The 144,179-nt window shown below is 36.1% G+C and overlaps 1 pseudogene; it reads right to left on the bottom strand.

The window, feature by feature from the left end:
- Positions 1–108,994: 108,994 nt before the first annotated feature.
- LOC124975579 (phosphoglucomutase-1-like) lies at positions 108,995–112,183 on the bottom strand (annotated as a pseudogene).
- Positions 112,184–144,179: the final 31,996 nt, after the last annotated feature.

Raw genomic sequence — 144,179 nt, 5'->3', positions numbered from 1 at the left:
TTACTTAATATAATGGAAATTCATTGCAGTAGCCAATATTAATACATAACTAAAGTTCATATACTCCTCAGACTTTCTCAATTTGTCTCTAATATTTTTTTTTCCATTCTGGGATACCATCCAGTATCCATCACATTTAGTCATAGTGTCTCCTTTGGCTCCTCTTAACTGTGATCATTTTTCAGACTTTCCTTGTTTTTGATGACTTTAATACTTATGAGGAAAACTGGTCAGAAATTTTCTAAAATGATATTCTGTTCAGATGTATTGGATTTTGATTCCTTGTGAAGTTTGGGTTTAGATTTGGGGGAAAGAGGCCACATAGATGAAGTTTCATTTTCATTATTGGAAGGTCACAAGTTTATCATCATGACACCTTGATTACTCAGCTAAGAGTCTGGTTGTCAGGTTTCTCCATTGTAAAATTTTAATTTTTGCTCAACTCATGAATTCTTATAACTTCGGTTATAATCCAATAATACTTCATTTATTTTGTTTCTTATATTTATCCAGCCCTGGACATTGGGAACATTTCATTGTGATTTTGTTGTTGATGATCTTTCTGAAACAACATGCTCAAGGCTAGTGGTGTATTTTTTTTGCTCTTCTATTTCTAGAATTCTTTATTTCTACCAGAAGTTCCATTTCCCTTGATTGAAATATGAGAAATCAAGATTTGGCATTGGATATATTTATTGCAATAAGGTGGTCATTAGTTTTAGACCCTCTCAGTTTATAGCTTATAGAGTAAAGAAACGATGTGCAACAGATAAACCATATATAAGCATATGCTTATAAATATTTCTAAGTTCAACCATTTGTATTTGTTGAGTTCACACTGATATCTCAAGTCTGATTCTGTTACTACTTGGATTAGTCTGGTTTGGTCCCTTGCTTACATGTAACATCCCACTCTATCAGTGGGAAACATGGCTCCTATCACTTGCCATCCATTAACTTAAAGGATCAGTTCTCTTTTATATTTATTATATATCAATATCACTGTAATCCCAGTCCCCTGTGGGAAACAACTTTATTACTTAGAATGCATAGTTGTTAGAAGATTGCTTTTGGTTTAATTCTTAATATCTTCACTCCCTTTCAAAGATATTTAGGCTATCATGCTCCTCTTCCTCTACACCTGCTTCAATAATTGCTGGGTTGCTCCATATATCTGTCATACAGTTATACAGATTATCCCTTTTGCTTTCTATCAGGGATCCCCAGTCCACCTGAATGCTTCTATTGGCATTTTAAATTTTTCATATATTAAGTTTTACTCCTTGTGTTTTAAAGTTCTATGGATTTTTAAATAAACATATTGTGACTTCAAATACAGTATGATATAAAATATTTTCAGTGAACAAAATAATGCCTTTGCTTTATCTATTCAACTTGCTTACTAAATCCCTTCACAAATTGTTTACTTTTGTAGTCAAATAGTATTATCTTAAGTGTATATAACACAGTTTTTTAATCCACTTTTCTGTGGTAGGACATCTTTACCCATCTTTACCCCAATTTGGGGCAATCCTGAGTAAAGCATCTGTACACATTCATATACAGGTTTCAGTGTGGACATTAGTCTTCAGATAAGGTAGATAAATATCTAAAAACACTATTGTTATATTATGTGTTAAGTCTCCAGTTTGTAAAAAACTGTCAATCTGTCTTCCAATCTGGTATCATTTTGCAGTTGATAACACAAAAATATATTTGAGGGATCCAAGGTGGGAGAATAGAGGGAGGCCGTGTTCCTTGTCACTTCATAATTTGGTTTCAAGCAAAGGAAAATCTGTTTCTCTGTGAGGCGGTCTTTGCTGTTCATCAGTCCCCTGCTCTTTACCCCATTTGTCTATCTCCATCACCCACAGTCTACCAGCATATCAACTACTTTTTGAGTACAGAATGCTCACTGACTGTCACCTACCATTCACCATTTGCCCATTTGCTTGCCTCTTGCCTGCCCATCACCTGCCTTTCACCTACCTATCACCACCAAGGTCCACATGCAATTGTCTACCTGTAGCCTGCAGACTGCAGACTACCAGTGGATCACTGGCTGCCTGCAATTGCCTGGAAGTCCACTGTCCTAGTACCTGCAGATTTGGTTACACATGGGAGCTGCCATTTTGGGACAATAGCTAGGACCTTCAGGACCCCTGACCTGAATGACCACAGCTTGCCTCCAGGACCCCCAGGCAAACTAACTGTGCCTTGCTTCCAAAACCTCTAAATCCAACCAGCTGCATCCTACCTCCAGGCACCCAACCTCCTGGATCCCCAACCCAAATGACCATGCCCTGCCTCTAGGCTGTCCCCACCCAAACAACTGCACCCTACTCAGACTCTGAGCTCAAGCCCTGAGATGCAGCTCCCCATTTGCCAACATGATTGGAAGCCAGTGCAGCCATCTTGAATTATCCTGGAAGTGGAAGCTCCCATCTTTAGGTGGGGTAAATCCCATTCTGAGATGCCTGCTGAAGACTGAAAGCTCATTGTGAGGTACCTCTCATGCATCGGGTTACTGAAGACTGGGAAGTTTGAATAGTATATGACTGTTACTTTGTAGATTTTTTTTTTGTTCTCTCCCTTTTTGAAAAATTTTAAGTTTTTATCTCTTTATTTTTCTTGTTCTATTTTCTGTTTGTTTACCTGTTTCTCAGTCTTATTCTCCCTTTTCTCATGCTAACAGCCAACTTCTTTTGATTACACTTTCACACTTTCTATGAACTAGAACTTCTATACACTCTCTTCATATCCCATTAACAGTTACATACTATACCCATTCCCATCTTTTTTGTCCTCCATTAGAAACTGAAGACCTCAATGCAAATCTATACGTTATACTGTAGATAATAATTGAACTCAACCTCTTTGTTTATTATAATAATATTGCTAACATCTTCATAGGAGCTATTTGGTTTAGGACTGAATATTGTCTGATTAAGTGCTGCTTATATTGACAACCCTTTAAATAAGAGGTTTTGGAAACCTGTAGGTTCACTATAAGCCTATAGAGGGGAAACTGCAATACCCCAGATCTGCACTGCAAGAGGGTAAGATATGTGAACAACATGAAAAAATAAGGGGTGAAAATATTCCAAACAAACCAAGATTCCATATTAATAGAATCCAATGACAGTATTATAAAAGAAATGTCAGAAAAGGAGTTCAGAATATGCATAATTAAAATGATTCATGAAGCAAAGGATGAGATAAGAGAGCTAATGCAGGCAATGAATGATCACTCCAATAAACAATTGAAAGAGCAAATGCAGGAAGCAAAAGATCATTTCAAAGAAGAGAAACAGATTCTCAAAAAAAAAAAAAAAAAAAACAACCAGAAATCCTTGAAATGAAGAAAGCAATAAGCCAAAGGGACAGCATCACCAACAGAATAGAATAGATCACTTGGAAGACAGAACCTCAGACAAAGAAGATCAAATATTTAATCTTGAAAGTAAAGTTGACCAAACAGAGAAGATGGTAAGAAATCATGAACAAAACCTCCAAGAATAATGGGACATCATGAAAAGAACAAATTTAAGAATTAAGGGATTGAGGAAGGCACAGAGATGTGAACAAAATAATAACAACCTATTCAATGAAATAATATCAAAAAATTTCTCAAACCTGAAGACTGAAATGGAAAATCAAAAGGGGCTTACAGAACATCAAGTGCACAAAATTACAACAGATCCACAACAAGATACATTACAATGAAAATGCCTACCATACAAAATAAAAAATTAAAGACTGTGACAGAAAAACATCAGATTACATTAGGAGGAAACCAATATAGATATCAGAAGATTTCAAAGCCCAGATCCTAAAAACTAGAAGGGCCTGGGAACAACATATTTCAAGCTCTGAAAGAACATGGTGGCCAACCAAGAATCTTATACCCAGCAAAACTAACCTTCAGATTTGAAGATGAAATAAAATCTTTACAGGATAAAAAAAAGTTAAAAGAATTTACAAATAAAAAACCTGAGTTACAAAACATTCTCAGCAAACTATCCCATAAGAATGAGGAAATGAAAAACAACTATGGAGGTCAGCAAAGGCAGGATATATCTTGAAGGAAAAACCAATCGAAGAAGAAACCAAGTCAAGTAAAAAACCAAAAATAAGCCCGAATGACTGGGAATACAAATCATACTTCAATAATAACCCTGAATGTTAATGACCTAAACTCATCAATCAAAAGACATAGACTGGGAGATTGGATTAAAAAGAAAGACCCAACAATATGCTGCATTCAAGAGACTCATCTCATAGAAAAAGATATACACAGACTAAAGGTGAAAGGATGGGAAAAAACCTACAATGCACATGGACTCAGTAAAAAAGCAGGGGTTTCCATCCTTATATCAGATAAAGTGAACTTCAAGTTAAAGTTAGCAGAAGGGATAAAGAAGGACATTTCATACTGCTTAAGGGAAACGTAAATCAGGAAGACATAATGATTATAAATATTTGCATCCCCAACAATGGTGTATCTGTGTACATCGAATAAATCTTTCTCAATTCCAGGAATCAAACTGACCACAACACAATAATTCTGGGTGACCTTCACACACCATGCCACCACTGGATAGATCTGGCAAATAAAAATTAACAATGAAACCATAGAACTCAATAACACAATCAATAACTTAGACTTAACAGACATATATAGAATATTCCATCCTTTGGTGAGTGAATACACTTTCTTCTTAGCAGCACATTGATCCTTCTGTAAAATAGACCATATGCCACAAAGCAACCCTTAGTAAATTCAAAAAGAAAAAAAATAGAGATACAACCTTGTATTCTATCAGATCACAATGGGATGAAGTTAGAAATCAATGACAAAATAAAAAACAAACTACTCCAACACCAGAAGACTAAATAATATGCTACTGAATGAAGCATGGACAATGGAAAACATCAGAGAGGGAATAAAATTCTTAGAGTTAAATGAGAAAAATGATACAACATAGCAAAATCTCTGGGACACAATGAAAGCAGTACTAAGAGGAAGATTCATTGCATTGAGTGTATTCAAGAAAAGAATATAAAGTCAACAACTAAATGACCTAACATTATATCTCAAAGCACTAGAAAAAATAACAGAACAACAACAAAAGTAACAGAAGACAGGACCAAAATTAAAATCATAGCTGAAATCAATGAAATTGAAACAAAAGAAATTTTTTGACAAAACAAAAGTGGTTCTTTGAAAAAGTAAACAAAATAGATAAACCCTTAGTCACAGTAACAAAGAAGAGAGAAAACTAAAATTACTAAAATTTATGATGAAAAAGGAAATATCATGACAGACATCACTGAAATATATAATATAATTAAAAGCTACTTTGAAAATCCATACATCAACAAAATAGAAAATCTTGAAGACATCGACAGGTTTCAAGAGACATATGATCCATCCAAACTGAATCAAGAGGACATACACAATTTAAACAGCTCAATTTCAAGCAATGAAATAGAAGAAGTCATTAAAAGCCTACCAACCAAGAAAAGTCTAGGACCAGACAAATTCTCAGATGAGTTCTACATGACCTTCAAAGAAGAAATTATACCAATACTCCTCAAAGTATTTCATGAAATAGAAATGGAAGGAACCATTCCAAACTCATTCTATGAAGCTAATGTCACTCTGATACCAAAACCAGACAGAGACACAACAAGGAAAGAAAACTTTAGACCAACATCTCTGGTGAACATGGATGCAATAATTCTTAACAAAATTCTGACAAATTGCATACAAAAACATGTTAAGAAGAGAGTGCACCATGATCAAGTGGGGTTCATCCCAGGGATGCAAGGTTGTTTCAATATCTGGAAATCAAAAAATGTAATTTATTAACCTTGAGTCAGTAGACTTAAGATTAAGAATCATATGATTATTTCAATAGACATAGAGAAAGTGTTTGACAAAATGAAACACCCCTTCATGCTCAAAACACTAGAAAAAATAGGGATAGTAGGAGCATACCTCAACATTGTAAAGTCTGTCTATGCTAAGCCCATGGCCAACATCATTCTTAATGGAGAAAAACTGAAAGCATTCCCTTTAAAAATTGGAACAAGACAGGAATGCCCTCTTTCACCACTTCTATTCAACATTGTGCTTGAAATACTAGCCAGAGTAATTAGAAAGGACAAAGAAATTAAAGGGATACAAATAGGAAAAGAAGAACTCAAGATGTCACTATTTGCTGATGAAATGATTCCATATTTAGAGGATCCAAAAGACTCCACCAGAAAACTTCTAGACCTAATAAATGAATTCAGCAAAATAGCTGGATATAAAATCAACACACATAAATCTAAAGCACTTTTATTCATAAGTGATAAATTATCTGAAAAGGAAATGAGGAAAATAACTCCATTCACAATAGTATCAAAAAAATAAAATAAAATCAATCTACTTGGGAATCAATCTAACCAAAAAGGTGAAATATCTCTACAATGAAAACTATAGAACATTAAAGAGAGAAATTGAAGAAGACCTTAGAAAATGGAAAGATCTCTCATGATTTTAGATAGGAAGAATTAATATTATAAAAATGAAAAAAATACTTCCAAAAGTACTATACAGATTTAATGCAATTCCAATTAAAATCGCAATGACATTTCTCATATAAATAGAGGAAGAAATCATGAAATTCTTCTGGAAGAACAAAAGACCCAGAATAGCCAAAGCAAACTCCAGACAGGAAGAATGATACAGGAATTATCACAATACCAGACTTTAAACTATACTACAGATCAGAGTAGTAACAAAGATGGCATGGTACTGGCACCAAAATAGACAGATAGACCAATGGTACAGGATAGAAGACACAGAGACAAACCCACATAAGTATAGTTATCGCATACTAGACAAAGGTGCCAAAAACATACAAAGGAGAAAAGATAACCTCTTCAACAAATGGTGCTGGCAAAACTGGACATCCATATTCAGTAAAACAAAATTAAGCCTCTATCTCTCACCATGCACAAAACTCAACTCAAAATGAATTGAGGACCTAGGAATTAGACCCGAGACCCATCACCAAATAGAAGAAAAAATAGGCCCAATTCTCCATCACTTTGGCTTAGGATCAGACTTCCTTAACAAGACCCCTAAAGTGCAAGAAATGAAAGCAAGGATTAATAAATGGGATGGATTCACATTAAAAGTTTTTTCTTAGCAAAAGAAACAATCAATAATGTGAAAAGAGAGCCTACAGAGTGGGAGAAAATCTTTTCCACACACACTTCAGACAGCACTAACCTCCAAAATTTTTAAAGAACTTAAAAAACACCAAAAACACAAAGAATCCAATCAATAAATGGACTAAGAAACTGGGCAGACACTCACAGAAGAAGATATACAGGAGATCAACAAATATATGAAAAAGTGCTAACCTTCTCTAGTAATTAGAGAAACACAAATTAAAACCACCCTAAGATTTAATCTCACTCCAATTAGAATGACTCCTATCAAGAAAACAAATAATAGTGAGTGTTGGTGTGGATGTGGTGAAAAAGGCAAACTCATACATTGCTGGTAAAGTTGCAAAGTGATGCAGCCACTCTGGAAAGCTGTATGGAGATTCCTCTGAAAACTTGGAATGGTCCCACAATTTGACCCAGCTATCCCACTCCTTGGTTTATACCCGAAGGGGTTAAAATCAGTATACTACAGTGATGCAGCCACATCAATGTTAATCGCTGCTCAATTCACAATAGCTAGATTGTGGAACCAACCGAGATGCCCTTCAACTGATGGGTGGATGAAGAAAGTGTGATATATATACACAATAGAATATAGAAGAATAAAATTATGGCATTTTCTGGTAAATGGATGAAGTTGGAGAATATCATGTTTTGGGAAATAGGCCAAGTCCAGTAAAACAAAGGCTGAATGTTTCCTCTGATAAGTGTATGATGATACATAATGGGGGGGGTGTTGGGTGGGGGGAAGAGAAGAATGGAGGAACTTTGGATGTTGTAGAGGAAAATGTGGCAGGAGGGTGTGGAGGAGGGAAAGATAGTAGACTAAGACAGTATTACCCATGTATATGTATGATTACACGAATGGTGTGAATCTACACTGTACACAATGTAAACCATAGAAATGAAAATTTACACCCCATTTGTGAATAATGAATCAAAATGCCATCTGTAAAAATAAAAATTAAAAAAGAAGCATTTGACTAATTCCTAATCCTAAATGGAAAAGTTCCAATTTTCATCATTAAGAATGATGTTAGTTTAGTGTTCTTACAGGTATTCTTTTTTTTTTTTCTATATTTTAATGTTTTTTTTATTTATTTATTTTATTTATTTATTTTTTATTATTGTAAACAAATGGGATACATGTTGTTTCTCTGTTTGTACTTGGCGTAAAGGCATACCATTTGTGTAATCATAAATTTACATAGGGTAATGTTGTTTGATTCATTCTGTTATTTTTTTCCCTTCCCCCCACCCCTCCCACCCCTCTTTTCCCTCTATACAGTCCTTCCTTCCTCCATTCTTGCCCCCCTCCCTAACCCTAACTCTAACCCTAACACTAACCCCTCCCACCCCCCATTATGTGTCATCATTCACTTATAAGCGAGATCATTGGTCCTTTGGTTTTTTGAGATTGGCTTATCTCACTTAGCATGATATTCTCCAATTTCATCCATTTGCCTGCAAATGCCATAATTTTATCATTCTTTATGGCTGAGTAACATTCCATTGTATATAGATACCACAGTTTCTTTATCCATTCATCAATTGAAGGATATCTAGGTTGGTTCCACAATCTGGCTATTGTGAACTGAGCAGCTATGAACATTGATGTGGCTGTATCTCTGTAATATGCTGATTTTAAGTCCTTTGGGTATAGGCCAAGGAGTGGGATAGCTGGGTCAAATGGTGGGTCCATTCCAAGTTTTCTAAGGAGTCTCCACACTGCTTTCCAGAGTGGCTGCACTAATTTGCAGCCCCACCAGCAATGTATGAGTGTACCTTTCTCCCCACATCCTCGCCAACACCTGTTGTTGCTTGTATTCTTGATAATCGCCATTCTACTTGGGGTGAGATGGAATCTTAGGGTGGTTTTGATTTGCATTTCTCTTATTACTAGATATGTTGAACATTTTTCCATATGTTTGTTGATTGCTTGTAGATCTTCTTCTGTGAAGTGTCTATTCATTTCCTTAGCCCATTTGTCGATTGGATTATTTGTATTCTTGGTGTAGAGTTTTTTGAGTTCTTTATAGATTCTGGAGATTAGTGCTCTATCTGAAGTATGATTCGCAAAGATTTTCTCCCACTCTGTAGGCTCTTTCTTCGCATTGCTGATAGTTTCCTTTGCTGAGAGAAAGCTTTTTAGTTTGAATCTATCCCAGTTATTAATTCTTGCTTTTATTTCTTGTGCTATGGGAGTCCTGTTGAGGAAGTCTGGTCCTAAGCCGACATGTTGAAGCTCTGGACCTAGTTTTTCTTCTATAAGATGCAAGTTCTCTGGTCTGATTCCGAGATCCTTAATCCATTTTGAGTTTAGTTTCGTGCATGGTGAGAGATATGGGTTTAGTTTCATTCTGTTGCATATGGATTTCCAATTCTCCCAGCACCATTTGTTGAACAGGCTATCTTTTCTCCATTGCATATTTTTGGCCCCTTTGTCTAGTATGAGAAAATTGTATTTATTTGGGTTTGTGTCCGTGTCCTCTATTCTGTACCATTGATCCACCTTTCTATTTTGGTACCAATACCATGCCGTTTTTGTTACTATTGCTTTGAAAAGAAGAACTCAAACTATCCCTATTTGGTGATGATATGATTGTATACTTAGAGGAACCAGGAAATTCCACCAGAAAACTTTTAGATCTCATAAGTGAATTCAGTAAAGTAGCGGGATATAAGATCAATGCACATAAATCTAAGGCATTTTTATACATAAGCGATGAATCTTCAGAAAGAGAAATTAGGAAAACTACCCCATTCACAATAGCTTCGAAAAAAATAAAATACTTGGGAATCAATCTCACAAAAGAGGTGAAAGACCTCTATAATGAGAACTACAGAACACTACTAAAGAAAGAAATTAAAGAAAACCTTAGAAGATGGAAAGATCTCCCATGTTCTTGGATAGGAAGAATTAATATTGTCAAAATGGCCATACTACCTAAAGTGCTATACAGATTCAATGCAATTCCAATTAAAATCCCAATGATGTACCTTACAGAAATAGAGCAAGAAATTATGAAATTCATCTGGAAGAATAAAAAACCCAGAATAGCTAAAGCAATCCTTGGCAGAAAGAATGAAGCAGGGGGTATCGCAATACCAGATCTTTAACTCTTACATGTATTCTTTATCAAGTTTAGAATATTCATTTTGTTCCTCCTTTGCTAACAGTTTCAAAATCTTTAATGGACAGTAGATTTTTCCAAAAGCCTTTACTCTTTTATTTGAAATCAGTAAGAGCACTTTATCGTTCTTTTTGTTTTATCTTTTATTATCTCTTTATTTTCACTTGCAAATATCTTTATACTTAACATGGCTTTCTTATGTACAGTATATAATGGAGTATGGTGTCTTTTTATATTGTGATAAACTCAGTACCTTTAGATCACATCCTTTTAATATGATTATTTGTATATTTGGTTTGATATACAAACCGAATCTGCCATGTTTGTATATTTTTAATTCATTGCAATTGTTCTTTGTTTTTAATCCCCTTTTCTTTCTGCCTCTTGTTAGGATTACAGAATTCATTTTTATCTTTGTTTATAGCATATTATATTACCTGATACATTTTTGAAAAATAAATTTGCGGTGGTTCCCTGGAATTGGTGATATACATTTTAGAGTTATCTAAGTGCCTTCAAATAAAACTACCTCTTGACCTGGAGTTTAGAAACCTTCTAACCAAATATAGTCACATGCCACATAAAGACATTCAGGTCAATGATAGACTGCATGTACAATAGTGATCCCACAAATTTAGAGTGGAGGTAAAAAACTCCTGCCACCTAGTTACATTGTAGCCATTTCAGTGTTGCAACACAAAACATTACTGATATGCTTGTGGTGATGATCCTGCAAGCAAAACCACGTTGCCACCAATCATCTGATAACATAATGGTACTGGTGCACTGTGGAGGGAAGGAGTGACACAGATAGCCAAAAAGACTGAATCTGTAAAGAAAATTTGACATGGGAAACCTGTGGAACAGGGGGAAGGTCTGAACTTGAGTGACTCAGGGGCAGATGGTGAGTTAGCATGTGAGGGCTGCTCATGCTTCTCAACTGAAGAGCAAAAAGCTGATGTGGGATGTCATCTTGGGACAGATGTGCAGCAGATTTTAGTTCTGGGAGTCCAGGAGTTCATAAAAGGCATTAACTGATTATCCCTGCATGCACCTTCCATGATCTCTAGAGTCCAACTCTTAGGAAGTGACTGAGGTAGGGACAGAGGGCATTGTGGCTTGGGTGAGTCAGGCTGGAGACACAGAGTAAGATGAGACTCAATTTTCTTTTGGGTTTGGTGGTTTGTGGGATCAGGAAAAGAATCCAGAAACTGGGCAGGTAGGCATATTAGTGTGGGAGATCTGATCTGGAAGACCACATTTGTGGGTAGTAAAGTGAGAATAGCAGAGAACTGATCACTTTACCCCAAGAGAGGAGTTCATGGGAGGAAGCTAAGATCCAGATGCTTGGCTGAGATAGACTTTCAGACTGGTAATAGAGTGGACACAACCATTTTCTCTAGAGCAGATATCTCACCAAGAATTTTGAAAGGTGGGGCAAAACTAAACCCCAGTACTCTGGAATTCAATTTAGAGCTCCTGCTATGGAAGTCATCTTCCTGGTTATCATGGACAAAATCCCAATTGTTGCTATTTCCCATTCAGTCCTAAGTTAAACTGGCAGGAAAGGGAACTGAGAGCTACTACAACCAGCTTCAGCTGGAAGCTTAGTGAGCAACTCAAGGAGTTTAACAAACCCCAGGCTTTGTTTCCCTAAGGTGTACAAAGCCTGAGAAGAAACAGAAACAAGGGAAGTATGGCACAGACAAGTGAACGTACATTCTCGTCATGGTTTTCCCCTCTTAGCACAGACAACCCCTTCATTTTTCATTGCTTTTTTCCCTCTTTTTCTTTCCCATAAAGCATGAGTGCAAATGTGTGTGTTTCTGTGTGCCCATGCATGCACGTGCTCTAACCGTGCTGTGTGACTCTTCCATTTGTTTTGGGTTGATTTGTTTGTTTTGCTTCTTGTTTTTCTTATTACTCCTTTTTTGCCTTTCTTTCCTCTTCAATAGCAAAATTTGTTTTATTTTCTCCTCTCACTAATTTGTTGCTTTTCGTAAATTTTTTTTACCCCTTCTCGATAGCCAACATTTTCTAGCTCTCTCCCACTTTCCCTCTGTTCACTTTTTGAATATTTAAATTTTTTGCCTGCCTACCCCTCTTTTGTTCTCTGTATGTACTATAATTTTACTATTTTTAGTATCAATTTATATAAATTACTACCCCCACCAATCATATTGCAGTTGGTAGTAATGAGGAGGGCATAGTTGACACTTGCTGTTTACTTTAATGCTAGATCTAGTTCACAGTCATTTATTGTTCCTGTTGATAAATGTTGACCCTATGATTCCTCTTTGTGCAGTAATTAATGGTGAACATGTCATAGTAGGCACTGGAAATTTATTCTAACATGGCATACAGATCACTACTATTGTTACTGTTGCTTTCTTCTGCTTTATCTCAGTGGGGGTGGGAAGTGACTGGGTACACCATGAGTTCATAGTTTAAAGAGTGCATGGCTGAACCACACACACAACTCAGCAAAATGACAATACACCTTCCTCCACACACATAGTAACCCGATGCAAACTTCAACAGTTCTTTTTATCTCATTCAATATGGGAGATAAAAACCCCAAGTAAGTAACTAAGTTCTGAGTAAAAACAACTAAAGGGAAACATCAGGTCCCATTCTTGGACCTCTACTTCTACAGTGAAATCAGAGAGAGATTCCAAACAATGACTCCAAAAACCCAGTGTTACAGCAGCTCTACAAAGGTGAACTAATTCAGCAGTTCAGGAGCAGCAAACTGAGAGGCATTGGTAGTTGAAATTTAACACTTGGATTACGCTGAGCCTTTGTGTTGAACCTAAGGGTCACCAATAACACAGGACCTACTACAAAAGAGAGAACTGCACACCAAAGGACATCTTCACAAAAGAGGAGCAGAAATGCATCTGAACACATGCACAAGTCCAAGACACCCGAAAAGACGAGAAAGCAGGAAAACAAATCGCCCTCAAGTAGTTACAGTCCTCCAATAAAGGAACACACAGACATGGAAGAGGATGAAATTCCAGAGAAAAACATAAAAATTATTATTAAAGTAATTAGTGAACTAAAAGAATATCTAAGAAGCAAATTAAAGAATGAATTAAGAGAGAAATTACAAGAGGTGAAAAATCATTCCAATAGATAGAAATTTTTAAAAGAAATAAAAACTCCTAGAAATAAAAGATACTATCCCAACAGCTCAGGAGGCTGAGAAAGGAGGATCACTAGTTCAAAGCCAGTCTCAGCAAAAGTGAGGCTTGCTAACTGTTGCCACCCATGGCAACAATTGTGCGGGTATTTATCAGAGGCGGACTGGGAATAAACTACTTTTCCTATATTCACTAATTTATAGAGGAAGAGAGACTTTGAGAGAAAGATAGGCTTTGCTTAGAGGAAGAGAAACTTTGCTTATCAGGAGGAGAGACTATGCTTAGAGGAAGAGAAACTTTGCTTAGAGGAAGTTTTAGAGAAAGACAGGCTTGCTATGCTTATCAGAGATCTGTTTCTTCTTAGAGGTGCGTCTTGCATCCTGTGAACTAAAGGGTGCAACCTAGAGGTGTGTTCTCAGTTCTCCACGCTATGATCTGCCTTCTGCTGCTGCCTACTGCTTCTTACTGCTAGCTGCTTCTCATCTCTGCTAGCTGCTGCCTTTCTCTGCTAGCTGCTGCTTTTCTCTGCTAGCTGCTGCTTCTCCTAGCTGCTTCTTCTTATTGCTGCTTCTGCTTACTGCTGCTGCTGCTTCTGCTTACTGCTGCTTCTTCTCTCTGCTAGCTGCTGCTCCTTGCCTTCTGCCTATTGCCTGCTTATATCCCTTCCAGGAGGTGGAGGGCAGAGCCACGCTAGTTGAGATCAGGCGAGGAGCCAGCTGCCTTATCACGGCAAAGGTTAAAACGAGCAGACCCAAGCAGGAGCACTTGGGAACACCTGTGCATGCGTTATGTGCATGGACTTAATTGAATAGGGCCAAAGATAAATCACCTGAGTGTGCTTATGTTAATTAACCTCCTCACTGCCGATGTGATCAAAACAACCTCCGGCTGGCCCACATGGCACAGCTCCCAACAGCTAACCAACTCAGTGAGACCCTGTTTCTTAATAAAATACAAAATAGGACTGGGGATGTGACTCAGTGGTTGAGTACACCTGAGTTAAATCCCCAATACCTCATCCCCCCACCAAAAATAAATAAATAAAAAATGCAATAAATAAAATAAAAGTTCACTTGAAAATACTACTAACAAACTGGATTATGTAGGAAACAGAACAGGAGGACTTGGAGACAAAATATTTAATTTGAAATACTCAATAAAGTAAAGGAGGAAAATTAAAAACCATGATCCATGATCAGAAAATACAAGAACTCTGGAATAACAATAAGACACCAAACTTAAGAGTCACTGGGATAAAAAATAGCATAGAAATAGAAGTGAATGGCATTAAGGAACTCTTCAGTGAAATAATAGCAGAAAATATTTGAAATGTTATAAATATATATATACTATATATATCATTTACATATATCTATATCTATATATGATATATATACTGTAGTACATATATAATATTTATATATACTCTTCACATGTACTATAGTACATATATATAATATTATATATATACTCTTCATATGTACTGTAGTACATATATAATATTTATATATATTCTTCATATATATATATATATATATACTATAGAACCCAAATAGACAAGATTTAAAAAGAACATTTCTATAATACATCATAATTAAAATGCCTAATATAGACAATAATTTAAATTCACGAAAGAAAACTGTCAGATCACATTTAGAGGTACAACATCAAGACTCACTTTAGACTTCTCAACTCAGATTCTGAAAGCCAGAAGGACTGAGAATAAGATCATCCAAGCCCTGAAAGAAAACTATTGCCAGCCATTATTGCTGTATTCATCAAAAGTATCATTAATTTATGAAGAAATAAAAATTTTCCACAATAAGGACAAACTAAAAAACTAATGACCACTAAACCCCCCCCACACACACACACTTAAAGAAATAATAAGCTAGGAAGAACTCAAAAACAAACCACAGAGCTCTCAAATGGATGATGCTTTCCACAAGAGCAAATGAAAATTAACAACAAATTAAATCTATGAAATAAAGCAAAATAAGTGTAAATAATAAACATCCCTCTGAGTAACTCTAAGTGTAGGTTGTCTTAATTCTTCAATTAAAAGACATAGACTCATGCAGTTTTTTGAATCCTCTAAATATTGAACCATGTCATTGGCAAATAGTGATAGCTTAAGTTGATCTTTTCCTATTCATATCCATTTAATTTCTTTCATCTGTCTAAATACTCTGGCTATAGTTTCATGGACTATGTTAAATAGAAGTGGTAAAATAGGTCATCCCTGTCTTGTTCCAGTTTTTAGAGGGAATGCTTTCAATTTTTCTCCATTTAGAATGATGTTGGCCTTGGGCTTAGCATAGATAGCTTTCAAAATGTCAAGGTATGTTAAAACTATCCCTAGTTTTCTAGTGTTTTGAACATGTATGTTGTCAAATGCTTTTACTGCATCTATTGATATGATCATATGATTCTTATCTTTATTCTTCATTTTTTATTGATGTGATGAATTACATTTATTGATTTCCATCTGTTGAAACTTGCATCCCTGGGATGAACACCACATGATCATGGTGCACTATCTTTTTAATGTTTTTGGAGGTGATTTTCCACAATTTTTTGCATCTATGTTCATCAGGGATATTAGTCTGAAGATTACTTTCCTTGATGAGTCTTTGTCTGGTTTTACTATCAGGGTGATACTAGTTTTATAGAATGAGATTGGGAGGGTTCCCTCCTTTTCTATTTCATGGAATACTTTGAAGAGTATTGATATTCATCCTCCTTGGAAGGTCTTATAACTGAGTTGAAAATCCATCTGGTCCTGGTCTTTTCTTGGTTGGTAGAATTTTGATGGCAATTTCTATTTTATTGCTTGAAATTGACTGTTTAAATTTTGTATGTCCTCCTGATTCAGTTTGGGTCTACAAAGCTATAGTAACAAAAATGACATGGTATTGGCACCAAAATAGACAGGCATATCAATGGTATAGAATAGAAACTACAGAGACAAACCCATATAAATACAATTATCTCAAAAGGTGCCAAAACATACATTGGAGAAAAGATAGCCTCTTCAACAAATGGTGCTGAAAAACTGGAAATCCATATGCAGCAAAATGTAATTAAACCCCTATCTCTCACCCTGCACAAAACACAAAGTAGATCTAAGACTTAGGCTGTACAACAGAGACCCTTTACCAAATAGAAGAAAAAGTAGGCCTTCAGAGACATGTTTGGGTAGCCCTAGGATGGTGGCTGGCGTTGAGCCAAGAGGTGGAGCATAATTAGTGTTAACACGGTGTGATCTACTTTTGCCTGATTAGTTAATATCTCTTCTGTGCAAGTGGTCAACAGATGTTCCTCATTCTTAATTGGTACCATGGTGCATGCTCCAACCGTGCTACTTAATCCTAAGCTGATTGGTTGCCTTAGGTATATAAGACACGCACCTATAGGAAGCACCTCTGATAAGCAGCACCTCTGATAGATCGTAGAACGCAGAGATTGCAGATGGCAGAACGCAGGTTGCAGATCACAGAATGAAGGTTGAGGTCACAGGACACACCACTAAGAAGTACTTCTGATAGAAAGCACCTCTGATAGCACGCACCTCTAGCACACACCTTTAGGACCCAGGATACAGGTTGCACCTATAAGAAGAAGCAGCAGACCTCTAAGAAGAAGCAGCAGAACTCTAAGAGGTAGCACCTCCAAAATTAAACAAACTCTCTCTTCCTCTAAGCAAAGTTTCTCTTCCTCTAAGCAGTCTTTCTTCCTCTCAAAGCCTCTCTTCCTCTAAAACTAAAAGTAAGCAAAGCCTCTCTTCCTCTATAAACTAGCAAACAAGCAAACAAGTAAGCAAGCAAGGAAGTAGTCCAGATAAAGTAATAGAAGTAGTTCAGTTCCGGTCCACCTCCGATAAATTACCACGAGATTGTTGCTGCGGGCAGCAACATAGGCCTAAATCTTCATCATGTTGGCTTAGGACCTGACTTCCTTAACAAGACTCTTAAAACTCAAGAAGTAAAATCAAGACTCAATAAATGCGATGGATTCAAACTAAAAGCTTCTTCTCAGCAAAAAAATCAATGATGTGAAGGTAGAGCCTACAGAATGGGAGAAAATCTTTACCACATGCACATCAAACACAGCACTAATCTCCAGGAACTTAACACCCCCCCCCCCAAAAAAAAACCCAATCAATAAATGAGCTAAGGAACTGAGCAGATACTTCACAGAAGATCACAAATATACTTCACATTCGATCAACGAATATATGAAAAAATGTTCAATGTTTCTAGCAATTAGAGAAATGCAAATCAAAACTAATATTTCATCTTACTCTAGTCAGAATGGCAATGATCAAGAATATAAGCAACAATAAATGTTGGCGAGGATGTGGGAGTAAAGGAACACTCATACATTGCTGGTGGGACTGAAAATTGGTGCAACAACTCTGAAATGCAGTATGGAAATTCCTCATAAAACTTGGAATAGAACTACCACTTGACCCAGCTATCCCAATCCTCAGTCTATACCCAAAGGACTTAAAATCAACATACTCAAGTGAAGCAGACACATCAATGTTTATAGCAGCTCAATTCACAATGGATAATCTGTGGAACCAACTAGATACCCTTCAATAGATGAATGGATAAAGAAACTCTGGTATATATGCACAATGGAATATTACTTCACATTAAAAGAGAATGAAATTATGGCATTTCAGGTAAATGCATGAAGTTGGAGAATATCATGCTAAGTGAAACAAGCCAATCTCCCAAAACCAAAGGTCAAATGTTTTCCCTGATATGTGGATGCCAATCCATAATGGGGGCAGGGAGCCAAGGTAAGAACAGAGGAACTTTGGGTTGGGCAGAGGGTGTGAGAAAATGGGAGGCAGTATGGGGGTGGGAAAGATGGTGTAATGAGATCGACAGCATTACCATCTCATATCTCTCTCTCTCTCTCTCTCTCTCTCTCTCTCTCTCTCTCTCTATATATATATATATATATATATATATATATATATGTACATGTATATCTCATATACATACATGTATGATTCCATGAATGTGTTACTCTACATCATGTACAACCAGAGAAATGAAAAGCTGTGCTCCATTTGTGTACAATGAATCAAAACACATTCTGATCTCATGTATAACTAATTAGAACAAATAAAAATTTTAAAAATTTAAAAATACATAGACTGACATAATGGATAAAAATCGAGGCCTGTGCTATTTGTAACATACTCATCTTATAAGCAAAGATATCCACATTTTGAAAATAAACAGGATTTAAAAAATTTCATGCAAATGGAATGTAAAAGTGCAAGAGTAGCTATTCTCATACTTGACAAAATGAATTTTATGCAAAAAAATCAAAAGAGACAATATTATATACTGTTAAAGGAAATAATTCAAAAAGAAAATATAATGATAGTAAATATCTATGCCCCAAATATTGATGCACTTAAGTACATAAACACTAACTTTAAGTCACAGATAGACCACAGGACAACAATACTTGCTTATTTCAACATATCCATCTCAATTAAAGACAGATCTTCCATACAGAAAATACACATCTGACTTAAATAATAAAATAAGTCAAATGAATGTAACAGAAATGTAAAGAATATTTTGCCCAACAACAATGGAATATGCTTTCTTAGCAACTCCTGAAACCTTTTCCAGAATGGATTATAATTTAAGACACAAAGTAAACCTTAGCAATTATGAAACTATGATATTATACTGTGTACCTTAACATAACATAAAGGATTGAAATTAGAGGTTAACAGGAAGAAAACTTATAGAAATCACATAAACACAAGGATTTTAAACAATAATCTTAAATGAGAAAAGGATCATAAAACATGAGAGGAGAAATTTAACAAATCCTAGATTCAGATGAGAATAGTGATAAAACAATCTAATTCTACATCCCAAGGTCTTAAAAAAGTAGAATCAAACTATTTTCCAAACCAGCAGAAGACAAGGAATAACTGAGATCAGAGCCAAAGTTAATGAAATTGATAATAAAAGAACAATACAAAGAATATGTTCTTGGAGAAGATAAACAAAAGGTTTATTAGAAACAATTTTGAAAACTTATATTCCAGTTGGAAAATCTACAAAATAGACAGATTTATAGATACATATGACCTAGTCAAATTCAGCCAAGAGGATATAGAAAACCTAAGCAGACCCAATATAAAGCAATGGGATTGAAGCAATAATAAAAAAGCCTTCCAACAAAGAAAAGCCTACGACCACATGGATTCTCAGTCAAGTTCCACTAGACCTTTAAAGAGTAACTAATGCCAATACTTCTCAAATTATTCCTTGAAATAGAAAGGGAGGGAATACGTCAAAATTAATTCTACAAAAGTATTACCCTGATACCAAAAACCAAATAAAGACCCATTAAGGAAAGAGATCTTCAGACCAATATCCCCAATGAAGAGAGATTTAAAAACCTTTAACAAGTGATGATTTTACTTTCTCTGAATTATAAGATCTGAAAATGACAAGCATGAAAGACAAAATCAAATGCATTGAAATGTGGACAAATTGACTTTTATTTGAGTTATTTGTTTATTTATAAAAAAAGATTGAGCTGTTTATGTCATATGTTATACTAAAGCAATAATTGAATTTGGATTTTCAATTAACAAGTTGATATGGTAATACTAACTTTGCAGAAAGGAGTAATAAAAGATCATTACTTATTGTTTAGGAATGTTCTTATTGAGAAGTGAATACTTTGACATGCTTAAGAAGGAATTACATCAAGCAAGAGGGAAGAATAGGAGCTTTCTACAATTATTCCCGGTAGAAGCATTGATTTTGACAATTTCTTCCAGACAGCAGTAACTTTGTGGTAGTCTGAGTCCAACATATGTTCCAGCATACTACTACAGCAAAAAAAATCTGAGAATAGATCCACTGAAGAAGGCAACAGAAGTTTCTTTACTCATCTCAACTTTTCCCAAAGGTGGCCTAGCTCAGTTGCCCTTTGCTTTTGATTTATCTCATCAGGAAATGAGATTGTACAGTGAGTGAGTGCGTACCTCTGACATCCTTTGGTCAAAGTGAAACATATTCTAGTTTTTCTCTGCTAGGTTTAATGTAAATATAATAAGTGTATTTTCTTTGCCAATTAAATTCCCAACTAAGAATAATTAGACATTTAATGAGTTTTTCAACAGTGGAGGACTCTTTATATCAGCAAGTGTCTTTGTGTCAGAAGATCACTGAACTTGTCAAATTATTTTTATTCTCCAAAGAAAAGCATATTTTTTGAAGACAACATTTTGGGGTTGTATGAAGGGGTAGAAGTATGACATAATTCAATGACTGGAAAACTATCTTGCATACAACCAAAAATGCACCAATCTATTACCCAGAATGCAGTTTTCTACCCTCTTATAGGAGTAATCACAGTTTTCAGGATTTCTTCCTTAGGATTTCAACAGCAGGGATTCTGGTCTTTCAGAATTGTGATTATCAGTATTTTCATCATGACAGATTTGGGACTATAGAAAATTTGCTGGTTCCAAATTTTAACATTTGGGATTATGGTTATTTGGATTATAATTATCATGGTTATTTTTGGCAACAGATCACAAAAGACTATTTTAAATAAGTATGTACTGTGAACTATGAACAAATTGAATAAATTAAAGAAATAGATAACTTCTGACAAACATACAACTGTCACGAAGAAACAGAAAATCTGAAGACAATAATGATCAGTAAGAAGATTGAACTGGTATTCAAAAACTTCCCATTAAATGAATGCCCAGGACCTTAGAAATTTTCTAAGCAGAGATTATTCTCAACACACACACACACACACACACACACACACAGCAACTGTATTTGATGAATGTTAATTGCAGTAATCATTTATCAAAGCATCATGTAAACCTTAAATATATACAATTTTGTTTTCAGTAAATCTAGAAAGAAATATAAAGAAAAAAATGTGTATGTTTTAAATTATGAATTTTGAAGCAGGTACTCCCTTACAACTATAGCCCCTTCCATGTTTCTTTTAGAATTTTGTATTATTCCCCTAATTATTTTATAGTAAACTGATGTTGTTTAATTGTCACCTCTACCCTAATCAAGTGATCACATCTCCTAATCACTCTCACATTTTGCTGTAGACAAATTATACCCCAAATTAAAAAAAAAAGATATTTTATGACTTATTTAAAACAAAAGACTTCTAGATTTACTAGGAGACTTCTGAAAAATAATGAAGATTTCTACCTTATAAAATGAATTATATTGGAAGAGGTTAGCTTGTTTGTCATATACATCTTTATGAGCTCCACACAGCTGTACAAGATACAAGAGCAGAGCTGTCACATCTATACAACTCAGGCTTCCTGGTTAATTTTACGTAGGAACAGTATTATTAATGTGAATGGCTAGGAAGTATATATATTACTTAATATAGTGGAGATTGTAATCTGAAATTAGAAATGTTCTTGCCTTTGGGTGGAACCTTAATAAATCCATATGGAATAATGCTGCACTGTTTTAACACAGAATTTTACTCTCCTCCATTTTGATTGGTTAGTGTTATTTTGTCTTATCTTTAGATGATCTTTAGATGATTTTTGTTTTTGTATTTGCTTAAATATTCTGCTATAAAGTACTGACCATATCACTATTTTAAAATTTTTTCCTAGTTTTTTTAGTTATACATTACTATAGAATGCATTTTGACACATCATACATAAATGCAGTATAACTTCTCATTCTTCTGGTTGCACATGATGTAGAATCACAGCGGTCATGTAATCATATATGTACATAGGGTAATAAAGTCCAATTCATTCTATTATCCTTCCTAGCCCCATACCTCCTCCCCTCTCTTCATTCCACTCTTCCTAACTCAGAGTACCTCTATTTTTTCACAGCACCCCCATTATTGTGAATTATCATCTGCATATCAGAAAACATTTGGCTTTGGTTTTGGGGATTGGTTTATTTCACTTAGAATGATATTCTAATTCACATCCATTTACTGCAAATGCCATAATTTTATTATTGCTTGAGGCTAATATTCCATTGTGCATATATTCCTCAGTTTCTTTATCCATTCATCTATTGAAGGGCATCTAGGTTGTTTCCAAATTTCAACTATTATGAATTGAGCTGCTCTAAACATTGATGTGGCTGCCTCACTGTAGTATGCTGACTTTAAATCTTTTGGGTATAAACCAAGGAGTGTTGTATCTTAGTCAAGTAGTGGTTTTATTCCGTTTTCTGAAGAATATCCATACTGCTTTCCATATGGTTGCACCACTTTGCAGTCCCACCAGCAAGGTATGAGTTTGCCTTTTCCCTGACATACTTACCAACACTTATTATTGCTTGTATCCTACATAATTGCCATTCTGACAGGGGTGCCATGAAATCTTAGATTAGTTTTGATTTGCATTTCTCTAATTGCTAGAAATGTTGAACATTTTTCATATATTTGTTGCTCAGTTACATTTCTTCTACTGTGAAGTGTCTGTTCAGTTCCTTAGCCCATTTATTGATTGGGTTATTTGTTTTTTTGGTGTTAAGTTTATTGAGTTCTTTATGTATCCTGGAGAATAATGCTCTCAGGTATATATGGTAAAGATTTTCTCCTATTCTGTAGGCTCTCTCTTCACATTATGGTTTCTTTTGCTGAGAAGAAGCTTTTTGGTTTGAATCCATCCCATTTATTCTTGCACTTTAGGAGTCTCATTATGGAAGTCAGATCCTAAGCTGACATGGTTAAGATTTGATCCTACTTTTCTTTCTGTTAGGTGAAGGGTCTCTGTTGCAGAGCTTAGGTCTTTGATCCACTTGCGTTTTGTGCAGGGTGAGAGATAGGGATTTAATTTCATTTTGCTGCATGTGGATTTCCAGTTTTTTAGCACCATTTATTTAAGAGGCTACCTTTTCTCCAATGTATGTTTTTGGCACCTTTGTCTAGTAAGAGATAATGGTATTTATGTGGATTTATCTCTGTGTTTTCTATTCTGTATCATTGGTCTACCTGTCTATTTTGGTGGTGTTATGGTTTGGATGAGAGGTGCCCACATGAGAAATAATGGGAGGAAGGTTCAGAGGAGAAAGATTGGGTGGTAAGAGTCTTAACCCAATCAGTGAATTAATACCAGATGGGATTAATTGAAGAGGTAGGGCGTGGCTGGAGGAGGTGGGAATTGGGGCTTGAATGTGGGATATATATTTTGTGTCTGGAGAGTGGAGTCTCTCTCCTCTCTCCCCTCTCCCCTCTCCCCTCTCCCCTCTCCCCTCTTCTCTCTCCCCTCTTTCTGATGATGTGAGCTTCTTCCCTCTGCCACATTATTCTGCCATGATGTTCAGCCTCACCTTGAGCCCTGAGGAATGGAACTGGCCTTCTATGAACTAGGACTTCTGAAATGGTGAGTCTTCAAATATACATTTCCCCCTCTATAATTGTGCTGGTCTGATCCTTTTAGTCACAGCAGCAAAAAATCTGACTAAAACAGGTGTCAATACCATGAAATATTTATTAGTAGTACCACTCTGTAGTATAGTTTAAGATCTGGTATTATGATGCCTCCTGCTTTACTTTTCTTGCTAAGGATTGCTTTGGTTCTTTTCCTTCTTCTTACTTCTCCTCCTTCTTCTTCTTCTCCTTCTTCTTTCCGCTTTCTTCTTTTTCCTTTTTTTGTGTGTACCAGAGTTTGAACTCAGAGGCACTAAACCACTGAGCCACATTCATAGTCTCGTTTTTTTTTTTTTTTTTTTTTTTTTTTTTTTTTTTTTTTTTTAGAGAGAGGGTCTCACTGGTTACTTAGTGCCTTGATTTTGCTGAGGCTGGCTTCGAACTCTTAATCCTTCTGCCTCAGCCTCCTGAGCTGTGGGGAATCCAGGCATGTGCTGTGGTGCCTGGCACTTTGGCTATTCATAGTCTCTTATTTTTCCTAATGAATTTCAGGACTGCTTTTTGTATTTATAAGAAGAATGTCATGAAATTTTAATAGAAATTGCATTGAATCTATATAACACTTTCAGTAGTATAGTCATTTTGATATTAATTCTTCCAAGAGCATGAGAGATCTTTCCATCTTCTAGGGTCTTCAATTTCTTTCTTTAGTGTTCTGTAGTTTTAATTGTAGAGGGCTTTCACCTCTTTTAGATTGGTTTCCATGTGTCTCTTTTTTTTTCCATCTATTGTGAACAGGATGTGTTTCCTAATTTCTCTTTCAGTGGATTCATCACCGATGTATAGAATCATATTTGATTGATAGGTGTTCATTTTATAACTTGCTACTTTTCTGAATTCAATTATTAATTTTAAAAGTTTTCTGGTGGAATTTTTTGGATCTTCTTAAATATAGAATCAGGTCATTGGCAAATAGTGATAATTTGATTTCTTCTTTTCCTATTTGTATCCCTTTAATTTCTTTCTTCTAATTGCTCTGACTAGAGTTTCCATGACTGTTGAATAGAAGTGGTGATAGAGAGCACCCTTGTCTCATTCCAGTTTTTAGAGGGAATGCTTTCAATTTTTGTCCATTTAGAATGATAATGTCCATCTGTTTAGCATGTATGTATCTTTTACAATGTTGAGGTATGTTGCTACTACCCCTAGTTTTTCCAGTGGTTTGAACATGAAGGAGTACTGTGTTTTGTCAAATGCTTTCTCTGCATCTCTTGGGATTATCATATGATTCTTGTCTGTAAGTCTATTGATATGATTAATTAAATTTATCAATTTCCACATGGTGAACAAACCTTGCATCCCTAGGATGAACCCCACTTGATTATGGTACACTATCTTTTTAATATGTTTTTGTATGCAATTTGTCAGAATTTTATTCAAAATTTTTGCATCTATGTTCATCAGGGATATTGATCTGAAGTTTTCTTACTTGATGTGTCTTTGGTTTTGGTATTTGGGTGGTATTAGCTTCATAGGATGAGTTTGATAGGGTTCCCTCTTTTTCTATTTCATCGAACAATTTGAGGAATACTGATGTTATTCCTTCTTTGAAGGTCTTGTAGAACTTGGCTTTGTAGCCATCTTATCCTGGGCTTTTCTTGGTTGGTAGGCTTTTGATGGTTGTCTTCTATTTCTTTGCTTGACAGTGATCTGTTTAAATTGTGTATGTCCTCCTGATTCAGTTTGGGTAAGTCAGATGTCTCCAGAAATTTTTTAATGTCTTCAAGATTTTCTATTTTATTGAGGGTATACCTTTTAAAATAGTTTCTAATTATTTTCTCTATTTCAGTGGTGTTCAATGTGATATTTCTTTTTGTCTTCATGAATTTCAGTAATTTGAGATTTTTCTTTCTTTTCATTAGCATGGCTAAGGGTTTTCTGAATTTTATTTATTTTTTTAAAGAACCAATTTTTTATGCTGTCAATTTTTGAATAGTTTCTTTTGTTTCAATTTCACTGATTTCAGCTCTGATTTTAATTATTTCCTATCTTCTTTAGGTCTTGATTTTTTCTTCTTTTTCTAGGTCTTTAAGATATAATATTAGGTTATTTATTTGTTGACTTTCTATTCTTTTAATGAATGAGTTCAATGCAATGAACTTTCCTCTTAGCATTGCCTTCATAGTGTCTGTGAGATTATGATATATTGTATCAGTGTTCTCATTTACCTCTAAGTATTTTTTATTTCATCCTGCTGACTAACTTTGGCTTGAAGTGTACTTTATCTGATTTGAGAATGGAAACCTCTGCTTACTTACACAGTTCATGTGAGTGATGTGTTTTTCCCATCCTTTCACCTTCAGTCTGTGGATGTCTTTGCCTATGAGGTGACTCTCGAAGACAGCATATTTTTGAGTCTTGTTTTTGATTTTTGGTTTTTGGTTTTTAATATTTTTTAGTTGGCAATGGGTCCTTTATATTATTTATTTATTTATATGTAGTGCTGAGGAAGAAATCCAGGGCCTCACCATGCCAGGCAAGTGCTCTACCACTGAGCCATATCTCCGACCCCTGGGTCTTTTTTTATAATCCAATCTTCCAGTCTATGTCTTTTGAGTGATCAGCTTAGGCCTTTAACATTCAGGGTTATTATTGAGATATGATTCAAATTCCTGTTCATTTTGGTTTACTTCTGGTTTTTAATTTGACTTAATTTCTTATTTAATTGTAGTTTCTCCCTTTTCTGATTTTCATTTTTTTTTCATTTCCTACTTTTCTACTCATGGAATATTTTGCCCAGAATGTTCTGTAGTGTAGGCTTTCTAGTTGTGAAAATCCTTTTAACTTTTGTTTGTCATGGAATATTATTTCATCTTCAGATCAGATGCTTAATTTTTCTGGATACAAAATTCTTGGTTGGCATTCGTTTTCTTTCAGAGCTTCATATATGTTGTTCGAGGACCTCCTAGCTGTGAGTATCTGAGTTAAGAAATAAGCTGAGATGCAGATAAGAAATAAGCTGCTTCTCTCTATATGTAATCTGATATTTTTCTCTTACAACCTCTAAAATTCTATCCTTATACTGAATGCTGGGTATTTTTATTATAATTTGCCTTGGTGTGGGTCTGTTGTAATTTTGTATATTTGGGGTCCTATAAGCCTCTTGTATTTGATTTTCCATTTCATTCTTTAGGTTTAGGAAATTTTCTGAGCATATTTCATTGAAAATGTGTATTCCTTTTGTTCATATCTGTGTCTTTGTCTATCCTGATAAATCTTAAATTTCTTTTTCAAGTTATCACTTAATTCTTGGAAGTTCTGTTCATGGTTTCTTACCATCTTCTCTGTGTGGTCAGCTTTATTTTCAAGATTACATATTTTGACTTCTTTTCCTGAAGTTCTGTATTCCAAGAGATCTTATCTGTTCTTGATACTTTCCATTGATTTTTAAAATTTTGTTTATTGATTCCTTTCATTTTGAAGATTTCTGTTTGATTTCTTTTCATAATCTCTATCACTTTATGGAAGTGATCTTTCACCTCTTGAAATTTACCTCTGATTTCACTCCTTACATCATCCTTTATGCTGCAGATCAGTTTAACTATGTACATTATGAACTCCTTACCTGACATTCCTTCTACTCTGTTGTCAATGGATTCTATTATTGGAGCATCTTGCTTTGTTTGGGGCACTTTGTTGCCTTGTTCTTTTTCATGTTGTTCATATGTCTTCCCATCTAGCACTGTGGATCTGAAGTAGTAGAGTTTCTAACTTGTAGACTATGCATGAAGGTGTCCATTACCTCGCCTTTAATGGGGAGATCAATATTAACATCACCCAATTCAAAAAATATATAGCAAACAATACAGAAACCAAATAGCTTCTATTAAGACATCAGGCATTTCTCTCCCAGGAGGTCCTGAGGACTGATTACCAGGAACTGTGCACCTGTTACAAACAGTTCTTCTGACTGAGAGCTATGGACTGGTCACATAACTGAAATTCTAGGGGTTGGGAGATAGGATTGGGGAGTTAGAGGACCCTGTTGGGTGTCAGACTGATGCCAGACCTGGCAGGGCTGGGGATTGGTGGATGCTGAACTGAGGAGGGAGTCAGGAGCCAGGCTTGTGCCAGGGTCCAGTGAGTTCCAGCTCATGTGGGCTCCAGGAACTCAGTGGGTGCTGGACCCACTGCCTGGGTAAACTGAGAACAAGATGCTCTCACATCCTCTTCCAACCTGACCCACTATTGCCAACCCTGTCTGTCCCCTTGCCCTTTGGAACTGGTGGAGCTGGGGAGAGTCCAGCTCTCTCCTGCTTTTGCAGCAAGATGGTGGTTATTAGCACATGTAGCAGGAAGACATCAGGTATAACCAAATCTGCAGGCATCTTGAAAATGGACTTCCAGGTCCTGGCTGGTGTCCCAAGATGGAGGCTGTCATATCTATAGAGGCAATGGCGGCAGCAGCTGTATCCCAAAATGGAGCCCGCTGTGTTTGGAGATGGTAGTGGGTAGAGGCACAGTGGTGGCAGTGAGTGAGGTGGCAGTCCATATCAATTAGTCTTGTTATTGTTTTGTTTTTGTTTTTGTTTTGGGTACTGGGTATAAAAACTCATGGCCTTGTGCATGCTCAGCAATTTTTCTACCACCAAGTTATGTCTCAACCATACTAATTATTTTAAATCTTGTTTTTTCAAGGTAATTACTTTTTGGTTCATAAGTAGATGATTTTATGAAAACATAGGGCTGGTTTATAATCCAATAGAGTGGGTATTAATTACACAGACTTCAAAGAATTTGTGAGGGAATTTAAACCATTGCTAGTGATTATCTGGAAAAGCAATATTGTTTAAATATTCTATGTTCTGACAATGAAAGGTAACTCTCATTTTATTGTTATCTCTGATCCTCATTTTACTGGACTATGTTTTGTGTAACTGAAATACGTTGTACAAATTGTATCTGATTTTCAGTTTTTTCTGAGAATTCAGTATTATCTACTTTCATTGAGTGTCCTTACTTTTCATTGCAGCATATTATCTGCATAGTTTCATTTAGAATCTATCCCTTTTCCTGGAATTTAATTGGACCAACAATATAAATATCCTTTTTATTGGGTATTCAAATGCAACCATTAAGAAACAATGATTTTGGTGATCCAAGATGGTGGACTAGAGGGTGACTGCATCTCCGGTCGCTCCAGAACCCAGGATTCAAGAAAGGGAGGCATTGAGAGGCTCGGACTAAAATAGAGGCACGGGTGAGTCTCCCCCACTGGGTGAAGCTCGGCATGGGTGGCAAGCCTGGATAGGGGTGGCTTATCAGAGTAGGGTAGGGCAGCTAGAGTCTTCCCCAGGCAGCCCTGCACACTCCGGTGGTGGACTCCTCCCACACGGCCAGCTTCTCCAGCTTCTCGGAGCAGGCCCCCCATTGACAGCCTTTCTGCACAGAACCAGCTCCAAGTCCCGGAGCCAGCATGGTGAGCTCCGGGCCACAGGCAGAGGGACCAGGACAGGGAAGCCAGGGACTTCCACAAGCAGCCTGGCCCGCACTGGTGGGAGGCACCTTTCAAGGCTAGCTTCTCGGAGCAGACCACCCAGTGAGAGCCTTTCTACACAGAGCCAGCTACAAGTCCCCAAGTCAACGGAGAGCTCCGACCTGCAGGCAGCCTCTGGAAACAGGACAGGGCAGTCAGAGTTTTCTCCAGGAGGCCCTGCCCCCTCCGGCCCCAGGCTGTTTCCACCGGGTGATCCAAGATGGCTGACTAGAGGGTGACTGCATCTCCAGTCACTCCAGAACCCAGGATTCAAGAAGCGGAGGCATTGAGAGGCTCGGACTTAAATAGAGCCATGGGGTGAGTCTCCCCCACCAGGTGAAGCTTGGCCTGGGCAGCAGGCACGGATAGAGGCGGCTTATAAGAGCAGGGCAGGGCAACTAGAGTCTTCCCCAGGTAGCCCTGCTCACTCTGGCAGTGGGCTCCTCCCACAGGGCCAGCTTCATGGAGCAACCCACCAGTGAGAGCCTTTCCACACAGAGCCACCTCCAAGCCCTGGAACCAGTAGTGGGCTAGGGGCAGCTTTCTTCAGAAGCACTGCATTTTCAAGTTCTTCCAAGACTGCAGGCTACTGAAGGCTGGGAGGTGATACACTGGAAATCTACAGGGACACTATAAGTCAATAGAGGAAATCTGCAATATCTCAGAGTCCCACTGACATCTGACCAATATGAGAAAACAAGGGAAGAAAATGTCCCAAACAAACCTAGATACTATATCAATAAAACCCAATGACAGCACAGCAGAAGAAATGTCAGAAAGGGAGTTCAGAATGTACATAATTAAAACAATCAGAGAAGCAAATGAGGAGATGAAAGAGCAAATGCAGGCATTAAAGGAGAAGATGAAAGAGCAAATGCAGGCATTAAATGATCGCACCAATCAACAGTTAAAAGAGCAAATATGGGAAGCAAGAGATCATTTCAATAAAGAGTTAGAGATACTGAAAAAAAAAACTGAAATCCTTGCAATGAAGGAAACAATAAACCAAGTTAAAGACTCCATAGAAACCATAACCAATAGGATAGAACACCTGAAAGACAGAACCTCAGATATTGAAGACAAAATATTTAATCTTGAAACAAAGTTGACCAAACAGAGAAGATGGTAAGAAATCATGAACAGAATCTACAAGAATTATGGGATATCATGAAAAGGTCAAATTTAAGAATTATTGGGATTGAGGAAGGCTTAGAGAAACAAATCAAAGGAATGAACAATCTATTCAATGAAATAATATCAGAAAATTTCCCACATCTGAGGAATGAAATGGAAAATCAAGTACAAGAGGGTTATAGGACTCCAAATACACAAAATTACAACGGACCCACACCAAGGCATATTATTATGAAAATACCTAACATACAAAATAAAGACAGAATTTTAAAGGGTGCGAGAGAAAAGAATTGAATTACATTCAGTGGGAAAACAATACAGATATCAGCAGATTTTTCAATCTAGACCCTACAAATTAGAAGGGCCTGGAACAACATTTTCCAAGCCCTGAAAGAAAACAACTGCCAACCAAGAATCTTATACCCAGCAAAACTTACCTTCGGACTTGATGACCAAATAAGATCGTTCCATGATAAACAAAAGCTAAAGGAATTTACAAAAAGGAAGCTGGGATTACAGAACATTCTCAGCAAAATATTCCATGAGGAAGAGATGAAAAACAACGTTGCAAATCAGTAATGGGAGGAACTACCCTAAAGAATAGCCAAATAAAGGAGAAACCAAATCATGTCAAAAAAAAAAAATGAGTCAAATGACTGGGAATACAAATCATATCACAATAATAACCCTGAATGTTAATGGCCTGAAATCATCAATAAAAAGAAATAGACTGGCAGATTGGATGAAAAAGAAAAATCCAACACTATGCTGCCTGAAACAGACTCAACTCATAAAAAGAGACACCCATAGACTAAAGGTGAAAGGATGGGAAAAAACATACCATGCACATGGACACAGCAAAAAAGCTGGAGTATCCATCCTCATTTCAGATAATGTGAACTTCAAGGCAAAACTAGTCAGAAGGGATAAAGAAGGACATTACATACTGCTTAAGGGAATCATAAATCAGCAAGACATAACAATTATAAATATCTATGCCCCAAACATTGGCTCATCCACGTACGTCAAACAAATCCTTCTCAATTCCAGAAATCAAATAGACCACAACACAATAATACTAGGCAATTTTAACACACCTCTCTCACCACTGGATAGATCTTCCAAACAAAAATTGAATAGAGAAACCACAGATCTCAATAACACAATCAACAATTTAGAATTAACCGACATATATAGAATATACCATTCAACAAAGAATGAATATACTTTCTTCTCAGCAGCACATGGATCCTTCTCTAAAATAGACCATATTTTATGCCACAAAGCTACTGTTAGAAAATACAAGAAGATAGAGATACTACCTTGTACTCTATCAGATCATAATGGATTGAAATTAGAAATAAATGACAGAATAAAAAACAGAAACTTCTCCAATACCTGGAGATTAAATAATACACTATTATATGAGGAATGGATAACAGAAGACATCAGGAGGGAAATAAAAAAATTCTTAGAAGTAAACAAGAACAAAGACACATCATATCAAAATCTCTGGGACACTATGAAAGCAGTACTTAGAGGAAGATTTATTTCATGGGACACATTCAAAAAAGAAGTAAAAATCAACAAATAAATGACTTAACACTACAGCTCAAAGCCCTAGAAAAACAAGAACAGACCAACACCAAAAGTAGTAGAAGACAGGAAATAGTTAAAATCAGAGCCTAAATCAAGGAAATTGAAACAAAAAAACAATCGGAAAAATTAACAAAATAAATAGTTGGTTTTTGAAAAAATAAACAAAATTGATAAGCCCTTAGCCACACTAACAAAGAGAAAGAGGGAGAAAACTCAAATTACTAAAATTCGGAATGAACAAGGAAACATCACAACAGACACGAGTGAAATACAAAACATAATTAGAAGCTATTTTCAAATCTATATTCCAACAAAACAGAAAACCTCGAAGACATCAACAAGTTTCTAGAGACTTATGAATTACCTAATCTGAATGAGGAGGACATACACAACTTCAATAAATCAATTTCAAGCAATGAAATAGAAGAGGTCATCAAAAACCTACCAACAAAGAAAAGTCTGGGACCAGACGGGTTCTCAGTAGAGTTCTACAAAACCTTTAAAGAAGAGCTCATTCCAATACTCCTCAAAGTATTCCATGAAATAGAAGAGGAGGGAACCCTCCCAAACTCATTCTATGAAGCCAATATCACCCTTATACCTAAACCAGACAGAGACACATCGAGGAAAGAAAATTTCAGACCAATATCCTTAATGAATATCGACCCAAAAATTCTCAACAAAATTTTAGCAAATCGCATACAAAAATATATTAAAAAGATAGTGCACCACGATCAAGTGGGTTTTATCCCAGGGATGCAAAGTTGGTTCAACATCCGGAAATCAAAAAATGTCAATCACCATATCAACAGACTTAAAGTCAAGAATCACATGATTATTTCAATAGATGCAGAAAAAGCATTCGATAAAATACAGCATTCCTTCATGCTCAAAACACTAGAAAAAATTGGGGTAGTGGGAACATTCTTTAACATTGTAAAGGCCATCTACACCAAGTCCATGGCCAATATCATTCTAAATGGTGAAAAACTGAAAGCATTCCCCCTAAAAACTGGAACAAGGCAGGAATGCCCTCTTTCACCACTTCTATTCAACATCATCCTTGAGACTCTAGCCAGAGCAATTAGACAAACCAAGGAAATTAAAAGGATACGAATTGGAAAAGAAGAACTCAAACTATCCCTGTTCGCTGATGACATGATTATATATTTAGAGGAACCTGGAAATTCCACCAGAAAACTTTTAGAACTCATAAGTGAATTCAGTAAAGTAGCAGGTTACAGAATTAATGCTCATAAATCCAATGCATTTTTATACATAAGTGATGAATCTTCAGAAAGAGAAATTAGGAAAACTACCCCATTCACAATAGCATCAAGAAAAATAAAATACTTGGGAATCAATCTCACAAAAGAGGTGAAAGACCTCTACAATGAGAACTACAGAACACTAAAGAAAGAAATTAAAGAAAACCTTAGAAGATGGAAAGATCTCCCATGTTCTTGGATAGGCAGAATTAATATTGTCAAAATGGCCACACTACCTAAAGTGCTATACAGATTCAATGCAATTCCAATTAAAATCCCAATGTTGTACCTTACAGAAATAGAGCAAGCAATTATGAAATTCATCTTGAAGAATAAAATACCCACAATAGCTAAAGTAATCCTCAGTAGAAAGAGCGAAGCAGGGTGTATTGCAATACCAGATCTTCAAATCTATTACAAAGCAATAGTAACAAAAACGGCATGGTATTGGTACCAAAATAGACAGGTAGATCAATGGTACAAAATAGAGGACATGGACACAAACTGAAATAAATACAGTTTTCTCATACTAGACAAAGATGCCAAAAATATGTAATGGAGAAAAGATAGCCTCTTCAACAAATGGTGCTGGGAAAACTGGAAATCCATATGCAAAAGAATGAAATTAAACCCCTATCTCTCACCCTGCACAAAACTCAACTCAAAATGAATCAAGGACCTCGGAATCAGACCAGAGACCCTGCATCTTATAGAAGAAAAAGTATGTCCAAACCTTCAACTTGTTGGCTTAGGATCAGACTTCCTTAACAGGACTCCCATAGCACAAGAAAGGAAAGCAAGAATCAACAACTGGGATAGATTCAAACTAAAAAGCTTTCTCTCAGCAAAGGAAACTATCAGTAATGTGAAGAGAGAGCCTACAGAGTGGGAGAATATCTTTGCCACTCATACTTCAGATAGAGCACTAATTTCCAGAATCTATAAAGAACTCAAAAAACTCTGCACCAGCAATACAAATAATCCAATCATCAAATGGGCTAAGGAAATGAGTAGACACCTCACAGAAGAAGATCTACAAGCAATCAACAGATATATGAAAAAATTTTCAACATCTCTAGTAATAAGAGAAATGCAAATCAAAACTACCCTAAGATTTCATCTCATCCCGATTATAATGATGATTATCAAGAACACAGGCAACAATAGGTGTTGGCGAGGATGTGGGGAAAAAGGAACACTCATACATTGCTGGTGGGGTTGCAAATTAGTGCAGCCACTCTGGAAAGCAGTATGGAGATTCCTCAGAAAGCTTGGAATGGAACCACCATTTGACCCAGCTATCCCACTCCTTGGCCTATACCCAAAGGACTTAAAATCAGCATACTACAGAGATACAGCCACATCAATGTTCATTGCTGCTCAATTCACTATAGCCAGATTGTGGAACCAACCTAGATGCCCTTCAGTTGATGAATGGATAAAGAAATTGTGGCATATATATACAATGGAATATTACTCCACCATGAAGAATGATAAAATTATGGCATTTGCAGGCAAATGGATAAAATTGGAGAATATCATGCTAAGTGAGATAAGCCAATCTCAAAAAAGTAAAGGAGAAATGATCTGGCTGATAAGCGGATGAGGACATATAATGGGGGGGGAGGGTTTAGCATTAGGTTTAGTATTAGGGATAAGGAGGGTGGTAAGAATGGAGGAAGGAAGGACTGTATTGAGGGAAAGGAGGGGTGGGAGAGGTGGGGTGGAAGGGAAAAAATAACAGTATGAATCAAACAACATTTCCCTATGTAAATTTATGATTACACAAATGGTATGCCTTGACTCCATGTACAAATAGAGAAACAACATGTATCCCATTTGTTTACATAAAAAAAAGAAAGTATGATTTCATTTTAAATTTGTTTAATTTTTTAAAATTTTTTACAGACTGCATTTTGTTTCACTATACAGAAATGTGGTTATTGTTCATATGGTTGTACACGATATAGGTTCTCACCATTTATGTAATCATACATGTACATAGGGAAATGATGTCTGTTTTATTCCACCATCTTTTCATTTTAATTTTTGAGTAATACATATCAACTCCTCCTAGAAAAAGACTGATAATATCTTTTGTATATTTTGAGGCTCACAGGTGATAAGGAATTCCATGAATCTTAGCATATTTGAGAACCTAGAGGAGGGAAAATCTCATTTCCATATTTACTCTTCCTACAACTACATAAAAATGAAAGTCAACTTCTTTTTCAATCAAGATTATCACTTTAGAGAATAAAAATTTTAAAAATGATAAGGGAACTTCATTGCAAATTAATATTAACCAAGCAAACTTTGTGATAGGGAACTGCTAAGGAAAATTATTAACAACTGACATAAGATTCATATTTTCCAAATAAATAACATTAAAAGCAACTAATAGGCCAATTTAAGGATTACTTAGTCCTCTTTTGACTTGGCTATATAGTATTTGAATCAATCCTAGACCTGAAATTAGTATTAAAATTAGATGTTAATTTATTTCTCTATAGTAGAAAAAGACAATTTAAATTATGGTTCCATTGCCCTGAGGTATATTAATCAGTTTCTGCACACAACTGCTAGGAGTTTTTAAGTAATCAAAAAGTTACCTTGAATATATTTACCATATGCTTTATTGATAGCACATTATATCAAATGTTCAATACCCTTTCTTCTAATAAAGTTCAACATGTATAATCAATAACCATAAATATATTACATTTGGGAAGGTATTTTTTCCTTCTTTTTCACTTGTTTGGTTTATTAAAATTGTTGTAAAGTACACATAACATAAAGTATGCATTTTAACCATTTTAAAACCTATAGTTCAAAAGCATTAAGTATATTCACAATATAGCACAACCATCACCACCTTTCATTTCTGGAAATTTTTGTTCTTCCAGAACAGAAAATATGCCCCTAAAACCTAAATTCTGACCCCATCTCAGTCCTTGGTAACCTCTCTTTCTTTCTGTCTCTATAATATTGCCTATTCCAAGTACTTCATAGCATATTTATCTTTTAAACAATTGCCTGACTTACTTCATTTAGCATATTTGTTTCAAGGTTTATCTTTGTTGTACCATACATTAGAATCTCATTTATTTTTAAGGCAGAATAAAATTCCATTGTATGCGTATACCACATATTGTTTCTCTATTCTTCTAGTGATAGACATGTAATTCGCTTCTCCATTTTGACTATTAGGGATAATGCTATAATGAAGATTGGTATTAAGTATTTGTGTATCTGCTTTCAATTCTTTGGGGCATACCTAGACATGAAATTTATGAATCATAACTCTATGTTTAATTGTTCAGAAATCATCTGTTTTCTACATTATCTATACCATTTTACATTTCCACCTGCAAGATACAGGTGTTCCAATTTACTCTAAATTCTCACCAACACTTATTTTATTTTGGGTTTTTAAAAAATAAGCATAATGTTCACCCAAATCATTGTGAAGTAATTTTTTATCATAAATTTTATTCACATTTTTCTAATAGATAGTGATTTTGAGCATCTTTTCATGTGCTTATTGGCCACTTGTATGACTTGTTAGAGAAATGTGTACTAGAGTTCCTTGCCCATTTTTAAAATAGGTTATTTTATTGTTGAGTTCTTCGTATATTCTAAATAATAATCACTTATTGGATATGTCTTTGGCCAATATTTTCTCCCATTATTTAGGCTGTTTTCCAGTTTATTGATAATGTCCTTGAATACACGCAATTTTTTAATTTTTATAAAATCCAATTTGTCAGTTAATTCTTTTATTCTCTTTGGCTTTGGTGTTATATGCAAAATATTATTTATTACCAAATTCTATATCATGAAGTTTGTCATTTTGTCTAAGAGTTTTAGAATTTGGGCTCTTATTATTAGGCCTTGTGATTATTTTGAGTTTTTTTAATTGTTTAACATAAAGTCGAACTTCATTCTTTCAGAGGGTATGTCCAATTTTACCAGTATCATTTACTGAAAGACTAACCAGTTTTGACTCTAACATATTTTTTTTAGTCTATCTTCTTTTTTAAATGAAAAGTTTGAGTTTTTTTTCCTTCTCCCATGTCACTGGCTTCCTCAGGAATAGGTAAAATAAAATTTGATACAGATATATTTTTTAGTTGTACAGCAGTTATTTTATCAAGCTTTTGGAAATTTTACTCTGTGTAAATTTCTACATTCTATTACTTTTTAAATTTCTGAATTTTTTCCTTGTAATTAAAAGAATTCATGGAATTTAAAATACCACACAGTAATGCCAGGATCAGGGAACCATTGTTAGTTGGTTGGTCAGGACAGTACATGAATTTTTTTATTTTTTATTGCTTTTTTTAGTTATACATAACATTAGGATTCATTCTGATGTAATTATCGAAGCATGTTCTAATTCAGTCCTGATTATTTTCCCTTTTGCTTCCCCCTTCTCTTCCCCTGTTTCCTTCCCTCTACTGTTCTTTCTGCTATTTACTTTTTCTTTCAATTATTGTCTTGTGGACATACATGATGGTGAGATTCACTGTAGTGTATTTATATAACTACATAGGGAAGTTAGTTCAGATTCATTCCATTGTCTTTCCCTGTCTCACCCCTCCTCCCTTCCCTTCATTTGCCTTTGTCTACCCCACTGATTTTCTACTTTTTTGTCCACCCCCAATTTTGTTTCACCTTCCATATATTAGAGAAACACAAGAAGTAAAATCAAATATCAATAAATTTGATGGTATCAAACTTAAAAACTTCTTCACAGTGCATGAATTTCTAAAAGAAGTAGAATTTCCTCCCTGATGTCTTCTGTTATTATTGCAGCTTTCAATAGCATATTATTTAGTCTCCAGGTATAGGAGTAGTTTTTGGTTTTTATTTTATTATTGATTTCTAATTGCATTCCACTATGGTCTGATAGAATACAAGGTAGTATCTCTATTTTTTTTGTATTTACAAAGAATGGTTTCTTTGTGGCATCGCTTGTGGTCTATTTTGGAGAAGGATCCATGAGCTGCTGAGAAGAAAGTATATTTGCTTGATGATGGATAAAATACTCTATACATATCTGTTAAGTCTATATCATTGATTGTATTATTTAATTCTATAGTTTCATTGCTCAGTTTTTGTTTGGAAGATCTATCCAGTGATGAAAGCAGTGTGCTGAAGTCATCCACTATTATTGTTTTTTGGTTTATTTGATTCTTCAAATTGAGAAGGGTTTGTTTGATGTACATAGATGCTCCATTGTTTGGGGCATAAATATTTAAAGTCATTATGTCTTGCTGGTGTATGGTTCCCTTAAGCAGTATGAAATGTCCTTCTTTATCTCTTCTGACTAACTTAGGTTTGAAGTTCACTTTATCTGATATGAGAATGGACACCCCTCCTTTTTTACTGAGTCTGTGTACATGGTATGTTTTTCCACATCCTTTCACTTTTAGTCTGTAGATGTCTTTTTCTACGAGATGAGTCTCTTGAAGGCAGCATATTGTTGGTCTTGTTTTTTAATCCAATCTGCCAGTCTATGTCTTTTGATTGATGAGTTTAGGCCATTACCATTCAGGGTTATTATTGAGGTATGATTTGCAATCCCAGTCATTTGGGTCTATTTTTGGTTTTTAACTTGACTTGGTTTCTCCTTTGATTGACTTTTCCATTAGGGTAGTTCCTTCCTTTGCTGACTTTTATTGTTTTTCACTTCCTCCTCATGAAATATTTTCCTGAGAATGTTCAGTAGTAGTGCAGGCTTTCTATATGTAAATTTTTTTTTAACTTTTGCTTATTATGAAAAGATTTTATGTAATAATCAAATCTGAAGGTTAGTTTTGCTGGGTATAAGATTCTTGGTTGGCAACCAATGCCTTTCAGAGCTTGAAATATATTGTTCCAGGTCCTTCTAGCTTTTAGGATCTGGGTTGAGAAATCTGCTGATATCCATATTGGTTTCCCCTTTTATGTAATCTGACTCTTCTCTCTCGCAGCCTTTAAAAACCTATCTTCATTTTGTATGTGAGGCATTTTCATTATAATGAGCCTTGGTGTGGATCTGATATAATTTTGTGCATTTGGTGTCTGTAAGTCTCTTTTATTTGATTTTCCATTTCATTCTTCTGGCTTGGGAAAATTTCTGATTTTATTTCATTGAACAGTTTGTTCATTCCTTTGGTTTGTATCTCTGTGCCTTCCTCAATTCCAATGATTCTTAAATTTATTCTTTTCATGACATCCCATAATTCTTGGAGGTTCTGTTCATGATTTCTTACTACCTTCTCTGTTTAGTCAAGTTTATTTTCAAGATTAAATATTTTGTCTTCATTGAGATTTTGTATTCCATAAAATCTATTCTGTTGGTGATATTTTCTATTGAGTTTTTTATTTGGTTTATTGTTTTTTCATTTCAAGTATCATTTTTTTTCAGAATCTCTCTCTTTATTAAAGTGTTCTTCTGCTTCCTGCATTTGCTCTTTTAGCTGTTTGTTGGGGTTATCATACATTACCTGCATTTGCTCTCTTATCTCATCTTTTGTTTTATGGATCATTTTAATTATGTGGATCTAAACTACTTTTCTGTCATTTCTACTGCCATGCTGTCATTGGATTCTATCAAAATCATCTTGGTCTGTTAGGGAAACTTTCTTCCCCTGTATTTTCATATTGTTTTTGTATATTCCCCTCTAACAGTGAAGATCTGAGGTATCACATCTTCCTCCCTTTAGGCTTATTGTGACCAAGCAGGTTTTCAATAGCTCTCCTTTAAAGAGAAGATCAATATTAACAACACCCAATAAAACAATATGCAGCTCTACACCAGATAACCCCTATAAATACATCAACAGTATTGTACTAAACAGAATGAGTTTGATTATTATCTACAGTATAACCAATAGGCTTGCAATGAGCTCTACAACTTCTATTGGTGGATGAAGAGGATGTGGAGGGGTGTAGGATGTAAGTGGTAATGAGATAAGAAGTGAGTAAATAGAGGTAACTGATCAAGGGAAGAGTGAGAGCAGGATCAAAAGAAGTTGTTCTTTGGTTTCTTCATTTTATCTGTAGAGGTCATATACATAGAAGCTTCATATACATAGAAGTGGTAAATCTCAATATCTGTCCATTTATCAGCTGGAAATCTTATGACTACCTAAAAGGAAATGTTTAGCCTTCACATTTCTCTTTTTAAATAAATAGAAATTAAAATTGCCTCTTCTGCATTTTATGAATTAATAATATAAAGGGAGACAAACATGAAAATTAGTTATAAGCTAATTTATAAACTCAGTGATATATGTTACATAACTCCCATTATTTCTGTTTTCAAGCAGAGAGAAAAAGTATTTTTTATGCTATATACTTTAGTAAATGTTTCCTAAATTGATGGGGGAGAGCCTAGAATACCAAAGTTTGATGACATAAAATTAAGGACCGTAAGTAAGCTCAAAAATTCAACAAATACTAGACTCTGTTTACTCAATTGTAAAATGGGGAATAGTAACCCTACCTCTTATTATCTCACACAGTTGCTGTAGGGCTCATTTGAAAAGAAAAAAAACTACCTAAAATGCTTTGAAAATTGTAAAGAACATCCTAATTATGAATAAAATTATAAAATTAGATTTGAAACAATACCAATTAGTTGAGGGTAATATGCCCCCTGATAACAGCAGTACCTGTATCATTTGTCTTCAGAGAGAACATGTTTTAGATTTATTTCTGATTCCTTGACCCACTAGGTAATGTTTGAGTACATCTTTTCTGAAAGCTAGAAATCTCCAGTTAAAAGACACTACTTTTGGAACATAAAAAGAGTATCACTTAAACACAATGAAATAAAACTATTGAATCATTTCCTTAGAATAGAGTCTGTTGTCCAGATTTTGGGAGGGTATGGAGGATATTCTAGTTCAAGACCTCATCCCATGTACAGACCTTTCCTTTAAGTTTAAAAGTATACACATTTTTAAATTGAGGAATAAATCAAGTATCACATGTGTGTCATTTCAGAATTTTAGAACTTGTGGAAAGCTATTATGGATTGAAGGCAAGCTAATGTTTTGGAATTAAAATTTTAAAATTAGCTTAATTAATACTTAATCTGATTGTAAAACACATTCTAATAAAGCATAATTTATTAGTCTCTATGACTATCATTATAATCAAGTTATTTAAAATGTTTATAACCTCCAATTTTTTATATCTTTTGCAGTAGTTCTTTCCCAAACCTCTGACCCCAAACAAACATCAATTTTCAATCTTTCACCATAAATTCAAATTACAGCATTACATGATAATAAAATTGTATAATATGTATACTTTTGTATCATTTTCTTAGTATAGTTTTAGATATTTTCTCATATTTGCAGAACTCAGTAGTTGTTTGTGTTTTATTTCATTGTAGAAAAATACCACAATGTATTTATCCTTGAACCAGTTGATGCACATTAGAAAGTGACTAAGGTTCTTGACTCAGAAGTAAAGCAGCTGTATCAGCTATATTAACATGTTTTTATCTCTCTTAAACATTTAAAGGATTGAAGACAAATACCCTAGACCAAATTATAGGGTTTATTTTCCTTTATTTAAAAACCTGCCAAACTGCTATAAAAATTGATTGTACTACTTCATACCATCAGTATGAGAATTCAGTGTTTTAAGTATCCTCAAGCATTATCTATTGTCATTTCCTTTGTGTTCATTATAGTTGTGTATAATGCTAATGGATTATTATTTTAGGCTCCAGTGCTTGATGATCAATGATGTTAGCATATTTTCATAGTTTATGGGTGATTCATTTACCTATTCAAATCTCTTGCTTATCCTGTTATTAGACTGCCTTCCTCCTTTATAAAAAATCATATAACTATTTATGTACTCTATAACCTAATCATTAATTATTTCTCATGAAACATATTAAAAAACAAAAATATTTCTCTTGGCCTGCTTACATAAGGTTGTTATTTTTATATTTAAATAGAGATCTTTAGTTTAAAAAACCCAACAAATGCTTACTTTTAAAATTACATATTTTATTCAATTAAAACTTTTTTGTCTTTTCTAGTTGATAAATCCATTCATATTCTCATCATGTTTCTAGTTTACTTATTCATAATCACAGCTATCTGTAGATTATTGATAATCACACCTATTTGTTGATTAATTTTTTCTGCACATTCTGAGGCTTTTTTTTTTTTACAACATAACACATTAAAATATATTGACAATCTAAGAGTCAGCATTTTGTAAATGTGGAGTGTAATTTCTTTTTTTATATTGAATCCAGGGGCATTTAACCACTGAGTCACATCCCCAGACCTTTTTGTATTTTATTTAGAAGCAAGTTCTCAGTCACTTAAGACCTTGCTAAGTTACTGAGGTTGGCTTTGAACTCACAATCCTCCTGCCACAGCCTCCCAAGCTGCTAAGATTATAGGCATGTGCTGCTACGCCCGTCCCCATTAGATTTGTTCTGGTGCTACCCAACTGTGGTTATGAGGGTGTCTCACTACGGAAGTGTGGGGATGAAGGTCAAACTCCTTACATGCCTCTACTGACACCAAAGGGCTAAAGGATAATGTTACTGTCTCATAAGAGTATTCTGCTTTCTGAGCTTTCCTTGACATGAAATTTATGGAAGGTGGAAGAAAGGAGCAAAGTGAGGTGGAAATATCCCATTATTTCAAACAAGAGTAGAAGTTTAGTTTCCTGATTTAGTCTTTGCTGGTATTGTTCAATGTGGGATCACAGTTTATTATTTGATATTTGGTTGGAATGATTATTTTCTAAAAGTATTCTGTCTTGCGTTGCTTTCTCTTTCCTGACCCATTTAATGTAGAGGACTGGCTCTGGGGGCCACTTATTTTGTCTGTGCTTGTGGGTATTTCTGTATTGCTGCTACAAGCTGGGATACTTAAGGGGAAAAAAAGCCCAAGGGACACAACATCATATCATTCCAATAATATTTTTAAGTTTTAATAAAGAAGGAATTTATAAAATATTCTACAACATGGATGAAACTTGACAACGTTGTGCTAGGTGAAATAATCTAATCATAATAGACAATTATTGTGTGTCTTTTACTTACATGAAGCACTTAGAGCAATTTAAATCAAAGGGATAGAATGTAGAATAGTGAATGCTAGGACTTAAGCCAAAATGAAGTCCAATCATGGCTACTCTTTGCTTTAGTTGTAGCACTCCCATAGGAAGAATACCTTGGAGGGATGTGAGGTAGAGCCAGTAAGCTATAATATTTCAGGCAAGAGGTAAGAGTGGAAACTAAGTTGAGAATAGATATTAAAGAAATTGAATTGATAAGACATGAGTATAGGTTTTATATTGGGTAGTTTTCCTTCCAAAAAAAAGGGAATCTGAGACAATGAGATTTATAAGACCATAAAAACAACTAACATTTAGTGAGTGCTTTTCTGTTTAGGGATGGTTTCAAGTATATCTACTCTATGTGTTTTCATTAGTATTAACATCTGTAGTAAGAAATCTCAATCTGAAAATTTTATTTCTGAAAATTTGAATAAGACCAGCAAAATCTGACATCCACCCATCCAATAAATATTGATTGCCAACTATGTTCAGGTATTATAAGAGACAGTTAGGATGTGATTATACATAAAATCATATGAAGTCTCTCCACACATGAAGTTTAAATCTACTGTGAGAGTCAGAAGAAAACCCACAAATGTAAATAAGAATTCATATAGTCATAAACAGTGATGTAAATGTTAAACTCAACTAAATAAACAACAGAGAACATGCCAGCCTTAGAAATAATGGCCTCCCAAAGTTATCATGCCCTAATCTCTAGGGTCTGTTAATTATACCTAATTTGAAAAAAAGGGTCTTGACAGATGTGATTAAATTAAAGATCTTGAAATAGAAACTATCATGGCTATTCCAGTGGGTCCAAAATGTCTGTGTCCTTAGGAGAGACAGGTGATGTTTTACACACAAAGAGGCAACATGATCATTGAAGCAGAGACTGGAGTGATGTGGCTACAAGTCAAGGAATGTCAGCAGCCCTCAGAAGCGGGAGGAAGCAAGGAATTAGTTTGCCCCTATAACCTTTGATGGGAATGAACTTTGACTTCGGCCCAGTGATACTTTTAGCTCTGTATCTGTAAGGAAATAAAATAGAGGGAGGGCAAGAAAAAAAGAGGAAGAAAAAAGATTAGGTTTTCACTGTGAAATTTCATTTAGCTATATATTTATGGTCTATAAAATTTTCTATATATGTTATATTTTAATACAAATTTACCTTTAAAATGTTATAAGAAACTTAAGAAAGGTTAGAACTGAAACAAAATTATTGTATTATCGATGACCCTAAACATGTACCATTTAGTTCTAATAGTCATAAAACTCAAAATGCCCTAGGATGAAAACAGTGATAAGGGGAGACTACAGAAACATCAGTCTCATTTACCTGTGGAAACAGAACACATTAAAAAGAGTATACTTTGGATCCCTGGGGGGAAATTGTATTGTAAATATCCCATAGTATGTTTCATTTATTTGTTTACTACATTTATTTCTCCCATTAAATGAATATCTTCCCCTTTATGTAATGGCTTATTTTTTTTTTTTTTACAGGTTGGTTCTTTTTTTTCTTCTCTCTTTTTTTTATCACCCACCTTGTATGAAGCTCAGTAGTCTATTGTTCTCAAAATGTTCACAAATATCCTATTGATGTGTGTTTTATTATTTCAAAAAGTATTAATGTCTGATTTGTAAGATAGCAATTTGCATGTTCACTGTTTATTCTGATTTTAAAGCTTAATACAAGACTTTATTGTTTTTCTAGCTTCTTTTGCCTCTATGAGATCAATTTGTATTTCAAAATAGTGGTAGGTGGCAAATTATTTTGTTGTTTTGTGTATATTTATGTTGTTGATACTTTAAATCCTCTGTTGTCAACAAATCCCCCTGTACTGGTTTATTTTCTTCAAAGTTTATCATCAAGTTGTAGTTTATATATGACTTTTTGATATTAGTTCTTAAAATACTTTGTAACATTCAGTTTTATAATTGTATTATTCTTTAAGCACAATCACCTGTTTAATAAGTGGTATAGTTTTAGCTATGCCTTCTTTCACATTTTTTGCAAAATACCTGATTCTTGATTGGGATAAAGGAGTAGCCTTGGGTGGGGGGCAACTCTCAGAGGAACAAATGTATACACAAAAGTTAGGGACTTTTTCCTGCTTCTATGGGAAATATAAAGGCTCAGATAAGAATTGTTTGAAAAATTTAATCAATATGTACAGAAAATTCAAATAATTTTTAATTATTTCTATGAGTTTCCAATTCTTTTTCCTTGTTTTTTTCCCCAACATGAATTTATCTTACACAGACAATTGTTGAAACTCTCTGCTAATAATTCAGCAACTATAATTCTACAGAAGGAAAAAAATAGTCTGAGTCTTCGTAAAGTATCATGAAAATTTTTAAAAAATCAATTGATAAACACATATTGAACTAGTCACTGCCTATTCTAATCCATTCAGGTGCTATAATAAAATATCACAGGGTAAACAGCTTCTATACAACAGAAATTTATTCCTCACAGTTCTTGAGGCTGAAAGACCAAGATCAGAATGTGGGCAGGTTTGGTGACTGGGCCTGGGTTCTTCACAGTGGAATCTTCTTCCTGCAACTTCATGTGGCAGAAAGAGATAAGGCAGCTCTGTGTGTCTTTTTAAAAAGGGTGTTAAGCCCATTCATGAATGATTTGCCCTCATCACCTAATAATCTCTATCATCCAAAAGGGCTCAGACAATCTGTAACACAAAAAAGGCATTTACTTGATGTATTAGAATTGCAACACAGGTTCCAGGATTCCAGCAGAAACCAGGATGTGTCTCCTTAGGGAAAGTTAGGTGGTCCTCTTAATGGCAAAATCAAGTTTAAGTGGGTTACATAGGTTGTTTGTCAAGAATTATGATTGGAGGATGCATTTACCTCTAGAGCTCATTGGTCTGGCATACAGCAGCTTAGACCACATTATTATTCTGGGGAAAAGTTCAATTTATATAATCCTACCTTAATTATAGTTTTTAGAGAATAACTTTCTTTCAGCACATCAGTGGGTTCATAGAATGGTCACTGTAACACAAGATGGAGTCTAGATAACAAAATGGAGTCCCTGCATTCAACTTGTTCAGATCTTCCGAAGACACGTGTCCTAATATCATCACATTGATTATTAGGTTGTAACATATATTAATTTGGAGGGGCTGCACAAGCATTGAGAAGATAGTACTATAGCCAGTTGCGATGATGTATATGTATAATCCCAGCAGATCTGGAGGCTAAGACAGGAGGATCACAAGTTCAAGGCCACACTCAGCAACTTAGCAAGGTCCTAAGCAACTTAGTGAGAACCTATCTCAAAAAACAAGAACAAAAAAAATTAAACAATGGGTTGGGGATGTCGTTCAGTGGTACCTAGGTTCAACCCTGGTACCAAAAATGGAAGGAAGGAAGGAAGGAAGGAAGGAAGGAAGGAAGGAAGGAAATAAATTAGTGTCTTTGTAATATACAATAAGCCACAGAGCTGGTGTTTCTGATGCTTGAAATAATAATTTAGTAGAGAAAAATAAACATGCTTTTAGAAATAGCACTAGGAGCTCGGAATGCATTTTTGGCAGCCCAGCCTAGAAAGAGCAACATCCTAGAAGTTTAACTTGAGCACACATCAAGCTTCTAGCCAGAAATGCTGAAGCCAGAAATGAGGATAGGCACTTAGGATAAATAGGTGATTGGGTCGAATAAAGAAAATGGAGGTCAGTATGGATCCTGGAAATTGGAGATTAGAGCGCTAAGGTCTCCAGAGCCCTTAGATGACCAAGTTTACCTGCTTATACTACTACTGCTCCCAAAACATTGGAGACAGGGAATTACTAATTAATGCCTCTGGGCTGCTACCTGCCTGGATCCCTCCATTTGGCCCTTCCCACTGCCTGTCTGCTTCTCACCTTTTGGCCTTCCCACTGGTATCTCCTGGGCCTAGTCAGGTAGGCAAGAAGGAGAGGATAAGTGGGGGGAGAGCAGGAGAACAAAGGAAACTTTAGTTTCTCTCACTTCTGGGGATACCAGAATACCAGCCATGGCCCCTTTCTCCCTCCCAGGAGAAGTCTGTGTTACTACCTTTAAATAAAACCTGCTTTATATGCTTGCCTCAGTGTGCTGCTCTAATGTTCAAATATCAACATTTGAGGAAGCAGAACTCATCTCTGATAACTGGTGATATCAATGCAATTCCATTCAGGCACTGAAAGGTCAAGACCTTCTTTCTTATTCATTTTCCCAATATACTCTCAGAAGTGTGAGCAGAGAAATAAAACCCAAAATGATTTTGTATGAAAATACATATATATATTATATACATATGTAATATATATTATATAATAATTTATAATCATTGTTAATCCATGACACTATCAGTAATGATCACTTGAAAAGAAAGTGAGAATATTATTTCACTGTCATGTAATTATTCTCTTGCAGTTCTTCCAAACCACAACTCCATGAAAGGTAGAAGAATAGTTGGAACAAAGAAAGACATCGAGTGCTATGGGAGTTCATAAGAAAAGTGGTTTCCTCCCCCTATAAGTCCAAGCATTTTCATATAAAAGGGCTATTCTTAAGGAATATGAAAAATTTAAACATAGAAAAGAGGGAAGGAAAGCTATATTATTTCTGGCAGAGCAAACTTCTACACAAAAGCATGAATTCTCAATGACTGGAGGCCAGTGTAACTACCCTCCAGAAGATACAAAGAGGAATGCAAACATAACTGTGGAAATCTATCCTAGATCAATTGTGGAGACTTACTGTATTTGTTACTTAGTTTGCTCTCATATAAAAACTACTATCTTATTCTTCCTTTGGGTTAATTGAAGATATAGTAAAAGAGAAACTTTTATTGTATTTACCATAGAAAAATGTTGTTTTTATATCAATGCTTTAGTGCTTTCTGGTCATAAATAGCAGTATATAATTTTGTTATATTTGCAGAGTATGAAAGATAATCTCCACTACGGTAAAATTTTTGGAAAAACATAAAATCATTTAATTGTAAACATTTTATCTGACTAATCATGTATGAATCTATAGATTTGGATACTACTGGATTGATTATGATATGCCATGAGTATGTAATTCATTTTTAGTAAAGTTAGGTGCATATTTTCCCTAGATTTTGTACTGCTTTGGAAGTTTGAGAAAAAAATGGAAGGTCACCAGACCTTCTTATTTCATTCTAATTGTAATTTATTATAGCTCTTTCATTGGGAATACTACTAAAACTTTATCTTATTGGTATATACAAGAAAAATGAAAGCATACTGACACATTGACATATTTATGAGAATCATTGAAGGAAATAATCACAATTCACACATTTTTCACCAGTTTCAGTGTTAGTATGTGTACATGCTCACATGTACATATATTTAAATCAAGCATTTCATGTTGAGTTGTTTAAGACACTGAAGGAATTTAAATCCACTTGCTATCCTTTCTGTCCCCAGCACAGAATCGTGTTTTCTCTGTCTATCATGATGGGGGAGAAAGCTAAAGAGATAGAAAGGTCATGGTCTTGGGAGCTGCAGAGAAAGAAGACCAATGACTTATCACATACAAACAAATCACCAAAATATATGATATTTTTAATCTGTATAAGTTGATAGCCAGTGATTGCTTAGGAACCATCCAAGGCATGTAGCATATTTACTTAGAATTCTTCTTTAGTGATAAACAGAATATAGACTGTAATTTAAAAAAAAAATCTGTCACTATTTATTGAAAGCAACAAATAAGGAAAGGGATAATTCAAAGAATGTCATAACTTTACCCTTTCACACTAAAGTTGCCTTTTAAAAGAATGGATCACCTTCGCATATTTGTTGAATTTTCCATTTTGTCCTATTAAATGTACTATTTATGTGTCTTATCACATTAAGTTTATTTTCTCTATCCAAATTCAAAACACTTCTTCTTGAAAATAACATTTTGTTTAAAGTAAGCTAATGAGATTTTCTGAAATTAATCATGGAATAAGGTGTCAGGGAGGGGAAAGAAAATGATTTGAGTCATGGGTGGATGGAAGGAAAACAAAAAGTTTTTAAAGAGTCCAGGGAGTTAAAGCCGTGATTCATACACAGAACATAGAGTGATGGGAGGCTATCAACCTACTGAGACTACAGCCTTACTAAATTTGCATTTTTTCTTCCAAGGAAGAGCATAGCAATCTATTACTCATGACCTTAACTTCAATCTGGTCATGAAATGAAGAGTGAACAAATCAGGCATTACTTCACCCTATCCTGCAATTTTGTGGATGTGTGGCTATTTTTAAGTCAAGGAATACTTTCAGGAGTTAAATTTTAGAAATTTTAAAAGAAACATTATTTTTTAAATTCACTATCTTTTGGATAACTATTCAAATCATAAAGAAAATACCCTGAGAAGATTTTTTTTAAAATAAAAATAAAGTTTGTTTTGCTCAAAACTAATATCCCATAGGATGGACAGGGAGGAGTAGAAGCAAATCTGATTTTAAGTTTTATATTTTACATATCAAATATATTTTACTTTTATGAATATTGAATACTATTTATTTTCAAAGGATCAGTTAACTTTAGATTCTCAATTATCTACTTGTGGATATCATACCATAGTTGGTCTTGTTTTTAAATGTGATTTCAGAATCTTCATATGTTGAATTCTTTTTTATAATGGCATATATTATTAAGGACAATATTGTGTTACAATCTTCATCCCCACCTTTTATTCCCAACGAAGGGAATGTTCTTTAACGTCTTAACACCCAATAAAAGAGCTGTTGCTGTTGCCTTATCTCCAAATGTGTGAAAGCCAACTCTATTTGAGGCATTAGGCTTCTCTGAGTCTGAAGAGGAGACTAGGAGCAAGGTAGTAGAGATTGATGTCTTAAAGAAATGAGAAGAGAATTTCATTCCTGAACAGCAGCACCCAAGTACAAACAGCTGGGCTAGGGATTCTACCACAACCACTTACATGTGAGGCAAAAGTAAACACAGTACTCACTACAGAAAAAGATGGACTATGCAAATATCCAGAATATATATAAAAAGATGCTGAACTCAATTAGTTGCCAGAATCATGCAACTTCAAATTTATTATTTCTTTTTTTTTCCTTTTTAGGCTTCATGTATTTATTACCTTCAATTGTATCTTTTTTAATTAATTAATTTCTTATCTTTTAATTTTTTACAGACTGCATTTTGATTCATTATACACTACACACTCATCAGAATGCAAATTAAAAAAAAACTCATACAATATGTTGTTTCAGAGGTGGAATAAAAGAAATTCACAATATTGGAAGGATTGTAAATTTGGAAAACTACTGTCCACATCTACTGCATGCATCATATGATCCAGCAATTCTACTCCAAGGAGTATGCCCAACAGAAATCCATCTATTGTCTCAAAAACAGGTTTAAAGCAATCACTTTAGCACTGTTATCATAACCCCAAACCAGGAATCCAAACATCTTTTACTAAGCAATGGATAACCAAATTATGCTATGCACATGGATAAAAACAGCTATGAGAATGAACTGTAACAATACAGAAACATGAATAAATCTTGTAAACAAATGTTGAGTTAAAGAAGACAGACCCAAAATAGAGTTTTCTGTATGGTCTTAACTTTTTTTGCTGTTGTTGTTTGATTCATTCTGTTATTTTTTTCCCTTTCCCCTCCCACCCCTCTTTTCCCTCTATACAGTCATTCCTTCCTCCATTCTTACCCCCCTCCCTAGCCCTAACTCTAACCCTAACACTAACCCCTCCCACCCCCCATTATATGTCATCATCCACTTATCAGCCAGATCATTCTTAACTTTTTAGAAAATGAAAAACAGGAAAACCAATCTATGGTATTAGAAGCCAATATGTAGCTTTGGAATGAGACAGAGACTGAATGAGGCAGGACGGGTGGGACTTAGGGCTGGTTCCTATACTGGGTTAATTTTGCACAGGTAGATTGTTCTGTGGAAGTTCTTTGAGATATACCAAAATAATTTATTAACTTACCTTTGGTTTTTCTTTGGTGTTGCTTTATTTAAAATGAGTTTACTTTAGAACATAATTGTTTAAAAAATAATAGCTTCTGCTTCCAACTATGAGTCAAGTTCTAATCTGCAAATCCATAACAGCAGATTCATTCTTTAAAAATTTCATATTTGTAAATTATTTCATATTTGTAAATCCATAACAGCAAATTCATTCTTTAAAAATTTCATATTTATAAATTATTTACCAAAAGATATATTGCTATTTCCCTTTGGACACTGAAGTGTTCCTTTCCATCAGAGAATTTTAATAAAATATACTTTAAGGGTATATCTTTAGTTATTATTGGATAATATAAACACTGTACTTCTACCTTCCCATAAAACTTTCTAGCCAATTAAAAAAAATTATTAACTAGCCCACCTTGGGGGGAGATAGTTCAATGATATCACCCTTGACTAGAATGTGCAAAGTCCTCAGTTCCATCTCCAGCACCACACACAAAACAAAACAAAAAAACCCAAATGATCAGCAAATATCAATTTAGCCAGCTGTGATGGTATATGACTGTAATCCCAGTGACTGAAGAGACTGAGGCAAGAGGATTGCAAGTTCAAACCAGCTTCAGCAACTGAGTAACCCTATTTCAAAATTAAAAAATACAAAGGGCTGTGAATGTGGCTCAGTGGTTAAGTGACTCTCGGTTCAATACCCAGTATCAGAAAAAGTAAAATATCCACTTTCAGAGAACTAGAGACAGGCAGAGAGAGAGAAAATACCTAAGCCCCTCCCATGTATTCTCTTCTATGATATTTAAATCACATTTTGATTTGATTTGATCTAAGCCTTATTAAATTGAATGATGCTGACTGAGCAAATTCAAAGAAGGTAGGAAGAGGTAAAATACTGGAAAAATTGCACACCATTTCAAACAATTTCAAATATGCAACCTGTACAGAATATTATGCATATATAATATATACAATTTATATATATATATATTTTACATACACACATCTATATATGTATATATATAATATATATATATGTATGTAAATATTTTAATTGTGGAAGATCCACAGAATCCAGCTAGGAAAGTCTTCAGCAAGCAACAATAACATTGAATTTTGAAGGGAAGAACAAACATTGTTTATGAATCATTTCATTAAGTAGATTTCAACAGCTTCCTACTACTCTGAAAATCAATCAATCTCTCCCCCACCGCTCTCTGTCTTGCTCGTATTCTTGGTAATCACCATTCTAATTGGGGTGAGATGGGATCTTAGTGTAGTTTTGTTTTGCAATTCTCTTATTACTAAAGATGGTGAACATTTTTTCATATGTTTGTTGATTGCTTGTAGATCTTCTTCTGTGAAGTTTCTATTCATTTCCTTAGCCCATTTGTCGATTGGACTATTTGCATTCCTGGTGTTGAGTTTTTTGAGTTCTTTATAGATTCTGGAGATTAGTGCTCTATCTGAAGTATGAGTGCCAAAGATATTCTCCCACTCTGTAGGTTCTCTCTTCGCTTGCTGATAGTTTCCTTTGCTGAGAGAAAACTATTTAGTTTGAATTAACCCAGTTATTGATTCTTGCTTTTATTTCTTGTGCTATGGGAGTCCTGTTAAGGAAATCTGATCCTAAGCCAACAAGTTAAAGATTTGGACCTACTGTTTCTTCTATAAGATGCAGGGTCTCTGGTCTGATTCCAAGGTCCTTGATCCATTGTGAGTTGAGTTTTGTGCAGGGTGAGATATAGGGGTTTAGTTTCATTCTGCTGCATATGGATTTCCAGTTTTCCCAGCACCATTTGTTGAAGAGGCTATCTTTTCTCCATTGCATATTTTTGACACCTTTGTCTAGAATTAGAAAATTGTATTTATTTGGGTTTGTGTCCGTGTCCTCTATTCTCTACCATTGATCTACCTGTCTATTTTGGTGCCAATACCATGCTGTTTTTGGTACTATTGCTTTGTAGTATATTTGAATTCTGGTATTGTGATACCCCGTTTCATTTTTCCTGCTAAGTATTGCTTTAGCTATTCTGGGTTTCTTATTCTTCCAGATGAATTTCATGATTGTTTTCTCTATTTCTGTAAGGTACATCATTGGGATTTTAATAGGAATTGCATTGAATCTGTATAGCACTTTGGTAGTGTGGCCATTTTGACAATATTAATTCTGCCTATCCAAGGACATGGGAGATCTTTCCATCTTCTAAGGTCTTCCTCAATTTCTTTCTTCAATGTTTTGTAGTTTTCATTGCAGAGATCTTTTACCTCTTTGGTTAGATTGATTCCCAAGTATTTTATTTTTTTTGAGGCTTTTGCAAATGGGGTTGTTTTCCTCATTTCCCTTTCAGCTGTTTCATCACTTGCATATAAAAATGCGTTAGAAGTGACTCAAGAACAAAAGCAAAGATTCAATGGTTAATTATTATATTAAGTAAACATGTTAAAATTTTAAAAAATGCATTAGATTTATGCATGATGATTTTATAACCTGCTATTTTGCTGAATTCATTGATGAGGTCTAGAAGTTTTCTGGAGGAGGTTTTTGGATCCTCTAAATATAGAATCATGTTATTAGCAAATAGTGACAGCTTAAGTTCCTCTTTTCCTATTCGTATCCCTTTAATTTCTTTATTCTGCATAATTTCTCTGGCTACAGTTTTGAGGACAATGTTGAATAGAAGTGGTGAAAGAGGACATCCCTGTCTTATTCCCGTTTTTAAAGGGAATGGTTGCAGTTTTCCTCCATTATGTTGGCCATGGGCTTAGCATAAATAGCCTTTACAATGTTCAGGTATGTTCCTACTATCCATATTTTTTCTAGTGTTTTGAGCATGAAGGGGTATTGTATTTTGTCGAATGCTTTTTTGGCATCAATGGAAATAACCATATGATTCTTTTCCTTAAGTCTATTGACATGATGGATTACATTTATTGATTTACAGATGTTAAACCATCTTTGCATTCCAGGGATGAACCCCACTTGATCGAGGTGCACAATTTTCCTAATATGTTTTTGGATATGGTTTGCCAATATTTTGTTAAGGATCTTTGCATCTGTATTCATCAAAGATATTGGTCTAAAATTTTCGTTCCTTGATGTGTCTTTGCCTGGTTTGGGTATGATTGTGATATTAGCTTCATAGAATGAGTTTGGTAGGGTACCCTCCTTTTCTTGCCTGGAATACTTTGAGAAGTATTGGAATGAGTTCTTCTTTGAAGGTCTTGTAGAACTCAGCTGAGAATCCATCTGGTCCAGGACTTTTCTTGGATAGTAAATTTTTATTGGCTTCTTCTATTTCATTGCTTGATACTGATGTGTTTAAATTGTGTATGTCCTCCTGGTTCAGTTTGGGAGGAGCATATGTCTCTAGAAATTTGTCTTCAGTAGTTTCTATTTGGTTGGAATACAGATTTTCAAAGTAGCTTCTCATTATGTTATGTATCTCAGTGGTGTCTGTCATGATATTTCCTTTTTCATCATGAATTTTAGTAATTTGATTTTTCTCTCTCCTTCTGTTTGTTAGTGTGGCTAAGGATTTGTCTATTTTGTTTACTTTTTCAAAGAACCAACTTTTCCTTCTGTCAATTTTTTGAATTGTTTCTTTTGTTTCAATTTCATTGATTTCAGCTCTGATTTTAAGTATTTCCTGTCTTCTACTACTTTTGCTGTTCTTCTGTTCTTCTTTTTCTAGGGCTTTGAGCTGTAATGTTAGGTCACTTAATTATTGACTTTTCATTCTTTTCTGGAATGCATTCCCTGCAATGAATTTTCCTCTTAGTACTGCTTTCATAGTGTCCCAGAGATTTTGATATGTTGTATCATCATTCTCATTGACCTCTAAGAATTGTTTTATATCCTCCCTGATGTTTTTTGTTATCCATGTTTCATTCAATAAAATATTATTTAGTCTCCATGGGTTGGAGTAATTTATGTTTTTTATTTGGTCATTGATTTCTACTCTCAGTCCATTATTATCTGATAGAACACAAGGCAGTATCTCTATTTTTTTGCATCACCTAAGGGCTGCTTTGGGGCATAACATATGGTCTATTTTCGAGAACGTTCCATGTGCTGCTGAGAAGAAAGTGAATCCACTCGTTGATGGATGGAATATTCTATATATGTCTACTAAGTCTAGGTTATTGATTCTGTTATTGAATTCTATGGTTTCTTTGCTTGGTTTTTGTTTGGAAGTTCTATCTAGTGGTGACAGCGGTGTGTTAAAATCACCAGAATTATTGTGTTGTGGTCTATTTGATTCCTGAAATTGAGAAGGATTTGTTTGATGTACAGGGATGCACCATTATTTGGGGCATAAATATTTACTATTGTTATGTCTTCCTGATTTATGGTTCCCTTAAGCAGTATGAAATGTCCTTCTTTATCCCTTCTGACTAACTTTGGCTTGAAGTCCTCTTTATCTGATATAAGGATGGAAACCCCTGCTTATTTTACTGAATCCATGTGTGTGGTAGTTTTTTTCCCATCCTTTCACCTTTAGTCTGTGGATGTCTTTTTCTATGAGATGAGTCTCTTGCAAGCAGCATATTGTTGAGTCTTTGTTTTTAATCCATTGTACAGTCTATGTCTTTTGATTGATGACTTTAGGCCATTAATGTTCTGGGTTATTATTGAGATATGATTTGTATTCCCAGTCATTTGAGCTTCTTTTTGTTTTTTTAACTTGGCTTGGTTTCCCCTTTGAGTGGTTTTTCTCTAAGGTAGTTCCTCCCTTTGCTGACCTACATTGTTGTTTTGCATTTCCTCCTGATGTAATATTTTGTTGAGAACAGTCTGTAGCACAGGCTTTCTATTTGTAAATTCTTTTAACTTTTGTTCTATCATGGAAGAATTTTATTTCATCTTCAAATCTGAAGGTAAGTTTTGCTGGGTATAGCATTATTGAATGGCAATCATGTTCTTTCAGAGTTTGAAATACGTTGTTCCAGGTCCTTCTAGCTTTTAGAGTCTGGATTGAGAAGTCGGCTGCTATCCGTATTGGTTTCCCCTATATGTAATCTGATGCTTTTCTCTCATAGCCTTCAAAATTCTAAATTTATTTTAAATGTTAGGTATTTCATTATAATGTGCCTTGGTGTGGATCTGTTGTGATTTTGTGCATTTGTTGTTCTGTAAGTCTCATGTGTTTGATTTTCCATTTCATTCTTCAGGTTTGGGAAATTTTCTGATATTATTTCATTGAATAGGTTGTTCATTCCTTTGGTTTGTATCTCTAAGCCTTCCTCAATCCCAATAATTATTAAATTTGGTCTTTTCAGGATGTCCCATAGTTCTTGGAGATTCTGTTCATGATTTCTTACCATCTTCTCTGTTTTGCCAACTTTATTTTTGTCTTCATTGTCTGAGATTCTGTCTTCCAAGTGGTCTAGTCTTTTGGTGATGCTTTCCATTGAGTTTTTTATTTGGTTTACTGTTTCCTTCATTTCAAGGATTTCCATTTGGATTTTTTTGAGAATATGTATCTCTTTGTTGAAATGATGTTTTGCTTCCTGCACTTGCTCTTTCAGCTTATTGGTATTATCAATCATTGCCTGCATTTGCTCTCTTATCTCATCCTTTGCTTCATGAATCATCTTAATCATGTATAATCTGAAGTCCTTTTCTGACATTTCTTCTAAAATACTCTCATTGGATTCTATTACTATAGAATCTAGATTTGTTTGGATCATTTTCTTCCTTTGTTTTTTCATGTTGTTCATGTATCTTCACTTCTAGCTGTGCAGATCTGGGGTATTGCAGATTTCTCCCTATAGGCTTACAGTGGCCCTATAGGTTTCCAAAACCCTTTATTTAAGGGGAGATCAATATTAGCAGTGCCCAATTCAGACACTATGCAATCGTAGACCAAATAGCCCCTACGTGAGGACAATAACAAAATTGTCATAATAAACAGAATGAGTTAAAATATTATCTTCAATAAAACAAATAGATTTGCAATAAGGTCTGCAGTTTCTAATGGAGGACAAAGAGGATGCAGAGGGATGTAGAATGTGGCTGTTTATGGGATACAAAAAGAATATACAGAAGTTCTAGGTAATAGAAAGGGTGAGAGTGTAATCAAAAGAAATTGGATGTTAGCATACAAAAAAGGGAGAAAGAGACTCTGAAGGAACAGGTAAACAAAAGGAAAAGACAGCAAGAAAAGTTAAGAAATAAAAACAAATTTTTTCAATAAGGTGAAAAAAGAAAATTTACAGTATAACAGTCATATAGTAATGAAACCTCCCAGTTTTCAGTAGAGTGATGCATGAGAGGTACCTGACAATGAGCTTCAAGTCTCCAGCAGGCGTCTCAGGATGGGTTTTGCCCCACCTAAAGATCGGAGCTACAGCTTCCAGGATTATCCAAGATGGCCGCCCTGGCTTCCAAATGTGTTGGCAAATAGGGAGCTGCAGCTCAGGGTGTGGCCATGTTCAGCAGGAGGTCCTGCAGTTGGTCAGGCAGTGGTCCTGGAGGTCAGGGTGTGTTTGATGTGGTTGTGGAATCCTGGAGGCCAGGTACAGTCAGGTCTTGGGTCCCGGTGATATGGCGCAGTCAGTTGGTCTGGGGGTCCTGGCAGCAGGGAGCAGTCAGTAGATGTGAGGGCCCCAGAGGCAGGGAGTGATCATTCGGACTGAGGGATCCTGGAGATGGGGCTCAGTCAGTCTGGCCAGGGGTCCTACGGGGCCTGGCTGTTGTCTCAAAATGATGGCAGCCACGTGTAATCAAACCTGCATATACTGTAACAGTGAACTTCCAGGCAACAGCAGGCATCTGGTGCTCTACTGGTGGTCCGCAATCAGTTTGCTGACTGTTGTCCGAAGATCGGAGGTGAACCTCGTGTGTTGGGTGATGGATAGGTGTAAGGCAGGTGATGGACAGACGAGAGGCAGGCAAATGGCGGATGATAGGCGACTGACAGTGAGCAATCAAGAAACAGATATCCTCTGCTTGAAACTGGAATTACAGAGTGAGAAGGAATGCAGCCTCCCTCTAGTCCACCATCTTGGTTCTCCCAGCCCCACCTTTTGATACCAACACCTTGGAGGCTAGGATTTTAAAGTATAATTTGGGTAGGACACAAACATTCAGATGTTTTATTGATCACCAATTTTATTGATACCAATTTTATTGATCACCCTGTAATTTCACCTGGAAATTTCAAACATATTACTGTTTTTCAGTGTTGATCCTTCATGAGCAATTCTATACTTTCTTAAAAATTTTTTCTTCATTCTTCATGTCAAAGGAATAAGCACAATTCCTGAAGATATGCAACTATCTTCCCTCTAATTTCAATACTGGTAGTAATTTACAAATAACCTCCAACTCACTTCTAATATAAGAGTGGAAACAATTTGACTTAGAAAAGAAGATGCTGTGCTTTGGTTGCCAGGGAAATAGTAGTGAGAGTGGAGGACAAACAAGATAAAATCATTAAAAAAAAAAAAAAGGAGTGAGACAACTGTTTTGGCAGAGGCTAATCCTCAGCCCCATGTGTTTAACTGTTTTGTTGACTCCTCCATGTATGATTGGGGTGATTTACTACCTCCTGCTTTTCTATAACCATGATAAAAAGCATCCCTTCCTTCCTTTCAAACATCGGCCCACAGACATGTGAAGCAATGAATGAGTCGAAGTTAGTAGATTTTTAAAACAGAGGAAAATATAGTCAGATGCAGATTTCTTTTCTGATTTTTCTTTTTTAAGGTCACTGTGGCCCTTGAGAAAATGGTTTCATATTACTGACTTTCTTCACATTAAGGGAAGAAATTGTCAGTGTTTAATCATTGATGCTACTAGCTTTAACAATATGTAAAATAAACTTATAACTGATTTGTTTAGCAATTGACCCAAAGTATTTTTATATTGATCTATATATGCCCTGAGTTCAAAATAAGGATACTTTTATAACATTAATTTAGAAAAAATAGTCTAAGCATTTTCAAAAAATCCTTTAAATAATGTTTAAAATGTCAGTAATTTGACTTTCTTTTTTGGGATGCACAAGCACAGAGAACTGTGCAATCGAATATAGTAGAAATCCTCTTGCTTGTGATGACAGACTTGGTTTTCTGTTAATTTACCACACTCTGGGCTTTTGAATCTATAAATACTATTATTAGATGCAAACAATGAATATTTCTCATTAATACGGGTAAATATTATTTGGGCATGTAACACATCTATCTATATAGATTTTCAATAATTCTAAAAGACTATCTTTTCAATGACATATTGCTGGGGTACATTAACTGTTTGTGGCAACTGATGGAAGTATTAGACAATGTAGAGACATCAAACAGGAATCCCTGACACAACCTTAATGCTATTGTGTTTTCTTGGCCTCTTCTAAAGTCACTTTTATGCCTCTAAGGTAATCAAACCAAGTTATAAGGACAAGTACAGATTCAGGGAATGAATAAAAAGGAAATACTTTTGATGAGAGAAGGTGTGAACTATGATGGACTGTATTTTCATTTGTGCACAGTTGTCACTTCTTTTACTTAGAAAATATTGTCACCGCCATCCTGCTGCATCTATTTCCTGCCACTTCGACACTTGACACAGTCTGTTGGAATAAAGGACTCAACACTTGACACGGTTCTGTTGATCGTCCTCCCTCTTGGGGGCCGTAGGTGTGGCATGTCTCCATGTGTAGTTGCTGTCTGGGAATGTATTTCCTGTTGCTGTGCACAGATTTATAATTTATATGGGCCGATCCGCTGAATGTACCACCACAAGCCATATAGGAAAAGATAGTATTTATTAAGACATAATAAAGTACATACAAAAGGAAAACCATCCCAGGTAGCATACCAACTCAGCACAGGAGAGACATCATGGGCATTTTGCAGCATACATAACCAAAGAAAGCAGTCTTGTCACCTTTGAGTTCTTCTCATCTCTCTTAAATACACTAAACATATAAAAGTTATTGCCTGGAGCCACTGGGCTCAGTGCCACCAGTACGTTTGGTCTCCAGACCTGGATCTGTCTGGAGCCTGGCCTTGAGAGCAGAAACCAGATGTCTTTAAGGTTTTTTTGTTTTGTTCTCGGGCAGAGAGCTTATCTGTCCTTGAACGGGGGCACTGCCAGACCACTAAGTTTCTCATGCAAGTTGTTTACTCCTTGCCCTGATTTCACTTTTTGAAAACACTCTTAAACAAGACTCCAACTTTCTCTACATTTTGGCCCTAGGATTATTTAAGAGGGTAAGTAAAGGAAAGTCACTATCATTGCACGATATATTTGTTTGATTCGATGATACATTTGACAATTACATATGCATAATATGATTAAAATGCCAACAATACAGAAGATTGGAGGAAAAACAGCTGAAAAGTATTTAGAAGCACTAGCACTAGAAAATAAGAAATCAGACCAATTATGATTAGTGTCCTCAGTTATTACATTTGACAAATCAGTTAACTTATTGGAAACAATAGTTGTGGCTATTTGGTTCTCTGCTAGAGAACGTTTATTATGCTGTAGATATTGATGCAATAAATTTGAATGTGTTAAGATAGTAGGTAGGGATACGTAAATATAAATATCTGGCATTGGTAAGGAGGTAGGATTCCAAGTAATATTAAGTTCTTTATTAACATCAGGAGATAAATAGAATGTTTCTCCAGTCCAATACAAGATTTCCACATCTTTTGAACATCCCACAAAAGGAGAGGATAAATTCATTCATTGTTATTCAGTACCATTATTATTTACCATACAAATATGTTGAGGCTCAATTTCATATAGTAGGGTAAAATTTTGTAGAGGATACAATGTCCATAAACAAATATTAGTAGAGTGCTGTAACAAACAGGATTCCATTATGCTGGTTAATCCTTGACATACAGGCCCATGGGTGGTGGAAATGCAATCTATTAATTTATAAGTTATATTCTGTTCATCAACATGAGTCCCTTCAACTTGGGGCAACATTATATAATTTTCATGGATTATTGTTAAAACATGAAAAGAACATAAAATCTTATAACTTTTTACCAAATAGGTAAAGTTCCAGTACACCAAGCAGGGGTACAATCCACTGCAATGGGGGAAGCCATTTGAGCTCCAGGGGGAAGCAGATATTCCCAGATATTACTATGTCCTTGTTGAATTAATCTTTGTGCCCTTTCCTTTTGGAGGTTAATAAATAACATTTGAATATTACAACTAGTCCAATTTAACCATGCATTAATATTAGTATCTACTTTATATTGTTCCACTTGGGAAGTATTAAATATTCATAACATTTGCTCTTGATAGGTTAAGGTATTTTGATGAGGAATAATACTAGTAGGCAACCATTGAGCATTTAAATTTACACTTTGAGTTATATATTTTCCAGTATTTCATAGACGAGAAGATAATACTTCTAAGTCTATGGAATTTGCAATTCCTATCCCAGACCCTAATCCTCCTAATAAAATATCATACCAGGCCCTTCTTCTTCGGGTACATAAGGGAGTCGGGGGAAAAGAAACATTAAAATGTATAAATAACTTATTAGCTAAGAAACTTACATTACTACAAGTATGGGGCACTCATACTAGTTGTGGAGCATTAATCTCAGGCTTGTTATTAATAGAATACCATATATAATCAACCCATACTCCTCATCCCTTAATATTTGTTCCATTACTGCATAGAATAAAGGCAGAATATTAACATTAAAAGTGAAATCCTTAGTGCCATTGATACTGTAATTATTTATGGCTTGTGTCAAATGATATCTATATTTGAATTGCAATTTTAATGTGGAAAATTCACAACATCTTATTAATACTTTAGAGGTAATATTTACTTGTATTTCATTACTACTGCAGAATATTAACCAATATACACAGGTGATTTTCCCTTCCATCCAGTTATGTTTTGTCCACTTACAGTCACATTAGCAAAGTTACATTTTTTATTAGTTGAGCAGGTAAAATCATCCTGTGTCCTATTGCCTATGTCGTTCCTCCAATACTATCTGATCAAAGAGCTGTTTGATGGCGCATGAAGTTCTATTCCAGGAGTCCAGGTCCATATTAAATGACTTGTCATGAAGATCCAGCTCATGATCTAGTTCCTTAAAAATAGATGGTTAGTAGGTAATACTTCAGGTTGTTTATCTCCAGGAATCATTACTATTACCATATTAACCTTTCCCTGTGCTATTATTTCTGTAGCTATAGGAACATCAGTTTCTTGTCATTTTATGCATAGTTTGGTCCCTGCAATAATATCTGTCGATCCAAAACCACCTTTCTTATTGGTCCAGACTAGGTTGTTTATTTGAGTCCACTGATTGTGTATTACACAAGGTATTATAATTATTTGTGCAACTCGCATTCCAGCTTTAACTTGGAATGGGTCAGGGGATACATTACATAATATAACTTTAATTTCTCCTTGATAATCAGAGTCAATTACCCCAGTCATGATTTGGATTCCTTGTAGGGCCAGGCTAGATCGAGGAGCAATCTGCCCAAAGTGTTGGGGAAGGATTTCAATCCCCAGACCTATTGGTATTACTTGAGTTTGATTTGGAGGGATAAGAACATCTATTACACTATACAAGTCATAACCAGCAGAAGCAGGAGTGCCTTGCCAGGGAAGTTGGACTTTAGGATGTAAGGCCCACCATTTTATATGAGAAATTTCAGCATCCCAAATTTGTAAATTTGGAGTCATCATTCGAGACAAGGGAGTTCCTGATTTGGTTAATATTCAATTATTCAATTGTTTTAAAGCTGTAAATAAATTATCTTTCCACTGTCCATATTTACCATTTCCTAATTTTCTTAATTTTTCCTTTAAAAGACCATTCATTTGTTCTATCAGTCCTGCAGCCTGTGGATAATACGCAATATGATATATCCATTCAATACTATTTTCTTGGCAGTATAATTGTATTAATTTTCCTTTAAAAGGAGAGCCATTATCACTTTGGATTTGCAAAGGTGTTCCATAATATAAAGTTTTATGTATTTTAACATTTCCCAAATTCAACTTTCCATGTAGCCTTCGGTCAGCCTGTGACACTCACCGCAGCATTCTGTTACTGAAATAGGGATTTGGGGATAGAGGGATAATGAGTCTCAAAGAAAGCATGAACTGTTGGGATGAAGAAAATACCTATGAACCATTACGAGTCCTGAGAAATCCAGATTATTACCTTGGTCCACGACCTTGCTTGTAAAAAGTAATAAGGGAAATTGCAAGTGCTAAAAATTAATTAATAAAATAAAATTGCTCTACTCCAAAAAAAAAAAAAGTTATTATGTCTAAAGTTCTAATAGTATTCCTTTGTGTAGCATCTCTATATGCACAAGCTACTAACACCCCAGAATATGTATCTACACAAGTACAAATATATCTACATCCTCTAGACATGGGCAGAGGTCCTATTTGCCAAATTTGAGCTGGATGAGTTCCTCTACTTAATTCTCCAGTGACAATGGGAGGCACTGACCGAGCTTTATCCAATTGGCAAATGGGACATGGCATAACTGTTTCCTTACATTTAGATAATGGAATAGATATTCCTCGTTCACATGCCCACCTGTACATAGCAGTAGGTCTGGCATGTCCTGTCTTTTGATGAACCCATTTAGCCAACTGGATAATTCTATCTTCTTCAGACTGGAAAGTGTTTCCTTCTAAAACAGCTATTTTAGCCAGATTTTCCACCGTTGTATTATACTCATGTTCCGGGCTGTCTCTCCGAGAATGAGCATCTACATGAAACACAGACATGTTAGTACATTTAAGCATTTCCCAAATATTTTTCCATATTTCTGTTCCCCATAATTGTTTATCCTTTATTTTCCAATCATTTTTATACCATTTAGGTAACCAAGTAGTTAATCCATTTGCTATAGCCCAGGAATCTGTAAACAAATGACATTCCTTTCCCTCTTCATATCATAAAGCCAGGAATACTGCATATAATTCAGCATATTGACTACTTTGTCCCTTACCCTGTTTTTCTAATATCTTTCTATTAGATGGGTTAAAAGCTACAGCACTCCAGTAATGTTCATTTCCTATATATTTGGCTGATCCATCTGTAAACCATGCATGTTCTTGTGTAGGTGTTAATTTATCATATCCTTCATTATATTTAACAGGAGATTGTTCTCCAAGTTCTTTACTAGATACTTTAGGTGATTGTGCATCACCCAAATTTGCTATAAGCTCATGCAATTGTAAAACACCTGCAGGTCCTGCTTTGGCTTATTTTGTATATACCATTTCCATTTTATAATGCTCAATTCCTGAGCATGTCCAATCTTATGAGATATAGGGTTACTCATTATCCAAGTCATAATAGGAATACAAGGTCATATAACCACATCATGATTTATTGTTAAATGCTCTGTATCCACCAATGCCCAATAAACAGCCAATAATTGCTGTTCGAAAGGAGTATATTGTATTCCAGCTTTAGGTAATTTTCTTGACCAGAATCCTAGAGGAATTCTTCTCCTCTATTGCATTTGCCAGAGGGTCCAATTTGCATACTCATCATCTACTGTTACCATTAATTCTAGGGGCCTTTCCTGTACTGGCCAAAGATCCATAGCTGTTTGAATAGCAATCTTAGCTGCCTGAAAGGCATGCTCTTGTTCATTACCCCAATCAAATTCATACTTTTTCCATGTTACTTTATATAATGGACGAAGTATTTGTCCTAAATGAGGGATATGATTTCTCCAATACTCAAATAATCCAATAAATTTCTGTGCTTCTTTTTTATTGGTTGGAGTTGGGAAATTCAGTATTTTTTGACAAGCTTTGGGTAATATTGAATGATGTCCCATTTCCCAAATAATTCCTAAAAATTTAACAGTTTGTGAAGGACCCTGAATTTTATCTGGGTTAATTTTCCACCCCCTTTGTTGTAAATGATCTAATAATCATTCCAAGCAGGTTTGTGCTTGTTTTTCATTCTGTCCTTGTATTAATATATCATCAATATAGTGGATTAACAAAATAGAAGAATCCATAGTAAAGTCATCTAAATGTTCAGCTACAATTCTATGACAAATGGTAGGGTTATGTTTATATCCTTGAGGTAAGCGGGTAAAAGTATATTGTCTCCCTTGCCATGTAAAGGCAAAGCATTTCCATTGAGTAGAATCTATAGGAATAGTGAAGAAAGCATTAGCTAAATCTAAAACTGCATACCATGTACCAGGATGTGATTGTGTACGTTCTATTAAGTTAATGGTATCTGGAACAGCAGCTTGTAAAGGAGGAGTTACTTTATTTAACTCTCTATAATCCAAAGTCATCCTCCAAGTTCCATCAGATTTGTGCACTGGTCAAATAGGATTATTCCATTCTGTAGTTATTGGTATCATTACCCCAGCCTGAACATATTCTTGTATTGTATCCCCAATTTCTTTATAGCCCCCTGGAATATGATATTGTTTACATGTAATCACATTAGTAGATTCAGGAAGTTTTAATGGAGGCATTTGTATCTTCCCCACTATAACAGCAGAAGAATTTACTTTGAGTATTGTTCTAATAGCAAAGTTGTATATTCCATCTGTCAATTTTAATGACATTCCCGGAAGTGTATCTATACCAATTATATATTCAAGGATGGGGACTATTACAATAAAATATTTTCATTTAGGTAAATTTCCAATACTCATCCATATTTTATTTAGTTTGGCATGAATTTCAGTTCCTCCCAATCCTGATATTGTTATGGGGGCCCCTTAAAATTTATTAGGGTTTCCATAGATTAAGGAGGCCTCTGCTCCAGTATCCACCAAAGCATTGGCATGGGTAGTGGATCCATTTTTCCAAAAAATTATTAAAGGAACATGAGGTCTATAATCTTTTCAAACTATGTTTATCCTGGATACTGGAGGTTGGCCCAATCCCTATTCCAGTTTTCACAAATCTGCAAAGGGGTACAGTCCTGAATCTGAGAGGAAAGAGTTAATTTTTTTATCAAGAGAAGAATCACTCTCTTTCTTTACCTCTACTTAAACCTCTGATTAAACCGTTTTACTCTGTCCTTGTACATCTGCCACATATCCTTTGTTGGTATTCCATCTAACTTTTCAGGTTTAACTCCTACTTTTAGTAATGCTTGAAACATCTCTTTCCTAGAAACACAGTTACCTCCATTATTCTTTGAATCATTCCTTCCAGGATCTTTTTGCTCTGGTGAATTCCATTTCCCCATATCTCCTAACTCAGCCATTTTTTCCAGAATCTGTTCAATAGGGTTACCCATTTCGGCAAGAAGTAAAGTCATGATCAAATGTTTATAAGCAGGGGGAGCAGTTCTAACCACAGCATTACGCTGCAGGGCAGTTAAAGATTCAGGCACCAGGCAAATACTGATCAGTGGCTCCTATCATAATAGCTGTCTTCATTGCTTCTCCCTTCAATCTATAAATTCCATTTCTCAAAGTGTACCATGGTTTAGTTTCAGTGAGCCATGAAGAATCAGAGGGATATTGTCCAATACATCCTTCAGCTGCTAAAGCTAATAACGAGGTCATATCCTGAGTATGCTGGTGGTCACGTATTGCTGTTTGGACAAAGGATTAATAGATACAGTTATAAATTTTAAAGCATCTTGTTGATCAATTTGAATACCACCAGCACCAGCATCAGTTATTCTAATCATCCAGTCCAACAATTTCTCATTAGGTCTCGGGGTAAACTTTGTTAAGATATAATTTATTTCTTGCTGTGTAAAGTCTTAAGATTTATTAAAACTAAAAACTGTAAGGTTAATGAGTGATAAATATAAATTTGTATTTGAACAATTGGATGAATTATTAAAAAGTCTTTATTTTGAAATGTTTCAGAAAGTTACTGCACAGTCTAAAAATAGAACTAAATGTCTCTCTAAGAAACAGGTACATGAAACTATGCCCAATGAAAATTTGACTAACATTTTATTTAATGATATGAAGAAACCCTGAGATTAAAAAGGAATACAGCAACACACACACACACACACACACACTGAGTTTTCAATTTTTGAATGACTGAAACTATTAGGCAGAGGCCCAGCAAAGTTAACAGACCTACCAAGATAAAGACAGTTTAGATTTTTATTGAAAACAGAACAAAATAATATAGAGCATGAAATTATGAAAGAACCCACACACATACACATAAATGAAAGTAAGGTTTTCATTAAAACCCTTATAGTTCCATGACTATCCAGATTTCAATCATTTCACATATGGTGTTAAAACAGTTTTTGCACTGTTTCTCTTTCTACACCGAAAACTGCATAGACTAAATTGATGGTAAAATATAAAAAAGAAAGACAAGAAATAAAACAGGTTTATTCATTAAGTCACTCATTCATTTATTGAACATATTTATTGGATACTTACTATATGCCTGGAATTTCATATTATTAATATAGAACCTAATATATATTATAATAGTAAAGTCTTCTTAATCATTGTCTTTTTAATTGAAGTGATAGTTTTCTTTGTACAATTTATATATTCATGATTGTAAATTTCATGATGAAATAAAATATATTTTATATAACTCATAATTTTACTATTCCAGGAAATACATGAATACAAGACATGACTTTGAAAGAAGTGTAAAATAAGTTTAGGTAGGTAAGATTAGTGCAAAATTTAAAAAAAAGTAAAGAACGAAAGGAGCAAAGGAGGAAGGAGCAGATAAAGATGGAAGGGAGGGAAGGAAACAGAAAAAGAGGGAAGGAGGAAGGAAAAGACAGAGACAAAATCTCAAGGAATGGGATTTACATATTAAGATGTGTTGTATAGATTCTGCACTCTGGAAGTACAGCCTTAAGTTATTGGGGTGGGGAAAGGGTCTTCAAAAAATATGTTGATGTGTGCATGGAGACTTGATTAATGTGGTATTGGATGAATGCCATTTGAAAGTAGGAAAATATAAGCAATAGCTATGAAAGGGAAAAAGCATAATGCATTTGGGAGACACTGAAAAATATTCTTTTTAGGGAATGGAGGTTCGTCAAGAAGAAAAGTGTGTTGGCTTTGAATGACAGTCTAAGGAATTTGGGTGTGTTCAAAAGCAATAGCAAATTAAACTTATTTAAGGAAGATCAGTTTCACAAAAACATGCAAGCTAGATTTAAGAAGAAAAGCCTTCCAGTATGACATGGCCCTATGGATCTCCTCAGAATACTGATGCTAAATGGCATGATATTAATGTTTTGTGAAAAGTAACTTGTCTTGGAAATGTTGGGTTAGACAAAGTTGGGCAGACTTCTTTACTGTGTACCTTCCTTGAGCACTAAATTTTCATATAAAGATTATAAAATTATCCAACCAGAAAAAAAATTATGTACCAGTTTTAGATGTATTTGATCATGGGACACAGGAAAACAGTTTATGAAATGCTATTCTAGGTAATCACTGAAGAGATTGAAGATATCTTACAGGTCATTTGGTGTAACCACCACTCTGGCTATTAACTCATCTCTGAAATTTCAAAGCCATATGGTCCTGTGAACTCTATTGAGCATTTCTCTCCAATGCCAACACTTGCTTATCTCCCAAGAAAATACTGTCTTTGTAAACTAATATAGGGAAGTTCTACATGTTATGTTCACTAAGAATCACAATTCTTGTTCTCATATTTTTCTTAGAAAAATCTTTGATATCATCTTATTGAAATTCCCACAATTTAATTTAGATTTCAGCTTAATATGTTCTAGTAAAATAGTCCTCAGCAGTAAGTTTTGGCTGAATTAAAAAGCAGTATTCCACTGACCCAATAATACAGTGTGAACATGGGTTTCTCTAACACTTTCACTTAAATAGGAGTTTGGAACTTCACCTTTACAATTATATCATTATATACTTAGGGTCAAAAAGTTGATTTCTAATAACTGCTGAAAAATCACACAATCCTAAATCCCAGAATCAGGTGATTATGAAGGATATTCTGATTAAGCAATAATTTTATCTCCAAAACAGACTCCATTACATGCTACTCCAGTATTGTGAGGACACAATCAGTAATGTTATAAGAATTCCTTTAGTTGCTTTTGAAGTGAACTGTGGAATGTCATCTGTGGTTCTATAGTGGTTTCTGTCTTTGTATTTTACTTTTCTGCTTCCATAGGATTCAGATTTGTTAATCATTTTTCCATTGCTATAACAAAAATGCCTAAGAAAATCAACTTATAAAGAGAAAAGGTTTATTTTGGCTCACAATTTTGGAAGTTTCAATCCATGATCAATTGACCCCATAACTTTATGCCTCTCCTGAGGCAGCAGATCATGGAGAGATCGTAGTGGAGAAAAACAGTAATCTCATACCCAATAAATAAAAGGGCATGAGAAGGTGGCCAGGGTCTGTCAATCCCCTTCAGGGCACACTCCCAATGACCTGATGCCCTCCCACAGGCCCTATCTCTCAAAGGTTCCAGCACCTTATAATAGCACCACCCAAGGATGAAGACTTTACCACCTGGGCCTTTGGGGGACATTCAATATGAAACCTGCAGAAATAGATAAGCTGATTTTCTTTGGAAAGAAAATATTTAGTGACTTCATGCACCTGAAGTCTCATTTTTTTTAAAGGATATATATTGCTTTGACACATGGAACATAAAACAAAATTAATGGAATTAGGGATTACCAAAAAGAAAAAATATGTAAACCACAGAAAAACAAACATTAGCCTCATAAAGTAGGATATATTTTGATAACACTATTTAAATTATCATTGCATAATTTATAAGATCACAGTTACAAATACGTGGATGTTATGTAGTGATCACAGTAAAAATATATATTTTGAAATTAAGAGATGTTATATAGAATTCATTGTAATAATAACAGGGTGCAGATATCTGGCAATTACCTTGATATTTCCACTTAAGTAGCAGCAATTTTGTTCATAATATTTAATTCATGTTATAAGATTAATATGTTTTATACATAATACATAATAATATGTCATATACAACAGAGATCATCTAAAATATTGGAAGAGAGAAAAAGGTGGTTTAACTCCTTCAGGGATGAGAGAAATCCAGTTTACATTAAATACTAGAGGAAATTTAATGGATAAAATAATTCTGAGTCATATAAAAAAGTTATTATACTGCCACTTAAGAATGTACTATTGACAAATGTGTTTATTTATATCGTAGCTATGTTTATTTATCAAGCACCATGACTTTTCTGAAAAAAAAAAATGGAAATTTTACAGTCAGCCTGAAATAGAAATAAGCCAAATAATTATTGTAATGATGGAAATAGTTGGAAATGCATTGTTCAATTTCGTATTAAATCAGAGTCAAGAGTGTTTTTTGGCCGGTTTGCTAATGCTTTCTACAACCATAAATATTTGGCCACAGTAGGGCAATATAATACTGGTGAGAAAGCACTAGTATGAGTACCATGTTTTTTAAAGGAGAAGAGAAGTCAAAAGAATATAACCAATGCTTGGAAAGCAGTGAATGTTTACTCCCATTACAATTGAAAAATTGTAGCTATTTTGGATTAGAACTGCAGCCTGGAGACTGAGTTTGCCATTTGTGTTAATATCCTTAGGTGCTGAAAGGCTTCACCTGGCACGTGTCCCTGCACCGGCCTGGGTGACGCTACCCTGGCTCTTGGCTCTGTGTTTTCATTCACAGCACATTGCTGATTCTGCTCTGCTGTAAAATGGGGAAGCAACACAGCACATGTCAAAAACAAAATAAAACAAATGCTCTGCATTTCTTCTTGTTCACTATGAAAACACAGAATTCATCATCCTAATGCTGGTGCAGAAGCCTGAGGTTCTTGTAAATACCTCTCTTCCTAGCAACCATTTTTTTTTTCCCCACCTCCTTTTTCTGGCCTCTCTTTTGACTGACATAGTAATGTTTTATTTCCATGAGAGATTCTGAAAAGAACTTGGACTTCAACATATTAGGTTTGTTTATTCTCCTGTTCTCCTTGGATTTCTTTTCTAAGAAGATGGAGAATGAAAATATATTCTTGGTGTAAAGTTCTTTGAACTGAAAAGCTTTAAAACACACACACACACACCAGGACAAAACATAGTGAAAGTCTGAAAGTTTGGCGATGAGCAAGCAAATTAATTTTTAAAAGTATGTTCTTATTTAAGGTGTAGTCAATCTAATTCATCTTCCCACCATTCACTTCCCTTGTATTAGGAACAACATAAGCCCCTTCAGAGTTCAAAGCCACTTCATGGACAATTTTCTTTGTCCTGACAATATCCTCTGTTTATAATCCTGTTTGTGTATAATAATTAATACTTAGGTTAGATTAACAGTGTGACAGATCTTGAGATTTGATGGTTGTTTCTTTTTTGCAGTTGAACTACCTTTTGAATTTCAATCTTTTAATTGCGTCTTTAGAAATAATTTAATTTTTTTTTGTTTTTTTCTTCAAAAAAATAAGGGCTATTTTAGAGCAAGAGTTACTTTTGTTTTCAAAAAGACTTAAACCCTATTTGGTTGCTTTTATCCCAGGAATCAGATTAAAGGGGATCTTTCTCAAAACTTCAGACCAGTCATTTGGCCCTGTGTACAAGAAGTAACTTCGTTCTTAGGGCTTCCCTCATGCCTTGGTGAACCTTACAGCCCTTAGAGCTGTGGTGCTTTTATTTGAATAAATGGCACCACAGAGAAAATTAACGCATAACAACATATTGCTAGATTCTGTGGAAAATTTGAGTTTTTATTTTTCTATACACACAATGTGTTTGTTGGACCATTTAGTTGAAAATATATCAGCAGTGTTCAAAATATAAGTATGTGTAACTAATTATGTGCGTAAAACAATAGGCCAAGATTGCAATATCTGGTACTTTTGTGTAATCCTGAATACCTGACATGAGGTTTCCCAATGGGGGGAATGGTTTGGACTCACAATGACACTCCCAGGGCTCAGATGACAGGACAGAGAAGGGATATGAATCTCCATGTTCTTTTCAGTCCTTGGGTACTCAGAAGCCTGCTTTTCTGCTTTGTGATCGTTTTTCTTAATTTTACAGAATGACTTCTATATTTTTTTATTTCTTCTCTATCCAAACCAAGCTGGTACTGAGGGGAGGGTAAGTAGCGTCATTTTCCTGTTATAGCACTTTTACTTTTCTTCTTTGGAGTTAATTATGCCCTTTGTCAATGTTTTCCTAGCACTTCCCATGAACTCTCTGTCGACTACCCAGGAATTTGAGAAGCTGCCTTGGAGAAAAGGACCTAACATTTGCTAAGTAATGACCATGAGCCAGGCTCTTCACAGGTATTCTAGGTAAGTTCCTTGCCCTAGGGTCTTCAGACCCAGGAAATCTGGAGCTAGAAAGACACATAACCACAGTATAACCCAATTATTTTGTTTTATTCAAGGGGCCGAGAGAGGTGAAATGATTAACTTACCTTCTTTAGTGAAGCTTAGTGGGAGTAGGGAGTAAAACTGAAAAAAATGAAACCATCATCATAGGTACAATCAAAACAACCTGTTCCTCTGAGAGAACAAATGTTTGTGTAATTGCAGACACATTTCTTAGTTGCAGTAAACCAAATTCTATTTTTTTCTCAATAGAAATTAAGTTGTTCCCCCTGTAAATGTATATGCATGATGTCTCACTAAATATACACATAAAATCCTATCTCAGTGCCATTTCCCCATCCCCCCTGAACACACACAACCGAGCATGTTTAGTATTAGAATTCTCTAAACTGTGAGCAGAGACACTATTTAGAATAATACAGATTCCAATCTATTTTCTGCCCACTGGTCAAGGCTCCTCTGAGATAGTGTGGGAGGTGACCTGAATGTCAGACAGTGTGAAAGTCACTTGAGTCTGGTCACTACTCAATGAACCAAAGGGAACTGTGTGAATCTGTGGGAAGAAATATTGGATTGCTTTCAAGAAAATATGTGAGAAACTGTTGAACAAAATTCAGTGGTAATGAACACAGGGACCCTGACACTATTTTGAGACACATGCTTCTAGATTCCTGGTGGAGAGAGGAGGGGCAGAATGTCTTCTCAAATTTCTTTTGAGCCTTTCTGTTTTCAAAACAATAAAAATAAAGCATCCTGGAAAAATAGTTTCTACCCACATGATCCCATAGACATAGCAACTTACTATATTTCCTAGTATTCTTCGAGATTAAGAAATTCATTTCTATTGCAAATAATTCACAATTTTTGGTCCATTTTTCTAAATTATCCACAATATTTCTATCTCTTTTAGGTCAATTTAAGATTCTACTGGTCTAGAATTCCTCCAATAATTTAAGCAATCTTTAATATCAATTTCCTTTCTCCTATTACAATTCAGCCTGTGTAGAACATTTTCACACAATACACACACACTCTCTCTCTCACACACACACACACACACACACACACACACACACACAGTCTTTTGTAGGAAATGCCTTTTCCTTTATCTGTCTATTCCAAGTCCTTCAGCCTTTAAATTTTACTTCTCTTGTTTCCCTTTAAATTTTTTTATACTCATGATTTGTGATTCTGTGTTCATGTTTATGTCTGCAGCTAGGTTGCTGTGTCCTTTAGGATAGATGCCACAGCAGAAAGCAGGCCTGTGTTCCTTTCTACATGCAGACAACCCAATGTCATTACGTAATATCACTCTAGCATATGCTGCAGAACAGATGAGGTCTTGGTTAATTAAAAGTTTCATGTGCCTAACTCACCTTTCAACAAGATCATAAACAGCAAGAACTATGCATTTGAATCCCTGTGGTATTTGAAAAATGGTAGATATTTAAAATAAATATGGATGAGGTAAAAACAGACAAGAAACAATCGCAGTGGGTAAGAATCTGTGTTAAGCATATGCTGGCATCCTGCTATTACAACATACTACTAACACTGGCTGAATATATATTACTTGTCAGACAGTACCTCTGGTAGTTTTCATTCATTACCTCATTTAATCATTTCTCCTATCTTATGATATAGGTATAATTATTATTTCTATTTAGAGGCAAGATAATTCAAATGCAATGAAGTAATTTGTCTAGACTCTATGATTAAACCATTATCCATTAATATTCTAGGTAATTTATGTCCTTTATGACTTGAAAATATTTTGTATGTTTATTAAATTAAACTTTATACATAGAAAAAATTTCCTCTTTAGGGCATAGTTATGAGTTTGACAAATGTGTATATTCATGTGACCACCAAAAAAATGGATATAAAATAGTTCTTTCATCAAAAATATTCACCATGTCTCATTAAAGTCAAACCTTCCTCCCACTTCCAGCCCCAGGCTACCACTTCATCTTCTTTCTAATCTTATGATTTTACATTTTTTAGAATGGAATCTCATAGTATGTGGCCATTTGAGTCTGAATTCTTTCACTTCAAGTAAAGCTTTTAAGATTTATCCATGATATATATTTTTTTTCCAACCATCTGTTCCCTTTCAATAATGAATAGTATTCTATTTTATAGACACAACAGAGTTTATGTATCCACTGGTTGAAAGGTAATTGGTTATTTTCAGTTTGGGGCAATTATGAATATTTATTGTATAAATATTTGCATAGAGGTTTTGTGTTAACATAAATTTTGTTACACTTGGAATAAGGAGCAAGATTGCTCAGTGCTATGATTTGAATGTATTCCCTTAAACTTCAGGTGTTGCCAAAATGTCAGTATTAAGAGGTGGGGCCTTTAACAGGTGATTATACCATGAGACCTCCTCCCTTGTGAATGGGATTAGGTGTCCTTATGAAAGGACTTGTCAAGGAAAATTCACAGCTTTTGCCCTTCTTCCCTTTGCCCTCTGAGGACACCACATTCTTCCCTTCTGGAGGATGCCATCTTGGAAGCAGAGACCAAACTGGCACCAGACAACAATCCCGCTGGCACCTTGGCCTTGGATTCCTCAGCCTCCAGAACTGTGAGAAAATAGCTCTGTTCTTCATAAATTATCCACTCTTGAATATTTTGTATTTTGAACACAAAAAAAGATTACACTGGGCCACAGGAGATAAGCTAGCTAGCTAGCTATCTCTATGAGCACTGCCAAGCAGTTCTCTGTATTATTTTTCATTTTGACCAGAAATGTATATCTCTAAATCCTTGCTGCTGTTGCTGCTATTTAGCATTGTCATTTTTTCTTTTAGATTAACTGCTTTAAAATTTTTGTTTAATTTTCCCCTTCACATTTATTATTCATTTTAAGTGTTTCTTTAAAAATAGCAATGCAATACATTGACCGAAGTGCAAAGTTTGTTTTGCATATGAATGTGCAATTGTTACAGCATTATTTGTTAATATTCTTAACAAGTAAAAGTCTTTGTCATTTAATAGTCTTTTACCTTTGTCAAAAACCAATTGATCATAGAAAATGTGTGAATCTCTTTCTGGATATTCTGTTCTAGGACTTAGCAAGCTTCTTTGTAAGCAGTTCAGAAAATAAATATTATAGGTTTGTGGGACATGCAATTTGTTGCACTGGTCAGTTCTATCATTTTAGTGTGTGAAAATAGCCATACATAATACAAAAATAAATAAATATTGCTGTGTTGCAGTAAATTACATTTACAAAAACAGGTTGTGAACTGACATTGGTCTCGGGGGCTAGAGGTTGCTGATCTTTGCTTGGTTGTGATCCATTTAGTTATTTGTCTGTTCTCTCACTAATACAATCATATCTTGATTTTTTTTTTTAAGTTTTAGAGTAAGTCATGAAATTAGGTAGAAGGAGCGTCTAATTTTATTTTGAACACTGCTTAACTATTCATCTATCTACATGAATATTAGATAAAGGTTGATTTTGTTGATTTGTACAATAAACCCCTCTGGCATTTTTAATGGAATTGTGTTGAATCTAAAAATCAGTTCAGAGTCAATTGACATCTCAGCAGATTTGAGGTTTCTAGCAATTAATATGGTATCTCTTTCTACACACACACACACACACACACACACATACATACATATATATATATCATTTATTTGTTCATCTTTTAATTTCCTTCATCACTATTTTATAAATTGTACCAAATGTACTTTGAGTATATTTTTTAGGTGTGTACCTGAAAACTTCATTATTTTTGATATTTTGGAAATTTGAATTTTCCATTTTTTGTTGCTAGTAGATGTAAATATGATTGAAATTTGTATTTTGACCTCATATCATGTGATTTTTTAGCTCATAATTAGTTCTCTTAGCTTAGTCATAGCTAGTTATTATAAAATGTTCTACATAATTTTGTCATTTGCAAATATTTCAATTATATGCATTTATATTTTTTCCTTATTGCACTAGCTAAGACTTCCAACATATGTAAATGGGAGTAATAAGAGCAAACCACTTTATTTTTAATTCAGTTTTTCCATTGTGTGATAATTACCATAGTGTTTTTATTTATGTTTTGTGAATTCCTTATCTGTACTTGAAGAAGTACCCATCTATTTTCAGTTTATTGATGTTTTTTGTCACAAATATCAGATGTTTAATTCTATCAATTTCCATACCTAGGAAATATTAACATGATTTTGTTCATCATGTTGATAAGGAGAATCCCACTGTTTTGAATATTGAATTAGACTCCATTTCCTAGATAAACCCTGGTTGGAATATGTTTATTTTTTATGTGTTGCTGGATTCAATTTGCTAGTATATTGTTGAGGATTTTTCTGTTCCTCTAAATATCATTTCATTGTCCTAGTCAGAAAAACTTTCTTTCCCAGACCCTTAGAGTTACTTTGAGACCATGTGATCAGTTTGGGCTAATGGATAGAAGTGATGTATGTTTTGAAGTGGAAGAGTGAATTTTCTTTCTCTCTTATTCCCTACCAAGGGATTGTGTTGATGTTATGGTACCACAAAGTAGAACAGATTCAATCTTTGAGTCTCAAAGCAACCCAGGAGAACACTTGAACCTGAGGCACATTCTGGGTAAATGGACAAGAAATTTTGTTTATTAATCTGAGATTCTGGGTTCAATTTGTTAACGCAGTATAAAATAGATTGCTCCATTAAGTAAATATATAAGATTATAATAGACACTATGGTTTGAATGTGTCCTCAAAAAATCATGTATTGGAAATGTAACCAAGTATTAAGAGGTAGCACATTTAAGAGGCAATTAGTCCATGAATGGAACAATTTGTCCATAAATGGATTAATGCTGCTACTACCGAATGGATTTGTTATAATAGAAGTGGTTCCTTATAAAAGGATGAATTTGGTTCCTGTTTGATATCTCATGCTTTTCCCCACCCTGTATTTCTCCCTATTTTGCCCTTCCTCCTTCCATCATGGGAGGACTCAACAAGAAGGCTCCCACCAGGGGCCTCCAGATCCATAAACCAATGAATTTTTGTTCATTATAAATGACCCTGGCTGCTATATTCTAACAGCATGGAATGGACTATGACAAAATGAATAATTTTTTTTATTTATTAAATCATTGATATTTTGGGGTTAATTTTTGGTATATTATAAATTAGAGTATCCCATCAAGTAAATAGGGGATTATAATAGGTTACATAAAAAGAGATAAAATAGCTTAAAAATGGTTGCTATTTGACATAAAGTACTCAGTTCAAAGCCATACATCTGTTATTCAGAATTTGTGCCCAAACACAATTAAACATTTAACTATTTAAAAATATCCTAATGAGCCTAATAAGCCTTCTGAGACATACTAACGAATAAAAGTGAATATTCACCCAACATTTTCAACTGAAAATTTTTTTTCCAAAATAAAACCACCTAGAGAAGTTGGCCCATTTCTGAGTCATAGGAATATAGAATTAAGATTACTTTTTGACCCAGTTACCCCACTCCTCAGTTTATACCGAAAGGACTTAAAATCAGCATACTACAGTAATGCAGCCACATCAATGTTCATAGCAGCTCAATTCACAATAGCTGAATTGTAGAACCAACCTATATGCCTTTCAACAGATGAATGGATAAAGAAACTGTGGTATTTATACACAGTGGAATATTATTCAGAAGAATAAAATTATGGCATTTGCAGGCAAATGGATGGAACTGGAGGATATTATGCTAAGTGAAATAAACCAATCCCAAAAAACCAAAAGTCGAATGTTTTCCCTGATAAGTGGATGATGATACATAGTGAGGGTAGGGGATAAGAGAAGGATGGAGGAACTTTGGAATAGGTAGAGGGAAATGAGAGAGGGGAGGGGGCGGGGACATAAAAGACAGTGGAATGATACAGACGTGTCTTTGTACACGTATGATGTACATGTATGATAACATGAATGGTGTGAAGCTACATCGTGTACAACCATAGAAATGAAAAGTTGTACCCCATTTCTGTACAATGAATCAAAATGCAGTCTATAAACATAAAAATAAAAGATTTTTAACATGGATATACAATAGAAAGCTTCAGTTAAGTAACCAGGTGCATTCTAAAAATAATCAGTGAACACCTCTGACATCAGGTAAGGACAGATAAACAAAATGAAATCTATCAAAAATTTACGTGTGAATCAAGTTACTGATCACACTTTAACAGCTAGAAAGAACAAGAGGCAGCTGTACTCTAATGGTTTATCTATGTTCTAAGTGACTTTTAACTTCAAACCAATCACATTTAACTACTACGAAAAGCCACATAAAAGGAGTAGGTGGGCCAATAGTTTAACAACATGTCAATGGTCTTACATTGTGGCTTATTTTGCATTAAAATGAAGGGTAATGATAGCAATCTTTTTAATTATATGCATTAAATCAGAAAATTAGAGTAAATGTACAGGAAATTTTCTGCTCAATTATTTATTGGCTAGTGAAGCATTTTTCTGTCTTTAAATTTTAGTATGTGTATTATGGAAAACAAAAACTAGCATCTCATAACATACAAATTTGATTTTGGTATATAATATTGCTTTATCAAAATATTTTCATAACTTGATAGAGAATGAATTAAGTTGGGATCATCCTAAATATTTTTAATAACCACAGAAACCATTAGAAATGAAGGTTTCTAATGGTTCTATTTTATTTCATCTTTCAGTAGATGACAATGGGGGACCTAACAGTAAGTGAAATTCTTAAATGAACCTGGAAATTGTCCATATAGGACTTCCTCCATAGCAGTTCCATTTGGGCATGAAGAATATCTATACATTTGAAGGAACTGCCTACAAAGTTCCTACAGTAATCAGTCATAAGCTGCATGTACCATCTGAGAATACATAAACAGATGAGACTTGTCTTGCCTCAGGTTGTAAATCTCAGTAGCAAGAATCAAACCAGTCCCCAGAAAAAGTGGCTTGGGATCACCCATCACTTATTTTCCAGATGTTTCCCCTGGATTGCCGTTATCACCTTCACCCTGCCAGGTTATATTTCTATTTACCTTTTTTTTTTCTTTTGTTTCTTTGAATTAGAGAAACTATTACTCTAAATTCAGAACATTTGAAATTCTCTTTATTATTTTCATAAACCAGTATAAAATATAAAACTATACAAAATTTACAGGCCTGGTGAGAATATGATTGGGGAGGAGTAGACTAATCTCTGCTTCCCAGCTTCCCTAGGAACCAAGGGAAAATTTCACAAAATCCTATGCATCTGAGATTGTTACAGAGAACCAAAAGGATCATGGACTTAAGCCCATTCAAAAACACTTTCCTGGATGTTCCTAATATTAAAGGGAGAGTTTAGACCTTTGTCAGACCTTCACTCATGGTTATCTATAGTTTTCTTTTCTCATTCTTTCCATTCTCTTTCTTCTTCCTTATTCCTTTCCCAGGCAATTTCAATTTGAATTCAATGAAGTTATCAAACTCATAATATTAACATGTGGGTAAAGGCAGGTTAAGCCTACAGATTCTATAATCTTCAAAGGCTGTTAATTATATAAATCTTGAGCTTTCAAGAAAAATAATTTTTTTAAGAATCAGACTTTCTGATGCTTGCCAAAATTCATACACCCCATCCCATCCTCCACTGTAAGTAAGGAAGTTTAAAAAAAAAAAACATATATATATATATATATACACACACACACACACACACACACACTTACACATACATACACACATATATATACATAAATATTTACTTATTAAAATAGTTTACTTATACTTTTTGCATTAAATGTACATTTTATTATATTTATTTTTATTTACAAACACATTTGCATATACATAATTATTCAGTAATAGTCAAGAACATAATCCAGTTAGTATTCCTATTTATTATGTTTAAAGGTAAGTATTATCTATAAAATGAAACCAGGCTAAGGTTTTCACACTACATAGAGTTTTTTTGGTGTGCTTATTTTGAAATTTTTAGTTATACATGACAGTAGAATTATTTTAGCAGAATATACATACATAGAATATAGCTTACACTATTTAGGTTCCCTCTCTTCTGGTCGTACCTGATGTAGAGTTACTCTGGTGGTGTATACAAGTACAAAGTTAGGAAAGTTATGACCAATTAATTCTACTGTCTTTCCTATTCCCCTCCCTACTCCCTTCCCTTCATTTCCCTTTGCCTAATCCAATGGACTTCTTCCCCTCCCCATCCTCCCTTGTTGTGGGTTAGTATCCACACATCAGAGAGAGCATTTGGCCTTTAGATTTTTGAGATTGGGCTTATTTCACTTAGCATTATATTCTCCAGTTCCATTCACTTACTGGCAAATGCCATAATTCACGAGTATGAGTTGACACAAAGAATGCTCCAGACTATAATGGATCTTTGGTAATACCGACATTGTATATATTACCAATACATTTCTCTAACCTAATGCTATATTTCCTATCTAAAACCACACTACCATTGCAAATACTACTACTATAGGTACTATTATGCCTTAAAATTGCACAACCTTCATAATTTATTTTAAAATATTTTTATTTAATATGAAGTTATTTTTAAGTAACTGGGACTATAATAAGGGAAAGAGAATAAGATTAATCCTAAACCTAGTGATATCTTTAGTTTTCCAGAAAATGGAGGTCAGTGTTTTCATGATGTTTTCAAGGCCCTTGATGGAATACTGGTTCAACCATTAATTTTTTTCTCCATTCTAGTTATGGTATCAAAATAGCAGATGATTCTGAACATCTAACATGTTTTAGTCTAGCCCTGTAATTAGCCGGATTGACTTGTTTGGAAGGAGAAAATTGTATGTGAGACCAGCTTAGAAGTAGTGCAATTGAAATAACACAGTTGAATACCCAGCTGTACTACCCATAGACCACTCTGGACTCTGTAGCCAGACTTCTCAAAACTGTGATTTGTTCTCACTTATTTTCAAACAATTAAAAATTGTCTGTCATCCCTTAATGGTAAATATCTTTTTAGGTCATTTTTTGCTTTGTGTGCTATCCTTTTAAACATTCTCTTGATAGCAATGATTCTTTCCTTACTTTTCTCCCTCTTACCTCAATGGTTGATGCTTCCTTTAAATGTCAGCTCCATTGCCTGATCCTGTTCCTCCGAAGTTATGGCTTCAATCCTTTTTTCTCCTCCCTGGATATACTCTTTTTTTGAAGATTAACTCTTCCTTTTATAATTATGATGAACAATTTATATATACTTAAGCTTTTATTTGTTTTCCCCCATTTACAGACATCATTAAATATTACAGAACATACACTGTGGTTGTGGGAGTACAGAAGAAATATAAAATCTACATCATGGCTTCCAGGAGCTTGCATGCGAGTTCTAAAGATCAAATTATGTATTTACTTTAATAACTGTCTCCTCAGAAACAACATGCATACCAAAAAAACTTGTCAACACCTGACCTTTATTAATATTTCCTTTCCTTATGTAGTCTATTAAATGCTCTTGAGAATTGTCTATTGACCAGGTTCCCTTTTGAGCTGTCGTAAGAGTCAGTATCTAATGTTATACTGATCCCTCTTATGAAGTTTATTTAGATTCAGCACTATACCCATACTTAAGCTGCTGTCTTCACACATGGACAGTTGACAACTTCCTGAGGAAACTTCTTCCTCATCCTCCTCTTCCAAACCAGACTATTCCCTGATACTTTCTAACTACATCTTAAATACCAAGAGTTTTTCCCTTTCAAAAGTATTATGTTTTCCCATTTTGTAATAGTACCTTCTTACATCAAAACCTATTACAAATCTCCTCACTACTTGGGTTTTATTGAATTCCTATATTTTCAAGACCTAGATCAGTACTTATCCAGAAAGCTTTATCAGATGAATTGCAGATCACAGTGATTTTTTTTTTCTGGTATCAAATGACATGTAACTTATATTGATCTGTTTGCTTTAGGTATCTCATACAAATATGTCTTATATCTTAACCTGCATTGTAAGTTCCTTGATGCTACACTATGCCTTTTCTTTGCCTATAAAATAGGTATATACCCAATCATAGGTCTTTTTGCCCTGTTTAATATTTTTAAATTTGAAATTGATCCTAAATCTAAAAAAGTAAAATTAGTATCCATATAATAGCCTCATTACATTGATTTGTAAAGAATTTTCTAAAATAATCACTTCATATAATTTATTAATTTATCATAAATTCTGTTATAGTCAGCTTTGTATCACTGTGACCAATAGACCTGACAAGAACAATTTAGAAGAAAGTTGATTTAGCTCACAGTTTCTGAGGTTCAGTACTTGGTCAACTGACTTCATGGTTCCAGGCCTGATGTAAGGCACAACATCACGGGTGGAAAGATGTGGTGGAGGAAAACTGGTCAGGACATGACAGGTAGAAAGCAAAGAGAGAGGTCTGCGAATCAGGGATAAAATATAAACCCCAGAGGCACTCCCCTAGTGACTTACTTCCTCAGCCACACCCCGCGAGCCTGGAAAAGGGGGAGTGAGAGCGAGCGAAGGACTCAGTGCCTGGGCCACCTTGGCGGCCAGCACCAGCCATGCCGAATAAAACCAAGGAGAAAGAATCACCAAAACCAGGGGAAAGTGGAAAAAGTTCCAAAGAAGGACAAGACACTGAAGCAAAGTGCTACTGTCTAGGAGCTGGAGCCATGGAGTTGAAATTATCACATAAAAACACTGAAATATTGGGCCCTTCACTACTTCCTCATAAGGAGACCAGAGGCAGCATGGCACATTAAGCTTGGCACTGTGTCGTTATCTTGCAGGAAACAAACTAAGGCTCTTCAGTTCATGTGAACTTTGACTTGACTCTCACTCTTTGTTGTTTTCCTCCCCTCATCTCAGCTCACTGCTTCCCTTCTAGTTCCACCCACTTAACCAAATATGATTGATTCATGCAGGTGAATTAAACCATTTCTGTACACATATTTTTCCTCTTAGTTCTCTCAGTGTTAACTCTGGATTTGAATATTTTAACCTGAACAATTTAAATAGGTTTTATATTCCCATGTTGCATTTCAAGCCTTGCTGACATCACATCACCTTCACAAGCAGCAGTTGTTCACATTACATGATCTTCCCTCTGAGGTGGACAATTACCACACTCCTGGAGGCACATGCAGGGTAGGTCCCCTTCCAGGTCAGAGCAGCCAGGTTTGGGAAATATTCCCAGCAGAGAAAATATTCAAGATCTTGGCCTGGAGCTGACTTATCAGCTACCTCTAGTGTGTGAAGGGTGTTTGTAATGAAATCCTGGCTGGCTGTCTTCTAACCTCACAGCAGACAAGGCAGCACGTGGCTTATGTTACAAAACACTTTTTGGTTAGGACAAGAGAACGTTAGATGATGTGACTGTTTCGTAAGATAAAGAGCTGGAGCGAAGGATAGAGTAGTACCGTCAGAGTATTTCAGCCGGGGGGCTAGAATATAAAATAAAAATGCCATAAGTGATGCTGTTTAACTTGTGTGACTGATAGTAGGTTGTGCTTTTCTTCAACAATTCCCACCAACAAAATGTACAGCAGGATGTATCTTTCAGGGTAACAAAATGTTAAAAGTCATAACTGCTTATGTGCAACTTTTGCTCATTCTAGAAACTTCTACATGAGTAATTTTTTTTTTTTTTTGTCCTCTTTCAAATAGAATGTTTAAATTTGACCTGTTGTTCATCCACGATTCCTGGAACTAGAAGTTTTTGTCTTAATAAAAAATCACCTGCTCTACATTGATCACAGGCTATTGGTGAATTGACAATAATACTTATAAGCATGCATTTCAAACCATTTCTATTGACCAAACTAGTAGAGGAATAAACTGTGTTGGACAACCTAAGATTTGTTGTTTGGTTACAATTTCTAGGGAAATCCCAAGTTGAAAACTGAGAAAATGGTAGGAAGAATTAACTTTATTCCTTCTGTATGACTTTTAAAGACCCATAAAATTGGTACTTTAAATAAGTTCTGAATTGGCTTATTCTGAGAGCCTGAAATACTTGTCAGAACAAATTATTTATTTTCCTTTGAATGAACAGTGAAGCTCTAAACAGAATAATGTCAGTATCCTCTGTCATTATCATTCTGTTCTATATTTTCTCAGATCCCTGATATACAAAGTACTTCATCAACACATTAAAGATTTATTTAGTGAATGTATCAGAGCATCCACTGAAATGCAGTCTGAGCTCTCCAAAGTACTTATATCCATTTGTGACTCATCTCACACTTTTCCAATAGTGAATTTTTAAATGGTAAATGGAGTCCAGCGAGGACATCAGAACCTCAGTGAGGAAAGGAGAGGGTCTGGGTAACATCATAGTCCTGTCTCCAATTTCCTCAGCCACTCCTTCCAGTCACACAACTTCTGCTGAGGCCTCAGCTTCTTGGCTCACCCAAGACAGAGACATTGCTCACCATCGAAAAGGTCAGTCATAATGGAAAGTTGAGCAGGGATGAGGGGACGTTGCCCACATGGATAAAAAGAGATGAAGAAGAAAGTAACCTTAATTCTTTTGCCATGTTCCATGTTACTTCATTTGTTAGAGTGGTTCATTGTCTCCTTTTGTTTGCCAAATCAGCAAGCCTCTGATCGGCCGAAAGCGGCCTAACTTTGCTCTTGTATCCTTGACCAAATATATTTTACAAAGTCATTTGATTTTTTTCAACTGTTTGAGAAAATCAAGAGAGTTAGCCTCCTCTCTTAATGAAGTGTCTTTATGTTACACTTCTTTATTTGCCTATTAAGGTGACTGAATCTAATTACAAAAAAATATCATCTATCTTCTAAAATAACTGGCCTAATGTTTGGGAGAGGTCAGTTTTCTTCTGTGGAAAACTGTTAAAAATCCAAACTCACATCTCACTTCACCTAGAGTCAGGATGTCTCCTCCATAAAACCCAGACTGTAAAGAATTCAAGTGAAAGTGGGCTTAGAACTGAAAAACTGTTACAAATCTGCCAGTGAAGCCACTATGAGCACGATTCATATAAGCCACTAAACCAAATGATAATAATAGAACTTTCAATAATAGAACTCTTTTTCATTCTCAGTATACTTTTATATATGTTTCCAATGTGTTTTCAAATGTATTGTTTCAGGTAGGTAGAACAGGTATGATAAGAGGATATTAAATTTCAGACAGAGAAACTGAACTGATTTGCAGAAAATCCAATGTTCAGCTAAGAGCAGTACCAGGACTATTTTCCTTTTAGGCAATATCGGTGTGAGTTTTTCTTTTTTATTCTTCACACTTAGACCATTTAGAGCCAGGAAACTGACTTCTCATACCAAACAGCTAACCCTTTTGGTAACTGTTCAAACTGATTTTGGCTTTTGGTTCAACATAACATTTCTATCCTTTTCTACATGAAACAGTATAATTATCAGCAAATAATTCCACATGAATTCACAAATACAGATAAAAGTACTGATTTTTTAGATGTAGTAATTAAACTTTCCAATTATGCTGTGAGTGCATCAGTAGGAAGACTTGCCATGTCTGAATTCCTGAAGTCATATGATATACTTAGGCATTACAGTGACCCTGCATTGTCAGAATGTATGAATGGTCCAATAATTTAATTTTGAGTGAATGCAACACAGGAAAATAGTTTGCTTTGTGAAGGCATTTTCCCACTGTTAAAATATATAAAATAGCTTTTCCACCATTTATATTGGGTATCTGACTTCCAAATATTACTCTTTATTGTGATAATAATAAATTTGTAACATCATAATCCTGATTGCAGAGAAAACTTAAAATGAATAATAAGTCTTCATTGCTTGATTGAGCGGTTTAAAGAAATCAAATATGTACCTAAGTGATGAAATTGACTTTACCAAAAAGCCATTACTTTTCAAAGTTAATATCCAGCATCTCCTTCCTCTAATTGTCAACCTCTAATCCTCTTCACTGTATCCTAGATATCTTGATAGTATAAAAAGGGTGGTACCATTAAGGAACATTAAAAATACAATTGAAAGTATTACTGTGCTCTTAGGTTGCTTTATGACAAATTATTCCAGAGCTGAAAAATTATTCCCTCTATTCTTGATGCCTCAACTAACCTTTATTCCCTATGACCTGCTGGCACTAACCAAACACTTCAGGCCTAGTGGTCCGATACTCTTGCCTGGAAAATAAATTCTTATTGACGATGATTTTTCTTCTCTTTCATCTTCCTATATGCATTTCTTACCATTTGTGTTAGCTTTTTGTGGCTGTGACCAAAGACATGATATGAACAACTTAAAGGAGGAAAAGTTTGTTTTGCCTCACTGCATCAGAGATGCAGTCCAGGTTATGTAGATTCTTGCTCTGTGCTCTGGGTGAAGCAGAACATCATGGCAGAAAGGTGTGGCAGAGGAAAGTTGCTCAGTTCATGACAGTCAGGAAGCAGAGAAAACCTGAGCTCAAGGATTCAGGGATAATGTAATACTGAAGGGCACACCCCCAGTGACCTATTTTCACCAATCATGCCATTCCTCATTATAGTTACCACCCATTAATCCATTTAAATTATTAACCCATCAAATGGATTCATCCACCAGTTAGCTTACAACTCTTGTAGTCTAATCACTTCACCTCTTATTATTACTGAATTGTCTCACACAGGAGACCTAGGGGACACATCAAACCATAACACTGTGCCTTTTTAGAACTACTCAAACTAGGGTATGTCTGTGTGTGTGGGTGTGCACATGTGCACGTGGGTTTAGGCTTGCTGTGTTTTTCTCTATCCTTAATCTCTTGCATGAAAAGAAAGAAAGAGGTTTGCCTTAAATTGGTACTGTTAGTGTCCAGATATTTGCTGAGAACCTACTGCTTCATTTCTATTTAGATGCCTTCATATCCTGGTGTTAAACTAAAAACCACTATCAGCAGTAGGTATAGACTTAAATGATCAACAACCCTCCATTAGAAGAAATACTCAATTCTCAGAACAGCATGACTCAAGGATGATGGCTTTTCAGAGTAAATGTGGTCTAATTCTGGCGTGAAATTTTCTTGTTTTAAGTAATCAAGGAGAAATATTTTACTTGACTATTAGCATTATAAATTGATGATTAAATTATATAGTGTCATAATTCTTATTAGTAAATGCAATCTATAATTTGTTTGTCCATTTGATATTTGACATAATATGTTTAAAATTTGTTGGTTCTTTGACCTGTACCAGAATTCATTTTGGTATAATTATACAAGCATGGAGTATATCTTGTTTTACTTAGAGTCCCATTCTAATGGATGTACATGGTGGTGGCATTCTCTGTGTTGTTTTTATATATGTACATGAGAAAACCATGTCAGATTCATTCCACTGTCTTTCCTTTTCCTATGCCCCCTTCCCTCCATTCCCCATTGTCTAATCTATTGGGCTTCTATTCTTCCTCTCACTCCACTGGCCTTATTGTGATTTAGCTTCCATCTATCAGAGAAAACATTTGTTCTTTGGTTTCTTGGAACTGTTTTACCTCACTTCGCATGGTAACATTTTAAACAATTACTTAAGATGAAATGGGTTCTATGGCTAGAGGCTTGGGGCAGTGGTAAATTATTTCTCATATGTATTTCATTCCATTAAAGTCTCACATTATCATCATTTAATGTATTCTGCCTGCTTTCAAAGACTCATTAGCTCCCATTTTTGTGCCTTACTTTAATTCCTAATGAAATTATTTTTCTTTCTCTGATGATATATACAATTCTCAAGGACTATTCACAGAAATAAAGTATTTTTTGAGTTGTTTCAAATATTAAAAATATTTATAACCTTGGCACAGCAGTACCTAAAACATATTACTTTCAAATATATAAAGATACACATACATACATACACACAGGAATATTTATTATAGCATTTATGTAATTTTAAAAACCTGAAAAAAATTTAAACACCTATTAGTAGAAAGACTAAATAAATTATAAAATTTCCCTATCTTGGGAGATTAGGCAACTATTAAAAAGAACACTGTAGATATTATTCACATTTTTAAAAAGATATAAATGTTTATGTGTTAGTATGTAAATAAGCTAAAATATATTGATTAAAAAAAAAGCTTGTGGGAAAAGAGTATGACTTCAAATTCCATAACACACAAAATCTCACACTGGCTTATACAGTTTATGGAAGAATATAAATAAAGAGATAAAGGGGAATTTAATTTCTACTCTATAATCTTTTGGTTTGAATATGTTAGTATTTACTTGATAAAAAGTAAATGCTTTTAGCCATGTATGGTGGTGCACACCTGTAATCTCAGCAACTTGGGAGGCTAAGACACGAGGATTCCAAGCCTGAGGCCAGCCTCATAAACTTAGCAAGGTCCTAAGGACTTAATGAGACCCTATCTCAAAATAAAACCTAAAAATAGGGCTAGCAAAGATTGAATGTCTTCACTGATCTATGGAAGCTAGTCCACAATAAGGAGGGAAATGGGAAGAATAGATATTTATTAGATTAGACAAAAAGGAATGAAGGAAAGGGATGGAGCATAGAAAAGGAAAGACAGTGGAATTAATCTGAAATAATTTTCCTATGTACATATATGAATACACCATAGTGAATCCCACCATCATGTAAATTCATAAAGAACGAGGTCCTGAGCTGGGGCTGTAGCTCAGTGGCAGAGCGCTTGCCCAGCATGTGTGAGACACTGGGTTCAATCCTTAGTACCACATAAAAATAAAACAAATAAAATAAAGACATTCTGACCCATCTACAAATGCAAAAAAAAAAAAAAAAAAATTAAAAAGAGAATGGGATCTTAATTAGAATGATGTATTACATCCTTGTTTAATTATATCAAAATTAGTTCTATTGTCATGTATAACTAAAAAGAACCCCACTGGGGTTGTGGCTCAGTGGATAAGTGACCCTGGGTTCAATTCCATATACAGAAAAAGCTAATACTTCTACTTACAACAGTAAGTACTTTTGATAAAAATAAAGATAGATGTTGGGTTTTTTAAATTAGTAGTTTTCAAACATACATTCTAGGTATAAAAATAAGTTACAAAATAATGTTAGATATGATCACAGTTCATTTTTAAAAATTATATATATATATTTTACATGGCTTAGAAAAAAGGAAGAAATAGACTAATGTCTAGACCACAGAAGAATGTATTCATTTGGAATTAAAATAATAAACAAGTATTTACTTGATAAAATATCTCAAAATTTTATTTATTCCCATGCTTGGTAACTGAAAATATCCACTAATTTTTAGAACCAAGAGTTCTACTACTTTTATTAGCACACGCACTACTTTTTTCCAACAAGTGTAGCATGAGAAATAAATCAGTTAATAAAATAGGTAAAAATGGCACCTGCAAAGTATGAGTTGCTATATTGCTTTTTAAAATTTTTATTAACTGACTTATGTTGAGATATAAATTTTAAGCTATCTAGCTCAATGACTTATCACAAAGGAAACACTTTTATAATCACTACCCACCTTGAAATATAACATTACTAGCATTCACAAATCCCCTTCTTGCTCTTTTTGTGATATTCTCTTAAAAAGGAACCAATATTCTGATTTTTATTTTATAACTTGGACAATTTTATTATGTGCTAAGCAACAACCAAAGCTCCCAAATTCCTACACCATTGTAAGCCTCTATAATTTGGGGTGTGGATTTTAAAAATTATTTTTAGATATACATGACAGTAGAACACATTTTGACATATTATAGATACATGGAATATAACTTACTCTAATTAGGATCCAGTTGTTGTGGTTGGATGTGACATGGAGTTTTACTGGTCCTGTGTTCACACATGAACATGGGAAAGTTATTCATTTTAGTATCTTTGCTATTCCCATCCCCCCTCACTTCCCCTCTTTCCCTTTTGTCTAATCCAATAAACTTCTGGTCTCCCCCACCCCACCCTTCTGTGGCAGCATCTGCATAACAGAGAGAACATTTGGCATTTGTTTTGGGGGGATTGGCTTATTTCACTGAGCGTGATAGTCTCCAGTTCCATCCATTTACAAGCAATGCCATAATTTTATTCTTTTTTGTTGTTGTTTAATGTTAGATCAAACATTTACTGATGTGCCATTTGTTGATATTTATGATGATAGTATGAACTTAGTAACAGAAGACAGTTTTTCTGAAATTCATACTCAACTTCTATGAAATAGTGTTTCTGTAACCAAACCAACATTTTGACTATTCAGCAGCATTAGAAAATAATAACTAATAAAAGTCTAAATGTAAAAATTAAGAAATTCAAAATATAGAATATGATTTCTACACATCAATTGCTTTCTAGCACCATCTTGTAAATTAAATATTATGCTTATTCAGTAGCTATAATTTCCTCCATAGGAAGAATTATTTGGGGAAACCAAGGATAATTTATCCACTAATTAGTGACTTCAAGTAATACAGTAAGATTAGAGTACTCATAAAATTTATGCTATAAACTTCCAAGCATTCTCTAATTACATTCCACAAATCTTGATGTGTTTTCATTTTCATTCAGTTCAAAATATTTTCTTCATTTTTGGCCTTTGGTTTTTTGGCATTGTTTTATTTTGCTTAGTATGATATTCTCCAGCTCCATTCATTTGCCTGCAAATGCCATAATTTCATTCTTCTTAAAGGCTAAGCAATATTCCATTGTGTACATAAACCACATTTTCCTTATCCATTCATCTGTTGACAGGCACCCAGGTTGGTTCCATAGCTTAGCTATTGTGAATTGAGCTGCTCTGAATATTGATGTGACTATATCACTGTAGTATGCTCATTTTAAGTCCTTTGGGTATTTGCCAAGGAGTGGGTCAAATGGTGGTTCCCTTCCAAGTTTTCTGAGGAATCTCCACACTGCTTTCCAGAGTGGTCGCACCTTTTGGACTCCCACAAGCAATGTATGTGTACCTTTTTTCCCACATCCTCATCAACATTTATCGTTACTTATATTCTTGATAATTGCCTTTCTGACTGGAGTGAGATGGAATCTCTGCATAGTTTTAATTTGCATTGCTCTAATTGCAAATGATGTTGAACATTTTTCATACATTTGTTGACAATTCATATTTCTTCTTCTATGAAGTGTCTGTTCTAAGTTTACCCATTTATTGATTGGGTTATTTTGGTTTTGGTGTTAAGTTTTTTGAGTTCTTAATATATCTTGGAGAATTATGCTCTATCTGAGATGCAGGTGATGAAGATTTTCTTCAGTACTGTAGGCTCTCTCTTCACACTCTTGATTGTTTCCTTTGCCGTGAAGAAGCTTTTTAGTTTAATACCATCCCATTTATCGATTTGTGATTTTATTTCTTGCTCTTTAGGAGTCTTGTTGAAGAAGTCAGTTCCTAAGCTGACATGATGGAGAATTGGACCTAAATTTTATTCTAGTAGGTGCAGGATCTCTCTTTAAAATACCTAGGACCTTGATTCACTTTGAGATTAGGTTTGTGCAGGGGAAGAGAGGGATTCAGTTTAATTCTGCTACATATGGATTTCCAGTTTTCCCAGCACCACTTGCTGAAAAGGCTATCTTTTCTCCAATGTGTGTTATGGCACCTTTGTCTAGTATGAGATAATTGTATTTATGTGGGTTTGTCTCTATGTCTTCTATTTTGTTCTATTGATCTTCATGTCTGTTTGGTGCCAATACCATGCTGTTTTTGTACTGTAGCTCATAGTAAAATTTAAGATTTGGTATTTTGATCTTGCTTCACTTTTCTCGCTAAAGATTGCTTTGGCTATTCTAAGCATTCTGTATTTCCAAATGAATTTCAAGACAGCTTTTCCTACTTCTATGAAGAATGTCACTGGAATTTTAATAGGAATTGCATTAAATCTGTATAGCACTTTTGATAGTATAGTCATTTTGGCAGTATTTGTTCTGCCTATTCTAGAACATGGGAGATATTTCCATCTTCTAAGGTCTTCTTCAATTTCTTTCTTTAGTGTTCTGTAGTTTTCATTGTAGAGGTCTTTCAGCTCTTTTGTTAGATTGATTCCAAGTGTTTTATTTTCTTTTTATGATATTGTGAAAGGGATAATTTTCCTAATTTTTCTTTCAGCTGATTTACCATTGGTTTATAGGAACACAATTGATTTATGGTTGTTAATTTTATTTCCTGCTACCTTGCTGAATTTATTTATGAGTTCTATGAGTTTTTTGGTGGAATTTTTTTTGTTTGTTTCTATATATAGAATCATGTCATCATCAAGTAGGGATGGTTTGAGCTCTTCTTTTCATATTCATATCCCTTTAAGTTCCCTCTTTTGCATAATTGTTCTGGGATTGCCAGGCCTATATTTTGGGTCAAACTTGGGTGTATAGAACTTGGCTCCCTAGCTGCTGGTCCTCATGCCTGGGATGCAGAATTGTTCCTTCCTGTGTCTTTTGTGGGCAGCCAGGAGAGATGTGGCTTCTTTTCTACACAAGAATATTGTGTAGCATGCCTTTCAGTTTAGTCAGACAGTGTCTTTGATCTCTGATCTCTCCATACCAAGACATGCCTCAGGTCTCCTAAAAAAGTGGGTTCATTTACTTCCCTTATTCCTCCCCTTTGCTCTGTCTGGTGCCTCTGGGGCAGCAGTGGAAGTGGGGATCTCTTCCTTTTTTTTTTTTTAATTATATCCAACCTCCTTAGTCTCCAGTCTGTTTGAAAGTCCTCTGTTAAATCCATGTAAAGCCCCCCCATTTCACCTAAAAAATTAAGTACCATGTTTACAATTCCTATTAGTAGAACATTTAAAAACTAGTGTTGATTAGGGCACTTAAAAACTAGTATATGTTTAAGGTACTAGGTTTTTATGAGAATATTCTGATTGGGATTTCCAGTGTCTCTATTAGGTTATTTGGATTGAAGACCTGGATTTGGAATCTGAGAGACTCTGGGTTCTAACCTCTGATTTAAGGCAGGAGCATGCCTGTCATATCAAGAAATATTGAGGAAGCTGGTGTGACTTAGCATAGTGAAGGATGGAGAAGCTAAGGCTGGAGCGTTAGGGTGCGAACAGATCATATAGACCTTGAAGACCACTATATGAATTTTGATTATTGTTTAAATGAGTTTTGCCAAGACCATGATCTGACTTGTATTTTAACAGAACTATGGCTGTTCTGTAGAAACATACTGAAAGTTGATAAAGGTAGAAACAGGGAAATCCAGAGGGAAAGATTGTGATAGTCCAAGTAGTGATGATGTTGACTGGATCCAGGTTGTAGCAGGGAAAATAGCCAAAAATAGTCAAATTTTGGCTGTATTTTGAAAATCAAGCATATGAATGTTCTAAAAATTTGAATGGGGGATTCAGAAAAAGAAGAGTCAAGGGGAACTCCAAGGTTTCAGCCTGAGCCTTTAGAAGGATGGACTTACTATTGTATGAAATAACAGAGGTTTCACAAAGAGTATGTAGGTTTGGAGGAGAGAGTTGATACAAGAGGCTTGGTTGGGAACAGTTTAAGTTTGCATGTCTATTAGCCATCCAAATTGAAAGGTCAAATAAGCCCAGAGTTCCAGCTGGAAATACTATGAAGAAACCACTGGCAGATGGATGAAAATTAAAATCAAGAAAGTTGATATAATCAATAAGGGGAGACATGTGAAGGGAGAAGGAAAGATATCCAAGGACTGAGTGCTGGCATTTTGATATTTAGTAAAGGGAGAGGACAAAACAAGTAAGAGGAACTGAAAAGGAGTAGCTTTGGGGAAACCAAGCAAGTATGGTGTCCTAGAAGCTAAAAGAAGAGCGGGCATTTACTCTCTTGAGGTATATGAAGGCTGAGAACTAACCACTGGATTTAACAACATACAGCACATTGTGTTACTGAAGGGAACTCCGGCACTGGAGAAATGAGGTCATTTCAGGATCAATGCCCTTGAGTGAATAAGATGCTATGGGATTCAGCATAAGACTTGCTTTGCCTAATTTCCAGTTAAAAAAGCAAATCAGGTAGAAAATCCTCAAATCCAAAAGTAGTAAGCCATTTGACCAATAAGGAAAAATAACCTAATAAACCTGTAAAATTCCTAATAAACCTGTAAATCTTCTTAACTGGAAAGTTATTTCAATTTTAAAGATATTCTGTAAATAACAAGATGCTTTTCACTTGATCACCAGGTGGAACACTCCTGTGGTAATGCTAAATTTCATCTCATTATTTAGTATACAAGTAGCTTGTTTACCATCTCTTAGTATAGTGCAAAACAAATTCCAAAAATAAAAATTTTGAAAACCAATAAAACACACACTTGGGATTTCTAGTCATTTTTTATTGTCACTTTCATAAAACAAAATGTAATAGGTTATTCTTTTATAAATCTAGTCAATGGACAAGTTGGAAAAAGAAACCTGAGGCAAAGCCTATGGCAGTCAATGTTCCAGAGATTCATTAATTTATAGTAAAAGACTAACATGACCCAGCATTTAACAGTTCTACTTCTGTAATAATGAGTATTGAGACTGAAACATTTCACAAGATTGAATTCTAAAATTTTAGCTTGGTTCATAAATTATATACAAAATAGTAAAAAAAAACTGGCTTTGAAATATTCATTTTATAATATCGTTTGAGTTTTCATATTAAAAATCATGAATTATTAACAATTATTATGATACTGTTTCACTTTTTAAAAAATTTAAAGTTCATAGACTAAGTGAACGTAACATTAAACGAGCCAATTGAAATTCTAGTAGATACCTGGTGAGATTATAATAGTTCAGTCCCTATCCCAAAGATGAAAAGGAAAGGTGACAGGAGGTGAGCTGAGCCCCTGGCTGGGGAAGAGAAACAGGAAAAGTGGAGAAAGAGGAGAGATGCTTAGTCATTAAATGACGTGCTCACCTAGATAATAACAATATCTAGATTTGGTCAGTCCTATTCAATTCTGTCTCAGTTTTGACAACAAAACCACACCACTTAAACAGAAATAGCTTAGATGTTTGTAGAATTCATCTCAGCCCAACACATGGCGCCTCTGGCAAGTAACCTCTGTAAAGCTCTTTCCAGTGAATGTTTCTGACATCATAACATTATTCTGAGGGTCAAATGAGGTCGTAACTAGTAAAGAGCATAAAGCTCCTTAAACCATTACTATTCTAGTTTAATAATAATATATTGTCTTCCTAATTGTAATGATCTTTCAAGGGCAGAGAAAAGGAGGCAGAAGTATCTATATGGTCTTGAAATTATCTATGAAGTATCTATATGGTCTTCAAATTAAGTATCATTAACAATGACCTCTAGTAGAACTATTAGAGCAGTAACATCATTTAATAAAATTAAAAGAGCTAAGCAAAAGGTGCAAGGTCCCTATCCTATCCCTAAACTAGTAAATTCCTTTATAATTCTTTAGACTGTTCTTTTTTTTTTTTTTAAGGCTCTTTCCATTTTATTAGATTAAAAAAACCTAACAAAACAAGTAAGAACCAGGGGCAAAGAAGGGGGAAGACACAGAAGAGGAGCAGGCAAAGATCAGAGATATAAGGGGGAGAAGTAGAGAGGGAAGGTCAAGAGCCCATGTCCCGGCAGGACAGAGATTTCTAAGGACTAAACATCTCTTCCTTTGATGACAATTTTCTGGCATAAGGCTCGGGGCCCAGAGTCAGGGAGGGGCTCAGGAGGTGGGGGGCCAAGGCCCAGGACTGAGCAGTAGGACGCTGTCCATGGGCAGCGATGTGCTTCTATAGGCCTCACGGATGGTCTTGAAGTTTCAAGCAGTGGCACAGAGTATGTCTGTAGCAGGGTCACTATATCGAGCTGGAGGATGGGTCACTGGGCAGATCTCCCGAACACTGACTTTTGGGGGCTGACCTTGGGGGAACTATTCCTCAAATGTCACATCATCACTAAATGTGAAGAAGGCACGTGAGCAATGAGCAGGTGGTATCACAGGTGCAGCCCCAGCATGGGGAGTCAATACAGAAGCCATGGGAGCAGGATCAAGTCCTTCTACCTCCACATTCTCTTCCTCGGGGCCCAGCTCCCCAACAAGCGGCACTGTCATTGAATGAGAGGTGATCATGGGCCCACGGCACTTCTGTTTCTCGTGAATCTGCTTCTTTTTGTCAGCCTCAAGTCGCTCATGTGTCTCCAGTGAACGCAAGTTGAGCTCTTCTGTGCTCTTGGCTTCCCTGAGAGGTTCTTCTTGGGTCAATGGTCTCTCACAGTGGGGCCCCTTTCACCGCGGGGACTGGTCCTGTCTCTCCTGTACCTGACCCAATGTCTGAAAAAGTACCTAAAGTCTTTGAAACTGGAACTTGGGCTAAGCTGCTCTTCCTGCAGGTAACTTTAGGGACCCTTAAAGGCCATTTTAAGAAACATTTTCTGATCTCAAAAATCTGCCATTAACCCACTTTGCTGTCTTTTCAAGTCAATATTATTCACCTTACAAGAATTCTCAGGCTGGGGAGATAGCTCAGTTGGTAAAGAGCTTGCTTTGTGAGCACAAGGCCCTGGGTTCCATCCCCAGCACCGCAAAAAAAAAAAAAAGAATTCTTTTAGGTAAAGTAGTCTTAGGCAAAGAGGAGAGATTGAGTTGTGGCATTTTGACAGCCTGCACCCATTAGGAACAATCATACATTTACCAAATGATCCCAACATAAGTACTTGTAGGTGTTGGGGAAGTGGACAGCAAGGTTCGGTGCTATGCCATAACTTGTGGAGGTAACTGGAGGATTTGTTTTGAAGATTTAATAAAGGATCAAGTTGAAGAAGTACCTTAGTATGGAGGGGTTCCTCTGAGCTCAAAAAAGAAGTGTGTTAAAAAAACTGATGAGGGTAAAGGGCAACCAACAACTCTCACCTACTATGCCTACTTTCCTGCTGGTGACCATTACGCAATTTTTACTGTAACACACCAAGTCCTTTATTTTGGCTGATGCCATCTATTCAACTCTGGTAAAGATAATCACTTTCAAGCTTCTCAGCAAAACTATTTTTCAAGCAGAATGCTTCTGAGAAGCATTCGACTACACATGCTAATGATATTTAAAAAGTATTACCTGGTGTAGTTCAATAACTTCTTTCACATGACGTCTCTTCCCATGGCAAATCATTTTCTTGATTAGTATCTAAAAACAGGTTAAGAAAATTGTCCTTTTAAAACGTAAATGATGCTGAAGTTTGCTTTAAATGTGTAGACAGGCTCACCTGGCATTCACTCAGTAAATGCCAGTGCACACAAATGTACACACACCCAAATCAATCCTAGCAGTTTTTCACTTTGGGTCTTAACTTTAATACTAAAACTAAGAGGGAAAAAGGTCAGTTTTGCGCATTTAGTAACTGACCATACAAACCTTAAGCCGAAAGACCCAAAAGGCAAGAAAAATGTTCCTGAAGTCTGAACAGATTTATCCTCAACACTCCTCCACTCCGGGCAGCTTTGCGCGAGAAGCACGGTGGGAAGGTGGTCGGGGCTTTGTCCGTCCACGCTGCCCTCGGGATGCCTTCCGCGGATGGACGTCGGCGCAGACCTGCAGTCACGTCTACCCGAGCTGAGGCGGCGCACAGCGGCCGCACATCCGCAGCCGGGCAGCCTCCGCAAACCCCGCCTTTCAGGAGCAGCCGTCCTCAGGGCTTGGGGCTCCCTCAGGCCGCGGCGACAGGAACGCTTCGCGCCCATTTCCCTGCCCCGCACCCCAGAACTTTCCATCCCTAACTCGCAGCTGGCCCCACCATGAAGGACGAAAGCCCTTCGCCAGGCAGGCACCAAGACACTCACCGAGCCGGCTCCGCCGCTGGCCCCGGGGCAGCCCGTCCCGGGCGTCCATGGCGACACGCAGCCGCTTGTCCAGGCGGGCGAAGGAGTTCCTGCGGGCCGCGGTCGGACCGCCCACTGTGCCGCCGGCGGCCGGGAGGGGCCTGAGGGGCAGCACGGCCGCCAGGGCGGCGCGGCGAGGCGTCGGCTCCGCAGCTCGGGAGACCGGGAGGCAGCGGCTTCTTGGCTCCCGGATCTTTTCCGTCGGAGCCACACTGTTTCTGGCGGCTTTTTGTGGGTGGGGGAGTAGCCGGCTACCAGAAAGGGCCGCAACGCGAAGCGGCTGAGGCCGACTGTCCGCCCCGCAGTACTTCCCGCCCGCGCGGCGTGCGTGACGGGCACGCGGACCGCGAGGTCCCGCCCCCGGCTGCGTTCCTCCGGGCGGGGCGGTCCTGGGGCTCCTCCAGCTCTGGGCCCGGATCCTGTGGTGAGATGAAGGGGCTGTGGGCAGCACTTGGCCCGGGCAGGTGTGCACTACCCCGTTGGACATCGAAATGGCTGAACGCTGTTAGGCCTGCAGTAGGGATGTCATCACCGCGGGTACAGCGTCTGGACTCGAGCCTCGGTGCTGGACTGCTGCTTAGATAGAACTTACGGGGAGCAGTGGTGACGTCTAGAGGTGGTGACAGCGCCAGAGCCGACCCCAACCCCGCCTTCCCCAAGAGAGAACTCAGAAGATAGCACCCTTCAAGCTCAGTCCCCCTTTCCCAATGCCAGGAAACAGCCCTTCACGCAAATGCTCTGCAGCTCCCACGGGACAAGTTACTGTGATCCTTCTTCCTGAAGAAACTCGAAGTAAATGGATATTTCAATACAAATTCAAGTATGTATGAGTTAGATACTTTGGGACCTGAAAATATATTCAAATGCTTAAATTCTGACACAAAGACTCGTTAAGATGTTCAAAATGGAATTGACAGGTAACTAATAACATTATTTTGACCGTGTACCAAGGCCTGTAACAGATTTATCAATAGAATGGTGTGGATTTTGCTGAAAGCAATTTTCCTCATGGGAAGAGAGGCAAATGTGTAGAAAAAATTTACTAAAAATGACTTTCAGAATACCCCTTCAAATGTTACAGAATTATCTTGCTCATTTGCACAGTAATCTGGAAAACATTTTTTCAAGTATGTCAAATAACTGAACATTTTGTACATCAGAAAACTGCTTAAAAACTGAACAACTTGCTTTTTATCTTCCTTGATTTTTTTCCAATTTCCAAGGAAAACTCTGGCTTCAAATACTGGGATGGTTTATCCAGCTGAGAAAGAAGATTAAAATTGAACAACTTGATTTTTCTGAACAACTTCCTTGGAAATTTTTGCCTCATACAGTGGAATAGGTTCATCCAACTGAGATCTGGAGAGAAAAAATGATTACAAATGTCACAGATGTTTAGAACACATTGGGCAGTAGTTGACAGTTGCCATAGTTCAGCCATATTACTTTAAAATAAGTCAAACTTGTCCATTAGTATCTCCACTGTTAAAAGTGGTTAAGTTTTCAAGGGGAAAAAATACCTACTTTATCCATTCTAAGTAATAACCATATTGGATTTTCCGTTCTTTCCAAGCCATGGATCTTTTTGGGAGGGGAGATGAGAAAAAGCAAAGATCAAAGCACAGAAAGGAATGGAGGGCAGGAAACTCACAGGACACTTCTGGTGGTATACCACAAGATACACTTTGAGAAATATTAAACAGCAGCTATTTATCTAAACTAAATAAGCTATGGAGGCAACAGGTATACTGTAAAAACTGAAACAAAAATGGAAATGCCCACATTATTTCCTTGAGAATAGAAAATAAACAAAAATCATTTGGTTATGTTAGCATACCTAAAACCACCAGCTGATAACTTCCCCATCACATCTTTTAAAATGCAAAGCTGGAAGGATTGTTAAGGTGACAATATTAAAGAGAAAGGATTAAAAACATTCAATAGACAGAAGATACTAGGCAGGTCAATTTTCTCTCAAGTTTTTTACTCTTAGAGATTCAAACTGTTGTTACAGAAATTCTGTAACCTGTCAAGTTTACCTGTAAAACAGGAATGATTTGAGACAGTTGATATAACTAAGCCTAAACTTCTAAACACAAGTGATAACAGCAGCAACTAAGGGATGACCACTTTTGTATTTAGTACTTACTTTACATCTCTTGCATCTGGTTGGTAACAGAACAAAATATGTGCATGGTATGTGTCAGTAACAGAATCAAAATTACGTGAAATCAAAAAATTTTTGTGAGAATGTAAGGAGGAAATGTCCATATTAAGCTCAGTGAACATTATTTCTCTTCCTGCCTCCCTTCACTTACACTCTGTTCATTCTCATTCTCTTTGATCTTTTTCAGTTAGTTTCTCTGTTCCTATTTTCTTCCTTCTCTATGCACTGCTGTTTGGAGAGGTTCAACTTTTATACACACACACACACACACATACATATATATATATATATATATATATATATGTTTGGTTACTTATTTATTTATATTTGCTAGGTTGAACCTTCTTAAGAGCTGACAAGAGACTCATCAGAGTCCACCATGTCCTGCTCACTTTAAACTATATCTGACTTGTATTTCTGTGTGCATGGATCATTTGTCTTCCTAGGGTCTCACAGAAAACAGAGAACTTTAAGGTTATATGATGGGGTAAAAGAGGTTGAGAAACAGAGTGTTACAAAAATATATTGATTTATTGAGTGAAACCAAAGAAACAACAGGAATTTCTAAAGTGTGTCAGGTTCACTTAAAGCAAACTTGGGTAAATTGGTAAGACAAAAATTAAAAAAAAGAAAGATGTAAGTTTGAAAAATTTAAATAATTAAAGCTATCACTTAAGTAAATTTGGAATCAGCACAGATTTTTTTTAGCTGTTAGTGAATTTTAAAATTAACTTTCATTTGGGATTTTGTACTTCACTTTACCAGTGTCATTTGCGACTGTTATTTCCCTGAAAAATTTCATGTTCTCAATTTGTGCTGAGTAATGTAACCCACCTATAGAAGGCCTACATCTTTCAAAGCACCACTTGACTTCCAAGCTGCATGCTATTGAAATCACTTTGGCTCCTCTGTGCTGTGCTTACTGAATAACTATTGTGCCAAATACATGTGTGGAAACACATGTACAAGGGGTTAACAAATACAGGGGACAGGCCATATCCAATCTATTTTGTAGACTATATAAAATATACAGCATATGTATATATTGTGTGTATGTATGTATATATAGTATATGTATGTGTATGCACATATACATACACGTTCATATGTGCATATAGGTATGTGCATGTGCACTTTTTTTGGTACTAGGAATTGAACCTGGGGTGTTTCATATTGAGCCATATCAACAGCCCTTTTTATTTTTTAGTTTGAGACGGGGTCTTGCTAAGTTGCTGAGCCTCCCAAGTCACTGAGATTACAGGCATGCACCATTGCACCTGGATTACTTTAATATATTTTTAAAATAAAGAAACAAATAAAAAATAAAAACGTCTGGGGATGTAGCTCCATGGTAGACTTCCTGTGAATTCTCCCTAGTGACACAAAGAAACAGAAAAAAAAACAAAACCCCCCAAACAAAAAATGCTATAATAAAAAAGGAAAAAACTACAGATAAATTTAGCAGGGTAAATGTCTGATTGGCTTCTTCAGAAGGGGGAGTAGAAAAGCTGCACACTTCACATGCTCAAGTCTGAGCATCATTTCCAGGATGGAGGCCACATTCAGAAACGTGACCTTAGAAAGAGAAAGGCTTAAGGGCACTGTTTAAGTACTTCAGGAACCTAGCTGCCTCTTTTGGAGACTGAAGCACGTCAAACACTCCATCGGTATTTGGACCTGTAGGGTGAGCACAGGGAAACACTACTACCCCGATGTTGGACATCAGAGGACGTCAATGCTGAAGACAGCTCTGCCTTTTTCCAGAGAAAAGGAAAGGAAAATAATTTTCATCAATAGCCAAATAGGAAACTACAAATTCACCTCAAGTTTTGCAATGATTTTAGATTATAATATTTTACATATTCTTTTGTTTGTTTGTTTGTTTTTGTACTGTGAATTAAACCCGTGGTATTTAACCACTCAGTCACATCCCCAGCACTTTTTCTTTTGAGACAGGGTCTTGCTAAGTTCCTTAGGGCCTCGCTAATTTTGCTGAGATTGGCCTCACACTTGTGATCCTCCTGCCTCAGCCTCCAGAGTCACTGGAATTGCAGATGTGTGGCACCAAGACCAGCTGTTTTACATAGTCTTTTACTATTATTGCAATAGTCTATTTCTGGATGCTATATGGAATACATTTAATTTAGTATTTGACCTCCTGTGTGATCTAGCTATAAAATGCCAACACTTTATTAACCTGAGTAAGTGTCAGTGATATTATACAAAACCAGTAAGGAATTCCAGGGGTGAATAAAAATGGTTTGGCTGGGGGTACAGCTCAGTGGTAGACAGCTTACTTACCAACCCTGGGTCCTCTCCCCAGCATGGGGTGTGGGCAGGGGAGACTTGTTTTCTTTTTAATGTACTGGTAAACTTAAAGTAATTAGAAACTAATTACACTAAATCTAACTTTTACCTCCTATTGATAAATCCTGCTTATGATAACAAAATGGGAGGCTGGTAAAGATATCAGTTATTAATCAATTGGCAAAGAATTCTATTAGCTTGTTTCTAAATTCCCTAGGTTGACTGCATGTTAATCTATTTCTTAAAAACACACATTAATACTTACACTTGCTCCATCCATTATCAGTATTGATTTTCCAGGAGAGAGATGAGAAAGCTAATGCAGGACTGTATAAACTCATACTCCATCCTGAATAGTTCCAGCTGCTTCTGTCCATGTAACCTTTTCTGGTTTATGAACTATCACAGGAATAAGAGGAATCCATCCATTAGCAAGTCCTAGTAATATGCCTGATGGATCTATTTCTTTCCATCTCTTTGTCCCTGGACCATGGCCCTGGTCCAAGCCCCTGCTCCTGTTAATCTCTCCCCCACATTATGGTTTCCTTGGTCCACTCTTGCCCATATAACATATAACCCATTCTCAAGCTAGGAGCAAGTGTGTACTGAGTGAGTACGTTTCCTAAACACATTCAGGAGAAAACATGAAACATAAACACAACTGCATTAATAAATAAAAAGCAGAAGGTAAATAACCACCATCAGAGAGGAGAAACAGTGCATAAGGATCATCCCCGCAGCCTCCTCTCTCCCCACCAGGGGTCACCATTCTCACTTGATTTCTGATTCCCCTATAGAGTTATCAAGTGTGCACTCCTCAACCATCATTCAGTTTTGCCTGGTTTTGAACGTTTATCTAAATAGAACCATACCCTAAGTATTCTTTGCTATATTGCCTTTTATGTTGAACATTGTTTTTAAGAGTCACATTTTTGTACCCTTTCATTTGGGAGGATGCTGTTACATTATGCATAGTTTTCATTAGGATATTTACTTTGGTGTGGAAATCCCAGGTCGCAGAGTATATTACTTTTGACTTAGTTACACACTTTTCAGTGTGCTTGTATAAATTTACTCTCCTATATCATTGTCTTAGCACATTTTTTCCAGTCATGTGTATAATGGTATAATGGTTTCTTACTGTGACTTAAAATTGCTTTTCCCCTACTACTAAAAAGGCTGAGCCCCTACATTTGCAGGCCTTTTGGAATTCTTTTCATGAAGTGACTGTTCAAGTCTTTGTCAAACTTTCTATCATCCTGTCTTTTTCTTATTTATTGACTAGAGGAATTCTTATAGTCATTTGTGCTATAAATATTACAAGTTGAGTCTTTTTCTATGTGCTACCAATATTACAAGTGAGTATCTCTTATCTGCAATCACAGCTCCCATCTGGAAAAATTACTGAAGATAAATTCTGACTTTAAGTACAGTTATGATAAACTCAGATGTAAGAATTTATATGTCAAATGCTTAGCATGTTATTGTTGAACACATCTTAACCTTATGACCTCACATTAAATCTTCCTCTGATTTAATTTGAAATATTTCTGTGTAAGAACTGTGAAAAATAAATTACCAGAGAAGAATAAGAATTAAACCAGTAGTAGTAACAATTGCAACAGTAAAACATTGATAGTACTCCTCTCTGTGGAAAATAAACATGTCCAGATTTGAGATTAAGAAATAGAAAAGCTATCCAAAGATATTCTCCAGCCTCACTTTTGAGAAATATCTTTTGGATGTTGTTGTACCTGTGATGACATCATATCATACTGGAGAAAAAAGGTAGACTACCCAAAAAAGAATAATTAAGGTTGGGACACTCAAAGAACATGCTAAAAATGGAAAAATACTATATACATAAATTGTATTTTTTAATTTTTGTGTGGGGATTTTCAAATATACTTTGTGTTGTTAGATCAAGGAAATTCTGTGCAAATTTGGAGATTGAGCTTAAGCAAGTACCTTGTCAAATTTGCTGGTGATTAACATATGCATGAAATCCAACTAAAAGTTATTTTCAGTGCAAATTGGATCTACTGCAGCAGTCAGTGCCTGCTTTTTGCCAGAAGAAACAAGTGTGGATATTAACACTCCACAAACACTTTTACATTCCAGTTGGTGTCCCCCTCATTCATTTAATCACCTTAATTTAGAACCATAATTTGTCTCACAGGGTAATGTCAATTTTTTTTTTTTTTTTTTTTTTTTTTTTTTTTTTTTTTTTGTGGTGCTGGGGATTGAACCCAGGGCCTTGTGCTTGCAAGGCAAGCACTCTACCAACTGAGCTATATCCCCAGCCCTAATGTCAAAATTTGAATGACTCTTGTTCTACTATCTCTCAACATTCATGAAGGCAAAATGTTGAATAATGTATAAATAATTAAGAGCTGATTGATCATAATTAATAACAATTGTCCTATGGCTTTCCTCAATTAATATCCTAAGTCTTTCATCAATTTTTAAAAACAGAACAAAAAATAGTAAAATAAACTGATTTAACCTTTTATCTTTCTACTGCTTCAAAAACTGATATATGAATAAATTGGTAAAAATCAAAATATGGATAATGAAAGGACAGAAGAAGAAATCAGTAAGAAAACTGGATATAAGGACCTGGAGGAATCTGTTATGTGTAACCCACACTGAATTAAGTGGATCCTAGAAGTACCCTTTATGTGGAAAATTTTACATAGACCAAGGAAGGTCTACCATCCTGGCAAAGAATAAGGGGGACAGGGACTAATAAGGAAAAGGCTGATGATTTTTTTTCTTTTTGAATATCAAGAAGTTCTAGCAAGCAGTGCTTTGATGATTTAAGAATACCTCATTAAATATCATGTTTGTACTTTTCCTTGAAGGCATTACATTTAAGAATTAATGGCACTTGTAAAATAAAATTGGTTTTTCCTAACCCAAAATATTTAGAGCTATATCCCCAGCCCTGTCAAAATTATAATAATAAATAAAATTTATTATTATAAAATAATAAATAAAAGATTAAGCCTAATATAACTTTTTACTAAAAAAAAGGAAACAAAAGTTCAGATGAAGTAAAAATATTTTCTATCTCTACTCAAATTATTTTAACATTTTACATATTTTTTCCTAATTAACCATTCTCTTTATGATGTTCACTAGCACAACAAAAATCTATAACTGAATACTGCATTATTTTTATTACTCATTCACAAATGAGCTTCTAGTTGGATTTTGTAAGGCTTTCTCAGGGTTCCTTGTGTATCTATTATAGAATTATTTTAACATTTATAGTTTATTTTGAGAAATTTAAAGAGTTAAAGATGCATTTTGGAAATTGATATTTAATTGAAACCAATATTAAATACTCACAGAAATTCAAAAAAGTAAGGGAAAGGAGAAAACGGGGGAAGAAACTGAGGTATTAAATTTATTTTCCACTTATCAGTAAAACATTCGGCCTTTGATTTTTTTGGGATTGACTTATTTCACTTAGCATTATATTCTCCAATTCCATTCATTTATCTACAAATGCCATAATATTATTCCTCTTTATGGCTGAATAATATCACATTGTGTATATATACCACAGTTTCTTTATCCATTCATCTGTTGAGGGCATCTAGTTTGGTTCCACAATCTACACATCATGAATTGAGCTGCTATAAATGAAAAACTAAAGGCCGAATGTTTTCCCTGATAAGTGAATGATCATATAGAAAGGGAGGGTGGGGGGGTGAGAGCAGAATGGAGGAACTTTAGATTACATGGAGGGAAGTGAGAGGGAGGACGGGGTGGGGTATGAAAGATGGTGGACTGAGACAGACATCCTTACCCTATGTACATGTATGTGTACAAAAATGGTATAAATCTACATCGTGCGCAACCATAGAAATGAAAAGATTACCCCATTTGTGCACAATGATCAAATGTGTCTGTAAAAATAAAAAAAAAAGAAAAAATTTTATATTCCCCAATAATCTGTTAAGAAAGAGTTGGTAGAACATTTGAAAATCTGTGATTTCATATATTAGCACACTAGAGTAGAGAAACTAAATGGTCATGGTTTAAAAAAATTGCCAAACTCAACATCAAATATATGACATTTTTGGCAGACTACCAAATTTGGTATAATGCCTTGTTAAACAGTGCTTGTCATGCCATTATCAGGCACTTGCTTCAACCTTCAATTTCACTGTGTGGAGCATTATTGTCCCAGTGTCTGTGACACTGGCCTATAGTCTGCATCCCTCAGGGTCTGGTACAAGGACCCTGGGCCCTGTGCCCGACAGACAGTAGTCAGATCAAGAGAATGAATCCTTATGTGAAGACTGACTAGCCAGATATTTCTGCCTTTAAAGGTGAGTCGAAGGGCCTCTTGGAAAATCATACCAAGGGAATTTCTGAGTGCAGCCTAGTTGTAAGGCAGCAGCAAAGGAGGTGTGGCCTGGTGGGTGGAGTGAACACAGGCCATCTCTCCTCTCTTACTAGCCCTTTCCAGGCCTCCATCCCACATGTTGAGTGATTGGTTCCGTCTTCTCTAGGGATCACAGGAGCCAGCCACCTCCACTTAGAAGTCAAACATTCCAGGATCTTTTAATTGGGTTTTTAGAGTGAGCTTTTTAGAACATAAACTAGATCATGACATTCTCTCGTTTTAAACTCTCCAGTAAATTCAAATTACATATAAAGTACAATACAAACTCTTTTCTCTGGTTTACAAGGCTATATTCAATCTGGCTCTTGCCTAGCCTTCAGTAACAATTTATTCTTCTCAAGGCACACTGGTTTTTGTTCTGTTCCTAGAGTTCACAATCTCATTCTTACCCATGGTGGGACTGGAAGAAGTTTTATTTCTTATTTTCAAATCTGTACATCTTTTATTTGCTTTAGTTGCCTTTTACATTTATTAGAATGTCTAGGGTGATGTTGATGTGACTGTTAATATTGTTGCCTTGTTTTTGATCTTATGATGTTAGGTGTAGGTTCCATAGAGAAAACCTTAGGAATGTTAAGAATGGTCTTTAATTCTTAATGACAATTATCAAAATTATAAGCAATAATAACCATTGGCCAGGATGTGGGGAAAGAGGTGCACTTATGCTTTGCTGGTAGAACTACAGATTGCTGAAATCACTCTGGAAAGCAGTATGGAGATGCCTCAGAAAGCTTGGAATGGAATCATCATTTGACCCGGATATCCCACTCCTCAGTTATACCCAAAGCACTTAAAATCAGCATACTACAGTGACTCAGCCACATCGACGTTTACAGAAGCTCAACCTAGATGTCCTTCAACAGATGAATGGGGACGAAACTATGGTATATATACACAATGGAATATTACTCAGCCTTAAAAAAAGAATAAAATTATGGCATTTGCAGGTAAATGGATGGAACTGGAGAATATCATGCTAAGTGAAATAAGTCAAACCCAAAAAACCAAAGGATGGATGTTTTCTCTGATAAGTGGTTGCTGATCTGAGGTGGGTAGGGAAGAATGAATGAACTTTGGTTTGGGCACAGGGGAGGAGGGGAGAGGGGAGTGCGGAGGACATTATTACCAGACAGACATTATTACCCTATGTACATGTGTGATTACACAACTAGTGTGACTCTGTATTGTGTACAGCCAGAGAAGTTGTGCTCCATTTGTGTACAATGTGTCAAAAATGCATTCTACTGTCATGTATAACTAATTAGAACAAATTTTTTAAAAAATAAAATTTAAAAAAGCAAGGTACAAAAAGTGCATTGCAAAGGAAGATTTTGTATGGATGACTTGATGATAATGAAGACAATGACAACTCATTATGGTGTGTTCCTAAGGTCACTGTGAAGTGGAATGTGGAGAGCAACCCAGAGTGTGACCCAATATTACTCAGAGCAAACCTGAAGGGTCAACATACATAACTCCTCAGGTTTGCCCAAAACCCATCCTCAGGGAACACATGAGGAGTGTACTGTACTCTGTCCAGTCCTTTCCTGTCCCCAACTGGGAATCTAAAGTTACACCAGTCATTCCACTCATAACCTTTATAACCTTCGCCAAGTCACTTAGTCTTTGCATGTCCTAGCTTTTTCATTTTTTCCTAGAAGTATCCCTATGTGGATTTGCAGATAAGGGTTCAGGTTAATAACCATTAAGAACAGTTCTTTTGTTGTTAATTTTTTAAATTAAATTTTTAATTCATTCTTATTAATTTTACATGATAGTAGAGTGCACTTACGCATTTTGATAAGTCATGCATAAATGGAGTATGATTTCTCACTTTTCTGATTGTACATATTGTAGGATCACATTGGTCATGCAGTCATTTATGTACATGAGGTAACAATGTCTGTTTCATTCTACTATACACAAGAACAGTTTATGTAGTTCTACAGCATATGTCATAAATCAATTATTTTCTGTGCATAATTTACTTCTGGGAATGTAAATTCTACAGACTCTTACTTGACAGTCGTATCTGCTATTTCTGTAAGGGAAGGTCCAAAAAAAACAGAGCAGAAAAATGTACATGCCTACCACTGGAGAGCCCCAGCATCTCCTCTTGTGACAAAAGTGACCACTTCTCAATTTTTCCCCCAAAATTAAAGATGAAAGTCATGGTTGCAGAGGATAGGAGAATTAAAACAACATTGCATTTTCTCACTTTAATTTTACAGAAAGAAGTATATTATTTGGCAATTAGTTTTTCTGTTAAAACTAAGCATATTTTAAAAATTGTGCCTACTGATGTTTCTGAGGGATCAAAATAGTTTAATAAGATTACAATTGCTGGTTAAAAACTGTTTATCATCTTAATACAAAAAAGGTAGGTGAATAAAGTTCACATATGTTTAATAAAATTCAACAGTTCTGATATGCATATTTAAATGTCTGACTTTCATTTAGCTCTTTAGTGATCTTAAATATCCTTGTTTCCAGTGTGGTAGAATTTTATATATATGAAGACGTTGATGTCTGAGGTAAACAACAGCCTACAGGTCAAATCCAATCCACCTCCTGTTTTGATCAGTCTATAAACTAAAAGGCTTTATTTTTCCTCTTTAACATTTTTAATGGCTAAAAATATCAAGACATGATATTTCTTTGCACATAAAATTTTATGAAATTCCAATTTCACTGACCATAGATAAAATTTTATTGGAGCTGGGACACCTTCAGAGCAATAGAAATAAAGGGAGCCAACATGACCTGGGGGTACTGATTGATTTTGGCAACATCCTTCTCATAGCTGTGGATGTACAGTTGAATGGTGGCCCCTGCACTCCCAGTGCCAGTTAGTCGGAAGATGATGTGAGAACCGTCTGCAAAAATGAGCCGCAAGCCCTGATTTCTTGAAATGCTTCCATCCACAGCGTCACTGTATTCAAAGTTACCAGCTTTCTCCACAATGAAGACTTTGTCACCCGCAGAGAACTGCTTCCCCACAAAACATCAGGGTCTCCAGGTCCTTCATCATCTTGTTTGCGCCCTCTGCTTCCACCTCCTCGTAATCATACCTGGTGAAGAAGTTCCGGTCATACTTTTGCCAATGATCTTTGAGAATGTCCCTCCACACTCTGTTTGCGGGTGGCCAGAATGGAAAGCCAAGCGAGGACAGCCCACAGTCCATCTTTCTCACGGATGTTGTCAGAAAGCTCTCCTCCCCACAGAGGTACAGTTTGCTTTCACCCACTAAATTCCCCCAAAACTTCCAGCCAGTTGGGGGCTCGTACAAAGCGATCTTCGTAGCGTTAGCCGCCCGAGCCAGAGCACCACTTGTGGGCATGCTGCTGTGTACAAAACCGCGGACCCCGGTGTGCTGGAAATACGGAATGCTGAAGATGTTGGCAGCGATGACAGGCACAGAGTCTGAAGGGTTCACAAAGAACCCATGCTTGCCCAGAATCATGTTTCGATCCCCATCTCCATCGAGGGCAGCCCCAAAGTCATGCTCTCCAGACTTCATGGTCTCCACCAGGTCAGCTGCATAAGTGAGGTTGGGGTCAGGGGGATGGCCTCCAAAATCCTCCAGGAGAACACAGTTCACAGCTGAGTTTGCTGGGGTACCGAGTTCTTCACAGAAGATCTTCTTTACATATGGTCCCACACTCCATGCATGGCATCTATACGGATCTTTAGTCGGTTTGGACCAGAAAGCTCTTTTAGTGCATTGAAATCAAAGATGTTTCTCAGCACTGTGGCGTAAGCTTCCACTGAATCCACAATTTCCACTGTGAAGGGCTTTAACTTGTTTTCCAGATCAAACTGTTGCTTACCCAGAACACCAAGGTTCATTTTCAGATCAGGGCAAGTTGCATACTCTTTGATTGTCTTGCTGATTTGGAAGATTTTATCAGTTATCGCTTCTGGAGAAGGACCTCCATTAAAAATATTAAATTTGATTCCAAAATCTCCGTTGGGTCCCCCTGGGTTGTGGCTGGCTGTCAGAATGATCCCACCACTGGCTTTGATTTTTCTAATGGTGCAGGATGCAGGAAGGGTGGAGAGAATTCCATCCTGTCCAATAACCAAGCGACCAACCCCGTTGGCGGCGGCGATGCGGATGATGAGCTGGATGGCCTCCTCCATGTGGAACCTGCAGTCTGCGCCCGCCACCAGGGTGACCTCCTGCCGCTGCCCGGGTTCCACGGTGGAGATGATACTCTGGATGAAATTCTCGCGTAGTTGGCGTTGCCCTGGACCACCTTCACCTGCTTCCGCAGCCTGCTCGTGCCCGGCTTTTGGTCGGGGTACGCCTGGGTCTTAACAGTTAGGATTTTCACCACGATGGCGACTCGCTGCCTGGCGCTGGCGCGGACACTGCTACCCGAGGGGCGGCCGCGGCTGGGGCTGCTGTCGCTCTCTGCTATATATTCTAACTGGCTCTTTACAAAAAAAAAAAAAAAAAAAAAAATTCTTGATCTACGACATCTTTTTCACATCTGAAATTTCCTATCTCTGCTTTTTGTCTTTCATCTTATTTTCTATCCTAAAAGTTGTTAGAACAAAAATGTTAACATTATATAATAACTTGCTTTATTTACTACATATAAATGGAAAATGTCAAGGTAATAGTGCTGTTTAATATTTAGCATATGAGAGAAGGCTATGGAACCTGGTGGAACCCATTCTGTCATGCTACTTCATAAGACATTCTACATCCCTTAAAAATATCAGGTAGACACTACTTTGTTACCCAATTTAAAACATAGCATTCAATTGAAAGAACTAATACTACATATTTTTAAAAGTATTTCAGAATTCATATTCTTTAGTCATTAAAACTGGGCATTCTTCCTCATATTTAGTGTGAATATTTAGGCTTCATTGTATTGGTTTCACAATACAATATGTACAATCAGAAAAAAGAGAAATTATACTCTATTTAATATAATTTATCAAAATGCATAAATGCATTCTACTGCGAGGTATGATTAATTAGAACAAATAAAAAATTAATGACAAAAGAATAAAGTCCTATCCATTTATGACAAAAAAATGGAATTTAAAAAAGTGGTGGCGGTGTAGCTCAGTGGTAAAGCTCCAAGGTTCCATCCCCAGTACTACAAAAATAAATAATTAAATAAATAAACTACATCAAATTTATTTGTGAATCTCTTCACATCAGTTCATTTCTTTTCACTCTATTATACTTCCTGGCCCCACCCCACTGATGTTTATCTGAACTTGAGAAGAGCCTCTGGGAGAATCAAGATTGATGCACTCAAGCCCCTTTCCATTTTGTTCTTCACACTATACCAGCAGAAATGTTGAAGAAGGCAAATCTGGTCACACACCTTGGTGTGATGTTTCCCAATTCAATCATCACCTACCCTGCATGCTCCCGTGCTCTGGGCTGTCAACAGTCATCATTCCCTGTGGTTGGTAGGGCCCTAGGAGAAACTGCTGACTCTGCAAAATTCCGGGAGAGCCCAGACTTGGAGGAGCGGTTTGGCAGGGCAATGCCGCTGGGGACTGTGCTAAGCTGGACCCACACGTCCTCCTGCAACCCTCGGATCCTCCTGGGTCAACTCGAGCTGGTGGGGCTAACTGCCCGCAGCACGATCTGGGTGGCCTGGCGGCCAGGAGGCCTGGTGCGGCCAGACGAGGACAACGCCACCTAGCGGACCTGGAGGGTAGTGCGGGCTGCCAGGCTTCAGCGCGTTCCCTAGTCCTGGCAGGAGGTGGTTGTATTGCAAGCGCGCAGGACCGCGCCCCCAACGCACCCTGCCTCTTCTCCTGGGGAACATGTGAGGATCGCATTTCTTGAAATCACTAGGCTCCTGGGACTCGCTCCCTTCCTCTTCCCACTTTCCATCGCAGCTGGGCCGGCGCCCACCTGGAATCTCCGTCTGAAGCGGAGGGTTCCGGAAGCGTCTCTGGTTGCCATGGACACCGTGACCTCATCGTGCTGTCCTGCCGCCTTTCCGTGACATCAGGCGGTGTCCGCAGCGCAGCCAGGATGTCAGGGAAGCCACTCATCAAAACCCCTGTTGCCCAAGGCCCAGAAGCAGCCCCTGGGGACAGAAGCAAAGTGCGTTCTTTTACCAGAGCCTTCGATCTCGGCGCTCTTCATTCCCAAACTGCCCGATGCCAGCCCCTCCGGATTTGAGTATTGTAGTTCTCGCCTCTTTTGCTGTCATGTCACAGGAGCACTGGAAACCAAGTGAGGTATTTCTTTGAAAAGGATCCAAACGAGAATAGATGGATTTTATACGGAAGCGAATGACTGAGATTTCAGTGGAATTCTGCAACGAATCTCACTATAATGAATCTTGAGAGGAATTGCAGCAAACATACCTACTGGACGTTAGAAAATTGGATGTGGATTTTTTTTCTGCCAGGAAATATTGTTCGTGAAATCACAGATCACAGAGCCCTCACCTCTTCCCTTTGCCTATTTCTATTTACAGATGCTTAGGATTTCCATAATTTAGGGAAACTGGCTATGCCCTTATTTCACTTAGCATGATATTCTCCAATTCCATCCATTCATCTGCGATTGTCATAATATCATTCTTCTTTATGGCTGAATAACATTTCATTGTGTATATATACCACTGTTAAAGGGCATCTAGGTTGGTTCCACCATCTAGCTATTTTGAATTGAGCTGCTATAAACATTGATGTGACTGTGTTACTGTAGTATGCCAATTTTAAGTCCTCATAAAATGAGGAGTGGGATAACTGGGTCAAAACGTGGGTCCATTCCAAGTTTTTTGAGGATTCTCCACACTGTTTTCCAGAGTGACTGCACCAATTTACTATTCCACCAGCAATGAAAAAGTGTGCCTTTTCCCCTACATCCACACCAACATCTATAATTGTTTGTGTTCTTGATAATAGCCATTCTAATTGGAGTAAGATGAAATCATAGTTGTTTTAATTTGCATTTCTCTACTTACTAGAGATGTTGAACACATTTTCATATTTTTTAATCACCTGTATGTCTTATGTAAAGTGTCTGTCCAGTTCCTTCACCCATTTATTAATTGGATTCCTTGTATTTTGGTGTAGAGTTTTGTAAGTTCTTTATAAATTTTGGAGATAAGTGCTCTACCTGAAGTGCATGTGTAAATGATTTTCCCCCACTCTGTAGGCTGTCTTCTCAAATTATTGATTGTATCCTTTACTGTGAAAAAGCTTTTTAATTTAAGTCCATCCCATTTATTGATTTTGCTTTGATATCTTGTGCTTTGGGAGTCTTGTTAAGGAAGTCTGATCCTAAGCCAACATGATGAAAATTCAGACCTATTTTATCTTCTATTTGGTGCAGGGTCTCTGGTCTAATTCCTGAGTCCTTGATCCATTTTGAGTTGTGTTTTGTGCAGGGTGAGAGATAGAGGTTTAATTTCATTTTACTGCATATGGTTTTCCAGTTTTCCCAGCACCATTTTTTGAACAGGTTATCTTTTCTCCATTGTATGTTTTTAGCGCCTTTGTCTAGTATGAGGTAACTGTATTACTGTGGGTTTGTCTCTTTGTCTTCTATTCTGTACCATTGGTCTGCCTGTCTATTTTGGTGCCAATACCATGCCATTTTTGTTACTATGGCTCTGTAGTATAGTTTAAGTTCTGGTATTGTGATACTTCCTGCTTCACTTTTCCTGTTTGGGATTTTTTTGACTATTAGTGATTGCTTTCACTATTTCTATGAGCAATGTCATTGGGATTTTAACTGTAATTGCATTGAATGTGTATAGCACCTTTGGTAGGATGGCCATTTTGACAATATTAATTCTGCTTATTCAAGAACATGGGAGGATTTTCAATGGACGTGCATGTTTGAGAGTTCAATGGATATGACTTTCTGAACTAATCTCACTGTAATGAATCTTGAGAGGAATTGCAGCTAATATATCTACCGGAAGTTTGAAAATTATATGAGATTTTTTTTTCTGCCAGCAAATATTGCTCCTGGGATCACAGATCCCATGAACCATCACCTCTTCCCTTTGCCTACTTATATTTATAGACAGGGTCTGGCTAAATTACTTAAGCATTCCCCATTTAGGGCAACTGGCTTTGCCCATGAGAACCACTTTTCTTAACCTCCCCCATACCTGAGAAGATAGGCAAGGTCCAGCACCTCCAGGGGGCTGTGTATTTTACTCAGATATCTGCTGGTTAGAATGTTTCACAGGAAAAATCCAGAAGGAATAAGAAGGGTGGGAAAGGATTGAGTAGACTGTGATTGTGTGGCAAACATACACAATGGAATATTACTCAGCCATAAAGAAGAATGAAATTATGGCATTTTCTGGTAAATGGATGGAACTGGATACTATCATGCTAAGTGAAATAAGACAATTAAAAAAAAAAGCACAAAGGCCAAATGTTCTCTTTGATATGCAGATGCTGACTCAAAATAGATAGTGGAGAGGGAGGAGTGGATGTTCACCAAATTGGACAGGGGAAAAGGGAGAAATGAGGGGAAGAAAAATGCAAAGGACAGTAGAATAAGTAGGACATTAATTTCCTATGTGCATATATGAATACACAACCAATGTAATTCCACATCATGTATAACCAGAAGAATGGGAAGTTATACTCCATGTATGTATAATATGTCAAAATACATTCTACTGTCATGTATGAAAAGAACAAATAAATAAATATAAATAAATATAAATAAAATAATATAAAATAAGTGAAGCCAGACACTTCAAAAACATAGTAAAATTATATGATAAAATAGTAAACCAACAGAAGTAACCATACATTGTTCACTTAAGGTGGAAAACATTTTGGGCATGGATGTGGTATCTATAATATATATATATATATATATATATATATATATATATATATATATGAAAACACTTACAAATTATGAAGTACAGATTAGCAAAAGTACTGATAACACCTATCACACTACCCACAACCACAGTGACAGCATATACAAAACAATACCCATTCAAGTGTGTACATAAAGGAATCACAGAAAAATAGTAGAATTACTCAAGGAAAACATAGTAGTTCCTGGCAATTTTAATAACTTTAATAGCCCAATATGACCCATTCTAAAATCTAGTGGATCATTCAAATAATGATTACATTATAGAAACCAAAATAGGGTGTCTACCAAACTCCCAAGACCATTATTAGATGTAGAAGTCACCAATAAAATAACACCATATAATGAAGAATTCTACATGAAAATTGACATGTTATATATGTTCTTTGCAATACCTATAGTTAAAGAAAGCTGAGAATATTACAGTTTTATGTGGGATGGCAAGTAATATCAATTTGTAAGATTCCTACAGAGCTAGGTGATTGGTTCCGTAATAGCTCATTCAATACTACCCTCCCAAATTAATCAAGTAAATCATGACTCATTGATCATATCCTATATAGATGATATATTAATGATAAATAATAAGGAAAAACTAGAAGCTGAAAAGAAACAATTAATAGATGAACTTAAAGACAGAGTTGAATACTAAATGACAAAGAAAAACAGGACCTGATACCACCAGTAAGTTTAGAAGTTACATGGTCATCAAATGGGAGACAGATACCAAATACAGTGACAAACAAAATTTTGGCAATAGGGACACTGAGATAGCTAAACAAGAAGCACCAAGACTGATAGAACTATTTGACTACTAAAGATAATATATACCTTATCTAAACATTATCTTACGACCTATATGTAAAATAATAAATCCACAGGCCTTCAAATGGGGGGCAGAACAAGAACAAGCACTACAAACTTCAAGATTATGTCCATATCTTCCAAAAAATACATTATCCAACACCTCATGCACAACAACTTAGATAAAAATCGTAAGTGCCCAAGATTATGGCCCATAGCCATTATGGTCCAAGGAACAAGTACAATTTTGTTCCTGTAAGATTATGGATCATGATATTCCCATACGCACCAAATAAATATAAATCTTTGAAAAACAAATTGAGCTAATTTATGAGGCACTAAAAGACAAAGAGCCTCTGAACTAGCAAGAGAACTGTTATAATCAGATGTATGATACCTTACTTCACTGCAAGGGGTTAAGTGCTGAAGAGCTGTCAGGTATCCGAATAGATCAAAACCTTGTTTTGTGCAAAAGTGCACACAAAGTGGGGATGCTGGCTTTCAAGGGCCAACCAGGGCTCCACACAAAATGGAGATCAACTTGCTGGAATTTGCAATTCTGCCCTAATGTATTCCCTTTCATCTGCTATGTTTCAAGGACTTCCTTCTCCAAAGTTATAATCCTTTACTGTTTTGCTGGTTTTAAGAGGTTGTCTCACACAGATCCTCCCCCAAGTATCACTGCAATCTCCTAGGTCCTTGAGATGGGAGTCCAAGGTCCCAGGGTGACATCTACTATGCTGTCTCTCATTATGTTATCTGCAGACTTTATAATACCTAAGTACTTTAAGTGCCAATTGCTTGCCCTTGTGACTTCCTGATCAGATTTTTTTTTCTTTTAAAAATGTTGCAGACACCTCTTCTTTTGATGCATTAATGGGGTCACATTATTAGCATCCTTTATATCTAATGTTATATCCTCTGGATCTGATATTGAAATATTACGTTTTTCTTTTAAACTTCTTGGTGGAAAATGTCACTGCTGCAGATGCCACTGCCATTGCCCAGAGGTCTTTTCTTTGGGTGCAGCGGCAGCCTACACCAATGACAATGCTGCCCCCAATGCTGCTACCCCCAATGCCATTGCTACCATGCCCAGAGGTCTTTTTCCAGGGTGCTACTGCCTACACCACTGCCGAAGACACTGCTCCTACGCTCACTTGGAGGTCTTCTCTCCTGACGCTGCTACCACTGTTGCTGCTGCCCCCAACCAGTTATCCCCGTGCTGCTGACACCCGCCCCCATGGCTGGCTTGACCTGCTGCTGGCCCCGCCCAGAGGTCCACTGCCATAATGTCTGCAGGTTTGGTTACACAGAGCCACCTCCAACTTAGGATGCTGGTCAGCACCTGGGGGTCAGGGTGCTAGCCAGTTTGCCACCACAGCCATCTCAGGGTACAGTTACCTCTATTTAGGACACAGGCCAGGACTGGAAGTCCAGTGTCAGAGTGCCTGCAGGGTCGGCTGTGCCTGGAGTCTTCCCACTGGGAGTGCTGATGACTGCCATTTTGCAGCTTCTTTTCAGGTTTGCTCCTCTATGTGAGCACATCCCTGGTGATCTCTCTGCAAACTGGAACAACACTGAGATCATGGAACTACGACGTGACCAAGCCTGGGGTATCTGAAACCCAGATCAATGGGCTAGTAACTGGGTCTGCATGGGCTGTTCTGGGCTTTGTAATCCTATGAAGAATCAGAAAAAGAACTGTACCCCTGTGCAGTGAAATGTTTCCCTGAATAACTTCTATTATCTTAGGGGTCCCATAGCCTGCATTCCAATATACTTTTTGTAAAATCTGCTGATGGTTTTGTTGCTGCTAAAGCTAAACCTGATTATGTGCAGATTTCTACCATTGTCATTGCATATTTTTGTGGGTATTGTTGTTGTATTGGCCCTATAAAGTCTATCTGCATAGTAAAGTTAAATGTGTTTGGATTGTGTTGTGTCTATTGGTATTATGAATTTAAAATTTTTTAATGAAGATTTCTCACATCCTGTATTGCTCCTTGTATCTCATTCCAGATTACATTCTGGTTCCTAATTGTCATCACTTTTATGTTGATCATGAGGCCCATATGTCTTCTGAATGCATGTATTGTTAAAATAACTCATGTAATTTTTGCATGTGACACTTCTTGTTTATTTTTTCCTTGCCTTTTTATTTTAATATTTGGTCATCTAGGATATTTTCCAAGTGTCATCTTCTTTTCTAAGTTATTATAGGTTTAAGTGTATGTATGTATGTAGTATTATATGCATCATTAATTTTAATTTGAGTACAACAGGACTGAAAAAATTTTAAACTCTGAAGCAAACAGTTGTTCAGTTTTCCATTGAGTTTTTTTGTTTGTTGATTTGTTTTGTTATTGTTCTTCTTTTTAAATAATTTTTTATTTCTCTTCTCTAGCATCTCTACTATTTTTGGGACCCAGTATTTTTCATGCTTCAGTTTATTGAGGACTGTGATGTAAGGATGGTATTTTACAATTTTGTTGTATATTCTTATATTTTTAATTTTTTATTGTATGCAGTTTTCCTCTTTTTTGTCTGTTTTCCTGGATTCACTATCTTTTCTCCTGCTAACGGTCAGTCTCTATCAATTCTTTTTCCACTCCTACTATAGATTTTTGCTTCTGCTTCCGCCTCCCTCATGAATATCATGTCCTACACCATTCTGTTCTGTCCTTGTCCAACATTTGGAATTGTGAACACTTCTAGCAAATTTGCTATGTATAGGATGGATGGTAATTGAGCTTGTCATTTCTGTTTGTTGTGAGAAAACTGGAAATCTTGATAGGATATAGTAGGCTTGGAACTATGTGTTCTTTACATTGAGTGCAATTGATATTGGTCTCCGCTCTTGAAGGTGAGGTGCTGGAAACTGTCAAGGACACTATAGGGCTGTGGGGTAAAATTTGTGCTTCCTTATATCTATACTGTTAGATGGGAAAATGCATAAGAAAAACATGAAAAAACAAGGGAATAAATCACCCCAAGAAAACCAAGATGCACCAATGACAGAATCCACTGACAAGACAGTAGAAGAAATGTCAGAGGAGGAGTTTAGAATGTAAACTGATGTGTGAAGTAAAGGGTAGTATAAGGAGTGAAATCAAAGAAAAAACACAAGAAGTGAAAGATCACTTCAATCAAAATTAGAGATTATGAAAAAAAAATCCTCAAAATGAAGGAATCAATAAACCAAATTATTAATTCAAGAGATAGCATCTCCAGCAGACTAGACCACTTAGAAGACAGAATCTCAGGCAATAAAGACAAAACATATAATCTTGAAAATAGAGTTGACTAAGCAGAGAAGATAATAAGAAACCTTGAACAGGACATTCAAGAATTATGAGATAACATGAAAGGACCAAGTTTAAGAGTGATCAGGACAGATGAAGGAGTGGAGATACAAACCAAAGGAGTGCATGATCTGTTTAATAATATAACAGAAAATTTCCCAAACCTAAAAAATGAAATGGAAAATAAAATACAAGAGACTTACAGGACCTCAAATGTACAAAATTAAAGCAGCCCCAAAGACACATTATAATGAGAATGACTAACACAGAGAATAAAGATAAAATTTTAAAAACCATCAAAAAAAAAAAACAAATAAAATTACCTATAGGGTAAACTAACTCAGATTTCAACTGATTTCTCAACCCCAATCCTCAAAGCTGGGAGGTAATGGAATAATATATTTCAAGTACTGAAAGAAAATGGATGCCAACCAAGAATTTTATGTCCAGCAAAATTAAGTTTCAGATTTGAAGATGAAATAAAAACTTTCCATGGTAAACAAAACTTTTTAACAAAAGTTAAAAGAATTCACAACTAGAAAGTCTGCACTACAGAAGATTCTCAACAAAATATTCTATGAGGATGAAGTAAAGTGAGGAAAAAAAAATGAAAACCAGTAAAGAGAGGAACAATGCTAAAGGAATAGTCAATCAAAGAGAAACTAAGTCAAATTAACAACCAGAAATAAACCCAAATGACCAGGAACACAAATCATACATCAATAATAACCTTGAATGTTAACAGTCTACACTCATTAATCAAAAGATATAGACTGGCAGACTGTATTTAAAAACAAGACCTAACAATATGCTGTTTCCAAGAGACACACCTCATAGGCAAAGACATTCACAGACTAAAGGTGAAAGGATGGGGAAAAAAATCACTACAATGGATCATGGAAACAAGCAGGGGTTTCTATCCTCTTATCAGATAAAGTGGACTTCATGCCAAAGTTAATCAAAAGGGACATAGGCTGAACTTAAAGAAGTGTTTGGACTTGTTACCTATGTAGGTAAAGCAGAAACAAGCCCATATCTTGTAGATAAGGCACATTTACTGTCCAGTGCTTGGTAGACTGGTGACTCCAGTCATGGCCAACCTCTTGTGTATGGCAGTGGATATGGACCTGGAGACAGATACTGTCTTTTTTTAAAAAAATTTTTACAGAATGCATTTTGATTCACTGTACACAATGGGGTATACATTTTCATTTCTATGGTTGTACATACAGTAGATTCACACCATTTGTGTAATCATACATGTATGTAGCAAAATAATATTTGTCTCATTCCACTCTTCCCTTCCACCACCCCTCCCCTCATTTCCCTCTACACACTCCAATGTTTCTCCATTGTTCCCTTACCACTCCTCCTTACACTGTCTGTTTTGATACTGGTACAGGACAAAGTAGCAAATGAGCTTAACTGTACACCACCTAGATAGTGATAGCAAATGAAGTGTCCCTCACAGTGATATGTACTGACAGTTGTGCTAAGTCTTGAGGAGCAAACTCTATGGCAAGAACTCTAAGAGCCAGACTACCAGAAGCAGGTGACTGTGTTCCCTGACTAACCCAAGGAATGACAAAGCAGGTGCTTTGGCTAAGGTGTGGGGGTTGGAATGGGCACCACTTACTGACCTGGTGGTTTGGTTGCACCACTGCCTACAGAAGACAGGTGTGAAAATCATGTGGAATATAGTCAAATAATAGGATCTGCCTTTGAAATGGAGCACCCTGGTAGATGCCTGCCAGGAATGTATAACTGGAATGCAACAGTGTCCTCACTCTCACCAACTTGGAGCCACAGTTGGCCAGCTAATGCATGGATGCATCTCCTTGACACCAAGGCAGGTTGACTACATGGGCCTTCTACTGAAGTCAAAGAGGGCCTTGACAGCATTTTTTATGGCCATAGTCCTGTTGTTTGCCTGCCCAGTAGCCAAGCAAATCAGTGTACTAATATTCATACCCTGACAGTGTTAACAGCATTGCATGGCCAGCACACAATAGAGAGTGATCAAGGGCACTGTTGTCATTTCCCTTTGGTCAATTATGAGTTCCCTGGTGCTGCTACACAAGGAGCCTACTGAGATACAGGCTCAGGCTGTACAAATGTGGGATTACTGTGCAGGCAGCAACTGTACTTTCTCAGGACTCAAAGCAGGTATGCATTCTCCAGGAATAACTTGATTTACATTTACTAGTCCCTATAACTGCATGCCCTATGAGCATTATCCACCAACAGGTATTTGACCCCAGAAGGAAGAGGACAAAAAGAAGTTACTCATGCAGCTGCATGCAACTGCCAAAATTATATTAATTTCAGGGTCTCTCCCTTTCTTTCCACTATTGGGATGGCACTGACTACTTTATACCATTATTTGGTGAAGTAGAGAAATGAAGTTTTGAACTCTAGGGGTCATGAAATCTTTCCCCTAGTAATTTCTCCCTGAGAATGCCCAGCAGTTTTGTTTTTCCTTTTCTTTGTAGTTTAAGTCTCTTTTGAGCCAATTCAAGTTTTTTTGAAAAAAGTTTGGCTCTTGCCATTTGTCTGACAGGGAGGCTTGTAATTGGCATGAGAACATAAATGTCGCCAAGCATAGTGGTGCACACCTGTAATCCCAGCAGCTCAGGGGGCTGAGGCAGAAAGAGTGCAAGTACAAAGCTAGCCTCAGCAACTTAATGAGATCCATGTCAAAATAAACAAGGGACTGGACATGTGGTTCAGTGTTTAATTGCCCCTGTGGTCTATTCCTAGTACAAATATATATAAATATATTGCCCCTGTGTCTATTCCTAGTACAAATATATATATTACTTCTGTGCCAGGACCCCTAGGGATAATTTTGTTTGTCTGACCTATTGTAGTATAGCATGGGCTATGTATCTGAAAATGCACACTAATGCAATTTTATGTGTTCTTTTGTCTATTAGTCTGTGCTTGTGATGAATCACAAATAAAGAAAAAAATAAAGGCAAAAAATCTGATGTGTTTCAATGACAGTTTCTATTAAAAGTTTCTTTGGTTTGGTTCTTGGTTTATTCTGAGCTGGTTAATTTGGGTGTCCTTGTTTCAGAAACTTTGTTGTGAGAACAAAGTACAAGAAATCAAAGCAAGGATCAATAAATGGGATGGATTCAAACTAAAAAGCTTTTTCTCAGCAAATTTTTAAAAATAAATCATTGGTATATGAAACCAGTTTATCATTGCTTTGTTCCTGGGTTTTCACTAAATGCAGGGTTACTAACAGCTAAAATTCCAATTAACAGATACAATTCTATCTGGAAAAATTTGAAATATTTCAACTGTTTTATTAAAATATTATAGAAATCATAAAATATTTCACCTCATTAGGAAAAAAGAGGAGAAATTTGACTAAATCCAAACATTTTGTAAGGACTGCTTCAGAATGTCAACTTGGGGAAAAAAGGAAATGGCAATTAGTAGACAGAGATAAAAATGAAGTCATAGGTATGGGAATAAATTTTGGTAGGAAAATTAAAAGAAAAAGAAAATTTTCTGAATGAGAAAGCATTTTGTATGGTTAACTATGTTTGTCCTAAAGTTCAAGATGGAAAATAAAGTAAGAGAGGATAAAAGTACGGATAAACACAAGTTGTTGAGTGTCTAAGTAAGTTGCAAATTTGTGCAAAACAAATCTTAAGAAATTTGCATTTGTTATTCACTATAACACTTATTTAAAGTTATTTAGAAGTTTTTTCGAGGTCAAAATTTAAAATACTGATATAAAACCAGAATTTAATTCTCTATGTTTAAAACAACAAAGCTTTCTTAAAACATTGATCTGCTCTTTCTTATCAAGATAATTTTTTTATCTATTAAGTTTTTATTGCTTAGGAAACTAAATTTTAAGAGTTAGAGTTTGTTTAAATGCCGTTCAAAGTCTTTTAAATGATTGTTTAAAAACTCTGTATAAATGATTGTTTAAAAATGTAAATAAAGTTATTTTGGTTATTATAGAATACACAACATCCCAAATATGCGTGACTATATATATACATATGTGTATATGTATATAATCTGAGGGCTAGATATACAAAGATTTATAGAATTAAAGTTTTGTAGGTTTAATACAGGTAAGGTAAACAACGAGTGCATCTTCTATACAATATAGATTTTATCTGAAACTGAAACATATAGAATGGTCAATAAACTTTGGCATTTCTGCCATTTGTATTTGGTTTACATCTGTTTGCTTTGTCTGAACAGTATTTTGTTATTGTATATATAATACACACTTGTACAACAGATAATGAATCTATTTGTGATCATTACCATTGTTTCCCTAATCTTCTAAGCCCTAATGTGCATATTTCCCCTTTAAAATGTGCAAGTATCTTGTCATTAAGTTGTCATTCTCAAAGATATTTCTCAAGAAAAAAATTATGAATTAAACACCTGTAAATTCTTCTTCACATCAGGTGTAATGCAGCAATTGATCATCCAGCCCATAGTGGTCTATTGATTGAGTAAGGCTTAGTTTATTAAGCTGTACCTGGGACTGATTTGGGCAGAATATTACAGTGTTTAAACTTAGTTTGTTGCCAATTATTGTTTACTAAGTATACTATTGCTCTTTAGCAATATGCTTGGTTTTGAAGAAATTCTCCTTGGAGGAAAAAAGTATCCTCTTTTAATTTGTACTTCCTTTAAACCTAATGCCTAACATAGCTATTGTGACACCATTAAATAAGTTTTGAATGTCTTTTGAACCACCCCAAAAATAATATTTTAAAGTTATTCCCTTGCTACTTTACTGATAACTATATCATTCCTGGAACAGTCTGCTGATTTAAACATGTAGCATTCCATTTGTATTTATTTCTATCCCTTGCACGTGTGTGTATGTGTGTGTGTGTGTATTACTACAGATTTAATCCAGGAAAAGTTGCCTGTGCAACCAATGTTCTGCCAAAGGTTCTGAAACAAAGGGTATCCAAATAATAACCAGCTTAGAATAAACAAGACTGACTTATCAAGTCAGGCTTCATAAACACAGACTAACGGCTAGACTAAAATAGACAAAAGAGTACATAAAACAATTGCCTTAAACCAGAGTGCACTTTCAGGTTCATAGCCCATGCTGTACTATAGTAATAAATAATCTGTTTTATAGGTATATATATATATTTGGCCTTTGGTTTTTTGAGACTGGCTTATTTCACTTATCATGATAGTCTCCAGTTCCATCCATTTATCTACAAATGCCATAATTTCATCTTAAGGTTGAGTAATATTCCATTGTGTATATGTACCACATTTTCTTTATTCACTCATCTATTGAAGGGCACCTAGCTTAGCTGTTGTGAATTGAGCTGCTATAAACAATGATGTGTCTGTGTCACTGTAGAATGCTGATTTTAAGTCTTTTGTGTATAGACCAAGGAGTTGGATAGCTGGGTCAAAAGGTGATTCTATTCCAAATTTTCTGAGGAATCCATACTGCTTTTCAAAGTGGTTGCACCAATTTGTAATCCCACCAGCAATCTATGAGTGTACCTTTCCCCCCACATCCTCATTGATATTTATTCTTACTTGTATTCTTGAAAATTGCCACCAAATGCTAATCTTTTACTCTGCTTTTTTCTTTACTACCTATAAGTCATTTCAGGCAAATGTGAAGAAACTAAATTCTTTTTACAAGTTTATTGATTATCTGAATCTGACATCATTCAGGGAGTTATAACTTTAGAATGGACCACTTCTTTGCCTTTTATGACACCCATCAAGCCACAAAATGTTTGTGGGAAGGATTATCCTTCACCTACCAAGGCCATAAAAGAGCCTTGATCTTTCCCTCTCTCTCTCCATTTCTCTCTCTCTCTCTCTCTCTCTCTCTCTCTCTCTCTCTCTCTCACACACACACACACACACACACACACACACACACACTCCCATAGGTAATTCTTAGTAACATACCTAATCCAGACCTCCAGGTCAGGAACTCCAAAGGTGAGGACCTATATTGATGGATTTGACTTTTACTTAAACTTTTGGTTTCTATTTAGAGTGTGACAGATAGAAATACTTGTTTCACCTCTTCTTTGAAGTTCAAAATTGAGTTACATACTCAAAATGAAAGGAATTTTAAAAATTTTGATTGACATCTGAGGAAAATATGTGCTCCCTGATTTATAGAAAAAGGACATGTGAAAGATAATAAAATTAAGGCTGAGATGTATAGTTCAGTTATAAATTACTTGACCTGGCCTGCACAGACACAAGGCCCTGTGTTATATTCCCCAGAATTCCAAAAGAAAAGGAGGAGGAGGAGGAAGAGGAGGAGAAGGAAAAGGAGGTCTTGTAGTGTTACTCAGTGGTGGCATATTTTCTTAGCATACACAAGGTCCTGAGTTCCATTCCCAGAATTATATAATTTTTTAAAGGAAGAAAGAAAATAAAAATGGACAATACAATCTAATGAATAGGTGAGAATATTGGGGTTACAATGCCCTGCAGTTAAGGCAACTAAAGGCAACTGTCTTTATCCTGTGAATCAAGTAATTATGAAGACAGTAATATGCTTCTGAATGCTTTTTAAGGTCCACCTACTTTCTTCAGAATGTCTGCAGGAACTGAAAAAAAAATCAGGACATTAAACAAGAGACTGTCCTGTTCCCTCCCTCCAAAAAAGGGGAGAAAAAAATCAAGATAGTGATTACCCTAAATACTAAATAAGCATGTATGTCTCCACTCACTCATTTTGGATAGACATATGCAATATTTTTATTTTGTTTTGTTTTGGGTTCTGGTGTTAGAGATTTAACCCAGAGCCTCACAAATGTCTTGTCTTTGTTCATTCCTCAATCTTGGGGAAATTAGGGTATTAATCAATAAGGCTCTAAAGATATCCTATCCAAGTGGTAAACTAATATATAAGAAGGGAGACCAGCAATTTCTTTAAACATTTACTGAAGTATCTAAGTGAAAACAACTAGATACTTAAGTCTAAAAGTAAACTACTAAGCAGAATATAAGATGGAGTCAAAGAAGATGATGTCTAAATTAATAAATTATGGGATTCTTTTTTCTAAATGTTTCTATGAGTATGGCTTTCTTTTACCCATTTTATAGCACATTTGCCTCTGGTTATACTTTCCTGTTATGTGTTCAGGACCAAGTAGTTAGCCTGATATTGGCTAAAAAATAACCTTGTTATGTTTTTTACTGTGAATGTCAATATAGGCTCCACAATATAGGCTCACTTACTTTTAGCAACTCGTGAAGAGCTTTTTGATTAATTTAGCTTGATCCTATACCAGCTGGGTTATTTGCCAGGACTGTGCAGAGTCTCAATGACCACATGGCTTCAACTGGAAACATTGAACACCTTCCCCGCTCCAAAGGCCCTCCATTTTTCAGAACATGGGCTGGTTGTTCCTAGCACCTGGGATGTTCACAATACCTCTGATTAGGAGAGCAGGTGACTCACCAGAGTTCCAGGACTCTTTAGAAAAGTCCTATTACTCCCTGAGTCCTAGCTAACTTTGGAGGAGAAAAGCCAAAATATCTGCTCTTTCCTTTAGCTCTTCTATTTTCCTTGATTTTGACCTCCAAGTTTTGAAGGTTACTAAATAACCCGGAAACCCATTTTCTCTAATCTTTTCTAGTGACTATTGGTCAGTGTTCCTACTAGGAGTCAGTGGCATACCTAATATGCCCTTTTGATCATGGCTATTATCTTGAAACATGGCTCGGGCTATTCTGTTGAAAGTGGTACTTCTGTGAAATGTTAACTGGCAACAGTTACAAAGTTTTACAAAGAAAATATAAACCATCATTATTAAATCCAGTTTATCTTTAAAATAAATGCAATGCCTTAAAAATAAAGGAGATTCAGTTTTCTTGGTAGCATAAACTTGTTTACAGATGTACTCCCTGGGTGACCAGTGCCCACTCTTTTTAATGATCAGTGTCACCGTTCAGAGTTCAGGCATATCTAATTACTTTGAATCAAAGATGGTGGCCATAATGCAATTAGAAACACCCAAATATAATCCTGAAAAAAAAAACTGTCATCACTCACAATTTTTCTTTGTAGGATACCAGCTTGTAAAGTTTTCTCTTAAACTTTGTACTTTATAAGGTTTGTACAGGTCAGCAAAATTCAGAATCCATGCCTTGGTAGGGTAACTATAATTATGAGGTTTTGTCTTTCACAGGTCTACATAGGTTAACAGCATTAACAAAAATTAAAGGATAGTTCTTTTTCTTCATAAACATTATGCAACTTGTTTTTTTTTACAATCTTAGTTTTGATTTATCTTTCTTTTCCCGTTTTGAACTTTAGAACAGAAATATTACTTAACCATACAAATTCTTTTCTTATCCTAAAACATTCTCCAAAATATGTTCTCATACTCAAAATCTTCTCATATCCCTCTACTACCCCTCTCTTCTGAGTTTTGAATTCAAACGATTTTACCACTGTGATACAATCATAGCCTTTTTTATTTTTTATTTTAAGACAAGGTCTCACTAACTTTACAAGTTGTCCTCAAACTTGTGATCCTCCTGCCTCAGATTCCAGAATCACTGGGAATACAATGTGTGCCATGGTGTACTCATATTTCTTTTTACTGCTAGCTGATTCTTTTCTGCCCTCCTATCTTAAGTTTGAAACAATACTTTCAAAATTTCTGAATTTAGACTAATTACTTCTTTTTCTCAATAAGACAAAATACTTTCTTCTTTTATAATTCAAATTCTTGGTATTTTTGCATATAGAATCAAATATGTTAATTAGAATTTTGACTCCTAGTAGTCTTGTATTTAGTGAAGAACCAGGAAGAAAAGCAATTTTGAGGTGTTTTCTGTACATAAACAACTCATAGAAACACATTTAATAAACCAAAACATATTGTGTGTCATAAATTTTAAGATTCGTATTTGCAGTTTTATGTACCCTAATTCTAACACTAAATCTGCAACAAAGTCAGTGGATCCAACAGTACTGGGGCAGGGTGAGGTGGGGCAATGTAGTCTGAGTGCAGGCTTCAGGATGTAAAGGTCCATTCTGTGGCCCCTTCTGTGATCTTTCTTGACCTCTACCCTGCACTATACCAGTCATAGAAGAGCACAGTCAGGATCATCTGTGCTCCAAGCTTCTATCAGCCTAGAGGTTCTGAAGATCATTTTCAATAGCCCCTGGCCTACCTGGAACATGTCCTGCCCTTCTTCAGCCTGCCAGAACCCAAGTGCCAGGACCTCAGAAGTCTCTGCACCTTCTCCTCTCCCGCCTTTCTGCTTTATGTACAATATCCTCTCATTTTCTGTGGTATTGAAATTTGAACACAGGGCTTCATTCATACTAGGCAAGTGCTCTACTGAGCTACACTCCCATCCCTTTTAATTTTTTTATTTTGAGACATGATCTTGCTAAATTGCCAAGGCCAACATCAAATCTGCAACTTCTACTGAATATCTTGGATTATAAGTGAGACCCTTCACCTCTAGGTTTCTATCTTGGTTCCTTTCTAGTGGTAATTTTCTTTTCAGATGAATCCTCCCCACTATGTTGGTGGCATGCATGCCTGCTCCCTGATCTCTCTTTCTCTTTCAGGCTAGTGAGGATGGCCACATCATCTCCACCAGGTGGAGTCTCAAACCCACAGCTAGAGATACTGCCCTGCCCAGACCAGGTCATCAGGATGTTTAAATATACTGGCTCTTGCAACTCAGGACTCAAGCCTTCAGAGCACTGAGGCTCTTGCCACACACACCCAAGCCTCAGACCACTCAGAATTTACATCCAAGTCAGTCCAAATTGTCACTCCTCAGAACCAGGGCCTCTCCCTGTTGGGCCTAATGACTTGGTGATATCCAGATCTGGCACAACAGAATCACCAGGTCCAAGATGAATGACAATATCCACGGGGAAGATTTCTGGGTGTTTGGAGCTTTTCTCAAGTCCTGGAAACAATCCAGGTTCCAGACCTGGTGCTACAGAACAGGAAGGAACCAACTTGCATTCAAACTGGGAGAAGCTCCTATGCCACAGGATCCCCCCCACTTCCCAGGTATGGGCTAGGAGGGCACAAAACAACTCCTGTCCATCCTTTCTGACCTTTGAGGCTCTCTCTAGCATACCTGCTGGGTGAGTTTGGACACCCAATCTTAGAGAATACAGGTATTGAAACCAAAATTATAGGTGATCAGATCGAAATGAGGCATTTCCTGAGTCTAGTCACATAGACAGGAGAGGAAAGATAAGCAGGGAGAGATCAGGAAAACAAAGAAGACTCTAATCTATAAAAAGGGCAGGATGCACTCACTTTTTGGGATACCAGAATACCAGACATGGCCCCCTTCTCCCTCCTTGGAGAAGTCTCTGTTACTTGCGGGGGCATCCGGAATTCCATCCAGTGCTTGACAAAGATCCTCTGGAGGATGATTGCAAAGGCTCATCCTAAAAGGAATTGCTGGATGTTTTGCTCCAAAGCATGGTGTTTTCTCTGCTGTGTTTTTCTGATAATATATTACTCATTTCAGTCTGAACGGATTGCTTAAGGGGATGAAGGGAATACAACAAAAATTCTAGAAAATATTACCTACAATCTGAAAAACAATGGGTCTTTACCATTAACAAAATTAAAAATAATTTTGCAACCGTGCAATGAGTCTCTGAAAGCCTCTGGAGAAAATAGTTATAAATCTGCCTTTCTCTCCAACAGGCTGGTTAAATTTTAACAATGGTTTTGTTTATGTGTGGTAGTGAGGTAAGAGAATAAGGTTCCAAGACATTCCTTCCTTCCTACAAAGAATATGTCACCCCTATAATGAATGTTGGCACACAATAACCATTGGGACCGCTGCCCTCCTGTAACCCTTAACTCAGCAATTTAGATATTAACCAGAGGGACCTAATAGAAATGGTCACATGAGATTACTTGTCTATCACTTTAACCGCGAGAATAATAAGAATAGTCTTAGGTCACATAGAGTTTAGATATTAAGGAAATAAGCATTGTATTAGCTCATCAACGTAGTTAGATATTCTTAAAACAATTGTGATTAGGTAAGAATGATCTGTAAGGTTGTTGTTTTCTGCCTATGCTTTGGAAACTTCTTTAATATTAACCACAAGACTGCCATTATAGCCTGAAGAAAAATGTATATAAACCCAGCCCTCCCCAGAATAAAGTGGGATTGATTGCACCAGAACTAGAGTCTGTGTCTTTCATTCTCCATCCATCGCCCACGCTGTCTCCCCACGCCCCATTTACCGGTGTGGAACCCATGGACTCCTGCTAGGGCTGGACCCCGGCAGTTACTACTTTTAAATAAAACCTGCTTGATATGCTTGCCTCAGTGTGCTTCTCTGGTGTTATACTTCAACATTTGAGGAAGCAGAACTCATTACCTATAACTGGCGGTATCATATTTGGAGGTCCCACGGAGATCTACACCAAAGTAAGCTACTCTCCATGAACCCCACATCTGCTTGAGGTGCATCTTTCTGTCTCTTTCTTTCTGGAGGGCAAAAATGGGCACCCTTTGACTACATAAATGCAGCTAGTACAGCCACCATCCTTCAAGACTTGGGTGAGATGTTTCCCAGCTTAGGCAGTTCCCAATCATCTGCTCTATGCAGACCAGGCATGTTGGGCCCTGCTGAAGTGATTTACTACTTTTCTGTCCAGGTCTGGAGAGCAATTGGTGTAAGCACATAGTGTCCCTAGTCCTGATCTACCTTTGGTGCATGGAGGAGAATGAAGGATTGGAACAACTGCGGGGTTCTCTGGCCCAGGCTACTCTCCGGCGGGCTCCAAAGGTTCCTTCTTCAAACCCCCTTCCTGACAACCCTAAGGGGTATCTAGGTTGAGAAATGGCACTGAGGGAAAGCCCCGATTACATTTTCCTCCATATGGGCCATGCACACTTCCCCACATCCATTCCCTCCTGGATGTTCCTCTTTCTTCCCTGATCAGACATTAACAATTCAAATTGTAGGATTAAGAGAAAGACATGGGATGATTAGTAAGAAAATGCTAAGGTTCCTTTTGTTTGCATAGGTAGCCTTCACTATTCTATCTAAACTTCCCCCATTTACTCCCCCATTTACTGTTCATTTGCTTAAATGTGCTGTGTTCTCTTTAAGCTGCAAGAGGGAGGCATTTAAAATCAACCCCTCCCATGAGAACAAGAAAAGGACATTATACACCTAACAATCAATAGATGTCCCTTTACCCTCTGGAGATTCCTTTAGTCTACAGGTCAAAAAAAAAAAAAAAAAAAGACAAAAATGTGCAATTTTTACTTTTGTTGTGTCTTTTTTTTTCATAATTAGGAGTGTATAGTGGCAGGGAGAAAAGGAGTAATGTCCTTAAGTCTGTATCCTCCAAGTGTCTCTAGCATAGGACAAACTAGGACCCTACCACTTTGCCAAAGAAGGGCAGAAGTAACTTTGGCAAAGTGAGGCGTTGAGAGACAGGTTTTTCTGGGCTATATTGAAGCTCATACTTAGGGAGACATCCCTAATACTACTTCTCACTCAGATGAGAGCTTCTCTCTCAACAGTATTGCCAATTTCACCACTAGCCTGTATACTGCAAAATTACAAATGATCAAAAAAAATTCCTTTCATATGTTACCAAGTTTGGCCTCAATCTATACCATAAGAGAAGAAAGCCTTAAGGAATCACTTACTAAGGGAGGAAAATCAAGGTGAACTCCCCAACTTAAAACAGATAAGAATGAAATTAGGGAGATTTTCAAAGGATTCAAATAAATATATTGAGATGTTTCAGAACTTATGCCAGGTATTGAACTTCACCTGAAAAAAAATATGCTATTACTTAACCATCTAGAGCACAAGCAGTTCCCAAAAACCATTCTAACTGGGGTCCAAATAATGAGCAGGATGCCTGGAAAACTATTACACATGACCCTCAGGAAAGTCCTGCTATTTTCCTGGAGAGACTCAGGAAGGAAATAAGAAAACACACCACCCTAAATCCTGAATCCACAAAGGGTCACCTACTTTTAAAGGATAAATTTATCATTTGGTCAGAACTGAACATTTAGAGGAAATTACAAAACTTGGCATATAGCCCTGATCAATCCTCAGATGATATCATCCAGCTTGCATCTTCCATTTTTTTATAATAGAGATCAAGAGGAAAAGACCTAAAGGGAGCATAAAGACAAGAAAAAGGGCTTATTAAAGATCATTCAAAACCCCCAGTGGCAGAAACATTTAGTACCCTGTAACAGCCCATATAATACACCCATACTTGGGAGTTTAAAAGTCAAATGTCCCCAAACTTTAGTCCAAAATCTTAGGATAATTAATGAAGCAGTCAATTCCCTCCACCCTGTACTACTTAATTCATATACTCTGTTATCTGAGATTTCAGCTGCTGCTTGGTTTACTGTGTAAGATTTAAAAGATGCCTTTTTCTGTACACCCTAGACTCTCAATCACAATATCCATTTACCTTTAAGGAACCAGATAGTGGATCTCAATTAATGTGGACATTGTTGTCTCAAGGATTTGGAGATGGCCCTCACCTATTAAGACAACCCTAGATGAGATCCAAGATGGCAGACTAGAGGGTGACTGCATCTCCTGTCATTCCAGAACCCAGGATTCAAGACAGGGAGGCATTGAGAGACTCGGACTAAAATAGAGCCACGGGGTGAGTCTCCCCCACCATGTGAAGTTCAGCTCTTACCATGGGGTGATCCAAGATGGCGGGCTAGAGGGTGACTGCATCTCTTTTTACTTCAGAACCCAGGATACAAGAAGGGGAGGCATTGAGAGACTCAGGCTAAAATAGCCACGGCGTGAGTTTCCCCCACTGGATGAAGCTCGGCCCGGGTGGCAGGCCTGGACAGGGGCGGCTTCTCAGAGCAGGGTAGGGCAGCTAGAGTCTTGCCCAGGCAGACCTGCTCCCTCTGGCGGTGGACTCCTCCCACACGGCCAGCTTCTCAGAGCAGGCCCCCCAGTGAGAGCCTTTCTGCACAGAACCAGTTCCAAGTCCCAGAGCCAGTGGCGAGCTCCGGCCTGCAGGCAGCTTCAGGGACCAGGACAGGGCAGCCAGGGACTTCCCCAAGCAGCCCTGCCCCCTATGGCGGCAGGCTCCTTTCATGGCCAGCTTCTTGGAGCAGACTGCCGCACAGAGCCAGCTCCAAGCCTGGGAAACAGTAGGGGGCTAGGGGCAGCTTTCTTCAGAAGCACTGCATTATCAAGTTCCTCCAAGACTTCAGGCTACGGAAGGTGGGAGGTGATATACTGGAAATCTACAGGGACACTATAAGTCCAATAGAGGAAATCTGCAATAGCTCAGAGTCCCACTGACATCTGACCAATATGAGAAAACAAGGGAAGAAAAGATCCTAAACAAACCTAGATACTATATCAATAAAACCCAATGACAGCAGAGCAGAAGAAATGTCAGAAAGGGAGTTCAGAATGTACATAATTAAAACAATCAGGGAAATAAATGAGGAGATGAAAGAGCAAATGCAGGCATTGAAGGAGGAGATGAAAGAGTAAATGCAGGCATTAAATGATCGTACCAATCGACAGTTAAAAGAGCAAATACGGGAAGCAAGAGATCATTTCAATAAAGAGTTAGAGATACTGAAAAGAAAAACAGAAATCCTTGAAATGAAGGAAACAATAAACCAAATTAAGAACTCCATAGAAAGCATAACAAATAGGATAGAACACCTGGAAGACAGAACCTCAGACATTGAAGAAAAAATATTTAACCTTGAAAACAAAGTTGACTAAATAGAGAAGATGGTAAGAAATGATGAATAGAATCTACAAAAGTTATGGGATATCATGAAAAGGCCAAATTTAAGAATTATTGGGATTAAAGAAGGCTTAGAGAAACAAACCAAAGGAATGAACAATCTATTCAATGAAATAATATCAGAAAATTTCCCAAATCTGAAGAATGAAATGGAACACCAAGTACAAGAGGACTCCAAATATACAAAATTACAACAGACTCACACCAAGGCACATTATAATGAAAATACCTAACATATAAAATAAAGACAAAATTGTAAAGGCCACGAGAGAAAAAAATCGAATTACATTCAGGGGGAAACCAATATGGATATCAGCAGATTTTTCAATCCAGACCCTAAAAGTTAGAAAGGCCTGGAACAACATTTACCAAGCCCTGAAAGAAAACGGATGCCAACGAAGAATCATACCCAGCAAAACTTACAGGACAACGAAATAAGATTCTTCCATGATAAAAGCTAAAGGAATTTACAAAAAGAAAGCTGGCATTACAGAATATTCTCAGCAAAATATTCCATGAGGAAGAGATGAAAAACAATGATGCAAATCAGCAACAGGAGGAACTAGCCTAAAGGAATAGTCAAATAAAAGAGAAACCAAATCATGTCAAAAAACAAAAATGAGTCAAATGACTGGGAATACAAATCATATCACAATAATAACCCTGAATGTTAATGGCTTGAACTCATCAATCAAAAGGCATAGACTGGCAGATTGGATTAAAAAGAAAGATCCAACAATATGCTGCCTGCAAGAGACTCATCTCATAGAAAGAGATACCCATAGACGAAAGGTGAAAGGATAGGGAAAACACATACCATGCACACAGACCCAGCAAAAAAGCGGGACTATCCATCCTCATTTCAGATAATGGGGACTTCAAGCCAAAACTAGTCAGAAGGGATAAAGAAGGACATTACATACTGCTTAAGGGAAGCATAAATCAGCAAGACATAACAATTATAAATATCTATGCCCTGAACAGTGGCTCATCCATGTACATCAAACAAATCCTTCTCACTTCCAGAAATCAAATAGACCACAACACAATAATACTAGGCAATTTTAACACACCTCTCTCACCACTGGATAGATCTTCCAAACAAAAATTGAATAAAGAAACCATAGATCTCAATAACACAATCAACAATTTAGACTTAACTGACATATATAGAATATACCATCCACAAAGAAGGAATACACTTTCTTCTCAGGAGCACATGGATCCCTCTCTAAAATAGACCATATTTTATGCCACAAAGCTACTGTTAGCAAATACAAGAAGCTAGAGACACTACCTTGTACTGTATCAGATCATAATGGATTGAAATTAGAAATAAATGACAGAATAAAAAACAGAAACTTCTCCAATACCTGGAGATTAAATAATATGCTATTATATGATGAATGGATAACAGAAGATATCAGGAGGGAAATAAAAAAAAATTCTTAGAAGTAAACGAGAACAAAGACACATCATATCAAAATCTCTGGGACACTATGAAAGCAGTACTTAGCAGAAGATTTATTTCATGGGGCTCACTCAACAAAAGAAGTGGAAATCAACAAATAAATGACTTAACACTACAGCTCAAAGCCCTAGAAAAAGAAGAGGAGACCAACACCAAAAGTAGTAGAAGACAGGAAATAGTTAAAATCAGAGCCGAAAACAATGATATTGAAATAAAAGAAACAATCGGAAAAATTAACAAAATAAATAGTTGGTTCTTTGAAAAAATAAACAAAATTGATAAACCCTTAGCCACACTAACAAAGAGAAAGAGGGAGAAAACTCAAATTATTAAAATTCGGAATGAACAAGGAAATATCACAACAGACAGGAATGAAATACAAAACATATTAGAAGCTATTTTGAAAATCTATATTCCAACAAAACAGAAAACCTTGAAGACATCAATGAGTTTCTAGAGACATATGAATTACCTAAACTGAACCATGAGGATATACACAACTTAAATAAATTAATTTCAAGCAATGAAATAGAAGAGGTCATCAAAAGCCTACCAACAAAGAAAAGTCCGGGACCAGATGGGTTCTCAACTGAGTTCTTCAAAACATTTAAAGAAGAGCTCATTCCAATACTCCTCAAAGTATTCCATAAAATAGAAGAGGAGGGAACCCTCTCAAACTCATTCTATGAAGCCAATATCACCCTGATACCTAAACCAGACAGAGACACATCGAGGAAAGAAAATTTCACACCAATATCCTTAATGAAAATCGACGCAAAAATTCTCAACAATATTTTAGCAAATCACATACAGAAATACATTAAAAAGATAGTGCACCACGATCAAGTGGATTTCATCCAAGGGATGCAAGGTTGTTTCAAAATCCAGAAATCAATATATGTCATTCACCATATCAACAGACTTAAAGTTAAGAATCACATGATTATTTCAATCATTGCAGAAAAAACATTTGATAAAATACAGCATCCCTTCATGCTCAAAACACTAGAAAAAATGGGGGTAGTGGGAACATTTCTTAACATTGTAAAGGCCATCTACGCTATGCCCATGGACATCATCATTCTAAATGGTGAAAAACTGAAAGCATTCCCCCTAAAAACTGGAACAAAGCAGGGATGCCCTCTTTCACCACTTCTATTCAACAACATTCTTGAAACTCTAGCCAGAGCAATTAGACAAACCAAAGAAATTAAAGGGATACAAATTGGAAAAGAAGAACTCAAACTATCCCTGTTCGCTGATGACATGATTATATATTTAGAGGAACCTGGAAATTCCACCAGAAAACTTTTAGAACTCATAAGTGAATTCAGTAAAGTAGCAGGTTACAAGATCAATGCTCATAAATCCAATGCATTTTTATACATAAGTGATGAATCTTCAGGAAGAGAAGTTAGGAAAACTACCCCATTCACAATAGCATCAAAAAAATAAAATACTTGGGAATCAATCTCACAAAAGAGGTGAAAGAACTCTACAATGAGAACTTGAACACTAAAGAAAGAGATTAAAGAAAACCTTAGAAGATGGAAAGATCTCCCATGTTCTTGGATAGGCAGAATTAATATTGTCAAAATGGCCATACTACCAAAAGTGCTATACAGATTCAATGCAATTCCAATTAAAATCCCAATGATGTACCTTACAGAAATAGAGCAAGTAATCATGGTATTCATCTGGAAGAATAAAAAACCCAGAATAGCTAAAGCAATCCTCAGTAGAAAGAGAGAAACAGGGGGTATCACAATACCAGATCTTCAACTCTACTACAAAGCAATAGTAACAATAACAGCATGGTATTGGTACAAAAATTGACAGGTAGATCAATGGTACAGAATAGAGGACATGGACACAAACCCAAATAAATATAATTTTCTCATACTAGACAAAGGGGCCAAAAATATGCAATGGAGGAAAAGATAGCCTCTTCAACAAATGGTACTGGGAAAACTGGAAAACCATATGCAATAGAATGTAATTAAATCCCTATCTCTCACCCTGCACAAAAATCAACTCAAAATGGATCAAGGACCTCAGAATCAGACCAGAGACCCTGCATCTTATAGAAGAAAAATGATGTCCAAATCTTCAATTTGTTGGCTTAGGATCATACTTCCTTAACAGGACTCCCATAGCACAAGAAATAAAAGCAAGAATGAACAACTGGGATAGATTCAAACTTAAAAGCTTTCTCTCAGCAAAGGAAACTATCAGCAATGCGAAGAGAGAGCCTACAGAGTGGGAGAATATCTTTGCCACTCATACTTCAGATAGAGCACTAATCTTTAGAATCTATAAAGAACTCAAAAAACTCTACACCAAGAAAGCAAATAATCCAATCAACAAATGGGCTAAGAATATGAACAGACACTTCACAGAGGAAGATATACAAGCAATCAACAGATATATGAAAAAAATTTTTAACATCTCTAGTAATAAGAGAAATGCAAATCAAAACTACCCTAAGATTCCATCTCACCCCAATTAGAATTGTGACTATCAATAATACAAGGAACAATAGGTGTTGGAGAGGATGTTGGGAAAAAGGTACACTTTATATTGCTGGTGGGGTTGCAAATTAGTGCATCCACTCTGGAAGCAGTGTGGAGACTTCTTAGAAAACTTGGAATGGACCCACCTTTTGACCCAGCTATCCCAGTCCTTGGCCTATACCCAAAGGACTTAAAATCAGCATACTACAAAGATACAGCCACATGAATGTTCATAGCTGCTCAATTCACAATAGCCAGACTAGAAAAAACCTAGATGTCCTTCAATTGATGAATGGATAAAGAAACTGTGATTATATATATATATATATATATATATATATATATATATATATATACACACATATATATGCAATGGAATAGTACTTAGCTATAAAGAATAATAAAATTATGGCATTTGCAGGCAAATGGATGAAATTGGAGAATATCATGCTAAGTGAGATAAGCCAATCTCAAAAAACTAAAGGATGAATGATCTCGCTGATAAGCGGATGAGGACATGTAATGGCGGGTGGGAGGGGTTAGCGTTAGGGTTAGGGTTAAGGAGGGTGGTAAGAATGGAGGAAGAAAGGACTGTATAGAGGGAAAAGAGGTGTAGGAGGGGTGGGGGGAAGGGAAAAAATAACAGAATGAATGAAAGAACATTACCCTATGTAAATTTATGATTTCACAAATGGTATGCCCTGACTCCATGTACAAACAGAAAAACAAATGTATCCCATTTGTTTACAATAAAAAAATCTAGTAACTTTACAAAGGAAAATAAAAATTGAAAACATGAAAAAAAAAAAAAAAAAGACAACCCTAGCTAAGGACTTAACAGAATTTAGGGATAAAAAATCTGTAATTGTTTTCCAATTTGTAGCTGACATCCTTTTATGTGCCACCACATAGGAGAAATGTCAAAAGGTCATTACGGAGCTCCTAAACTTCTTAGCTGATAGAGGTTATAAGATCTCAAAAAATAAAGCTCAATTATGCCATCACCAGCTTCAATATGTAGGATTACGACTGTCTCAAGGAACCCGCAAGCTAGGTCAGGAGAAAAAAAAAAAAAACAAGAACAATCCATGGAACAATATCCTCTACCCCAGACCATAAGGTAATTTAGACACTTCCTAGGGATAACTGGATACTGCAGGATTTGGATCCCTGGGTATGGGGAATTGCTAAGCCTCTTTATATTCTCCTTATAGAAACTCTACACCAAGGAACAACTGCCCTGATATGGGAACCAGAACATACAAAATGTTTTTGAGATATCAAAAAGGGGCCTTACTTTAGGCCTCTGCCCTCAGCTACTTGTGGAACAAGATTTAACCTGTTTGTCACTAAGAGGGAAAATAAAATATTCACTCAAAAGTACTGGATAGGCAGTCATGGACAAACCAGCTCAATAGTTAATGGCATATCTCAGTAAGGAGCTTAGCTTCATTCTCAAAAGTAATGGAAAATAAGGTCTCATAATTTTCTTCCAACATCCGAACATGTTCAATTACCTACTGGAAATAGGGTCAAAATGCCCTAGGCATGAAGTGTCTGCTCAAAACCAGCAGTTTCCCTCAACTCCTTCCAGATATCAGTCAAGGTTTACATTGAATTGTAAATGGAAGAAGCCTGCAGGTAGGAGGCCAGTCTCAGATACATGGCGGGGGGACAAGGAAAAAATATCTTTTATCTGAACTCTGACTATTCTAAACCAAAAAGTAAGTTATGTGGCCATGTCATTTTTTCTAGGACTCTTGTTTTTTCCTTAAATTCTATATTTTTGGTTGTTTTTGTCTTTGTTCCTTTTTATTTTAATTTATTTTTATTGTAAACAAATGGGATACATGTTGTTTCCGTTTGTACATGGAGTAAAGGCATACCATTTGCGTAATCATACATTTACATAGGGTAATGATATTCGATTCATTCTGTTATTTTTCCTTCCTCCCCACCCCTCCCACCCCTCTTTTCCCTCTATATAGTCCCTCCTTCCTCCATTCATTCCCCCCTCCCACCTCCCATTATGTGTCATCAACCTCTAATCAGTGAGATCATTTGTCCTTTGGTTTTTGGAGATTGGCTTATCTCACTTAGCATGATATTCTCCAATTTCATCCATTTGCCTGCAAATGCCATAATTTTATTATTCTTTATAGCTGAGTAATATTCCATTGTGTATATATATATATATATATATATATATATACCACAGTTTCTTTATCCATTCATCAATTGAAGGACATCTAGGTTTTTTCTAGTCTGGCTATTGTGAATTGAGCAGCTATGAACATTCATGTGGCTGTATTTCTGTAGTATGCTGATTTTAAGTCCTTTGGGTATAGGCCAAGGACTGGGATAGCTGGGTCCATTCCAAGTTTTCTAAGGAATCTCCATATTGCTTTCCGGAATGGCTGCACCAATTTGCAGCCCCACCAGCAATGTAAGACTGTACCTTTTCCCCCACATCCTCTCCAACACCTATTGTTCCTTGTATTATTGATAGTCACAATTCTAATTGGGGTGAGATGGAATTTTAGTGTAGTTTTGATTTGCATTTCTCTTATTACTAAAGATGGTGAACTTTTTTTCATAAGTTTGTTGATTGCTTGTATATCTTCTTCTGTGAAGTGTCTGTTCATATCCTCAGCCCTTTTGTTGATTGGGTTATTGTTTTCTTGCTGTAGAGTTTTTTGAGTTCTTTATAGATTCTGGAAATTAGTGCTCTATCTGAAGTATGAGTGGCAAAGATATTCTCCCACTCTGTAGTCTCTCTCTTCGCATTGCTGATAGTTTCCTTTACTGAGAGAAAGCTTTTTAGTTTGAATCTATCCCAGTTATTGATTCTTGCTTTTATTTCTTGTGCTATGGGAGTCCTGTTAAGGAAGTCTTATTCTAAGCCAACAAATTGAAGATTTGGACCTCCTTTTTCTCTGCAGGGTCTCTGGTCTGATTCTGAGGTCCTTGATCCATTTTGAGTTGATTTTTGTGCAGGGTGAGAGATAGGGATTTAGTTTCATTCTGTTGCATATGGATTTCCAGTTTTCCCAGCACTTTTTGTTGAAGAGACTATTTTTTCTCCATTGCATATTTTTGGCCCCTTTGTCTAGTATGAGAAAATTGTATTTATTTGGGTTTGTGTCCATGTCCTCTATTCTGTACCATTGATCTACCTGTCAATTTTGGTACCAATACCATGCCGTTTTTGTTACTATTGCTTTGTAGTATAGTTGAAGTTCTGATATTGTGATACCCCCTGTTTCATTCTTCCTGCTAAGGATTGCTTTAGCTATTCTGGGTTTCTTATTCTTCCAGATGAATTTCATGATTGCTTGTTCTATTTCTGTAAGGTACATCATTGGGATTTTAATTGGAATTGCATTGAATCTGTATAGCACTTTGGTAGTATGGCCATTTTTGACAATATTATTCTGCCTATCCAATAACATGGGAGATCTTTCCGTCTTCTAATGTCTTCCTCAATTTCATACTTCACTGTTTTGTAGTTTTCATTTTACCTCAAAGAGATCTTTTACCTCTTTGGTTAGATTGATTCCCAAGTATTTTATTTATTTATTTATTTTTTGAGGCTATTGCAAATGGAGCTGTTTTCCTCATTTCCCTTTCAGATGTTTCATTGATTGCATATAAAAATGATTTAGATTTATGCGTGTTGATTTTATAGCATGCTATTTTGCTGAATTCATTGATGAGGTCTAGAAGTTTTCTGGAGGAGTTTTCTGGATCCTCTAAATATAGAATCATATCATCAGCAAATAGTGACAGCTTAAGTTCCTCTTTTCCTATTCATATCCCTTTAATTTCATTAGTTTGTCTAATTGCTCCAGCTAGAGTTTCGAGGACAATGTTGAATAGAAGTGGTGAAAGAGGACACCCCTGTCTTGTTTCTGTTTCTAAAGGGAATGGTTTCAGTTTTTCTCCATTAAGAATGATGTTGACCATGGGCTTAGCATAAATAGCCTTTACAATGTTCAGGTATGTTCCTACTGTCCCTATTTTTTCTAGTGTTTGGAGCATGAAGGGGTGTTGTATTTTGTCAAATGCTTTTTCTGCATCAATTAATATAACCATATGATTCTTATCCTTAAGTCTATTCAGATGATGGTTTATGTTTATTGATTTACGGATGTTAAACCATCCTTGCATTCATTCCAGGGATGAAACCCACTTGATAGTGGGGCACAATTTTCTTAATATGGTTTTGGATACGGTTTGCCAATATTTTGTTAAGGATCTTTGCATGTATATTCATCAAGGATATTGGTCTAAAATTTTCTTTCCTTGATGTGTCTTTGCCTGGTTTGGGTATAAGCGTGATATTAGCTTCATAGAATGAGTTTGGTAGGGTACCTTCCTTTTCTATTTCCTGGAATACTTTGAGTAGTATTGGAATGAGTTATTCCTTGAAGGTCTTGTAGAACTCGGCTGAGAATCTATCTGGTCCTGGGCTTTTCTTGGATGGTAGGTTTTTAATGGCTTCTTCTACTTCATTGCTTGATATTGATCTGTTTAAATTGGTATGTCCTCCTGGTTCAGTTTGGGAGGAGCATATGTCTCTAGAAGTTTGTCAATGTCTTCAGTAGTTTCTATTTTGTTGTAATACTGATTTCCAAACTAGCTTCTCATCATGTTATGTATCTCAGTTGTGTCTGTCATGATATATCCTTTTTCATCATGAATTTTATTTTATTTTATTTTATTTTATTATTATTTTTTTGTAGTGCTGGAAATCAAACCCAGGGCCTTAGTAGCTTGCAAGGCAAGCACTCTACCAACTGAGCTATCTCACCAGCCCATCATGAATTTTATTAATTCGAGTTTTCTCTCTCCTTCTCTCAAAGGTACATCTTTGAAAAAGTACCAACTTTTTGTTTTGTCAATTTTTTTGAATTGTTTCTTTTGTTTCTATTTCATTGATTTCAGCTCTGAT

This window comes from Sciurus carolinensis, unplaced genomic scaffold, assembly GCF_902686445.1.
Source record: "Sciurus carolinensis unplaced genomic scaffold, mSciCar1.2, whole genome shotgun sequence".
Taxonomy (NCBI): Eukaryota; Metazoa; Chordata; class Mammalia; order Rodentia; family Sciuridae; genus Sciurus; species Sciurus carolinensis.
This window is presented reverse-complemented; position numbering and strand designations above follow the sequence as displayed.